The following is a 131,897-nucleotide window of genomic DNA, read 5'->3' as shown; positions in this document are numbered from 1 at the left end:
ACGGGCGTAGTGGATGCTGCCTGAGATGTAGCGGAAAGGAACACCATCCTTGCGGAAGCAGTCCTCCTCATAATCCAGCTCAAAGGAGCGTGACAGGGGGGAGGCCTGAGGCAGAGGGGCAGTGCTGGGGGTGGCTGCAGACCCTCCAGAAGCCCAGCCACCCCCTCCCATGCTGGGACAGGGACTGATGGGACTGGTTCCCGGGGAGGACTCTCCATCCTCGCGGCAGGGACAAGGCGGACACCATGCTGTCCTGGGAGAGCAGGAGGGACAAGCAGGGCAGTCATCTACACCACCTGGTGCCCCCCCTCGCTAATCAAACATCCTGCAGCTGGGCTTGCAGCAGTTTGTGGGATGCATGCAGCTGGGGACGGGTGCAGGGAGTGCAAGGGGGACATTGTGCAGCAGAAGGAGCCACAGCAGGAAGAGCAGAGACACGGCAGATCCGGGAGCCATCCCACCGGATCCCTCACAGCTCAGCCCCCGCACCTCTCCCAAACTTTCCGCCCGTGTTCGCTAACCTGCGCGTGCAGGAGCCCCGCCGCCAGCAGCAGGGTAAGAGCCATCCTTGCTGGGCGCCCGGCAGGAGGGACAAAGGCGGACGTGGACACCCCCGTCACATGATCCTTCGTGACAGGTACCGGGCGCTTCCTCCAGGTCCTACAAGCAGGGAGCGGGAGCAGCAGCACAGCCTGGGGGGAACATCGCATAGCGGGTGAGCAGCTCTGGCCCCCTGTGCGTGGTCCCAGCTGCACATCAGCCCTCCAGAGCCCACCCAGCATGGGATGTGGGCAGCCCACCACACCCCGAGCCGGTTCCGCACATCCGCGGTGCCCCCCGGGGTGGTGGGTGACACACGTGGCGGGACAAGGAGCCTCGGAAGTGTCACCACCAGTCAAAACGCCCTCGAGGGAGCTCAGCCCACTTGTTCCATCAGAGCTGGTGGAGCCTCGGTTACAGCCGCGGTTGCGGGGGTGCTGCTGCTCTCCCGCACCGCTCGGAGGCGGGGGATGCCGCCGCACCGCGTTCCACCCCGGTCTCAATGCGGAGTGAGCGCGCCGGGTCCCGAACGTGAGACCCCCTCCGCGCCGCAGCGGGCACCGGGCAGGCGGCAGTGCCCCGCCCGCTGGGTGACGCGACGGGTGACGCAACGGGTGACGCGCGGCGGCGGGCGATGACGCGGGCGGGCGATGGGGCAGGCGCTGTGCGTCTGCTCGCGCGGCACCGTCAGCCTGGGGGGAGCGCGGTACCTGGTTCTGCACCGGCTGGCGGAGGGGTGCGAGCGGGGCGGCAATGGCGGGGCTCGGTCACCGGGGGGGCTTGGGCGTGAGGGGATGCTCGGACGTGGGGGGGGATGCTCAGGCATAGGGGATGTTCGGGCATGGGGGGTCTTGTGCACGGGGGGATGCTTGGGCATGGGTATGTTTGGACATTGGGGGATGCTTGGGCATGGAGGAATGGTTTGTCATGGGGCTGCTCGGGCATGGGGGTGCTTGTGCCCGGGGGGATGCTCAAGCATGGGGGGGCTGCTTGGGTGTGGGGGTGATGCGTGCACATAGGGGATGGGGGATGAGGGTGTGCTCAGTTATAAGAAATGTTTGGGCATGGGGGTAATGCTCAGGCAGGCAGGGTAAGCTTAGGTGTGTGTGGGATGCTTGAGCATGGTGCAAAGATGCTTGAACGCAGGCAACGTTTGTGCTTGTTAGGAGTGATACTTGAGTGTGGTGAGGGAAGATGCTTGAACATAGTGGGTGCTTGTGTATGGCAGAGTATTCTCATGCTAGGAGGCAGGGCTCAGTCATGCCCAGGAGTGGGTGTTTGGACGCATGGGAGTAGGGGTGATTGGACCAGTGGGGTTGTTCATGCAGAGAGGGGGATACTTTGGATGTCTGGCATGTGTCCCCAAGGTAGGGGGAACGTGCATGTTTGGGGTATTCTCATGGAGAGGGGTGCAGGCACCCACTGCCCTGTGCTCCCCTCCTCTTGGTGCTCACACTTGTGGTCCCGATGCGGGTGCCACAGCAGTGTGACACTTGACCCACACTGTGCTCGTCACCTTGCAGGGGCTTCAGCTATGTGGACCTGGTGGAAGGCCTGCGGGATGGGCGCTTCTATGCCCTGAAGCGCATCCTATGCCATGACAAGGAGGACCACCAGGCTGCCCTGCACGAGGTGGAGATGCATGGCCTCTTCGACCACCCCAACATCCTGCGCCTGGTGGCCCACTGCATGGTGGAGAAGGGTGCCAAGCACGAAGCCTGGCTCCTCCTGCCCTACGTGAAGGTGACGGGAGGTCCCCCAGCTGTCCCCGACCCCCTTGACACCAGGAGCAGTTGTGGTGACCGTCTGCTTGCATTTGCCAGGGGGGGACCCTCTGGAGTGAGGTGGAAGCACTGCGAAAGAAAGGGACCTTCATGCCAGAGCAGCGAATCCTTCTCATCCTCCATAGCATTTGCAGTGGCCTGCAAGCCATCCACAGCAAGGGCTATGCACACAGGTGGGGGCTGGCAGCCTCAGCTGGGGGGTTGGCAGGGGGTTGAGCGGGCAGTCAGTGACATCCATCCGCACAGGGACCTCAAGCCCACCAATGTGTTGCTGGATGAAGATGACCGGCCTGTACTGATGGACCTGGGCTCCATGAACCAAGCTCGCATCGAAGTCAGCAACTCTCGGGAGGCCATGGCCCTGCAGGTGGGTTGTCTGGGACATCGCCCCACCAGCCTGTCCCGTTCCTGGGCCCTTCATCCTCACCCTCCTCTCTGCAGGACTGGGCTGCCCAGCGCTGCACCATCTCCTACCGTGCCCCCGAGCTTTTCACGGTGCCAAGCCAGTGCATCATAGATGAGCGCACGGATATCTGGGTAAGGATCTGGACCCCTGGTCCCTGTCCCCCACTGCTGTGGGACAGCTCTGACCCCCCACCATGCTCCAGTCCCTAGGCTGTGTGCTGTACTGCATGATGTTTGGGGAGGGCCCCTATGATGCCATCTTCCAGAAAGGCGACAGCGTGGCTCTGGCAGTGCAGAACCCCATCACTGTGCCCTCCACAACCAGGTGAGGGGCTGAGGAGGGTAACCCTGCTCCCAGGCAGCCTCCTGTGTTGCACACCACATGGACACCCACCTCACCATTTGTCTTCCAGGTACTCGGCTGCCTTGCAGCGCCTGCTCTCATCCATGATGACAGTGAACCCCCAGGAACGACCCAGCATAAACGACATCCTCCACCAGCTGGAGGGGCTGCAGCCAGTGCCAGCGGGACAGGACACCACACAGATCTGAGCCTGTCCCACCCCAAAGCGGCGACGCACCTGAAGCTGACCCAGGGGAAAAGCAGCTGCCCCATGGAGCCATTGCAGAGAGGATTGCTGTGGTCAGGGGAGAGCTGCTGCTCTTTGTTGGGATGTGTTGTATTTGGAGTGTTCTGTGCCCTGGATGCTGCTGCATGGGACTTGGTCTGTGTTCCAGAACTGTGGGCATGTGACCTGCTGCTAAACACAGGGCCCTGGCTGCCCCGGGGGTTACAGAGGAGTGTGCTGTGGGACCTCCCCAGGGTGATGGCAGCAGTGGCCCTGCAGTGCTGCTGTGCCCCAGGAGGGCTGCTCCCTGCCAGGGCAGAGCTGCAGTTGGGGTCCTGGTGCTGTGCTGCAGCAAGGCAGGGGGTTCCAGCACCTGCTCTGCCACTGCTCCCACATTGCCACAGGCACCAACATTGCCTTGTGTTTGGAGTAAAAGATGTTCTTGCAGAGGTGGATGTGTCCCTGTCTACGGGGAGGGGATCCCGCCAGGAGCATTAGGAGAGCAGGGCATGCTGTCTGGGTTAAGCAGCCAAGCATTGCTGGAGGGGAAGGATAGTGGAGGACAGCTAAGGACAGCCCCACTGGGCCAGCACAGCCAGAGCATTAGCAGTAAGCAGGGAAAGTTAATCCATGGCCCCAGCACGCTGCTGATGGGAGTTAACACAACTCTACAGCTGCAGCGATGCACTGCTGTTGAGAGCCTCTGGGGCTGGGCACTACAAGCAGGGGCACAGCATAGGCAGGCAGTGGCAGAACAGGCAGAACTTATCTGGTGCCCAAGGAGAGGGAGGTGGATGCCCAGGCCAGGAGCTGCCAGAGCCCTGCCGCAGCGGATGGGAGTGAGCAGAGCCTGCGGACACCCCACAGCACAACAGCACCCTTGTCTGGAAATGCTCACTGGGACGTGGAGCAGATGGGCTGCCCATAGACGGGGAGTAAAAAAAAGAGATGCAGACAAGCAGTTTCACAGGGAGTGCTCCCCACCTTTAATCCTCTCAACACAACACAGCAGTAAAGCAGCCACGGGGTTTATGCCATGCTGGATGCTATTGTGGGGTGCACCTGCTGCACCGCAGAGCCAAGCACATTGCTTGTCCTGCACTTTGGCCACAGGGACAGGGGTGTCAGGCTGCACCCACTGCTTCAACCACTATCCTTCCAGGTAGGCCCTCAAATCCTCAGGCTGCAAACAGGGAGAAGTCTCAGCAGCTACCAGTATTTTCTTGCTCAGGCTAAACCTGCTCCCCTGAGCTCCAGGGTACAACATGGGGCCATGTACCACAGGGTATACACCACATAAGGAAGCAATATCCACCACCAGCTGGACCAGTGAGTGGGATGGGATGTGTGCCATGGCCCTCAGAGTGGACCCAGGGGCTCTTACCTGCACAGGGAGCAAAGCTGTAGCTGGGAGAGTACTGGGAGGAAGCATAGCCGCACCAGCAGCAGAGCTGAAGCACTCACCACACACCTGACCTGGCAAGAAACCGAGACAGCTGGGGGGTTAGTGGGAGACATGGGGGCTCTGAGATGGTTTATTGCAAAGGGTCTCTGCAGGTAACACAGGGAAGGAGCACGGTCCTTGTTGGTGGGGGCTTCTCTACTCCTCACCCTCCTCTTCATCCTCGTAGGAGTCCAGGCCCACCTCCTCATAATCCTTCTCCAGAGCAGCCATGTCTTCCCGGGCCTCGGAGAACTCCCCTTCCTCCATGCCCTCCCCCACGTACCAGTGCACGAAGGCTCGCTTGGCGTACATCAGGTCGAACTTGTGGTCCAGGCGAGCCCAGGCCTCGGCGATGGCCGTGGTGTTGCTCAGCATGCAGACGGCGCGCTGCACCTTGGCCAGGTCCCCTCCTGGCACCACGGTGGGAGGCTGGTAGTTGATGCCTACCTTGAAGCCCGTGGGGCACCAGTCCACAAACTGGATGCTGCGCTTGGTCTTGATGGTGGCGATGGCGGCGTTGACGTCCTTGGGCACCACGTCACCACGGTACAGCAGGCAGCAGGCCATGTACTTGCCATGGCGAGGGTCGCACTTCACCATCTGGTTGGATGGCTCAAAGCAGGAGTTGGTGATCTCGGCCACTGAGAGCTGCTCATGGTATGCCTTTTCTGCAGAGATGACAGGGGCATAGGTGGCCAGTGGGAAGTGGATGCGAGGGTAGGGCACCAGGTTGGTCTGGAACTCGGTCAGATCAACATTCAGGGCCCCATCAAACCGCAGTGATGCTGTGATGGATGAGACGATCTGGCTAATGAGTCTGTTCAAGTTGGTGTAGGTTGGGCGCTCGATGTCCAGGTTCCTGCGGCAGATGTCATAGATGGCCTCATTGTCCACCATAAAGGCACAATCTGAGTGCTCCAGGGTGGTATGTGTGGTGAGGATGGAGTTGTAGGGCTCCACCACAGCAGTAGAGACCTGTGGTGCTGGGTAAATGGAGAACTCCAGCTTGGACTTCTTCCCATAGTCAACGGAGAGTCGCTCCATCAACAGGGAGGTGAATCCGGAGCCGGTGCCACCTCCAAAGCTGTGAAACACGAGGAACCCCTGGAGGCCTGTACACTGGTCAGCCTGCAGAGAGAAATGTGAAATTGCTCTGAGATGGATTTATTTGTGAATACCAGATGGTTCAGAGGCCCTTCAGGACCTGGTCCAACCCTGCCATGGGCTGCTCCAGATACCTCTCAGGGCACAGCAGGGTTTGCAGTGTGCTCTGAGCCCAAGCACGATGCTGGATCTCAGCCAGAGGGGGACATGTACCCCCTCTGCAGTCACCTACCAGCTTCCGGATCCTGTCCAGCACTTGGTCAATGATTTCCTTGCCGATAGTGTAGTGCCCACGGGCGTAGTTGTTGGCAGCATCCTCCTTGCCGGTGATCAGCTGCTCTGGGTGGAAGAGCTGACGGTATATTCCAGCCCGAACTTCATCTGGGGGAGACAGGGGAGAGTTGAGCCTGGCAGAGGCTGTTGGTTTGAGCTGTGCGCCAAGCAGGGGAGCATGTGTGAGCACCCATCCCTCATCCATGCTCTGCCTGCCAGGGCCATGTCCAAGGACCCACAAGTCACCAGGGCCACCACCCGCATCAGGTTTCTCTGGCAGGAGGTGGCTGTCACCTCCCTGCACAGGAGCTCAGGTTCTCCCACTATCGGGAGCTGCAGCGGCACAGTGGGAGCTGCAGTTCCGGTTGGGCTGGTTTCTTTCTGTGCACATGTGGTAGCGGAGACTACCAGCACCGCTGCCTCTAGGACACTTCAAGAACAAAAGCTGGTGCTCAGGCTTGTGGCTTTTCCTGGGGAAACAAGGGCCCTCATGTTGAACCCAGTACAGGATGCTGACAGCAGACCACAAGTACCAGCTGCTTGCTACCCACCCATGGGTGCACCCCAGGCCATGCAAACTCCAGCACTCACCAATCACAGTGGGCTCCAGGTCCACGAAGATGGCCCGTGGGACGTGCTTCCCAGCCCCGGTCTCACAGAAGAAGGTGGTGAAGGAGTCATCCCCTCCACCGATGGTTTTGTCGCTGGGCATCTGCCCGTCCGGCTGGATGCCGTGCTCCAGGCAGTACAGCTCCCAGCATGTGTTTCCCATCTGGACGCCGGCTTGGCCGACATGGACGGAAATGCACTCGCGCTGCAGAGGGGGAGGAAGGGTCAGATCCCAGCATAGCTCTGTCCTACCTACCTCAGCAAGGATCTGCCTGTGCCAGTGCCACACAGCCACCAGCATAGGAGCTGCCAGTGGTCCCAGAGAGCACATGCTCCTTTGGGTGACCTCCTGCATGCTCCTGAGGGGCCCAACAGGGCTCTCATTGTCCTCAGCCTTGGACAGGCATCTTGCTGGGTTGTGAGCCAGCTCTGGTGTCCCTCCTGCTGGGGTCCACCAACCCCAAGGACTCTGGCCAGGGCTGTCCTCCAGCAGCACATGGAGCAGAGGTGGCCCAGGTCCCCTGCACCCACCACACTACCGCCTCCTTCTCCAGACTACAGCAGCCCAGCAAGGTGCTCAACTGATGGGGAGTATGTACTTAACCCATGCAGTGCAAACAGTATAGGGAAACCCCCCTACTTGATTCTCCAGAGCCAGGTAAGCACTCAGCCTCCTGGGGTGAGGGGTCTTGGGAATGCAGGGGCAGTGGTTTGCAGCCAGGGAGGGCTGGGGGTGAAGCCTAGCAGTCTCCAAGGCAGCACAGATATACTTCAAGCTACGCAGTCCCATCCTGTGCGGCAAAACCATGTGGGCAGAAGGCTGTGAGCTGGAGATGTGCCTCCTGCACTCCCATCCTGCTGGTGCAGGCCTGCTCCACTACCCCTGGCATCCATCCTCTGCTAGCCCTAGCATCCCTGCTCCCGGAGGAGGACACCAGGACTCTGCCCAGGGGTCCTGGGGCTCCTTGCTCCTTCATTCCTCGACAGCACAGTGCTGCGAGCTGTGATGGGGTCCGTGCCCCGTCCCAGTGCCAGCGGAGGAGAAGTCCTCCTGCCCCACCGGGAGGGCCGGGGGCAGCCTCAGCCCACCGGGAGTGGGGACAGGCCCGGGGCAGGGTCCTCAGTAGAGCACGGTCAGCGCTGCGGCAGGCGAGGCGCTGCGATACACCTTCTGGCACGGCCCCGGCCCCTTCCCGAGCAGCTAAATATAGCCCCGGCCCCAGGCGAGGGCAACAGTGACTGCCCAGTTTAAAGAGCTGCCCCGGCCCGCTTCGCCGCTGCCAGAACCCGCGGGCAGGGACGGGACGGGAGGGCCGGGACCCCCACGCTCGCCCCCCGCCGCCAGTCTCGACGGGGCGCCCTGTGCCGCGGGGGGAGCCCCGCCGAGTGCCCAGTCCAGGCTGCCGGTGCCCGACTGACGCCTCCAGCCCCGGCAGCTGTCCCCGTCCGTCCGCGGCCACCATTCCCCGACGGACAGATCACCCCCTCCATCCCCAGCGCGCCCCGCACTGCGGAGGCGGGGAGGACCTGGGCGCCCGGAACTGTGGCGGCGAGGGAGGACCGGATAGGAGCAGCGGGGGGGTAGCGGCTGCCCAAGGGCTGGGGCCGGTAGGGCTGCCCAAGGTCACGGCGGGGAAGGAGAGGGCGCATCGCGGCGGTTTCCCGGTACTCGGTGCTCGGGCTGGGGGAAGCTACCGAGCGCCCTCCCCGCACCGTGCCCGCCGCCGTGTCCGCACTCACCATGTTGCTGCTGGGGGTCCGGGCTGTCCCGGCGGCTCGGTGCGGCGGGGCTCAGCGCGGAGCTGCGGCTGCTGCAATCCTCTCCGCAGCGCCTTCTTATAGGTGGGAGGGGCTCTCTGCCGCCGTCCCCCCTTTATTTGGATACATTTGCATGCCGGGCTGGAGTAACCCCCTCGGGGGGAAGCGGCAACCTGCCTGGGGCTCTCCCGGCTCCGGAGGAACCTCCGGGATGCAGGGCCCGGGGCTGCTCTTTCTCCTTTGCAGGGAGAGAAGCAGGAGGCTCTCGAGATGCAGATCTAGGTTCTAGCCCTCCGGGGCTACTGGCAGTGCTCAGCCACCAGGACCCGGAGCAGCTACTGCAGCCCCTATCCTGCGCCACAATGCAGCCCCCCCTGGAATTTAGGTACACCCCGAGATCACCTGAGCCTCTAGAATAGGAGAAAGGAGGAGAAACATGTCAGAGATACGTGTCAGGCTCTGGAGCTCAGGGTGCCCCGCAGCCTCCCTTCACCTTCAGGAACCTCTAGCCAGGGGCTGCCCTTCTCTCCCGGTGGGGACAGGCAGGTAGTGCCACACATCTAAGGCTGCAGATCAGCACGGCAAATCTGGGCTGGGGAGCTATGTCTGCTGCAAAAAAAAGGGTCATTGCAGCCCGTCTGCTGTTAATGGTTTGTGAGTACACTCAGAGAAGCAGCTCTGTTTCAGCCTCAGCTAGCACAGCCTCCCCAGCCAAGGCTGATCCCGCTGCGGAGGATGTATGGACCACCAGCCTGGCTGCTGGGTCAGAGAAAAGAAGAGCCCAGAGCCCCAGCACTGCACACTGTGTGCACAGGGACAGAGGGCTCTGTCCTTGCTGCCCATGGGGATGGGGCTCTGCTGCTCAGAAGCATGCCAGGAGACACTGCTGTGTCTCTCTGCAGCAAGGTGCAGCGCAGAGGTGCAGGATAACCTCTAGAAAAAAGGTAATAGGACACAGTTCCAATTCCTACATGCTTGCAGTGACAGAGCCAGGCCTTTATGAAGACATAGGGAGATGTCTGCAATGGGATTACTCCTAGAGAAGTAGGATCCTTCCTTGTCTTACACTTCAGTGTCAGTGAGGAGCAGATCAGAGCAGTGCCCAGCATGAGGGGCAGCAACTTCTGCCCTGGTGCAGCAGCAGGCATCACGCCATCTGAGCCCAGCACTTTGGTCATGGGCAAGGGAAACAGTGCCAGCAGCCCTGCTCAGTGGGACAAGTGTCTGGCTGTGCTCCAGCAGCCCTGGGCTGGCTCTGCTTCCCCCTCCAGCTAACACAGCTGCATGCTGGGAGGAGGAGTGCAGGGGAGGACAGCCCCCAGGGGTCAATATAGCTGGAGCATTAGTGGTAAGCAGGGAAAATTAATCTCTGGACCCAGAATGCAGGATAATGGCTAACAGAAATCTCCAGTTTACAGCTGGAGCCAAGAGCTGCTGTATGGGCTTCTCACTGCCAGGGAGGGCAGGGAGAGAGCTCAGCATGGGGACAATGTAGAAGATGGGTGAGGGGGTTGGAATTAGATGTTCTTTAAAGTACCTTCCAACCCAAACCATTCTATGATTTTATGACCTGGGCAGGCAGAGTGGGGCCACATGCCCCATTTGGATGGCAGAGCACTGGCAGAGCCAGGCTGAGAGCAGGCAGAGGTACTCCAAACAGACCCCATGCCTGATCTAAGTGATTCTGTCATCACATTATCAGCAGTCCTCCAGATCCAGATGTTCATCTTTGGGCACTGCTATAGAGAATGCCATGTATCCTGGCCATATCCCACTGGTACAAGGCTCTTACCTATGTAGGGAGTAAGCTGTAGCTGAGCAGAGTGCTGGGAGGAAGCATAGCAGCACCAGCAGCAGAGCTGAAGCACTCACCACACACCTGACCTGGCAAGAAACCGAGACAGCTGGGGGGTTAGTGGGAGACATGGGGGCTCTGAGATGGTTTATTGCAAAGGGTCTCTGCAGGTAACACAGGGAAGGAGCACGGTCCTTGTTGGTGGGGGCTTCTCTACTCCTCAGCCTCCTCTTCATCCTCGTAGGAGTCCAGGCCCACCTCCTCATAATCCTTCTCCAGAGCAGCCATGTCTTCCCGGGCCTCGGAGAACTCCCCTTCCTCCATGCCCTCCCCCACGTACCAGTGCACGAAGGCTCGCTTGGCGTACATCAGGTCGAACTTGTGGTCCAGGCGAGCCCAGGCCTCGGCGATGGCCGTGGTGTTGCTCAGCATGCAGACGGCGCGCTGCACCTTGGCCAGGTCCCCTCCTGGCACCACGGTGGGAGGCTGGTAGTTGATGCCTACCTTGAAGCCCGTGGGGCACCAGTCCACAAACTGGATGCTGCGCTTGGTCTTGATGGTGGCGATGGCGGCGTTGACGTCCTTGGGCACCACGTCACCACGGTACAGCAGGCAGCAGGCCATGTACTTGCCATGACGAGGGTCGCACTTCACCATCTGGTTGGATGGCTCAAAGCAGGAGTTGGTGATCTCGGCCACTGAGAGCTGCTCATGATAAGCTCTCTCAGCAGAAACTACAGGAGCATAGGTGGCCAGTGGGAAGTGGATGCGAGGGTAGGGCACCAGGTTGGTCTGGAACTCGGTCAGATCAACATTCAGGGCCCCATCAAACCGCAGTGATGCTGTGATGGATGATACAACTTGGCTAATGAGTCTGTTCAAGTTGGTGTAGGTCGGGCGCTCGATGTCCAGGTTCCTGCGGCAGATGTCATAGATGGCCTCATTGTCCACCATGAAAGCACAGTCTGAATGCTCCAATGTGCTGTGTGTGGTGAGGATGGAGTTGTAGGGCTCTACCACAGCAGTGGAGACCTGTGGTGCTGGGTAAATGGAGAACTCCAGCTTGGACTTCTTCCCATAGTCAACGGAGAGTCGCTCCATCAACAGGGAGGTGAATCCAGAGCCAGTGCCGCCTCCAAAACTACGAAAAACGAGGAATCCCTGGAGGCCTGTACACTGGTCAGCCTGCAGAGAGAGACAAGTCCTCTAAGCACTGACTTTGCCTAAGAAGTCACAAACTTTTGCTTTGGTAGCCACAATACTCTCCCAGGGCACAGCAGGATTTGCCCCATGCTTCCACCCCAGCAGGATGCTGTAGTCCAGCCCTGGGGACATATACCTCCTCCATGGTCACCTACCAGCTTTCGGATCCTGTCCAGCACTTGGTCAATGATCTCTTTGCCAATGGTGTAGTGCCCACGGGCATAGTTGTTGGCAGCATCCTCCTTGCCGGTGATCATCTGTTCAGGGTGGAAGAGCTGACGGTAGACTCCTCCCCGAATTTCATCTAGAAGAGTTTGGTACAATGTCAGAGATTTTCTAATGGGGGAAATGTGGTAGGAGCCACCCTGGGAGTGTCCTGCAGTGGGCTGCTCCCAGAGAGTGACCACAGTCACTGTCCAACTTTGGTGAACTCACCGATCACAGTGGGCTCCAGGTCCACGAAGATGGCCCGTGGGACGTGCTTCCCAGCCCCGGTCTCACAGAAGAAGGTGGTGAAGGAGTCATCCCCTCCACCAATGGTTTTGTCGCTGGGCATCTGCCCGTCCGGCTGGATGCCGTGCTCCAGGCAGTACAGCTCCCAGCACGTGTTGCCCATCTGGACGCCGGCTTGGCCGACATGGACGGAAATGCACTCGCGCTGTGGAGGGGGAAGAAGGGTCAGATCCAGGCTGGGACCACATGCCCAATCACTGCAGGTGGTGCACAGCCCAGGCTCCTGGCAGCTTGTGCAAGCCACATTGCCCTGCAGCTTCAGTGCCTTGAGTCCATCCCAGCTTGCTGCCCTCTCCCATACCTGGTGTTTTGCCTCCCATCACTGCACTGCCCACCTCAGGCACCCAGGGAGATGTAGACTTATCTGCTGGAGCCCACTACACCAGGCTAGCACATTCTCTGGACTGCTCCACCCACAGCCTTGGAAAGCACCCAGTGAGGATCTTCTGCATTGCCTGAACACCCACAACACTTAGGGGCTGGAGCCCTGCAGCAGCTGGTATAGCCCCCATTGCTATCTAACATTAGGGCTGCAGGTTGACATGACAGAGCATCACTTGGGCTCTGGGAGCTGAGGAGGTGACAGCACTGAGGATGGGTGCCTGGCAAGGAGGGGGATTTGCAGCAGTGAATGGTTGCCATGCTCTGAGGCTCAGCTTCCCTAAATTAGTTCTGGAGGAGGAGGCAGCGTTAACTGCACTTCCTATCTGAACCGAAGAGCTAAGGTGGGAGGGCCCCCCGTGCCCAGGGCTTCAAGGGTAGCCTCAGGTCCCTCAGAAGAAGTCAGGCTGAGGTGGGCTCTGCAGCCTCGCTCCCTCCAGGTGAGGCACTGCAGCACCTGCAGTCCTTTCGACAAGAACCAAAATATCCAGTGCCTCAGCCCTGCTGTTGCCAAGGACTTGGATGCGTCATCGGGCACAATCAAGGCAGAGGAGCATCCAAACCAAACCGGATCTCCAGAGCCATGGGTGCCCCGCTGTGAGTCAGCTGGCAGGTCGCCACACCAGCTATTTTGCGCTCTGGAGCACGGCAGTGACTGCTGTCTGTGGAAGTTGCACAAGTTACAGCAGGTCCTGGCACTCTGCACTGAGAGTGCTTTTGGTGCTGCATTTCAAAGGCAGCAGTGATGGTGAGGGATGACAGAAAAATAAGCCCTTGATACCCACGGTGCGAGGCATAAATCCATCTCCCCACCTTCTCCAAAGCTGAGGTGAGAAATGACACCGTGCTTACCCTCCTCCCTCCCACCTGCAGGTGCATAAAGGTTTTGTAACACAGGGGCCAACACTAAGTCCTGAGGAAGCTCCAAAATCCTCGGCAGAAGTGCACAAGCATTTCTGGGTGACCACAGGAAAGACAAGAAAGGACCCCTCCCTGGCCAAGGGAAGAAGTGAATCAGAGGTGGGGGGTGAAGGGGGTTACGTTGGTCACCGCGCTTCATCCACCAACATGCAGCAGCCAAGACTGGCGTTGTGGGACTCAGGGCTGACAGTAGGCTGCACAGAGCCCAGCACTCCCAGCACCACCGGGGACCCAGCAGAGCTGGTCACCAGCCGGCAGTCTCTGCCTTCCTCACAGCATGGCTCAGGGAGGGCAGGGAGCACGGTCCTGCGGGGCAGCAGGCGAAGTGCTTGGGCATCCCGGAGCTGGGATGCTCTCTAGAGTTCAGGGGACAGATTCCTAGCAGGACCACCATGGCAGCAGGGCAGCTCAGAGGCTCACCCTCTGATGGCTGGTGCCATCTGCAAGGCAGCAGGTGAAGCCACAGCTTGCTCCTGGGGCTCCTCTGTGGGTCTGCAGTGTGGGGGCTGGCAGCCTGGGTGCACCCCCCAGGCAGAGATGTTACCAAGGGAGATGGGCAGGAACCGTCATCATTAAAAGACACAGAGGGAAGAGAGATGAGAGGGTCAGATGGCAGGGTTTGGCTGGTGGCCTCCTTGCCTCAGACGTGTCAGAGGGGTACAGGGGGGTGCTCACAGGAGGGAAGCTGCTGAGTGCCTGGGAGGGAGCAGTGAGGCAGAGGCTGAAGCGAGGCAGAGGCAGGGCAAGCACAGCGGGTTGCGCGCACCTCTGGGCTCCCCGCAGAGCTGCCCCCCGGACGCTCTGGGGGTCGTAGCCTGCTCCAGGGGCACCCGCGAGACCGTAGGGATAGAGCAGCCCGGGGCCGGCACTCACCATGATGCCGATGCCTCCGCACGACCTGCCTGTCCCCGGGCTGCCGCAGTTCCTCACCGGCCGGGGCGGCCGCGCCACTGCCGCCTTATACCGGGGGCGGCACCGGCGCTTGCGGGGCGGGCAGCTCCGCCCGAGAAGGTTCCGTGCGGTTGCACAGTTTTGCATACATTGCGCATTTGTGCATACATTTGCATAGATGAGCTGTGCTGCGCGGCCACCGGCTCTGTGGGGACACTGGGGGATCACGAAGGAGCAGCATTCCCCGATTTCCCCCCTGCTCCCTGGCCACGGGACAGCCGAGGGTCCCCCTGAGTGAAGGGGATGGGGGCATAAGGGTTGGTCTTGATACGTTTGTGGGTCTTGGCAGAGAGGCTTCTGCTGAGGGGCAGAGATGGCACTTTCTTGCTGGGTGTCCTGCTGCAAGGCACCATCCAGGCATCAACCGAGAGAGACTTTGTGAGCTGAGGAGGGAAATTCAGCAAAGGACCTGGCTCAGGTCTTCCCTTCTGGTGGGTGTAGGTGCTGAGGTGACCCCTGGGTGAGCACAGAGCTGGGTCTCTGCCCAACCCCCACCATGTGAAACACACAGGAGCATTTCAGAAGAAAACATGGGCAGAGGAAACCCTTCAGAGACAAGCACAAGCTTTCCTGGCCTCTATGGAGGTCAGTGAGGAAAAAGCAGGAAAACTCTGTCCTGCCCTTTGCCACAAGCCCCTCAAGGACACTTGTGCCTCAAGGCTGCGTCTGAAAGCTCTGCTGCGATGGGCTCCTCCTTCTCCAACCTGGCTCTGCTTTACCTCCCTGGTTTCAATCTGATTTCACAAAGCTTTATGAAATGACCAGTGAGGGGATGAGGAAAGCTTGGAACACCTCAAAGGGGGCTTACTGGAGTCTTTCTGTGATGATTTCACTGATGTCTGCCTTTGCTACATTGAAGAACATGTCCATCCTTTCCTCCTTCTTCCTCCTCCCCCTCCCAAATGCTTGCAGCATCCCCTACGGTGCAGAACTTGCCCTGCCTCTGCGCGAGCCCTCCAACTTAATGAGTTTTCACTGAAAGGTGCTGTCATCTCTCAGCTTGCTCTGAAACTTGAAAGCTGGACCCAAATTATCCAACCACAATGGCCTTCTTTTTGTTCTTGAGTCACCCGGAAAGTGTCACCTTCACTGATGAACTCGTGTAAATGACTGAAAGCAGTGGCACTGCTGTGAAGCCTGTGCTGGTGTCTAAGCAATGCATTTCTGAGAGCTGCAGAAATGGCTGAGCTAAAAGATCAGAGTGGCTTTAATCAAACTGGTTGAAAAAGACGCTTTTATTTTTTCACAGAGATGCCCCAGGTGGTGGGTGTTGCTGAACCTGAACAGGATGCTGTGGCCACCAGATAAACCTGGAAATGCCTGAACTCCTCCCTGTGACATAAATGTCCTTTGAGTGACCTCAGAGATCACTAGATAAGACAGACCATGCTGATGCAGACAGTCCATGAGAGTGACAGAGTAATTCGTAGCACTGAGGCATCAAAATATTAGTCCCAGAAATTAATTGGTGTGAAAAGGAGCAATGGGATCCTCTTTTGCTGTGAAAAGCTTTGTCAGGGTGCTTGCTGAAATCATACTGGATGCCAAGGTGTCACTTCTGATGGGTGTCTCCTAGCACCCTTCTTACTTCCATGGTGCCAATTAGTTCTGGGGCATTTATAGCATGAATGCTTTGCAGCAATGGTTGGAAGCACAAGGGCTGGAGCTAGGCAGCGAGCAGCATTTCAGGTGGCTGTGCAAGGCTTGCGTGGTTCACCCAGCTTCGAAAGCTTTGTATGACAATCTGGTGGCACCTCGGCGTGTGAAATGATGTGATAGTTCTCCAAGAGATCTGGATCTGTTTATGTACCATTCTGGTAGAGAGCTGAGGGTGGAATGTCCGTGATTCGTCATCGCTGCAAATGCCTGCTCACAGTGAAAATAACCACTCAGATGCTATTATGTTGAATGAGCAAGGCAGCAATGACTGACAAGAGAGCCGTGAGTCATTCAGAGCTACGCATCTCCATGTACCTCTGCTCTAAAAAGACCAAACAGATGTCTAAGCTTTTTTGAAATGCTTAAGAACAGCTGGCTAAATCCAGGGAGCACCAAGCGGCTGCATCTTGTCAGTGCCTAACGGCTCAGCAGCCTGCCAGATGCTGGTAGCAGCAGCCTGCAAGCACACATGGGTGCCAAACTCACCCTGGCTGGAAGCAGATCCATCCTGAGGCAACCCCTCTCACAAAGATGTTAACTACATGTCTAAGAAGCCCCTGCAAATGTTTTCAGATGACATCAGAAATCAGAAGGTTGCAAGAATCACTCAGGAAACATTTTCACTGTTGCTCAGAAGAAAGCTAGACCCTGCACCAGCACCCAGAGAGGTACAAAACCCAAGCAAGGCAAATTTTAGGCTCATGAGTCAGAATTCAACTGTCTCTTGATAGAAGACTAGGAAAAACATATTGAAGGGGCAACCTGCAGGGGAAACCCCTGCTTGCTGCAGGAGATGAGCCAGCCCTTGGACAGGTACTTGCTGTTTCCCAAACAAAGCCTCTCAAATAGCTGCTTTCCAGAAGACTGTCAAAGTCTGTCACATTTAAAAGCACATGGAGCTGATACTGGGGTGGAGATGACCCTTTTAGAGTCCAGCCTAGAACATCCCACCCACACCCCAGTTCCCTGCTCTCCTCATGCTGCAAAGCCCAAAATATTGTTCCCACTTGTCAGACCTCAACTCCATCCAGGCTGTTCCAGGCAGAGCAAACAGTGTCACAGGGCAGCTGTGGACATGGTTCTCTTGGGAAGGTAGAACAGATCACAGCAGTGCTGTGAGATTGAGGAGGAAGCCCAGTGCCCTCCACTTTAAACCCAGCTTGTTGGGACACAAGGCAAGCATCAGGTAATGAGGAGTACTTCAGAAAGAGGGCTCCTGTCAGCGTCTTTAACCTCAGCCAAAAGCTTCCTAAAGAGGTTGTATCTGTGCCTGCCCTGCTCATCCCTCACTCCATCCTTGTAGTTGTTCTGCCTATAATCCTCTTAGCAACATGGTTCAGGGTGGAGGTGGAGGAGCCAGGATATGCCTCCAGTGCATCAGTGCTCTGTGCAGCTTGCTCTCCAGCAGTGGCTGCACTGGATGATCCAGCAGCACCCTGGGCCCAGGAGTAAGCAGGCAGGAGGGAGTTCCTTCAGATCGACAGCTCCCAGACATACACTGCCTCCTGCCTGGCCAAGGACTGTGGTAGCAAGCCCAGCAGCTGGGCCTAGAGATCCAGTGATGCTCTGCTGCAAGGTGAGTCATGATGACAACCTTCCCAAAGCAGAAAGGCAGCTCTGCATTAACATGGGGGAAACAACATTGGCTGGTGAAACTAATTAGAGTTTGTTGAAAGCATGAGGCTTGACTACATCTTGCAGATGTTGTGTGTTCAAACAAGTCCCTCGTGGTGCTAACTGCTCCAGCAGTATCCCAGTGAGCTGGTGTGCAGGGTCCCTAAAGCACAGCTTGCTCCCGATGACAGCCCAGTATCGCATGTCTGACTACTGATGCAGTTCTACCATGACAGTATTTGCAACATACTTTGCCACCCTGAAATGTTATACCACAGCTTGGAGATGGACAGAAAATGTTCCTTTTGACATTCCTTTAGACATGCATGCCTTGTTAAGGTCAGAAAGGGCCCTTTGAGCACCTCATCCTTTGTAATCTGGAGTAGATGGAGATCATCTGAAGATGAGAAACAAGGGTGACTGGGAGGCTAGAGGCCATGGGCTGCAATGACAGAATGGGAACTATCTAGAAGACCAAGCAGAGACTCATAAAGGCATTAAAATATATTTAAGGCACATGCAGGTAGGGTGCATCTTTGGATGCTCAGGGCAAGAAAATGCAAGTTTAATGCTTGCTAGCAGTAATAGTAGTGAAGCATGATTGTCTCAAGGGGTCAAGAGATCTTCATCAGTGGACATCTTCAATAACCCAAATGTGGCACTTACTCCTGAAGACCTGATGGGATGCAGATCACAGTAGTGATCTGACACGTTCTTTCTGCTGGAACTGAGCAACAGCAGCGTAATTCCTGGTTCAGATAGAACAAAGTCAATTGTACAACGCCTGCTGCATTGCCTGGAGCATGTGCCACGTTATGGGAACAATAAAGCTAATTCCAGATCTCACTACAGTCCTAAGCCCTGAATCACCCGGGCAGTGGCAAGAGTAGGGAGGCACTCCCAGGGACACAGCACCTCGCACGCATGCCGAGCCCCAACCTGCAAGGCTAGAAGGGCCCTGTGGACGAGCTGGGACAAGCTCTTTTCCAGGCACAGCAGCACTGTGTGAGCAGCCTCCCCAGCTGCCGGTGTCACCCGCCTTTCTTCACGTCCTGGGAAAGGCAGCAACACACCCACAAGAGCAAAATAAAACAGCAGCTGCCTAATTGCAGTGAATTCATGTCAGGGCTCTGAGCATGCCTGGTGTGAACAAGCTGCCTCCAGGCAGGTGATGGATGGGCTGAGCCTGCTGAAGCAATCTCTGCGTGCAGGGGATGCCCATAGTGGGCTATGTGGAGGGGCCAGTGCTGCTTTTCCTCTTCTCCAGCAGCTCTCTGAGCTGGTGGTGGCACAAGCAGTGTAGGACTAGATGGAAGCAGAAGTGCAGTGAATTCTGTATGGCTGGATGATGGCAGGAGCTCCTGGAGGGGCACAGGTTACCTGGTCACGCTGGAGGGGCTCTGCATGCCCCCGGCAGGACCATAGGCATGGTGGTGTCTCCTTCCCCAGCCCTTTAGGCCTTCCTGTCTCACAAGGTCTCAGGAACTGCAACCAAGCTGTGGTCAGCTCTGTCGCAATGCTGCAGAGCGTGTTTGTGTTTGCTGGCAGCAGTGGTGCAAGACATGGTGATCACTTCCCCTGTTCCCAGAGTGCTCACCCCATTTGTGGGACCGTGGCTGAGCCCCCAGCCTCCTGGTACTTGAGGGGATGTAGCAGATTCTCACTGGCATCTCTGCAGATGCACACGCTCCTTCAAGATAGATAAATCACTACCAACATCCCCTGCAAATGCAAACAGTTCCTGGTGTAGGAGCATCTTGCAAATGGCTCTGCCCTGGTCTTTGGGAAGCAGTTCAGCCTCTGATAGCTGGACAGATGTGAGCAAGGCAGGTTTCTTGCACGTGGAAGTGTGTTGTATACAATGCAAACAGCTTGCCAGCCTGAGGGTGTGCTGAGAGCATAGCTGGGTCTGGAGAAACTAGTCTGAAACCTTGGGAATTGTGTAGTGGTTAAGAGTGGAAAGGAGATGCTGGGGGCTGGCAAGTGCTGGTGGATGTCGGAGGGAAGTGGTTAACAAAATGAAAGATGCAATTAATAACCCACCAGGGCAATGGCTCCTTAGGTGTTCCTGCCCAGAGCTGTTTGTGAGCCGAGAGTGTGGTATGTGAAACCAGGCTGTCCTCCCTGCTCCTCCCAGAGCCCCGGGCACTGAGAGCCGGTGGCCTCAGGTCACTGGGCTGAAAGCTTGGGTTCAATGGCCACCCTGATGACGGCTCAAACATATCTGAGAGCTTCCTAGAAGAGCTAAGTCAGATGATGAGGGGCTGTGCATGTAAAACAACAGCTACCTAGCAGGATTTCCCTGCTGTAAGAACCCAGGAGCACTGCTTTGCTGAGCTCCCACGTATAATGTGGCCATCCTCACTAGGATAAGACATCCCCAGGTGCCCTGTGCACGTTGGGACTGCCGTGCTGTTCATTGGGACAGCATGGCTGTCACACTGCCATTTAATAGCCTTGGATTGGACACAGCCAGGATGGCTTTACAGGCTGAGAAAATTAGGGCTGTTCAGCCTTCAGACGAGAAGCTTCATGGAGAACTCATAGCAGCCTTCTAGTATCTGAAGGGGGTCTACAAGGATGCTAGAGGGGGACTCTTCATCAGCCCTGGTAGAACAAGGGGCAATGGGTTCAAACTTGAACAGGGGAGATTAGGTTAGATATAAGGAAGTTCTTTACTGTAAGGGTGGTGAGGCATTGGAACAGGCTGCCCAAGGAAACTGTCAATGCTCCATCCCTGGCAGTGTTCAAGGCCAAGTTGGACAGAGCCTTGAGCAACCTTGTCCAGTGTGAGGTGTCCCTGCCCATGGCAGGAGGTTGGAACTTGAGGATCCTAAGGTTGTTTCCAACCCAAACCGGTCTATGATTCTATGATCTCCCAGCCAGGAGAAAGCACAGCCTGGCAAAAGCTGGGTACCAAGGGCTCCTGCATGTGTTGGGGAACCCTTAGCCTCCTTACCAGGTGTCAGTTAACCATGGAAAACGCACCTCACCAAAGGCTGGTTTCAATTCTTGAGATGACAGGTCTGCTGCTGAGTGTGTCCTGCTGAGTGAGCAGCAGTGCTGATGCAGTGCTTGGCGAGGCAGCCTGGGGTACCCAAGTGCTGCCTGGCAATGGTGGGTCATCAGCAAGTGGCTGCTAGGCTTCTGCAGGGATCCCTGCCAGGCACCACCTGCAGGTTTCAGTTGATTTAATCAGTGGTTTTGAAAGGAATCCCAGGTTTCTTGAGGGTGGCAAGTGGATGTGCAGAGCAGTAAGTGACAAGACAGACCCTTCCTCCAAATTCCCTAACTAATTACCTTGCATTTCACTCTATTAAAGCAAATTTTGCTGCATAAAAGTGAAAGTGGGACAACACAAAAAGTAGACTTGGAAAGACCTTTGGCAACAGCTATGAGCCTCCTTCTTCCTTGAACATGGAAAACAAATTATTCCATCCCTGTCTATGGCAACATCACAATTCATGCTAACGCTGCTATCATTATCTCCTGACAGCTTCCAAGTAAGGGTGTCATGCCAGTGGTGTACATCTGAATCAGTCACATAATCGTGCTGAAAGGTGACAAGTTTGCATAGCAATACCTGCCTTCTCTGAGAAAGCATGATCAGTACTAAATGCATTTTTCACTCTTTAATTTTCTGCTGACAGAATCAAAATTAATTCTGTTTTGTTCTTTTTTCTTTGGTATTATCAGTAATCTAGAGTTTTCTGGGTCAACTGGTTCATTTTCTTAATGACTGGAGTGATTTCTGTCCTTCACTCCCTTGGAATTACCCCAGTTTTTCTAGCTCTGGTAAAAATTACTATCAGCAGCTCAAGAAGACCCTCAGTTGGGTGCATTAATACTCTCAGTGTGGATTAGATGAAGGGAAAGTGTCAGTTTTAGCAGGTGATGTTTTACACACTGGTTTGTTACAGATGACATCTAAGTTAGAGCCTTCTCCATTGCATCCACAGTGTGGTACCAGTATTTAGGCATGACAGTTATGGAAAATGGCAGAAGGCTCTTCTTACCACTATTCTTTTGTGCTCTTGCTTGTTTTTTCCTGGTGTAAATGCATCTGACCCAATGAACCCCCTCGCTGCTGCCTGGGCCAGTGTGCGTGCTCATTGTGAATCACCTGTTTAGTTACGGGTTTCTCTCACCTCTGCCAGCCTCTGACTCTGTTGATTTAAAACCTGCAAGCACCTCTGTTTTGCCTGGGTTTTGGCTGGGGCAGCAGCCCCACTGACAGTGCAGGCGAGCACTCCCATGGGGCGGTGCTGGGATGCACAGCCCATGTCTGTCACATCACTAAATGAGGCCCAAAGCCATTGCCTTGCCTGAATGAAAGTCACCCTGACTTGGCAGTTTCTCACTTCTCTGTCCTGCTGCACTGACTAAAACCAGAGGGATGACTTTGCCTCCCTGGAAACTCCCCAGCTCCTAAAAGGTGAAATTCTAGAAAAGCCAGCTAGGATGAGGACAGTGTGGATTAGGAAAGAGATGGGCAGGTGGCTGAGAGCATGGCCATCGAGACACACATGAAGGTGTGGAGAAATGGGCTGTGCAGGGAAGTCAGAGCAGGGCAGAGCTGTTCAGATGAGACAGCAGGACTGGGAGTAAAAGAATGAATGTGGACTTTGAAATTGGGTGCCCTGCTCAGCTGATGTCCTCTGCAGTCACCAGCCCCCTGGGCTCGGGTATCCTCAAGCAGCCCTTCAAGGGGCTAGCAGACCTGCTGCTCCCTCTGACCCCTTTTCTGGGGGGTGCAGTACTTAATTGCCAGCTTTGAGGAGACTGTGAAAGGTTCTGTGTTCTCCTGAGGAAATCAAATGCTGAAATGTTGCAAGGTGCTGAAAAAAATATCTTTCTTAATATGTGGTTTGCATAATAAGATAGCACGAGCTCATGATGCAATTCAGTTAGCTTCCTGTAACCAGAATGAAAACAAAATTGGTCCCTTGGGGTCCTGCTTCGCTCACCTGAAAGCTTTTTTCTCAGAAAGCCCTGAGAGTATTTCATGAGCATTTTTGTGAGCCTGGAGAGCTGAAAACAGGTTCACAGCACAGTGATGCCCAGAATTTGTAAAGAGTCTTCTTGACACACACTCAAGGTGCCCATGCTGGGTTCAAAGCTGTTGCAAGCCAGGCCGGCAGGTAGGTTCAGGCAGACCTAGGAGGAAAGGGCAAGGAAAAGTGGGAAGGGTGCTGGGTTTTTTGCTGATTTGAGTTAGGGGAATTATTGTGGCAGCTCTAGGGTGAGGTGCAGTTGGTACCACATCCTCCCTCCTACTAGCACTGCGATGGGCCACTGCCCAACTCTGTGCAGTCTCCCCTAGAACATTAGGGAGGTTTAAGTCCTTCTTGCTGCATATCCTGATCCTATGGGTGAGGGACATATGTGCCATGAAGGCAGCAGCAATGTGTTCCCCTGATTCCAGAGTCCCAGCCAGGACATGGGTTCCTCTCCTTTCCCAGCATGAAGGCCTCTCCACCCAATGGGCACAGAGTGGGCTGAGACCTGTCAGCCTCGGGGTCTCCTTGTCCTCACATCAGCTGCAAAAGCCAGGGAAAGGAAAGCAAGGTGTCAAGACATGGTTAGGTCCTGGTGGCGCCTCCTCAGCTTCCCAGCCAGCAGGATGTGGTCCCTGCGAAGCAGCTTGTGGCTCCATCTAGTGCCCATGCCAGCCCTGCTCGGGCCAGCCCTGCACCCATTGCTGAGCAGATGGGCCACATCAGAGCGCCCTGGCCAGAGGCAGCCACCCGAGGGAACCTTCTCGCTGCTCCTGGGCAAGTAGGTACAGAAGGGCAGCATCGCGATGAGATCCAGGAAAAAAAAAAAATCCCGAACAACAGGGACTACTCCAAGCAGTTATTCAAAGAAATCAAGTGCTGCCTGACAGCAGGGGACAGATCATCCATCTCTTGGAGAGGAGATGCCCCTTGGCACAGGAGATGCCTGTGGCATTTCACCCATCCCAGTGCACACCCAGGCCCACCGATTGTGGCTGGTGGGGGCCTCTTTGCGGGTACGGCTGTCCTGAAACTGGTCCCTGGGGAGTGCTAGGAATGGCCTGTCTCAACACCCAGGTCTCCCCAGCCTGCCAGGAACAGCAGCACTAGGGAAGTTTGCCAAGCTTCCCGGCTAGGTATTTACAGGAGGTGAGGGAGATATCCCAGCTGCAATGCAGGGGTGGGGAGGGGTCCAAAAGGCCCTGCAGAGACGAGGGTCCCTCCTTCTCCCATCCAGATAACAAAAGGGAACAATATGACCTCTGCGGCCAGAACACGTTCATGGGTGCTGGTGAGACTGCCCACTACCCCGAGGTCTGGCAAGAACAGCCTTTCTGCGGGAGGCCACGCAGAGGAAAACTCCACATCAAAGCCCCCGGCACGTGGCCATCCCGAGTGCTGCGGGCGCTTGGGCACTGCGGTGCTCGGGTGGGCTCACTCTGCCTGCGTGGAGCTGGGGAAGGCACGGGGCTGGCAGCAGCTGCTCTGCCGGGGCCATAGCGAAGCCAGGCAGCCCGGCAGGGAGGGACCTGCGCCGGCCAGCCCAGCAGGCTGCACCCCTCCATGTGTCCCGTCCCCGCCCCGACGGGACGGCCTGGGCAAAGCGCTGAGTCACTCCCGCTGTCCCCTCCTGCTGCCGCCTCCCGCTGGCCGGGATCGGCCGCGCAGCTGAGGCCAGCGGCGAGCGGAGCCCGGGGACTGCCCCGCGGCGAGGGCCGTGCCTGGCGTGCTCGCAGCACTACCCGCACTCCCGGGGACAGCGAGCGAGGTCAGTGCCCACCCCATCGCATCCCGCCTGGCCGGTGCTGCCCCGGGCACAGCCCTAGGAGCGGGGAGGGCCGGAGCGGATCGCTGCGGAGCGGCGGGACAGGAACGGAGGTGGAGGGGCGGGCACCGGACGCGGACGGGCGCCCGGAGCGAGCCTATGACCTCACCCTCATGACAGGCGAGCGCATGACGTCACATGTCGGCGGCGCCGCGGTTGGCTGCAGCCGCCGCCCGTCGGGCAACGGAACCCGCCTCCAACCCCCGCGGCGGTCCGGGAAGGCGGGGGGGGGGGACGCGCGACGCCGGCCGCGGGCGGCCTGGGGCGGGCGGGGAGGCCTCGGCTGCGGCACGCAGGTGGGCAGCGAGCTGCTGGGGGAACGGGAGAGGGGCACAAGAGTTGCACCGGGGAGCGGGGCCGGCCCGGTGCGGCCTCCTCCAGTCCTGCCGCTCCCGGTGTCTCAGAGCCGCTGGCCGCAGCCCAGGGCTGCCCGCTGGTGGCGGCGGAGGAGGACTTGGAGGGGCAGAGGGGAGGTGGGAGCGGAAACTTCCAGCAGCAGCGCCGGGCCGGGAGCGCCGTGTTTACAGCCGGGGCAGGGGGGCGGGCTCTGGCGGCACCGCCCCGTCTTGCTCCCGGTGCTGTACTGGTGCCGTACTAGTGCAGGGGGCAGCGCCGCCCTCCCCGTCAGCTGATGCCCCCGGTCAGCGCGGGCGGGGGGCGAGTAAGGGCTGGGGGCGCGGCACCACGGGGTTATGAGGAGCGGGGCTGGAGCGGCGGAATCCCGTCTCCGATCCGGAACGGGTCGTCCTGTTGAAATGCCCCGGGGTGCCCGGCACGGGGAGGGTCTCCGCTGAGCCCTTAATCCGCTCCAGTCCCTAAGCACCTTAGCGGCCAGAGGAGCGGGGTTGACAGCGAGGATCCGCGTCTCTTTGCTCGGGCGAGTTGGGGTGATCCAGGAGGGACAGCGCTGCGACAGCAGCCAGGGGTCCCGGCTGTGGCTGTGCGTGCTCAAGGTGCAGGCAGGGTGCTCGGGAGGCGTGTGTAGGATGGGTACTGAGCCACTCCTGGAGGACCTGTGGGGTGGCCGGAGTACCTGGGGAGGGCCGGCGAGCCTGCTCTTGCTCTCTCATGCCTTGTGCTGTCAGACTGCGCCTGCAGACCCCCTGACATTGCCTTTCCCCCTACAGTGACCTTGCGGGACAGCCTCACGTCATGGTGGACTACTACGAAGCGCTGGGGGTGAGCCGCAGTGCTACCGCCGATGACATCAAGAAGGCGTAAGTGGGTGTCAGGCATGACCCTGCCCACCGGGCACAGCAGCCTGAGCCACAGGTACTCCCTTCCTCCCGGTGCCAGCAAGGCAGCGGCTCCTTTGAGGCCGGTGGGGAGAAGGCCCAGCTCCAGAGGTGACAATCCAGCCTTTGTTTCCTTTGTGCGGAGGCCAGAGCAGGGTTGGGCTTTTCTGCCACACAAAGGCATCTCTTGGTGGGGTTTGGTCCCTTTGTCTCTGCTCTCAGGCCAGGGCTGGGGATGGAGGTAAGAGGTGGGTCCCACTGGTGTTTGGAGGTGTCCCTTCTCTCCTGGAGGGGATGACAGAGGGCTGGGGTGTGGGGGCTCTGCTGGTGTCAGGGTTGGGGGGGCTGGAGTTCACAGGGTAAGGAGCAGCATGTGCCCTGGCAGGGACATGGGCCCTGCTGGCAGGAGCATGCTGTGCCCCAGGCACTATGGGGGAGCCCTAGGGCTGGCCAGAGCCTTCTGCAGCTCCTTCTGCCACCCTGCTGAGGTCGTGCTGCTCTCAACGGGGTGAGGCATCACCTGAGGACAATAGGTGCAGACTGGTAGCTTGCCTGGGGGGACAGAGGTGGGGGACAGAGGTCTGTGCTGGGGGTGACTTCCTAAGAATGGGTGAGAAAAGTTGGGCAGCTGGGTTAACCCCAGCTAGCTACAGGCAAGAGGAAAAGGCTGCTTATTGCTGGGAGCCTGCAGCAATCCCCGGTGCGTTCATGCCCATGGTGGAGCCCAGGAAGGCTCCGGAGCAAACCTGTGAGCACCATGCAAGGCTGAGACCGGCACAGGCTGCACCACATGAGGCACAGGGTCATGCCACAAATGTTTGTTCTGGAGGCAGGACCAGTCCAGAAAGCTGCTGTTTGATGCCAGAGACTGTAGGGTCCTGGATGAAGCAGGCTTGGGTGCCTGTGCCCACAGGGTCAGTGGTGTGGACTCAGCAGGGTTGCTGGGAGGCCTGCTGCTGGAGGGCTGCTGTGTGCCCATTGCTGCCCATCTGTGCAGGTACAGGAAGGCTGCGCTGAAATGGCACCCGGATAAAAACCCAGACAACAAGGAGTATGCTGAGCAGAGGTTCAAGGAGATTGCCGAGGCGTACGAAGTGCTGTCGGACAGTAAGAGGCCATGGTGCTGTCCTGTGTGTCCCCTTACCCTTGGGGCTTCTCATTCTCGGGTGTCCTGCTACTGGGCTCACACAGGTTGCATCTGTAGACATCCCTAGATGCAGTGGGTCCCTCTGGTTTTACTGCCTGGCTTGTAGGGCTTGGTTACTTCCCTACATATCCCTCAAAACAATATTTGGAAGATGGTGGCATGCTGGCCTCCAGGATGAGGTCTCCCCAGTGGGGCTGAGGCTCGTGCCTCCTCACCCAGTGTCTCAACCTGGGTTTGGGAGCAGTGCGGGTGCAGCGGGGGCTCATGCCACTCCCCTCCTTTTGCCGTTCTGTACTTCCCTTGGCTGGGGCATCATTGGTGCTCCTGCCTGTGCCTGGCAGCAAGCCCCCCGCAGCCCCCTTTCTTCACCTTCCAGAACAAAAGCGTGATATCTATGACCGTTATGGCAAGGATGGACTCATGGGGGCAGGTGAGTTTGTGAGCAGAGCCATGGCGTCAGTGCAGCGCTGGGTATGGCCCCATCTGAAGATGTGGTGTGGGTCTGTACCCCTTGGGGCTTCCTGCCCCTCTGGGGATTCCCCCCAGGACTCCCCTTAACTCTGAGCTTTCTCCCCCCAGCAGGAACAGGAGGCTCTGGGGCCAGTGCTGGGGCTCCCGAATTCACTTTCACCTTCCGCAGTGCTCACGATGTCTTCCGGGAGTTCTTTGGCGGGCGAGACCCCTTTGCTGACTTCTTTGGTGTGTGCAGGGCAGGGGGGCCAGGGCTGGTTCTGGGATAACCCTCTGACTGGGCTTGGGCACAGAGCACATGGCTGGCCCCAGTGGGGTCTCCACATGGCCCTGCTCCTGGCTCGCCAAGCCATGGGGGCAGTATTGATGCGGGGGTTCCTGCTTTCCAGATGAGATGCTGCCCTTCTCTGAGCTGCGAGGACCTGGCCCACGGCACCACAGAGGAGGTCACTTCTTTTCCACCTTCCCAGGATCCTCAGGTGGGAGACGCTGCCAGCCCCTAGCTGACCTTGGGGGTCCCAGAACATGGCATGCTCCTGAGCAGGGTCCATCGCCTGCTTCCCTTGTGCTCCCTGCTTGGCACTGACCTTGTCACTCCCTGTTCCAGATTTCTTTGCCTCGTCCTTCAGCTCCGGTGGCAACAGAGGGCTGGGCTTCCGCTCCGTCTCCACCTCCACCACCTTCGTTAATGGCAAGCGCATCACCACCAAGCGGTGAGGGCACTACCGGCCTTCCTCATCAGTGGGCCTTGGAACCTGCAGCTTGCTGCTGCCATGCTCTGGTAGCCTGGCCCTTGACTGTCTGTCTGTGTGTCTGCAGGATTATCGAGAACGGGCGGGAGCGGGTGGAAGTGGAGGAGGATGGGGAGCTGAAGTCGATCCACATCGATGGTGAGAAGCAGCACTGGAGACCAACCTGTTGGGATCTGTCAGTGACACTTCCCAAGTGCCCTTTCTCTCTGGGGACCCCTCTCCTTTGGGATGGCTGAGGGGTGCTGCATCCAGGCTTGGTTTTGGGTTGAGCGCTGCTGAGCCCTGTTTGGGGCTCTGCCATAGAGTGGGTGGACAAGAGTTGATGCAGCCCTGTGCCAGCTCTGAGCAGATGGGACCCCCATCCCCTGCCCCTGTTCCCATAGGTGTCCCCGACGACATGGCGCTGGGGCTGGAGCTGAGCCGGCGGGAGCAGCAAGCCTTCCCCAGCACACAGCCCGCCTCGCCACCCGCCCCGCGCCAGCCCGTGAGCTCCTCGCCCGTCTGCCTCTACACGGACAGCGAGGACGAGGATGAGGACTTGCAGCTGGCCATGGCCTACAGCCTCTCGGAGATGGAGGCTGCGGGTCACCACCGAGCAGGTGGGCACGGCCCCGGCACCCCATCCTCCTCCCGCAGAGCCCGCGGCACCCGGGGGGGGCCGGAGCGGGAGGTGGCGGGGGCCGGCAGCCCCGCCACAGAGGGGCATGAACCTGCTGCCCCCAAAGAGAAGCAGTGGCACTGCCCCCTGCTCTGAGCATGGGGCTGAGGCTGTGCCCCTACCGTGGGGCAAAGAGAGAAAACAGGGGTGTTGCTGTGTGGGGCTCGGCTCCTGCCTTCCCCAGCAAGGTTGGGGGCTCTCCTGCCCTGCCTCCTTTCTGCCGCTGAGGTGGGTGGGCAGGCAGCTGGTGGCACCCCGGGGCGGGGGGGCTGCCACAGTTGGGGGTGGTGGCTGGAAGAGGGGCTCTGGTGGGGTTCTGGAAGCACAGGATGCCTGTGAGCAGGTGTGCCCTGGCTCCGGCTGCTCCTCTCTCCCTGCCTGCCCTGCAGACACAGGGGCTCCAGGCACTGCCTCCCTGGCTGCTGCCTGCTCCTGCCCATGCTGAAAGTACTGGGTTGAGCTCTCTCTCCTTGCAAGGAGGGATCTGTGTGTGTGAGCTCTGCTTTGTGCCTTGTGTCTGTCTCTCCTCTGGATGCTGTCACTCCTGCCTGTACTCCCTCCTCCTCTGTTCCTCCCACTGCAGACCCTGCCTGGTCACCCCTGCCCTATGCTTTGCACACCTTGCAGGGCACTGTCACCCCTCTACCTTGGCTTGGGGGCACTATGCCTCCCTGCTTCCAGCAGCAGCAGTGACCCTCAGTGATGCTTACAGGCATTCCCGCCCTCGTCGTTTCCAGTTGTAGTCCTGCCTTGGCTCTCTTTCTCCTCCTCCTGGGACCTTCCTCACTCCCTCCCTGCCCCTCTGCAGCCCCGGCCAAGGAGGGTTTCACAGGTGCCGTTGTGTCCCCCCCTCCGCTTGTCTCCCCAGGTGTGTTCTGAGGCTGCTGCGCCCAGGGACCGCGCACGCCTGCTCGCCCATGGAGGCTCTCCCAGCCAGGACTCCGCTTTGTCCCTGCACGGCCACCCCCTGCCACCCCCTTCCCCAGCACCCTCTGGCTCCGTGGGACACGGTGGGGGGGGAGCACCACAGTGCTTATGGCTGAGCAATACCTGGGGCTGGGGAGAGATGCCCCAGGCACCGCGAGGTGGCGGGGAGGGTGGTGGTGGGCTGTAGATTAGGCTGCTGGGGGGGTACTGGTGGCAGGCAGCGAGGGGCAGCATGGCTGTGCTCAGCCAGTGGGGCTGGGCTCTGCCCCACTTCCTCACTGTAGCCCCCCCCCCCGACTCCCTGCTCCCTTCTGCTGACAGCTCTCAATAAACCTGTTTGCAGGAGCTGCTGCCTGGGGGTATCTGTGGGCTGAGGGCTCTGGGGTCCTTCCCGCATCCTTTGCAGGCAGAGGGTCCCTGGTACACTTGTCTGGTGGTTGTGGGGTGTGAGATGTGTTTCTGCAGGAGTATAAGGGGATAATGACCAATGACTCCCCTTGCCCCCCCATACACACAAAGGCAGAGGCCAGGCCTGGCTGCAGCTGCACAAACGTGACACGAGAACTTTATTCACATCAAGATACAAAATTATATTTCTCTAGAAATTTCTCTTCTGCTTGAGTGACGAGGTGGGAGCACACAGAGAGGACCAGGGGCTGGGACAGGCCCTCCTGCACCCAGTACCCCCCAGCCGTGGAGGACCCCTGCCCACTCCACAACAGGCACAGACAGGGAGCTGACACAGGACCGCAAGACTGGGGGTAGGAGAGCAATTTAGGGGCCTACAGCCAACTCCCAGCACCATCAGCTGGACCTCTCCTGTGCAGGGACTAGGGGACACAAACCCTGTCCCTTTAGTGGTGGCAGCAGATGTGTTGGTTTTGGTGCCCTGTGCACAGAGGGGCTGAGCCCTGCATGCCCGGGGAGAGAGGAAGGGAGGGTCTGAGGGGGGGAACAGAGCCAGCAGCACAGACAGCATTTTACAGGGAGAGCGGCCCCACAGGCAGGGCAAGGAGAGTACGCAAAGCTGGGGGGGGGGGGGGGGGGGCAAGGGGGAAGACAAGAGGGAAGGGCTCCTTGCCCTCACTGCGGCAGTGCCTTCAGGATGGCATTCACTTCCTCAGCCACAGCCGTCAGTGCGAACTCAAACTGGTCCTGGGGGAGTGGAGGAGAGGGGGGCATGAGGATCCATAGCAGCCCAGCACTGGGGGGTGTACTGAGGGAGGGAGGGGAGCCCCAGTTTGGGGGTACCTTGGTCTGCACCATGCCAGGTCGCTGGTCTCGGATGTGCTCCAGCGTAGCAGCTATGTCTATCTCCTTCACCCCTGGGGTAGAGGGTGAGAAAGGTGCTGGGGGGGGGGCACAGGCCAAGCACATGGCCCTGCAAACCCCAGAACGGGGGGGAAGCAGTGCTGCCCTGCACCTACCCTTGGCCATTCGGTTTAGGACCATGTCAACGAGGATGTACGTCCCAGTCCTGCCTGCACCATCACTGCAAGACACAGACACTTGGACCAGGGGGACCAGCTCCAGGGACTGGTCCTGGCCAGCAGGTCCCAGTCTTGCAGCTACCCCCAGGCTGTACCCCCAAGCCAGCCCCAGCAGTACCTGCAATGCACAATAATAGGGCAGGAGCGACCTCGGTAGCACTTGTTCACCTTCCTGCAAGGACAAGAAGGAGCAGGTCAGTGCCTTGCCAAGCCAGGGACAAGGCTGTGCTAGGAGCCCCTCGCTGTGCCGAGCTGGGGTGAAGGGGGCAGTGGGCATCCCATGATGTGGCCCTGGGGGGCCGGCACATGGCTCCTCCTGCCTCCCCAGTGGCATTGGGCATGGAATGGGGCCCATGAGTGGAATGGGGCTGGGGAAGGAAAAGAGCCCAGCTCCTGAGGTGCCCAGCCTGGGAAGGGGAGCAGTGGCATGACCCCAGGGGAGCAGCTCTGGTCCGGTGGGGTGCGAAGCTGGGGGCCAGGCGCCGGTGGGGCTCCCAGCATGCTCCATGCAGCAGGCACGGCTGCCAACGATCACTTTTGTGACTATGCAACTGGAGCCAGATTACTAGCTGCAAATCACAAAAATGACGCCGGCAGCTGCGAGAGAGAGACAGAGACAGACAGAGAGACAGAGAGAGCGTGAGCGGAGCTGAGAGGAGGGCGATGTGCTTGGGGAACCCACGCTGCCCTTAAGGGGCCCTGGCCAGCCCCCAGCCCACCACCATCCAGGGACCCGGAGACCCAAATAGGCACTGTCTGTAAACCCCCCCCGGGAGCAGTCCCAGCCCCGCTGCCCTCTCCCCTAGCTGGAGACCTGCTGCTGGCTCTAGGGCATGGGGAGCAATGGGACAGAGCTGCTCAAGGTAGGCTCCAGAGGTTTCTTCTTGCACCCATGGCTGCAGAAGGTGCCAGGCCGGCTGTCCCCCATGCCAGCTAAGGGGAAGAGCCCTTTCTCCCCACAAAAGCTGGAAAGTCCCAGCAAGCTCCGCTGGAGGTTTCTTGCCCACCAAGCTCTGCTGAGCCTTATCCCAACCTGGCCGCAACCGGGTGGTTCTGCTCCTCCCCATGCACGGCAGCCTTCTGCCCCCCCGCCGGTCCCTGCCGCAGCCCTGACCCCGACCACAGCGGCAACGCTGTCCTCGCCCATGGGCCCCCCGCGGCTGAGATCCCTGCCGGCTCCCCGGAACACGGTGCCGCGGGGGAGCTCACCTGCGGAAGTCCAGGAGGGGCCGGGTGGTGGCGGGGATGCCCTCGGCCGGCCAACTGAGGAAGTGGAACTGCGTCAGGGTGCGGGTCTCTTGCGACTGCACGTTCTTCAGGTAGAAGCTGCGCACCAGAAAGTCCTCGCACCAGATGTGCTCCGACACCAGGTTCACCTGCCCGAGAGAGGCAGCCCGTGGCTATCAGCACTCAAGGGACAGGGGGCTGGAGGACGCTCTTGCCCCAGGCTACTGGCCACACTTGCCTCGTAGATGTGGTAGAGAGAGGAGCCTTCATCTGGCCAGTAGCGGTCACACTGCTTGATACTGTCCTCGGCCAGCGGGCTCAGCATGACAATGACGGTGCAGCCGTGTTCCCACACCATCTGCCAGCAAGGCACAGCGGGTGTCACCACAGGGTGACGGCCCAGGCAGGAGGGGGGGCCAAGCTACTGTGACCCATGTGGTGGGCAGCACAGAAGGACCCCGGTGGGCTGGCACTGCTGGGTGACACTCACCTGCCAGAAGTCAGCGATAGTGTGGGACAGCGGCCCCTGCGTAGCGATGTATGCTGGCATCCGTGGGTCGTGCTCAATCTGGAGTGGGGAAGGGGGTGTCAGACTACACGCTCTTCAGGCAGGGTTGGGTGACACCAGGAGGAGCTGGGGAATACCCCAGGGGTGATGGGCAGGTTGGGGAGGGAGGTTCAGGTGCCACAGCCATGAGGGAAATGGGTTTTAACCACATCTGAGCAGTAGGGCAGGCATACCGCTCACAAGCAATGTAGCCCCCAGATAGCGAGCTCAGTCCTGCTCCACCCCAGAGTGGGAGCCTCGCCTGTGCCGGGAGCGCATCACAGGGCAGGGTGGCAGGGCAGGAGCCCCGGGTGGTTACTCACAATCGGACTGGCATTAATGAAGTCACTGCGGGATGGGTTGCTCTCAGCTTTCAGCTTGATCCGCATATGGTCATCTGGGGAAATGGAGACCAAGAGCTGTGGTGAGTGCCTGGGGGAGCAAGGCATCCCCATGCTCCACGGCACCCTCCTGCCAGGGCCCTGGAAGCTGGTCCCTGGCCACTGGGGATGCTCACAGGGCACATAGTCAGGGTTGCGGTTCTTCTTCAGGTTGGCTTCACTCTGGGCAATGGAGCAGATGCTGGGCTCAGCCTGGTAGGCACAGAGAGCTTGCCACTCCTTGGCCAGCCGGTCCCGGTTGCGGAGATGGTCCTCCATGTATGCCTGGGGCAGAAGGGCAGGGGTCACCCTGGCAGCCAGGAGGGTACATGGGGTGCTGGGGAGGGAACCTGCCACCCCAGCAGGCTGGCTCACCAGGATCATGTGTCCAGTGGAGATGTCCATGTTGGACTGGACGGGCTCCTCGCACCAAGAGGGTGTGCTGCTGTGGGAGCTGGGGCTGGGCTGTGGGGCATCGCTGAACTGGGATGAGACGCTGCTGACTCGCGAGGTCTCTGCTGGTGCTGCTGATGCCTCAGTGCGGCCAAAGAGAGACTTGGCAGCCATGTGCTGGCGGCACAGCTCCTGGGGGACCCCAGTAAGAGCCCTGTCCCTTGGCCACGGCACTGCCCTAGGGCAGCCCCAAGCGATGCTGATGCAGCAGTGCTGCATCCTGCAGGGTCCTGCATCCCACGGGGTCCTACCTGGTATTCCAGGGTGGTGTCAGCAGCACCCTCAGGCCCCAGGGCGGCCAGGCGGTCCTTCTCCCGCTGCTTGGCATGGCGCCGGAGGCAGAAGGCTGCAGAAGCTGCGATGGCGATGCCCGCCACGCAGGCCAGCACAATGAAGGTCAGCAGCACCGTATGGAAGCCATCCCCAAAGCGGGATGGGCGTGAGTAGGCAGCGGCCTCGTTGCGCTGGGGGCAGAGCCAAGCAAGGGTTAGCAAAAGGCATCCGCATGGGGCTGGGTGGGCAGGCACCCCATTCTGTGCCACTCTTGGGGTTTTGGGATACTGAAGCAGAGCAAGGGCATTCGGTGCTGCACTGATTGTCCCAGCATCCTCAGCGGGTGCAGAGCTGGTGTCACTGGAGTGCTGGGTGTCACTAGGGTGACACAGCACACCCACCTGCATGTCGCATGGGATGTTGCTCACAATCCTTGGTGCTGGTTTGAGCCTGGCCAAGGCCAAGCAACAGAAACCTGCTGCTCCCCCTGCTCCTAGCAAGCAGGGCTGCTCCCCATGTCAGCTCCAGCCCGAGCTGTCTCCTCCAGGGCAGGCAGTAGCCCCATGTTGCTCAGGTTAAGTGGCATCATGCCCAGCTGGAAGTCAATGAGGGCCAGATTCAGCCTGGAGGATTTATGGCAAATGATGGACCACTGTAGCGCTAGGTCCAGGGCAGTGGTAACATCTCCCAGGGAACTTCCTTAACTGGGCTGGCTCTTCCCTGCAGCCAGGGCTCCAAGGAAGGACACAGTGGGATTTGCTGGTGCTGCCAGAGGGCTGGTGCCATCCTGGTGGCTGGGAGACAGGTCCTCCCAGTCACTCTCCCCAGCTAGGACACAGAGCAGCCCCTGCCACCTTACAGGCAGTGCCCCCGGGGCTCCTTCCTGGTGGCTGGCAGGGACACCCAACCTGTGCCAGTCCCATGCTGGGACAGGATGATGCTGAGCATTTGCTGGATGAGAGCCCTTCCTAAAGCCTTGTCCCAGAGTCGCTGGTGATCAGGATGCTGTCAACCCCCAAGCTGGGTCCTGGGGCAGCACAGGGATGCTGGGACATCACCGCCACCAAATGTGCTGTGGCCAATGAGGTGCCAGAGGCCAGCATTACCTCACTGCCATGGCCTTCTATTGGCTGCAAGCCTGATGAGGTTACCGGGGGAACACTGCATCGTCATCACCTACGTGATCATCATCATCCTCGCCTGGGGATGCCCTCGCCACAGGGGTCCCTTCTGCTGCCTGCCGCCAACCCCAGCCAGCCCTGCAGCCAGGGGTATCCATCAGTGCCAGCACATCCTGACTCCCCGGGCACCCAAGCAGGATGAGCCCTGCAGCCCTGAAGGTGTCAGAAGGTCTGGAGAGGTCAGCAGGGCTGGGGGCAGAAGGGACCTCCCTTACAGGCCTGCCTGGGTCCTGCTCTCCCCCTGCCTCTCTACATCCCTTCTTCCCCAGATTTTGCACCAGTCCCACTGAATTCAGAGCCTGGGCAGGGGAGGGTGGGGGTAAAGCACGAGCTGGTCTAGACTGGGGAGGTCCATGCAGAAGAGGGCTCACAAAGCTGCCTCAGCCTTCTCAGCTCCAGCTCCTGTTATCTCTGCCATCTCTCCCGCTCCTGCCACATCAAAAGGCATTGCCATAGCAACGCTCCACATGTTGCTGATGAAGACAGGTTGCCTCCTTAGCCAGGCCACCCCTTCTCCACGGCGTCCTCCTCCTCCAAGGTCCCAATTTCCTTCCTCCCTGCCCACAGCTAGTCACAAGGCAGGAGGGTGGGAAATGGGGACCCTCCGTTGAGGATAAGCTGCACTACTTCCCTTCCCCACACTGCAAACACAGGAGCCATGCTCAGTTCCCCATCTCCAGCCCCGCTCCTTCCCCCAGGAGACTGTTCCTGGGGTCCCCAGAGGAGCATGGGAGGGGGTGTCCCTCTCCAAGCAGATGGCTCCTGCTCCATCCCCGTCTTCAGCTGCTTTGCTGTTCTCTGGGGGCATGACAGCATTTTGCCTGCCTAGCCATGGTCTCTAGGGTTCTCTGGGCACAGCCTGGCACTGGGGTGCCCAGTTGGAGGGAGGTGAGGGTGAGAACGAGCCCTGCAGAGTGCAGCCCCAGATTATGGATGGAGGGGATAGAAACCTCTGGGACACTCTTCCAAACTGCCTTCAAACCCTATGGAGCTGCTAGTTTGGAAAGAGCAGAGTGCACTGTGAACACAGGCAGCATCACAGTGCTGGGTGGAAGGGGTAGCTGCAGCTTTCCTGCTCAACCCCTGTGTCTCCAGCACAGCAGCCCAAACACAGCCCTCTGCTCCTCACTGCCCCACAGACCCACAGGGTAGGCTTGCTCATGAAGACCCCTGCACCCCAGGGCTGGGGCACAGCGCACTTCCCAGCTCTGTCCCAGCCCCAAGGGATGGGCACAGTTGCTCCTACCTCTCCCACTCCTGTTTGCACCACCTTCAGGCCCAGCTCAGCCTCCAGCTCTGCCTTCGCTTGCTCTGTGAACAGAGAGGAGATCGTCAGAGGGGTGCTCCCCCCCGCTCCATGAGACCCCTGCCAGAGACAGAGCCAAGGGATACTCCCGACTGCTGCCCACTCCACACCAGCTCTGCAGTTCAGCCAAGGGCAGTGGGATCTATGGTGGGAGCCCCCACTTCCTGGGCACCCCTCAGTGAGGGGAAGAGTGGACCAGGGGATCCCTGCCCAACTCACCAGCCTGTGTGGCCACATCTGACAGTGAGAGGTTCTGGGGGTTCTGCTGGATGCGGAAGGTGAGAGCAGGACCCACAACACTGCCGGGGAAGGGGGGGACACAGCATGAGACCGGGAAGCACAGCCCCCATCCCCACCCCCACCACAGCGTGCTCCCTCCTGGCCTGCCTCCCAGATGGCTGTGCATGGCCAGGGCTGTGACAGCAGGACCCGATGGCCCCGCTGCCCTCACCTGATGTTGATGAAGCTGGCCGTGGAGAGGTGGAGGTGCTTGGCCAGGAGCTCCAGCAGCCGCACACCTGCAGCCAGCCCCAGGGGCCTGTGGGGACAGTGGCAGGGTGAGAAGCTGGGTGCAAGGGGAGAGCCCATGCTCCTCATGGCTGAGGAAGGGGGACAAGCAAGCTCAGGGAGTCCTGTGCATGCAGCAAGGGCTGTGCTGGCTGCCGGGTTGTCAGGGTGGCAGGAGGTAAGAGCATGGGGAAGTGTGGTGATGGGGATAAACCGACACCTCCCCCTTGCACAGGCGTGTGCACAGAGGCAGTTGTGCACACACTTGGCTGAGCCCACCTCAGCATCCTGTCCTGCAGCAGCGAGCTCTGGCCTTGGCTTGGGCTTTGGGAGAGGGAGGTTTTGGGGTCGGATAAGGATGATGGGTAGAGAGGGGCTGGGGAGCTGACCCTACCACAGACCCAAACAGGCTCAGCTGAGCATGTGGAGCCATGACAGCCAGCATGGAGGGGATACAGACCCTGCACACACACACCCCCCTTGCCTGACCCCCAGCTCTCACTTCTGGTCTGTGATGATGTAGCCATACTCATCCGGTGGTCGTGTGCCCCGCTGCACCCCACCATCCTTCGCCTGTGTGTAGCTCTTCTTCTCCACCACGATTGGCTTCCCGGGGCTAAGCACCTGCTCACTGGGTCCCTGCTGCAGCTCAGCCTGAGGGGCTGGTGAGGACACTGCTCTGTCCCTCAGCCCATCCCCTGGGGTGCTGCTGGTTGGGATTTTGGGGGCTGGTACTGTGGAGGAAGGGGGCACTGGCTGCTCTCCGTGCTGCATGCCCCTCTCCATCACCTGCAGGGAGAGAAAGGGAGGAGTTGGGACTTCTGAGGAGACCCCTAGGGGGCTGCCTCACCATCACCTCCCCACATCCCACCTGTGTTGTGGCACCTCCTCCAGCACCACTCTGCTGCAAACCCACCCGTTTCACTGTGGGCATTTCAGGTCCAGCAAGACCTGGGAAAGAGAGAGACAGAGGTCCTGTAGCATGCACCCCAAAGGGCAACACTCCCTACCCTGGAACAGGGCGTGTGGGCACCCACCACTGCCAGTCCCTGTGACCCACTCACCAGAGCTCTGGAGCAGCTGGAGGAGGGTGGAGAGGCTGCTCAGCTGCTGAGGGCTCAGCTCCGGCAGCCCCAGGCCATAGCTGGCCAGGAGAGAGGCCAGTCTCTTCAGGGCAGCATCTGTAACACAAGACGGCATCAGTCTGGATGCTGTGCACCTGCACAGTGACCATGGGCTGGGTATGCACCAGGTGGGGCAGGTGTGGTTAAGGGAACACATCACCCATGGGCATGAAGGAGAGTCTGAACTACGAGGAACACGTGTGGGGACAGGATGGGGACGAAGGCTGGAGAACACGGTACCTGTCTGTGCAGGGGGTGGCTGGGAAGCCAGGGGCGCTGGCTGCTCCTTCTCTTCCATGTCCCTGTAGTCACTGGGGAGCCGTAAGCTGTGCTGGAACCTGGTGCTGGGAGGGTCGGGGCGGCCCGCTTTCTCTCTGGGCAGGGAAAGCATACCCAAGTCCTGGAAGAGATGCCCCCCGTCCATTCCTGGCTGCCCACCATAGGATGGCACAGGGCCGGCCCCAAAAAGAGCCTGGGCAGGGACCCGGCCCAGCAGCGAGGAGGTCTCGGGGCTCTGCCTGGCCGAGCCGCCAGGGAGCTGGTGAGCGCTGTCCTGGTAGCTGAACTGCAACCGAAACACAGAGCCACCAAGGTCAAACGGCACAGGGCCTCTGCCACCCGACGGCAGGGCACCCCAGAGGCGGGGCTTACCCCAGCACCGGCAGAGGGAAGATGTGGGGAGTGCAGCAGCCCCTTGCGCGTCTCTACCTTTCCAGCTATGAGAAGGACCCTTGCCCCCCAGCTTACCTTATGGTAGGAGTAGGGGTTGAGCAGAGCCTCTTCATATCCCAGCTGGGGCAGGGAGGGCAGCAGGAGGTGCTCCAGGTACCGCTGCAGCAGAGGGGATGGCAGCAGCGGCGGGGGCTGCCCCAGATGCTGAGCTGTGGGCAGGCCCGGGTCCGCGGGGAGCTGAGCTCGCCGGGGGGAGCCACGGAGGGGCAGGAACCTTGGATGCAAACAGCACTGGGGTGACTCACCTGGGTATGGGGGAGGTCCCTCCTCCAAACCCCATATGAAGGGCAAAACCCTCACTGTCCTGCTCTGCTCGTAGGCCAGTGGCTGGCACTGCCCTACCTGTCCCTGGCCGCTGGCTCCAGTGAGGGCGGCAGGCGGATGCGGGGAATGCGCTCCATCTCCTGTGAGATCACGTACTGGGTGATGCCATCCTGCCAGGAGAGCCCTGCCGTGGGAGGGGGCTGTGAGACACAGAGGAGGCCTGGGGACCATGGGGTGAGTACATGGGAGGCCACCATCATGTCCTGACCCTGTATCCCATTGCCTGGGTTTGACACCGCTCCTGCTAGAATCAGCTGGACCCCAGTTCAGCCCAGCCTGGCCCTTGGGGCAGTAGGACCCCAGCAGTCCTACTTGCCACCCAGCAGTGCTGCCTGACACCCCCTTCCCACCGTACTCCCCCTTTCACCTTGTGCCATGAGATGCCGCAAGACATCCTGAAGGCGCTGGAGCACAGGAGAGGTGACTTGAAAGTAGGGTCTGTCCTGCACAGAGCCCACCTGGCACTGTCCAAACAGCCCATCTGCAAGAGAGGGAGGCAGTGGAGCTGGATGGATGAACACCCCTGGGGTGGGGGTCTCTGGACACGGTCCCAACCTTTCCCTGCCATGGCCCCTCCACATTGGACCCCAATTCAACTGTAAGGCCGCCCTGCATCCTCCCACATCCCCTTGGGAAGGAAGACGGGATCCCTGCACCCCTGCTAGCCACCTACCCTGCACGCACACCTCCTGGGGGGAGCACAGCCTCCGGTCAAACAGGCAGCCTGGGACGGACAGACAGACACACAGGCCAGTCAGCACTGTGCCCAACGGGGTCTACAGTGGGGTTTGCTCATCACCAGCTGCTTGGGGACCCCCACTCCCCCAGGGAAGTACCACGGGGGAGCAATGTAGTGATGGGGGGGGGCACAGCCTGGTAGCCACAGGCAGGGCCTCAGTGCCAGCCTCTCCCACTCATACCCAAGATGGGGGCTGTGTACAGAACCTGTCTAGCTCTAAGGACAGGAGGAGGCCTGGAGTTTTTTGGGGTGCCAGCAGTCAGGAAGGGAAGGCTGAGGGGGCAGAGTCCCACAAGACCGTGTCTGTTGCCCTCCTACATGAGGCACTACGAGGCAGGGACACAGCCCCGCACCTTGTGACACCGGGGATCCACCCTCCCTGCAAGGGGGGGCCCAAAGCAGGCATGCAGCGGGAGGGGGTTGCCTCTCCATCCCCTTCGGGGGGCAGCACTTAGGCAGGGGGCGGCTTCCCCCTTCCTCTCTCCCCCCCCCCGTCTCGGTCCAAGACCGTCAGCAGCGAGACGGCAGCAGGCGATGACTCAGCCCCGGATGGCAAAGAAGGAACGAGAAAACAACCGGGGGGAGGGGAGGGAGGGGCCCGCGAGCCCGCCGCGGGGGAAGGGGGCAAGTGGGGAAGGAGGTCCCTGAGACCCGGCCACCCAGGGGCCAGTCCCCCGGGGCAGGGGCCAATGCAGGTTCGGGTACAGGACCCCGCTACCGAGGACGGACCCCCGGGCGCCGACGGGAGGGGCGGGTGGGGGGCCGGGCCGGCGGGGCAGGGCGGGCGCTGTCCACGGTGCTGAAGCGACGCAGTAGCCTCCCGCCGGGACGCTCCGCTCAGCTCCGCCGGGAGAAGCGGCACCGATCCCGACCCCGGGAGGCTTCCCCGGGCAGGACGGGGCTCAGCCGCAGCCGATCCGGCGCCGTTCCCGCCTGCTCTCGCAGGCGGCTGGGTTCTGCAGAGCTGCCGGACCCGTCCCAGCGCTCCTGGGCCCGCTGGAGGATGAGGGGATGCAGCAGTCCCGGGCGCCCGGTAGTGAGTCAGCGGCCACCACCGGGACCGTGCCGTGCGGGGGGGGGGGAGGCTGCAGCCTTCCTACCAGTCGTGGCACCCGGATCCCCGAGAGCCCCGGGGAGACACCGCACGGGCCGACCTGGAGGAGAGCAGGTGCCCCAGCCCACCCTCGTGTCCCGTACTGGGCCGCGCTTGCCGGCAACGGGCGGCTAAAGAGCGCCGGGGTCCCGGAGGAAGCCGCCGCTCGGGGCCTCTGCCTGCGGTTCTCCATTCCTGGGGCAGCCCCAGACACCGGCTTTGCTCCGGGCAGGGAGTCTGGGAGAGAACCGCCCTGCTCCTATCCTGTCCCACCGGCCCCGGTGGCGTCAGAAACTCCGCAGCCGCTGGGGTGCCCCGAGGCCAGTAAGAACATCAGCAGACCCGGGAGAGTGGCGCCCCCCGGTGCCAGTGCCGCATCCGCCGTGCTGGTAACCAAGACGCCTTCTCCCCCTCTCCACCTGGGCCAGGCCTGCCACTGCGGCCGTATCAGCATCCAGGGCAGCGGTAACAGCACCGGCCGCGTAGCTCCCTGCCCTGCGGCCGCTCCGGGGAAACGCCCCCCACCCTTCGGGGCGCCGCCCTGCCAGGGGTCCCGGTCTCACCGTGCGCGGCGGTAGCGGAGGCGCCGCCGTCCCACAGTAGCCCTCGGCCGGCCAGGAGGAGAAGGCAGAAGAGTGCCCGGAGGAGCCGCCGCCCCATGCTCCGCTCACGGCCGCACCATGGCGCACCCGCCGGCCGCGCCCCCGCCGCCGCCGCCAACCCGCGCCCCGCCGAGCCGCGTGCCCCGCCCACCGCCGCCTCTCCGCCAATGGGACACGGCCCACTGCCGCCGCGACACGCCCCTCTGACCGAAACCAATCAGAGAACTGCGCTTCTTTCCCCCCACTTCGGGCTCACGCCCCCCAGTTATCGAGCGAGGCCAATGATGTCGCGCCCCTGGGGTAGACGGCCGAGGACTGCGCCAATCGCAACCTCCCTGGAGGCGAGCCACGCCCACCGGGGGGTGTGCCGCCGCGCCGGCAGCGCCTCCGCCAGTCACCGCCCCCACCAATCACTGCCTGCCCTTTCCCAGTCTTGTGGTCCCATTGGCTCCCGCGCAGGCCACGCCCTTGAGAAGACACCAATGAGCAGCAAGCAACGGGCCACACCCTCACACCCTCACCCATCGACATGGACCCAGTGCAAGCAGGAGGGCAGCAGCAGACCCAGGGCACCTGGAGGGTTTGGATAGGGCCCTGGCAGAAGCAAGCAGCTGCAGCTTTGGGGCGGACAGCACCAGATAGGGCCCCTCCCTACACCCCTGGCCATGGCAGGGCAGGCTCAGTCCCCTATTATTCCTCTGGGCATGGAGACAGCCCCAGCACTGCAGGAGGCACGAACCATCCTCCCCCTGCCTCTCACAGAGGAAGGAAGGCTGTGTTCTGCCTGCTCGATAGGACACCTGGTGCCCTCCACCCAACATGGTGCTGGGGAGGGCAGAAATGGGAGCTGTAGGTGTTCCCCCCACATGCATCACCCCCAGCCCCAGCTGCACTCAAGAAATCACTCGCTGGTGACGCAGAGAAGCTTTAATGGCCCCAGGGCTGAACCCCAGCTGCTCCCTCCCTCCCTGCCGTGCTCAGTCGACCACCAGGCTGCTGCTGACTGCTGGCAGGAGCTCGAAGAAGCCCTGGAAGGAGACAAGCTGTCAGGGTGGGCTGGGCAGGGCAGCATGGGGCTGGGGGACAGGCAGTGGCTCTCTGCCACGTTACACACACGCAGGGCATCACAACAGGCAGCTACGCACAGAGAGCAGGACCACGTCGCCATAGAAACCCATCACTGACTCAAGGCTAGTGCTGGTTGCCATAGGAACCATTTGGGGACGGCAGCCATCAGGGAGGGCTGAGATGGCTGGGCTCAGCCCCAAGGCGGGGGCTGGATGAGGACATGGGGATGCAAAAGGTGTAGAGCAGCAAGGAGGAGGCTTCAGTGCAGGACAGGGAACCTGGAGCTCACCTTGAAGAGAGTGATGCTCTGGAGCACGCCCGAGGTGCAGCACATCTCCCTGATGGAGTGCATGGCGAGCTGCGGGCAGCCGATGTCCAGCACGCGCAGCCCCAGGCGGGAGGCCAAGATGGGGCCAATGGTGGTGCCGCAGGGTGTGTCATTGCGCACCATAAACTCCTGCATGGGGACATGGCCTCAGCAACTCCCCAGGCTGCCCACAGCCTCCCCCAGGCCTGAAGGAGGCAACCTGGGCCAGGAAAGCAGCACCATCCCAAAACCAGGATGCAAAATGACCCAGAGATGGGACACATTCCCTGAGACAGCCCCAGAGCCCCAGAAAAGTGGGGACGGACAAGGTAACTGAACACAGGGGCAGGGCTGTGGCCCAAGCTGGTAACATCCACGGAGGGCTTCCCCAGCCCCACTCACCTGCAGAGGGACACCCACACGGGCAGCGATGTCCCGGATGATGGCTTCAGTGACAGCAGTGGAGGCGTAGCGCTGATTGCTGTTCACTTTGATGACGGGGCCCTGCACAAGAAAAGGCACCACAGGCCCACGATTGGCACTGGGGATAAGCAGTGGCTCTGGAAACACCCGTCCGTGCCCAAGCAGTGCTGTCCAGCCCCAACCTAGCAGCTTGTTCTTCCCTCCTTTGGTGATCCATGGGGACAGGGACTAGCTCAGAGCAGGGAAGGGCTCCTGGGTCAGGGCTATGGTCCCATGAGATTAACACCAGGCACGCAGCATGGGCAAATTGTGCTGTAGAGCAAACGTCTCCCCTTTGAGTGCCACTGAGTTGCACCCCAGGGCTGTGCTCCAGGGAGCGGCTGAACATTTCACAGCACTGCAGGACAGACAGACAGACAACTCCCAGCCCAACCCAAAGCAGAGGTCTGCCTTCACCTTGTGGAAAGCTGGACGATGATTCTCCTCATGCTTGTCCCTGCAAAAGAGAAGCAGGAGTTCTGTGCTACAGATCTCCCTCCCTGATGCAAAAAGGACTCCTGTCTGTATCCCTGGGGAATGATGGGACAGGCTCCCCCAGCTGGCAGGGGAGGCTGCCACAGCTCACCGCACTGCTCAGTACTCACACGTAGTTGGGGTGCACTGCATGGGCCATATCAGCACTAATCATGTAGGACTTGGCCACAGCCTCCTCAAAGGCTGTCAGGTTCTGTGGTGATGCTGAGATCCGGCGCAGCACCAGCTCCGTCAGCAGGGACTCTGCGCCCTGTGCGCTCTCTGACCCTACCTGCCAAGGACCACCATCAGAACAGCACAATTCCCCAGCAGCCCAGAGTCAGCTGAGTGACATGGGGTTCCCCAAAGCCAGCAGAGCAGCCTCCAACCATACTCCAACCCCCACACCCTGCCTAGGCCATGCTCCACAGGGGGGGTAAGCAAACCCCCACCCTTGCCCCACTGGGATCTATCTCATGTTGGGCATGACTAGGGAAGAGCAAAGAACTTTGCCAGCCATCCACTGCTGTGCTCCTCACTCACCTCCTCGTTGTCATAGAGTGCAATGAGACGCACGTTGGGCTCCTGGGAGAGGGAAGAGGGTGCTGCACATGAGTCAATCAAGGCCTGCAGGGGTACAGGAGAAAGGACTGTACCTGAGCCTGAGAGCCACCTCAACCCTGGAAGCTTATCCGTGAGCCAGTAGAAAGTTCCCCAGCAGTGCACAAAGCACCAAGGAATGGAACTTTAGGCACACACATTGCCCAGCGAGAGCAGGACTCTCCCCTGGGTACTGCTGGGAACCCCACACACCCAGCAAAGCAGGCAGCCCCCATCCCACCCCAGATCCTTCAGCAGGCCAGACCCATCCCACAGGAACACATCTCCCTGCAGAGCCTCAGGCCGACTCGTGGCTCCAATAAGCCAAGCCAGAGTGCACACAGGCCATGCTGTGGCCTCCAGCATCCTCTCCCCTTGTGCTCACCTGCAGGGCGCAGTAGCAGCTGTGCAGGTTGTCCAAGCGTGGTGAGAAGATGAACTCCTCAAAGGCACCACCCAGTGCCTGCAGGCAGAGAGCCAGGAGGAGCAGAGCTGGGTCACCAAACAGTACCTACCACTGGGTCCCCATTCCAGCCCCTCTTCTCTGCCCCCCCAGGAGCTGCCTCTGCTCATTGCGCTCAGCTCCCAGCCCTGGAATGCCCCAGGCAAAGGAAGCATGCCAGGTAAAACCTGTGCAGTGCCAGCCTGCAAGCTACATGCAGGCAGAGGGAAGCTCCTGCCCTTACTCACCGCTGGCTGTGTATCCGCCAGGCATAGTTCCAGCTCCACAATCTGCTCTGGTTTCACCCCCAGCTGGGGGCAGAGTAGGGACAGCAGGACAGGGCTGTGCCGTTCTGCCTGGGAAGAAAGCAGAGCTGCACATCAGGCAGGCAGTGGATGGCAGGGAAACCCCCTGCTTCCTGTGGCAGAGCTGTCCCACACTGCACTTAGGTTGGCCTGGTCCTCCCTCCTACTAATATGTCCTACAGTCAAGCCGCCACACCACACAGGACACCAGGGCCACTAGCATTGCTCAAAGAGGTGCTCTCTGCACCCTGCGCAATCCCCCTTCCCTGCCCAGGGTGTCTGTGACAGCTTTATGGGGGCTGCACCCTCTTCTATAGGATGACTGCAAGCCAGGGTGGGAAGGGATTGATGGCTGAGCAGACGAGTGAAGTACCCAGTGCTGGGGCAGAGTGGAAGTATACTAGCAGGCCATGGGGAGAAGGGGAACCTGCTGGCAGGTCCCTGAGGGCTAGAAATCAAAGGTGTCAAGTGTGAGGTCCTAGCAAGCACCCTTGCTAGTCCTTTGCACCCGACTCACCTGGGACACAGCACTGCAAGGTGTGGCCTCCATGAGGACCTCCTTTTCCAGCTCCTCCTGCACAGCAGTAGCCAGAATGGGAACCCTGTGGGGAGACGGTGCTGTTAGCTGCCAGGGCTCTGCTCACATGTTGGGTCACACACAACCAACCATTCCGGTGGTGCTTGCCTTGCTCCTCCAGGGGGCGATTGCCACACCAAATGGAGCAAGGACACACAGCATTTCAGGCACATATCTATTGTGCCACCTTAGGACACCCCAGTGTCCTTTCCCAAGGCCCAAGCTTGGAAGCATCTCCTGGGAGAACTCTACAGGGCTAAGAAAAGCCATTGCAGACCTCCCCACTGTGACAAGCAGCTGCCAAAGGGAGAGAGCTGAGGCTGGGTACTGCTCCAGCTGGGTCGCAGCCCTCCCATGGGCTAGCCAGGGATCAGGGCCGAGGCAGGCCTTACAGGTGGTGTTCAGTGTTGGGCCCGAAGTTCTCATTGACGTTGCGCTGCAGATGGATGGCCAGGTGAGGAATGCGGAGGACGGGCCGCTCCACACGTACCAGGCGGTGCTCCAGGCGCCCTGTGACTGGGTCCTGAAACACAAGGAGGGGCGGCTGAGGCCAGGGCTGAGAGGTTGCAGTAGGTCTCACTCTGGGTGGGAGTCACAGACCCAGAGCTGGCCCACTGTGCCTGCCCCAAATCAGCTCACCTTTATGATCACCCTCCCGGCCACGGTGAGGTCACGGTCAAACCACGTGTTCCAGATGCCCCCTCCATAGGTCTCCACACCAACCTGCACCATGCCCACCTGCCCCCGCTTCGAGCACCGCTTCACCTGGATGACAGCAGAGGTGTCACACTGGCACTGCAAAGCCCCAGGGCTGGGTAACTGGTTGGGACCAGGCAGAGCACACCCAGAGTCTCATGGCTGATCCTGCCATTGCCGAGTGCTGTGATGTGCTTTGCGGGACAGGACACTGAGGCGACAGCAGCAGGTGGAGCAACACAGGGGTCAGCATGGCCTGCTCTGAGTGGCAGATTAGTGTAGGGAGCTAGCCTTGGTGGTGTGGGGCACGGGGGGAGTCGGGGTCATTTTTCTTGTGGATTGAAGCTGGAGAGCACCAGAAAGGCCCCAGCCCAGGGGGCAGGCAGCCGGCTGGTCAGCCTTACCCTCAGGCAGGGGCTGTCGGTGTGCGCCCCCAGCAAGCTGAACCCATTCCCGGGCTGGAACTGGCCGCCGACGGCAAAGGCGATGAGAGTGGAGTAGTTCCTGGTGACGAAGTACTGCGGGCAGAGAAGGGGTGAGCACCGGCCGCCCCCAGGCCCCGCCGCTTCCCCGCCCCAGCCGGGCTCACCTTCTGCGCCGGTCGCACGTCCCAGTGCTCCGTCTCCTTCAGCTCCTGGAAGCCGGCCTGCAGCAGCCGGCTGCGGCACTCGGCCACAACTACGGGGGCAAGAGGCGTCAGGGGCCGCGCCGACGGGAGGGCAAGGGAAGAGGAAGCGGGGCCGGGCGCGCTCCTCACCGTGGTAAGGCGAGGGGCTCCGGTTCACGAACTTCACCAGCTCCTGCGCCGCCGCCTGCGCGGCCTGCTTTGAGCCCTGCGGGCACCACTGTCAGCGGGCAGCGCTAGCACCCCCCAACCCCGGGCCGGGACACCCAAAGGGCCCCGGCACAGCTCTCCCCGCGCCCACCCCCGCTCCTGCTACCTGCATGGCCGCCGCCGCCGCCGCCACGCCCCGCACCGCGCGCCCCCTGCTGGCGCGGAGGAATGCGCCCAGGCGGCCCGAGAGTGCGCGCCCCACGGACGTGCCTTGTGCCTTGCGCCTCGCACTTCAACCTGCAGAGCGGAATCGCAGAAACAAATAGGTTGGGGAAGACCTTTAAGATCATCAAGTCCAACGTCACCCCAGGACTGACAAGGCCACCGCTAAACCATGTCACCGAGGGCCTCATCTGCACAGTTTTTGAACGCTTCCAGGAATGGTGACTCCACCGCTTCCTTCGGCAAGCCTGTTCCAAGGCCTGAGCACCCTCTCTGTGAAGAAATTTCTCCTAATATCCAATCTAAACCATCCCTGGTGAAGTTTGAGGCAGTTCCCTCCTGTCCTGTCACTTGTTACTTGAGAGGAGAGACCAGCCACCTCCTATCTCCGTCCTCCTTTCAGGTAGTTGCAGAGAGCTAAAAGGTCCCCTCCTGAGCCTGCTATTCTCCAGATTATACACCCCTGGGTCCCTCAGCCACTCCTCATACACTTGTGCTCCAGACCCTTCACCAGCTTCATTGCCCTTTACTGGACACACTCCAGCATCTCAGTGTCTTAGTGAGAGACCTAAATGTACCACGTACTTTGCACCCTGCACCCCACACCCTGCACTCTGGTCTTGGGCAGACAAACCTGGTGCCTGCCAAAGCTAGGGCAGAGCTGAGGGCTGGGTCAGTGGGAGACAAGGGGCAGGGATGGGCTCCCTAGGAATGGTCAACCAGTGGTGTCCAATTCTGGGCACTGGGTGCGTAAGGGTCACCCCAAAATGGGGCTTGGCTCACCTGCAGCTGTCCCTGCACTGCCCAGGGGTGCAAGTGCCCAGGGGAACGTGCATGCTTCCTGAAGGGTGGCTGTCATTGGGACGAGCCAAGCTGCAGCTCTCCGCTATTGCTGCTTTCCTGACTTGGCAGTGCCTGGCACTCACAGAAAACAAGGCACAAGCCCTTGGTGCCATGTTGGGAACCAATGTCCCTGAGTGACAGTGGTGCACAGGGGTGCTGGGAGTTGGCACAGTGGCAGGTAGCACCCCAGCTGCCTACCAGCCCCAGCAGGGACACAGCATGGGCACATCTAAGGGACAGGTCCCCTGGGCCTCACATGGATTGGAGTGGCTCCTGCCCTTGGCTGGGTCCTCTGCATGGGATGGGTGTGGCAGTGGGGTTTTGGGTTTCCATCAGTGCTTGTGCATCATTTCCCAGCAGGATGTGTGTCTTCCCAGCTATGGGTGTACAGCCTTAGGAGGGACATGGCAGCCTGTGAGCACTCCATGGGTTCCAGGTGCTTGGTGCCAGCCAGATTCCCAGCTCCTGAGTCACCAGTGTGGGCACCCTGTTACTGTGAGACCCTGTCTGTGTCCTGGGGACTGGAAACTGGCGGTCCTGCTGCTGCTGACCCTGGGACCTGCTGTGCCAGGAGCTCATGACAGCTCTGGATTAATACTCCCAGCCCGCAGCACCTGCCTATCCCCCCTCCAAAGGGAGCCGACAAGCCCAACCAGACAGCTGTGGGGTCTCCATGTCAACCACAGCAAAACACGGTCATAGCACCCCCTGGGACAGGTCTAAGCTTGGAGCAGGAACCCAGCACTCAGCACCCAGCCCGGAGCTGGGCCTCATGCGGCCCTGCCCTGCACCCTCCTGCCCAAGGTACATGGGTGCCTTGCAGCCCCCCTGCTCCTGCTAGCATAACCCCTTGCTGCTGCAGCACCCAGCTCAGGGCCATGTGCTGCCAGGTGTTCCACAGGCCATGCTGGGGGGACACCTGGGGACATCTTGAGCCCATGGCCACCCCAGCCAGTGGCTGCCCAGGGTTGGTACCCAGCAGATGTTGGTGCCGAGGGCAGATGGGTCTCAGGGGTATGGGTGCAGGAGCAGGGGGTACCAGGATCAGTTCCTGGGCGGCTGAAGCAGGGGGTGAGTGGCAGGCCCACCCCCACAAGCCGAGGAAAAGGGCAGGGTCTTGGCATGCCGCAGCTATTCCTGGAACAACAGGGGCTTCCAGAAAAAGCTCCCACTGGCTATATCCGGGTGGGCTCTGACTCACGCCTGGCTGGATGCCGGGGGCTGTACAGCACCTGCTGCTGCTGCCTCCACCCCGACACCACACTCCTGGGAAGGCACTGCTCCTGTCCTATTCCTCTCTGCCCCACGGACCCCACTGCTGCAGCAGGGAGCCCTGGCAGCTATAACCAGCTCCTCCTCGGGATGTTTGCACCCCCCTGCTGGGCTCATGTGTGCCATGGGGTGCCTGGCAGGGGCCAGACCAGGGGAGAGAGCACCATGCCCTTTTCTGCATTCCCTGGCAGCTCAGGGTGGGTGGGGGGCGGGCAAGCTTTGCTCCTGGAAGCGTTCTTCCCTGGAGACAGGCAGCCAGATCTGAGCCACAGTGGAAGGGGTTAATGGGGAGATGGCCCAGGACAGAGCCTGTAAACACAGCCGGAGAGCCAGGAAGTGCCGCCCCCTTCTCCCGCTGCCTGCCAGGCTGCCTGCCCCCCCCGACAGGATGGGTGAAGGGATGGCACCAATCGAGGCAGTACTCCCCCTTCCCGGCCCACGTGTCTGGGCATGGGAAAATGAATCACTGCCCAGGCATTGCTGGAGGCTGAGCGAATGGCCACCATGCCTCACGAGACACCAGTGATGCAGTGGGAAGTGATGCTACCTCATCTCACTGGCATGGGTGATGCTACTGGGAAGCCAGACAGACACCCCAGCGCCATCAGGGACCACGAGGGTGGCCAGGCATCCCTACATCCACATGGATTGTGAGGGCAGCTGGGCACGCCCAGCACCTGCATGGCCACTGGGACAGGTGAATATCCCCATGGACCACAAGAGCGGGTGAGCACCCTCAGCCTGTTCCTGGGCTGTGGGGATGGGTAAACATCCCCAGCATCCCCACGGATTGCAGGGCTAGCTGGGATGAGTGATGGGGGCAGGTATATGATTTGAGAATCTGCATGGACACAGAGGTAGCTGGTCTCATCCAGCATCTATGTGGCCTTGGGGCAGCTGGTCACACCAGCATCCTCATGGACCGCTGAGGCAACAACTCACCCTAAGGACCTACAAAGACCCAGGGGGGCAAGCAAACACTCTCCAGTATCCATACAGGTCATGGAGGCTAGATGGACACCCCCAGCATCCACACATGATGCAGGGCAACCAGGCACCCTCCAGCATCCCTGTGCCACTCGGAGACAGGCTATTGCCCCAACATCCCTATCACCTGGGGACACAGGGACTGGGGGCAGGGGCAACCAGACAGCCACACTGATGGCTCCAAGTCCTCGGGTGGGTGAAGGCATGGGGGCAGCTGGGGTGAGCAGCAGGCTGGGGGCTGCAGTCTGTGGGGCACCCAGGACCCCAGCAGGCTGGGCTGGGCCACCATCCAGGGAGGGAAGGAGAACTATCTCCTATTTAGACAATAGCATGCGCCCTGGGTCCGTCAGCGCCAGGGAATGGACCACACAGTCCTTCCCTCTTAGGGTAAAGGCGCCTGGGAGACTCATGGCTCTAAAAGGAGTGGGATGCAGGGAGACAGCCAGGGGCCAGGAGGGAGGGGGATGGACACCCTGGCTGCTTCATTCCCATCCCTCCACTCACCCCTGAGACAGGGCCAGGCCTAACGGGCGTACAGGAGCCCCAGTGGCTGAGAATGGGGATGAGGAGAGGCTGGCACCCTGTCCCTGCATCCTGCCCATCTCCAAGCCCCGAGATGTCAACCCCAGGGATGCTGTTCCTGGCTCCCTGAGCGGTTTAAATCCTGGGGGAGCAGCAGGGAGGGAGGGCTGGGGAGGAGGGGCGGCAGCAGGATGCAGCTGGATTCACTCACAGGCATGTCATGACAGGAGGGAGTTGTTTGACGTTCCAGCTCCCGATGCCTTCCCGACAGCAGCCTCGTCCCAGGCCTGGGAGCTGGGGCCAAGCCAGCGCAGGGGCTTGGAAGCTGCTTCCCAGGCTCTGTCGGTCTGGGTCAGCCTGGCCTGGGATGGAGCCATGGGGAGGATGAAAGGGGCTGGACAGGACAGGAGGCATCTCTGTATGGCTGTTCTCTGCAGCCTCCTTACTTTTTGCAGCCCCCGGGGCTGTGTCCCTGAATGGGACTCTGGCAGGGTTCCCAGGTCCTGTTCTTCGCCCCCTGCTTCCTGTGCTGCTGGGTCCTGAAGGCAGACGGGACTTTCCTAAGAGGCTGTGGAAAGCCCAAGGCATCTGTCGCCCTCTGCCAGCCGTGAGGCCCCTGCCTGCACAGAGCCATCCCGGAAGGCTGTCACAGCAGCCGAGGAAAAGCCACTTCAGTTTGTCCTAGAATGGGATCAGGAGGATGCTCCCGATTAACCCCTCTGAGCTGCCTCCCCTCCTAGCAGCAGTGTTTCCCCTCCCTAGGGCACCCCAAAATTGCACCCTCCTGCTCTGTGGGATGGGGACTCCAGGCCTACCTGAAGCACCATGTCAGGGTGCTAAGCACCCTGGACAGCCCATCCCTGGGAGCCCATCCTCCCCATAGCCCCACAATGTGGTGCAGTGGGGTGGGCTCACAGGAAGGGGTGGCTGAACAGTACAGCTGAAACTGTGCTGGACTAGACCCGTGGGGACCCCTGTACTGCTGTGCATTCCCACCTGTTCCTCTGCACCCCAGCCAAGGCTGGCATGCCACCCTGACGACACTCACGGGTCAGGCAAGGCACACGTAAGGAGCTCAGGGATGTGCTCAGAGCAAGGCCAGGAGGAGGAAGGGTGCTGTCTGTTTTTCCATCTTCTCCCCCCCACCCCTAGGCCCCCCTTCCTCCCATCCTCCCCCTTGCGCTGGGATGAAACAACCCCATCTGGAAATACCTTCCCTTTTAAAGGCAGGCTCTGTCAAGCAGCGGGCACCCTCCGGGTAGCTGCTGCATTAAGCTGCAACTAGGTGGCTGGGGGGGCTCCGGGGATGGGGGGCTTGAGGGGACAGAAGGGATGCGGGGCATCAAGCCCCCTCCCACCTGCATGGGTGTGGGGCCCAGGCCTTTGCTGGCCCCCCAGGTGGCAGGGAGTAGGCAGGCAGGAGCTCTCCTCGAGCTGAGGCAGTTGAGGATGACGTGCTGATGCTGCCACTGACAAGCCCTGGCACTGCTCAGCATCAGCCTTGCAGCCGGGGTGGAGGGCTGAGGGGCGCAGGCCAGGCAGGGCTGAGCATGGCTCCTGCTGCTGAGTCACCTGGTGCCCGCTGGCACGTTGGTCCCCTCCGCCAGCACCCAGGGACAGAGGCGCTGGGGCTTTGCCAGCTGATGTCAGCCAAAACAGCCTAGCTTGGGCAGGGCTGGGGGTCACCAGGTGGGGGGGGGTCAGAGGGGCTGGGGAGGATGGGATGCTGCCCAGGCAAGGGGCAACACACCGAGGGGCTTCCCCAGCACAGTCCCTCTCCCTTAGGATGTCCTCTTTAGCTGGCACTGGTTTGTGGATGGCTCCAGGGGGCCCTGCCCTGGCCCAATGCCTGTCCAGGAGGTGGGATGCTGCAGTGGGGGTTCTGGAGTGAACTGGAGTATTTTCCAATTTGGGAGGCTTTGGGGAGCTGCGCTGGGCTTTCTGATCCCCAAAGTACTGCCAGGCCAAGGGGGAGGCTGAGGAGACAGCAGTCTGCAGCACCCTTGGATGACCTGGGCACCTTATCCTTCTCTCAGGGTAACAGGGACCAGGGAGGGGCTGGGGCTGCTCCAGGCAGAGTCCTCATCTGGATGGTTCTCTGCACACACCTGGCACAAGAAGGGTTAAGAGGGTGCTTCCCCTGGCTATAAATACCACTATGTCCCACGCATATGAGCTTGGAGGCTATTTTGGTTGGGTGCCTGCTGCTTCGGGAATGTGCCACAGTGAGGACCCAAGGGGCTGACGTCACCGGGAAGGCTTGGACCCAGCACCTGCTCAGGGTCACTCAGCAGCACCTCGAAAGTGCCCAGCCTTGGGCTGGCACTCAGGCCCCTCTGTCGAAAAGGGGTGTTGGGTAGTGGCTCAGCACAAGGACACTCAGGGCAGGTGTCTCCCCACATCACAACCCACCTAAATGCCTCTATTGCCCTTGCCTGGGTGGGGGGGGGGAGGGTTGGGTTGGAGTCTGGCCCCACATGGAGATCTGAGCCACCGGGTGGGTCAGGGCATCATCATCATTTTGGGGTGCTCAAGGCAGATCTGAGGACCATAGCTACCATGCATGGTGTCTGGCTTCAGGGCCCCAGTGGTGGTGTGAAGTGCTGAGTCCCCTTCTTCCTCCTCTGGCATCAGCCTAGGACATCTGTCTGCCTGCCCCCACCATAGGTGGGATGGCAATATGCCCTGACAGGGCTCTGGGCAGCGCTGGGGGGCTCATCACCAGCCTGCCCTATCCATGGGTCAGGGACAGGGCAGTGCAGTGGGGGCCGGGAGGGAGGCTGATACCCCAGCAGGGTCTGGGGGTGCCCAGGGGTCCATAGGCACGGTTGCTGTTTGCGCGGGGGCCCATGGCCCAGCGTGCGGGCAGGTGAGGGGCAGTAGGCGGGGGCTGGCAGCAGTTCCCCCGCAGCAGCATCCCCAGCTGCCCAGCGGCAGCAGGAGGGGCGAATGATGTCAGCAGGATACAAATAGCGGCGGCGCGGGTCCCCTCCCGACGCCTCACAGAGCCGCCGGCCGCACGCCAGCCCCAGCGCCTGCTCCCTGCTCTGGCCTCGCCGCTCCACGCCGCCACCATGAGCCAGTCCTACTCCTCCAGCCAGCGGGTCTCTTCCTATCGCCGCACCTTTGGCGGTGCCTCCCCGGTCTTCTCTCGCGCCTCCTTCGGGGGCAAGGGCAGCAGTGGCAGCTCTGTCACCTCCCGCGTCTACCAGGTGTCCCGCACCTCGGCCGTGCCCAGCCTGTCCAGCTTCCGCACCACCCGCGTGACACCCCTGCGCTCCTACCAAAGCGCCTACCAAGGTGCCGGCGAGCTGCTGGACTTCAGCCTGGCCGATGCCATGAACCAGGAGTTCCTGCAGACCCGCACCAATGAGAAGGTGGAGCTCCAGGAGCTCAATGACCGCTTCGCCAACTACATTGAGAAGGTGCGCTTCTTGGAGCAGCAGAATGCCCTCATGGTGGCCGAAGTGAACCGCCTGCGGGGCAAGGAGCCCACCCGCGTGGCCGAGATGTACGAGGAGGAGCTGCGGGAGCTCCGGCGCCAGGTGGACCTGCTCACCAGCCAGCGGGCTCGTGTCGAGGTGGAGCGTGACAACCTGCTCGATGACCTGCAGAAGCTCAAGCAGAAGTGAGTGAGGGTCCCGGCATGTCCTTGTGGGCGTCCATGCATACACCTCCATCCCTAGGGGTGGATGGTGGCACAGTTTACCCTGGCAACCCCTGGCATGTTCAGTGGCATCCTTGTGCCCCACGCTGAGAGCCCATCAGCCCCACTACTCCATCCCCTTTGCCACATCCCTGGGGTGGGAGAGCACCTCGTTGTACCTCTTGCCTTCAGAGCACTTTGCAGGGTGCCAGGTCCTGGCATGGTGGCTGTGAGTTTTGGGAGGGAGAAAGACACCTGCAACCTGCTATGCCAGTGCTGGGTGCTCCCTGACCCACAGTGTGGAGCAGGCAGGGGTAAGCTGTCCCAGGGGTGTGGGGGGCAAAGTGAGGTAGGTGCCCACAGCCTGGGCATCTCAGCAGGGTACTCTGATGGCTGTTGCCAGCCCTCACCAGGCACCCAGGTAGCACCCAGTGGGCAGGGCGGCTCCAGCAGCAAGGGTGTCCCCCCATACCCTCCCTTGTGGTAGGGCTGAGGTCAGGTTCTGGTGCCATGGAATCCCCAGAGCTGGGGGATCAGAGTGCCCCCCATCAGGTCCCCAACCCTGCTCACACTAGAGAGGGCTGGAGAGCCCATCAGTGAGCTGAGCCCTGTGGGACAGCCAGGCGGATGGATGGAACCTCCAGGCAGGAGGAAGCAAGGGGGAGGATGACCCGGGGAGGGGGGGGGAATCTACTTCGCCAGCTCCGGATGCAAAGAAGGGAGGGGAGGAAGCAGCTGCACTTCCACAGGGATGCTCCAGGCCTGTGTGGGTGTCCATGGCACTCTGGGAGCAGGAGGAACCCCCCGAGGATGCCATGGGCCTGGCTGGTGCCAAGGATGGGACTGGGGCCAGGGAATAGCCACAAAGGTGGCCAGGCTGAGTGAACCCCAGGGACTGACCAGTTCGGAGCACCTGGCAGGAGGGATGGATGTGCAGGGGGAGCCGCTTGTTCTGATGCTGGTCTGCACCTTCTCTCCTGGCCCCTATGCTGAGGGGACACCGAGTCCCCATCTCCTGGGGGTAACACAGCCTGCTGCCTCCCCCCAGCCCCAGCCTGTGCCCCAGCCAGTCAGTGGTGGGGTAGGACCCTCTGCTAGGTGAAGCAGAGCCTCCGATGCTGGGAGGCTGGGGGGGCAGCATGGAGGACCCTGCAATGTCAGGGGAGGAACAAGGCACACAACAAATGGGTGTCGGGTTCCTGCCACCCTCAGTGCCAGCACCACCCGGGCACCTCCCTCTCCCCCCCCACCGCTTCCCCCTGACCGGCAACAGCAGCACTGCCCCCTCCCCTGGCACAGCCAGCCCTGACCTTGGGCTCACACCACAGCAGTCCCTGCTCCCTGTCCCACAGCATCGCTGAGACCTGCCTGTCCTCCTGCTCTCCCAGGGATGTCTCAGCCGGTGGCCATCCCTTGGGCCCCCTGTGCTGGATCCTGCACCCTGTCCCCCCAGCTGCTGACCACTCTCCCGTATAAGGGCCGGGGCAGTGCGCGTGGCACCGAGCTGACCTCATGCCTTTGTGCTCTCTCCAGCGTTGACTATAATAGGGAATGGGAGGAAGAGCCCCTGGCCCTCTGCCAGCCCTCCCAGTGCCTGTCGGGAATACAGGACAATCCACTGTCTTCCCACCGGGACATGCTGAGCTAAGGGACAGCTCGGGGGTACATTGCTGCTGTGGGATGGGGCTTCCTCTGCCCCCCCACCCCCCCACCCCTAACCTTCCCTCTCTGCCTGTAGACTGCAAGAGGAGATCCAGCTGAAGGAGGAGGCTGAGAACAACCTGGCTGCTTTCAGAGCCGTGAGTACCTGTCCCCCCTGCGTGGCATGGGACCCTCACCTCCCTTCCCATCCCTATGTCCTCCCAGGAGCTTGGCCCCAACTCCAGGGCATGGCTCTGAGCACAGCCCTGCACCTTCCAACACTGGTCCTCTCTCCGCATGCCTCCCAAACACACTGCCCCTCACTGTGTTCCTCCAGGATGTAGACGCAGCCACCTTGGCACGAATTGACCTGGAGAGACGCATTGAGTCCCTGCAGGAGGAGATCGCCTTCCTCAAGAAGGTGCACGAAGAGGTAGGTCAGCAGTGGCCCCCTTTCCCACAGGCACCCATGGGGATGGGTGATGGAATGGGTGCCCTGAGGTGTCACTTTGTCCCCCTAGGAAATCCGGGAGCTGCAGGCTCAGCTGCAGGAGCAGCACATCCAGGTGGAGATGGACATCTCCAAGCCTGACCTGACGGCTGCGCTGCGGGACATCCGTGCTCAGTACGAGAGCATAGCCGCCAAGAACATCGCGGAGGCTGAGGAGTGGTACAAGTCCAAGGTGCGGGAGGCAGTGGGCTCCTGGCTGGACCCAGGGCAGTAGGACTTGTCAGTCTCAGTGCCCTTGCGTGCTGACCCTGGTCTCTCCCCAGGTGAATGACTTGACACAAGCGGCCAACAAGAACAACGACGCACTGCGGCAGGCAAAACAGGAGATGCTGGAGTACCGGCACCAGATCCAATCCTACACCTGTGAGATTGATGCCCTCAAGGGCACGGTAAGCTGTGGGCAGTGTTGGACTTCCTGCTCCAGGGGAGCTCTGGACATCTCTGGGGGGCTCTCTGTGGTGCTGCCATGGGGGGACTCATACTGCAGATTTGGGCTGCACCTCCCCCAGTGGCAGTCAAGGTCTATGTGAGGTGTTTTGGCAGAGCCCTGAGGTCAAGGCACAGATTGCAAAAGGTGCCCAGCCTGGGAGGCTCCAGGCAGGCGGCACAGTGCTCGGGGTGTCTGGTTGCAGGCCGGGAAGGTGGTTACAAACACACAAGGCACAACAGTCCCTTGGCACCCCCATGGTCACAGGAGCCAGCCAGCAGCCACCAGCGTGGCAGTGCCATCTGCAGGCAGCTGTTTGGAGCTCCTGCAGCTCTCCATGCCCCTCTATATGGGGTAGGATGGCTTTGCTGGGGAGCTTGGGTGCCAGGGCACAGGGTGCTGAGGTAACCTAGCACATCCCCAGCTTGTCCCTACCAGACCCTGCTGCCCAGAGCTGGGCAGACAGACGGTGACAGCCACCCATTATTGTCCTGTGTCTGCTGGACCCCGCCCAGGGTTAGCCACAGGTCTCCCTAAGTCCTTGTCTCTCCCCTAGGGACTCCCCAGCATCCCAAGCTCCCACCCCAGGTGACCCCTGACCCCTTCAGATCGCCCCTCCTCACTGAGCCCTGCTGTCTCCCCAGAATGACTCGCTGATGCGCCAAATGCGGGAGATGGAGGAACGCTTTGCAGGGGAGGCTGGTGGGTACCAGGACACCATTGCCCGGCTGGAGGAGGAGATCCGGCATCTGAAGGATGAGATGGCCCGGCACCTGCGTGAGTACCAGGACCTGCTCAATGTCAAGATGGCCCTGGACGTGGAGATTGCCACATACCGCAAGCTGCTGGAAGGCGAGGAGAGCCGGTGAGTGGCGGGAGGGCAGGACAAAGTGGGAGGACCAGCAGGGTCAGTTCTTTTTTGAGCTCTCACCCCATGAGCAGCCACCCAAGGGCTGGAGCTGGCTGGTGCTCAGCTCTCCCCTCTTTCTCCCAACAGGATCAGCATCCCCATGCACCAGACCTTTGCTTCTGCACTCAATTTCCGAGGTGAGCATTGCACTGTGAAGAGGGGGACCTGCACTGAGTCCCCAGGGGTCCCCAGTTTTTGGGCTAATATCCCTCCTGGAGGGCTGCAGCCAGGCTGGCAGCTGTGGACCCAGGCGTGCCACATTGAGCTCCTGGCGTGGAGGCACTGGGCTGGTTGTTGCCATAAACTGAGAGGGGGTTAATCCAGGGCTCCTGAAGCGCCCTAGTCACCCCAGCCCTATGGCTGTGACCCCATGCCACATGTCCCTGTGGTCCCATCCCCTGTGTCCTCCCACCCACAGAGACCAGCCCAGAGCAGCGTGCCTCCGAGGTGCACACCAAAAAGACCGTGATGATCAAAACCATCGAAACCCGTGATGGGGAGGTGAGCACAGCCAGTGACAGAGAGGCGGTGGTTGGGGGTGGAGGGCAGGGCTGAGCACGGAGCCTGTCCCGATGCTCGGGGCTCTGGTGCAGACATGACGCGTGGCCTTTCACGGTGCCTCTCTCCTTCAGGTGGTGAGTGAGGCAACCCAGCAGCAGCACGAAGTGCTGTAGAGGAGGCAGCGCCGGCAGCCCACTGGCACCTTCTGTCCCTGCCTCCGTCCCGCCGCCAAGCCCCCCTCCTGCCCCCACTTCGCCCCTCGGCACTGCCCGAGGGGTCCCCCCGCGCAGCCGCCTCCTGGCCCCCGCACCCCCGGGCTCTCTCCTTCGGCTTCAAAAGGCTCACTATGCTTTCGCAGCTTCGCAGTGGCAACGCCAGCGTCAGGATCAGGCCCAGGCCGGGGGACGGCAGGAAGGCGGGAGGGAGGGGACAGGCAGGAGGGGTCGGGGGGAGCAGGTGGTGGCCTGGGCCAGCTCCTCAGAGAGCCGGACGGTCCCAGCAGCGGGTTCTGGATCCCCCCAGAGACCCCTCCCCACTTCCGGCACGGGCTTGGGGTCCATCCCATCCCCCTGCACCGGCACCGCCGGACCCCCGGAGCTGGCACTTCTCTGGGTGCATGGCGGCGATGACAGGATAGGGAGAAGCAGGTTCCAAGCTGAGTCCCCGTTGTCTGCTCGGCTCGGAGCCAGGGTACTCCCAACCTGCGTCCTCCTCCTGGCCCCGGGGTGATGGAGCCCTGCGCTCCCCCCAGCCAGAGAGGCAGTCCCATGGGGGAGAGAGGGGCAGAGGAGGGCAGCGCCCTCCCTCCCTCCCCCCATCGCGGGGACCGCAGCAGCAGGAGGCTGCGCGGGTCCAGGCTCATGAGCCGAGAGGGTACATGTAGGTGGACACAGGAGAGAGGAGGAGTGAGTGAGTGGGAAAGAGGGGGGAGAGAAGGAGAGGAGCCTGAGAGAGGCCCGGGGGCCAGGGCAAGTGCCCCCAACCCTCGCCCCACTGCACCCCCACCCCACAGCGTCTACCTGACTCTTTGGGCGGCTGAAATAAACAGCGGAGCATCAATCCTTACTCCCAGGGCATCTCTGGGGCAGGGATGGGGCGGGGTGGCGGGGAGGCAGCACTGGGGGGTGTGCATCCCATCAGGGATGGGCTGGGATTGATAGAGGGGCCAGCATTTCCCTGAGCTGTCTCTTCCGTAAGCTGTTGGTCCCCTCAAAACGCTTGTGTCCCTCACACTGAAGGTGCCCAGAGCATTTTGCTGCCTGTGGCGGTGGATTTTCCAGATGTGCCGGGTGGGGGAGCTCTGCTGGGACTGGCTGCAGTGGCAGCAGCTGAGCCCTGAGCAGGTTTGGAGGGGCTCTGGGTGACTGTCTCCTGTCCCCCCACACACCCAGGACCTCCCACCATAGCCCTGTGGCTCTCAGCCCCACGGCCACCCCCTTTCTGCCCCCACCCCCGCCAGCCCTGTCCCAACCCACACCTGCCTGGGACTCCTCCAAGACCTCTCTTGCCCACAGTCTGCAAGCAGAGCCCCCTCATCCCAAATCTACTCCTCCTCCAGAACTCCCCAACATCCCACACCTGCCCCCACCCCAGGCTGAACCTCCAGCTTCAACCTCCAGCTTCATCCTGATCCGTATGCCCTCTCCCCCCGGCACACAAGCCATCCTCGCTGTCATTATGGTGTGGGGGATGTCTTGACTTCATCTCCTTCACCCCAGAGATGGGGGGTTGCAGCAGGGGAACCCGCAGTCGAGCATCCTCCAGGAGAGAGAAATTCGGGGTTGCTCTGCACAGGGAGGTGCTGGAGGGTCTGCACCCCCCCGGGAGGGCGGTGGGCTTGGCCGGGTGTGGCGTTTTAGGGACAAGGCAGGTGCTGCTGCCAGCAGTGCGAACGGCACTGGGGGTCCCTGGTGAAAAGGCCGGCGTGGAGAGCCTCAGTTTCGGGTGCGGGCCGGCCGGGGCCGGGGGGTGTCGTCTCTCAAGGTCTGTCTCCAGCAGGTGGCCCTGTGACACCGAGGACGGATCCCGGGGCTGCCTGGGGGGGAACGACACCTCCCTCCCTGGCCGGGCCAGGCTAGCTGGGCTAGAGCGCTGCCCCTGCGGCAGAGCGGGGACGGCAGGGGACGGAGCAGCCCTTTGCCCGCAGGGCAGTTCAGGCAGGGAAGAGCCCCCGAGGCCTCTCACAGACTTCCCCTCCAGCCCCCAGAGACCCCGGCTGGGGCTTGCTCAGCCCATCTGCAGCCAGGCTGTGGGTCTAGCTGGGCATCCTGCTCCCAGTGTGCCCCAGCCACCCCAAGCTGCAGGGATCCTGGGATCTCCTGCTCACAGGTGATGCTCCACTGATGCTGGCACCCTCAGGCTGGTGGCAACGGGCTGTGCCAAGGCTGGTGTGTAGCTGGGAAGCAGCGTGCCGTGTCGCTCGTGTCCTGCACCCAGATTTACAGCCCCGGCGAGGGCGGCCAGGGCCAGGTGCCGAGACGTGTGCGTCGCTCCAGGAGCTGGGGAAGCCCTGCCTGGCCGGGGGTGGTGAGGCAGCGCGTGGCACAGGCAGTCCCTGGTCACTCACTGCCTGGAACATAGCACTGTGGGAGCTCTCATGGGGCACCCCAAACCCAAACAGCAGTGCTCCTGCTCTAAGCAGGGCTTGCATGAGGAGGCAGGGCAGGACAGGACTCACACTGCCCAGGGCAGTGAGGCAGGGTCTCAGTGAGAGAAATGGGGTTTTGCTGTGTTTGCATCCTTCCAGCAGGGTGGTTTTGGGGTGAGGATGGATGCAAGGATCCACTCCTCCGCTGCCTGCTGGGGATGGGGCAAAGGGGCCCCGCTGGGCTGGCTCTTGCCCAGGGTCTCGTTGCAGGAAGCATGATGGTGTCCTTTCCCTCCACATGCCACCAGGGTCTCTCTGTCCTGATCCGATGACACGGCTGGAGAAGAAGAAGGGGGGGAGGAAGGCTGGGTCCCCCTCAGCCTCACTGCTAATATGGAAAGGCGCTGGCCCCTTTCTATCTTTGCAAGAGGAGCTAGGCTGCAAGGCCGGGACGGCGGGTGCGGAGAGGGGGAGCCCGGCCAAGGAATGTGACATATCAGAGGCAGCTGCCACTTCGAAGAGGGGGCAGAGGGAGAGCAGCTAGCCGAGGGCTGTGCAGGACGGGACAGGACGGGTGAGGAGGGGGGACGCCAGGGCCCCGGTGCTGGGACAGCTCAGCGAGCAGCCAACACCCGCGGGACTCGCACTCAGGCCGGTAGAGAAGCAGGTGCCGAGGGGCCGGGCAAGCTGGGGGTCGCAGCGGAGCATGGGGTGTGGGTGCCGCACAGCACCGGGTGCTTGGTGAGTTGCAGCTCAGCCACCAGCAACCCGAGCCCCCACCTAAAAATAGCCCCTCGCTTGCCCACGGCGTTGCGACCTTCGGGGCTGCAACCGGTGGGGTGGAGGCAGTGAACCGGACAGCACCTGCACCGGGGGGCTGCTTGTGCCCAGGCACCCCTGGCACGCACCCAGCACCCCTGGGCTGCAGGCAGGGCAAGAAAAGGGGCACGGTGCTGCCGGCTCAGGGCAGCAGGGGTGGCAGGTGAGGGCAGGGGAGCTGCAGATCATGCACCGAGCACAGGGACGTGGTGGCACCAGTAGGGCCAGTGGGGATCCCCGGGTGGCACCGCCGAGCCCCGGCATCCCCCCGAAGCGCGCCAAGGTCACGACAGAGGTGGGGGCAGCTGAGGAGGGCCCGGCTCGCCTGGCGGCACCATATTTTGTGCGGAAGCTGAAGAATGCTGCGATTGGCACTGGCTGCGACATCCGGCTGCGGGTGGTGGTGGTGGGCAACCCCCGGCCCAGCCTCCGCTGGTACCGGAACGAGGAGATTTTGGCCCCAAGCGAGGAGGAGTATGGAACCCTTTGGATCCGGGACAGCAAGAAGGAGGATGCCGGCGTGTACACCTGCATTGCCAAGAATGAGCGGGGAGAGGCCATGACCAGTGCTGTGCTCGCCATCATTGACATGGAAGGTAAGGGCAGCATGGATGCTGGCCGGGTTGTGCTGGCACAGCCATGGGCTCAGATTTGCTGAAGGTGGCAGCGGTGCTTTGCAAGCTCCCACTGTAGTGCATGGCCATGGACAGCCAGAGCTGGGTTTTGCTGTGCCAACCCTGCTGCAGGCTGGCGTGCCCAGTGCTGGCAGCACTGTAGTGTCTCTCTGGCCTGCAGCGAGCATGTGGCTGCAGTACCTGCTGCCAGGCCAGGCGGGGTGCCAAGGCTGAGCACGGAGGTGTTGGGAGCATGTGATGCCAAGCCTGCTCAGGGCAGGAGGAGAGAGAGAGAGATGAGGGTGCATGGCACCGGAGCTGCAACCCTCTGCAGCTACCAACATGGTCCCTTGGACACCACGGTGCCCCTGTACAAGCTACCCCATGCACCAGCCGTGGGCAGAGCCGCCCGTGGCATCCCACCGCAGTGTACTGGACCCTGAGGCTGCACTGGGAGAACTGGGAGGCTGCAGCATGGGGCCGGGGGAGGAGCCTGACACTGCAGGAGGCGGGGCCTGGTGGTTAATGAACAGCGGTGGAAGCCGAAGGCAGCCGCTCTGCTCTCACCCCTGGGTGCAGCAGCACCCTCGTGCTCCTCTGGCACACAGGGTGGGCGTGGAACTGCTGTGGGCCCTTGCATGGGTGGGTCTCATCCTACATGGGGGCCAGACAAACCTGGGACTCAGCCCCCTCTGCTCCAGGATGGATGCCACCTCCCTTGGGCTTTACAGACCTGGGTGTCAGGACGCGTATGGTACTGGCTGGTGGCACCCCTTTGGTATACTGGGCTGACTGCATGGGAATAGTGAGGGCAGGGAGCAAGGTAGGCAGTGCTGAGGCCTGAGGCTCTGGGGAAGCAGCTGCACCCAGGCCTTTGCAGCACAGGAGTGCTGGAGATGGTGCTTGTGGAGGGGACTGGGTGTCTGTGGGGGAGGAGAAGGAGCCTTTGCAGTGCTGAAAGGGAGCAATGGAGGAAGAGGAGGAGTTGCTGTGTGTGAGCAGGGAGGCTGGAGGAGCCATCCTTTGGAGGGTGGAGGAAGGTGTATGTGCTGCTCATGGGCCTGGTGAGGGGATGGGAAGCAGAGATGTGTATGATGGATCCTGCCCTGCAGTGGATCTGTGCAGGGTCACTGCGCGTCACGCCTTTGAGGGCAGTGACACTGTGCACCTGGACACATGGCGCTGTGTGTGCAAAGTGGGAGACCGGCACTGTCCCATGGGGCGGCAGCAGGCTGTTCTGGGAGCAGTATAAGGAGCAATCAGGCTATTCCCACACTCCAGTGTGCAGCTGCACCTCTCCATGGCACCACCTGATTTCCCCAGCTGCCCATTCCTGTCGTGCTGATGCACTTGTCCCTGCTCCCTATTCCCAGACGTCAGCCCTCACTGCCACCTTTCTGGAGCAGCTGAGGGAGGGATGGAGCAGCCAGGATTGCCTAATCGTGGGGTGAATGTCACCCTACCCTGGGCACTCCACCTGGCAATGGGCACTTGGCTGTGGGTGCACCACCGTCGAGCAAACAGCCACCCAAAACAACAGCTCCAGGGCAGAGGTGCCTCTGGAGCCACGCTGGTTCCAGGACACCCGTCTGGCAAGGAGCGCGGCAGCCCATGGTGTGGCTTTGCCCTTGCCCTGAGGCAAAACAGTCTCTGTGATGTGCCACAGCAGTGCCCAGGGAGCGCCATGTCCTGCTAGGTTTTGGAGTAGGATGCTGCTGTGGAGGCAATGGGATGTGGTGGGGGTCCAGCTGTATCACCAGATCCCTCTGCAGGGTGCTGGCACTCAGCACGTTGATCTCCAGAGGCCCTTTTCTCCATGCTGGCAGCCAAGCAGTGAGACAGGTCATTGTGTGAAATGGAGGAGCTGTGCCACCGCTCTGCACCCGCCTGCCTTGACACCGCACCAGGATGTGTGCCATGGCTCACTGGCCTCCAGCATGCAGGCCCCAGCTACTTGGAGGCTTCTCACACTCCCTGCCAAGACCTAGCTCTCTGGGGACTGTGGACGTCCCACTGGTGGATGTGCCATCCCTGTGCTGGACAAGGATGCCCCATCCTTGTTCACTGGGAGCCCTGTGGGCCAGGTCATCAGGCAGTTATAGAGCAAGGGGGAGGTGTGAAAGGTCCCCAAGTGTTTACCTAGGGCTCGGGGTCCATATCTAAAGGTATTGAGATGCCCTTGCTCAGTTCACCTCTACCGTGTTGCAGCTCCTGGTGGGCACAAGTGGGCTTCTCTCCCAGCGTGCAAGCCAGGCTGCAGCTCACTGTAGGGCCAGCATCAGCTCTCCCCAAGGTGGCTCAGGTCACTGCTAGTGGGCTGGGGGCCTCTCTGCTGCCCAGCTCTGTGCTCAGCCCCAGCAGATCCTGCTGTACCAGCTCAGCATTCCCCCTCGCTTGCACAAGCCCGATTTAGCTCCTCTAATCCCTTGCCCTGAATCTGTCGCTCCACCCCACTAATGATTTTCTCCTGCTCTTCTCCCAGGTGCCCTGAGTGCGTCAGTGCCTGTGTGGGGATCAGGGAGCGCATGTGTGGGGCTGCTGGGTGCAGGGGCTGCCAGGGTCACACTGTCTGTGCCGTGTCCCACCACACTGTCTGTGCCTGCTGTAGGTTCTCCCTCACACCCCAGCTCCATGGGTGCAGGTGGGATGCATTTGCCCTTCTCACACCAGCACCAGGCTGGCCTGGGGGCTTCCCAGGTCCATCCAGGGACCCTCTGGACCCTTCCAGCCAGCTCTGGTCTCCATCGCAACTACACTGCCCCCAGGCTCGCTAAAGCCTTTATCACCTCTCAGGTGCATCTCCTGATTTTTTTTTTTTCCTGTAAACTGGATTAAATCACCTCTTAAGAACCTGAGCTAATCTGATTTTAGGGCACAGCTCTCCCTCGCTGTGCCAGCGCTGCCTGATCCTCCTCCCTGCAGGGGCTGCCTCTTGTTTCAAGGTTGGATGTGTCTGTCTTGGGCTCCCAGTATAGGGTCTTGCTCTGCTTGCCTCCACCTGCACTCAGCAATCAAACCGCCTTGGAACCTTTCCTCTGCCCAGGGAACAGCCTGCACCTGCCTGGATTTGGGGGCAGGGAAGGGGCAGGAGCTGCCTGTGTGCAGAGGCCTTGCATGGACCCTTCCCATCCAGCCCAGGGTTACACTGGGGGCATGATTTTGCAGCGGGTGGTGCACAGCAATGGCAATAGCAGCCTGACGGAGATGGCTGTGCTGACAGTGTCCCTGGTGGCTAAGCACCTCTCGCCATTTATCTCAGTACCTAATTTTAGTTCCTTACTTTGCAGCAACGTGCCCATGTTTATTGCCAACTGCCCCTTCCCTCTGGAGCCCCTGCCAGCCCTCCTCAGGGACTGAACAGGACCTAACACATCCTGTTGCCATCTCCTCCCTCCTGTGGGACTCTTGGGGCTGCCTCAGTTTCCCCTTGCTGTCCCTGAAGCTCTAGGGCACAGCAGCATCTCGGAGGAGCCCAGGATGCAGCAAGGCTGCAGCCCAGGATGCTATGCCCCTCTGTGGGGTGTGCACCATGACAGTGTGGGGGCTGCCTCTGGGGAGCTGCTTGGCCAGTGCCACCCCAGGTGCTGGTCTTGGCTGGCACAGGGACAGGTCTCTGTGGGCAGGGTGCTGGTGCGGTGGCCACGTGTGCTGGGTCCCCATCGCGGGGTGTTGAGGACCAGGAGGCTGCTCCCTGCAAGAGGAGCAGCGGGTGCAGCTGTCCAGTCAGTCACCTCCACCCCTGCCCTCCTGCCTGCTGCCGGTGGGTTATTTTTGCTAAGGAATGTGCCGTCCCCTCAGATTCTGGCGGGCTGCGGGGCTTGTGTTACAGGCAAGAGGCCGAGACCTGGGCCTGTGGTCGGGTAAATATAGCACCACCGCTCAGGGCTGCGTGTTGGGTGACAGCCTCTTCCTCCTCCCAGCGCTTGCTGTGGCCCTCTGACCAGGTTGCTGGCACAATGGCACTGGGAAGGGGCTAGCGGGTTCTAAACTGCCCTGCCCTCTGCATGCAGCCCTTCAGCCTGAGACAGCAGGGATGCTGGGAGTGGGTCTGGCAGAGCAGGGACAGAATGGCTCCTGCCATCCCGCTTTGTGCCCTGGCACTCGGGGCCAAGGTCACATTGCTGTCCTGTGTCCTGTGTCATCTGCCTGCAGCAGGCACCATGAGCTGGGGCATCTTTCTAATGGCAGCAAGGGGAGGTGATGCTGGGGAGGGCACCTGGGGTGTCCCCAGCCCTCAGGAGAGGGGTCAGAGCAGAGCATCGCTCTTCCCCAGGGCCAGAAGTCTGCTGTGGTGCTGCTCTGTCCTATGAGGAGGTCCATCTACTGCTGTTATTTCTCCCTGGGGACAGGCCTGGGGATTGTCCTCATCTCCCCAGGCTCCAATCTCATCACCACCTCCAGCAGTTCCAGGAGGCATAGACAAATGAAAGATTCATGCCCAGACCTCCTCCTACCCGAGATGACTGCATGCACCCACCGCCATCAATTATTCGAGCACTGAGACAAGGGGGCTGATGCAGTGGTGCAGGGGCAGGATACAGGCAGAGCTGCTGGGGGGCCCAGCAAGGCATGGGGAGCCATGGCTCTCTGAGCAGTGTAATTAATGCTGTGTTTTCAGCAAGAGTGTGCTATATGTTCTGCTTGGGGCCTGTGTGAGTCCGGCAGGAGAGACTGGATCTGGGTGACAATGGGGCTGCTTGCTCCTGCTCTGCCCAGGGTCCATGCCTCCATTGTGCTGACCCCTGTCACCTGCCCTGCGTCCCCATCCTGCAGAGGAGCAGGGCAGTGCCAGAGCTGCCCCCAGCCTCGGGCAGGGCAGAGGGACTGCCCTGGTGACCAGGCTGCTGTCACCTCTCACCAGCAACTCCTGCTGGGACTCCAGCTTTGCCCTTGCAGGGAATTAGCAGGTACTGCTGCCTCTGGAAAGGACTTTTGGGTCCTGCAGCAAGCACAGTTCCTTGGAGGTGACCCAGTTTCTCCCAGGGTGCAGCACCTCTGGGGCAGCCCAGAGCCACCCCTGGACTTTTGCTGAGGCTGGCTGAGTAGCAGAGGCGCAGTCACAGGGAAGGACTGTGTGCCCAGCTAGCGGGAGCTGTGGCTGTTGTGGCAGCAGATGTGACAGCAGGAGTATACCCAGATGTCTGTGTTTTGGCCAGATCACAGAATCACAGAATCACAGAATCCTAAGGGTTGGAAGGGACCTCAAAAGATCATCTAGTTCAACCCTCCTGCAAGAGCAGGGTAACCTAGAGTACATCACACAGGAACTTGTCCAGGCGGGCCCTGAATATCTCCAACGTAGGAGACTCCACAACCCCCCTGGGCAACCTGTTCCAGTGATCTGTCACTCTTACAGTAAAGAAATTTTTCCTGATGTTCACATGGAATCTCCTATGCTCCAGTTTACACCCATTGCCCCAGGGCTGTCCCTGCAGGTGCTGTGGTGGCAGCATCCTTACCCCTGCAGCACTGTGTGGATCTCAAGCATTGGGCTCCTTCCTGGCATCCCTGACCAGGCTTTTATTCCATTTGAGTGGTGCCCAGGTCTGTGGCAAGATAACAGGCATGCACAGCCTGGATGACAGCACCTGACAGGGAGACGATGGGTGCAGGGATCCTGGCAAACATGAACCCCATAGCCCACCTCTGGGTACCCTCAGGGGTACCCATCTCTGTCCTCACTCAGGGATGGGAAGCCTCTGACTCTGACAGGAGATTCCTTTAGTGCCAGCTCTGGCATTTGTGTGACTCGCCTGACGTACGGGGTCTCCACGGAAACCCCACAGCATCACTCGGATTGTAGGACTGTCAGAGATGTTGTATAAACAGCTCCTTTTGTACTGGGTAATTTGCAAGTTATTATGGAGCCACAAAAAGCCTCACGTTGGGAGTCATGGCTGGGAGGAGAAGTGGAGAAAAGCTGCTGGAGCTGCCAAGCATCATGGGGAGCATGATGTGTGCAGCCCTGCATGGGGTGGCTGGCTCCCCAGGGGGTAGGTGAACAGCATGAGGACAAGCACTGGGTGGGCAGGCCTCGAGCTGCATCCCTACAGATGCTTTGCAGTGGGAAGTGGCAGTGGGACCAGGTGGGGCTGGGACCTTGGCTCTCCAGGAGCCTGGGAAGGGACCTGATGTGTGCTGTGGGGCTCTATGGCTTGGTGAGTTTGTGATGCAAGGCATTGAGAGCTGTGGGGCACCAAGAGCTATGGGAGACATGGCAGGCAGGAAAGGCCTTGATGAGGCTGTGGGGCTGGAACTGCCCCTCCAGCTTTTTTACAGCATCACCCAGAGAACAGGTACAGGCTCGTGGAGCTGGGGATGTTTGGCTGGGAAAGGCATGCTTGGGTTCTGCCAGTGCCCCAGGAACACTGAGAGGTCTTAATGGTCCTGACCAGCACCACCGGGAACCCACACCCTGGGAGGCCCATTGCAGTTCAGTCCTGGGCACTCAGTCCTGCCCTGAGCTGTGCTATGGGTTATCACCGCAGCACGAGGGGAGGTCTCATGTGTGTCATGCAAGATAGACAGGGACAATGGCCAACCTTTCTCAGGTCATGCTTGCATCCCCACCAGCCAAAAGCAGTGATGAGCAGTCCAACCCTGCCATCCCATGTGGGCTGGGTGCAAGGTCTGACCTAGGGCACTGGATGCCTGTGGCTGGAGGCTGTGTGGTTTGCAAAGGGTCATGCCATGGCATGGGCAGTGCTGGGCCAGGGGCATTGTGTGAAGAACTGTTCCGATATTAGCTCCCATTCATGTGCCCATGGGCCAGTAGTACTGGGGCCCACACCCATGTCTTGGCAAAGGGACCTTTCTGCGTCGCCAGTGGCTGAAGGATGTGAGGTGCTGAGCAGAGGCTGGAAGAGTGCTGGTGAACCTGGATCATGGCTGGGCAGTGCCATGGCACACTGTGGCTATGTACAGGGTTGTGGCAGCAGTGCCAGTAGAGCTGCCCGGCTTAGGGGGACTTTGGGGACAGTGTGTGGAGGACAGTTGTGTGTAGTGCTGGCGTGGTGTGTTGGGTTAGCCTTGTCTCCATTGTATGTGTGTGGGACCCGCGGCGCTGGCTGTGCCCTGCGGTGCTGAGTCCGGCAGAGAAGAGCATCCCCCACTCCGGGTGGTGTGGCAGGACCGACCGATGCCAGGATACAGTGGTACAGCCGCATTGCTGGGCAGGGGGCTCGGACCCCTGGGTGCCGTGCAGCCAAAGCCAGCTGGGGGCAGGACGTGTGCCCACCCCAGCCGTGTCCCCCCACAGCGGCTGCCCTCGCCCCCCGGCACCGGTGCCCTGCCCGTCCCCCGCCGCTGTCACTGCCTGCCAGGGCTGGCGGGGAGGCGGAGGCAGGCGGGGGAAGGATGGAGGGAGGAGCACTCCAGTGATGCTTCATGCTCACAGCTCCAGCCCTCCCAAGAGCCCAACCTGGCGAGCCCCTTTCTCTCCCTCCGCCGTCCCCGGCTGCTAGCGGTGGAGGATGCTCGGAGCATCGCTTGCCCCCGCGGCGTGCTGACAGCGGGGACCCTGCCGGGAGAGGGCTGGCTTCCTGCCGGGCCTGAGCCGGTGTGACCGGGCCACCGGGGCTCTGCAGAAGCATGAAGAAAATCTGGGTGAAGAAGCGTTTCCAGGTAAGAGCTCTGGGCTGCCGGGAGGAAGGAGGAGTGCTGGGAGCGGGAGCGCATCGGGATGGGGATGGGGATGGGGATGGGGGTGTCTCTCCAGCCCTGCCGCCCGAGGCTCCCCAGGGCTTTGCCCATCAAAGGCATCATCCCCGCTTGCAGAGCTGCCTGCCTGTCCTCGCTAGTTCAGACAAGAGGGGCAGAGAGCAGGTGCTCAGCACCGCCTGAACCAGCACCGGGCTGGGACCCCCTTCGGGGGCTCCCCCGCATGCCACCCTCTCCCCTCTCTGCTCTCTGGAGCCAGGGCAGCAAATGGAGGCCTCTTCATGGCTCCCTCCAGCCATGGATCACGGCTGCCGGTGGTCACGGATCTGGAGACGAGGCTTTGCATGCGTCATCCCCTCCGCGTCAGGAGTATGCCTGGCACAGGCGAGGCTCCTCCGCGGCCCCGCTGCATGCTCCCTGCCGAGCAAGGCACAAGGACGTCACTTGGCCTCGGTTGGGGGGGGTTGGGAGGATGGGAGGCATCCTTCCAGGAAACACCCCCGGGGCCCACAAGCTCGTTCCACTGCTCCCCACAGCATGGGCACATAGCATCCCCACTGTCACCCTGACTGGTGGCCCAGCAGGGGCCTGGGAGGGGCTGTCACCTGCAGCCCCTTCCCATGGTTTGGGATGTGCCAGGGGGCACAGATCCACAGGGATGCTGGGGGTTCCCTATGGAGCAGGGTGGATTGCACTGCCTGGCTGCCCCATCAGCCCTTGGAGGCAGCAAACCTGCATGGTGGGGAGGGTCCTGCATTGCTGGCTCTGCACAGGGGTATCAGGGCACCCACAGTGACTGTTCCTCCGTACCAGGCAACCCACCAGTTGCCCCCCCCCCCCATCACTCCGTCTCTGCTGCCTGTCTTGCTTGCCTTACACCAATGGCACCAGTGCTGGGCTCCACACGCTAGGCAGAGGCAGGCTGCCCCATGATCCCAGGAGCCCCTTCTCCCCCTGACTCCCCTTGGCTCCATGGCCATGGTGAAGGATGCCCCATGCCAGGGTCAGGTCAGGACCCCCAGCCCAGGCAGGATGAATCTGTGTGTGGCGCAGAGGAAGGAGGCAGAAGCTGGTCTCACCTGCCTGCCCTGTGGGCAGAGGTGAAGCTGGGTGCTGATGTCCCCATCCCATATTTTCTCCCCACCCCAGGCTGGGTGGGCACAGAGTGTGGTCCTGGGGCTCCCTCATCCCATTTCCCAGAGTGCAAATGAAATCCCAGACAGGGATTCACACCTCCCATTCTTTTGCTGACCCCTTTGCCCAGACCCCAGCCCTGAGCTGCTCCTGCCCCATTTTGACCTCCTGGCTCACAGGTGACCCTGCATCACCCAGCACTTGCTCCCTGACAAGCTGTGGGTGGGTGCTGTGACCGAAGCGGGTGCAGGCTGTGGGGTGCCCTGATCCCACAGGAAAGTGTTACAGAGTGTGGGGATTGGGGCTCAGCCACCCCACAGCTCTGGACAGTGGAGCCCAGCCAAGGCCCAGTGGGTGCACTCACCATATTGGATGGAGAGCTGATGGCGCCAGTCCCTGGGGAAGCCACGAGAGCACCCGATAATGGCATTCAATTGCATTTTCATTTTTTAATGGGGGAATTATCTGCCGATGGTGCAGTTAATCACTCATCTAGCTTTCCCTGGCCTGGAAGATGGGCTGCGAGCCAGAAGCAGCACAGTCAGCAGAGGAGGGGAGGTGAAGCCTCGTTCAGCCTGCTGAATACAAATGTGTCTCGTGCAGCCACTGCCCTCTGGCCAGCACTGCATGCAGGTGGGGGGCTGGTGGGAGCTCCCAAATGCTGCCCATGATCAGGGGCTGCCACTGCAGTGGCAAGAGCTTTTGGACATGCAAAATGAGCCTGCTGCCCTTCCAAGGGCAACTGACGGCTGGCTACGCTTGGCAGGCCGTTCCTTGGTGCTGTCTGTCTGTGACCCTACTTGGTTGCTGGGGGGAGGCAGGAGGGGTGGAAGAGCAAAGGGATTCAAGAAAGTTGGATGTCCAGGCCTGGGCTGCATGCTGGGGAGACAGGGCATGGGGTGTCAGTGTCCTGGGGAGACCCTGTCACCCAGACTGTCTGGGAAGGATGCTCAGTCCTGGCAGCACAACCCTGCCTGTCTGCACACTGCATCCCCACTCCTGCCTGCATTGGAGATCACACCATCCCTCTGCTTTCGTCGGTGCACACCAGGCCTGGCAGCCAGGTTGCCTTCAGCGGGTCCCTCCCTTGGCAAGTGGGTGCTGGGCCCTGGACTGCATCGCAGAGGGCAGCCAAGCTGGCAGGGAGCTCCGTGTGCCTCTGCCCCGGTCTCTGCTCAGGTCCTGCCTGCCCAGACGTCGCGGGCAAGAGTGGCCCCACGCTGCCAGCCCCGCACAGGTGGGCCAGTCCCATGCACTTGTGCCAGGCATCCTCTCTTGCAGCTGGCACGGCCTCTGCCGGGGATGGGGATGCTGTCCCCATGCTGGGCAGATGCCCAAGGCAGTGTCTGGGCCAGTGCCTGGAAGACACTTTGCTGGCCCTGTCCCCACACTGGCGTGGGAGGTGACTTCGAAGGGGCTGCAGAGCATTTGGGCACCCACCCAAGCAAAGACCTTGCTGCAGGCGGTGCGGGGGTAGCTGAGCTGCCCAGGGCTGCTGCTTCCTGGGCACTGGCTGCCAGCACAGGGCTGGAGTGCACACTGTCACTCTCCAGCATGGGCAGTGGTGCAGGGCCAGGGTGCACAGCACCGTTACTGAGGGGAGTGTGTGTGTGTGCATAGGTGTGTGTGTGCATGGCTGCACGTGTCCACCTACACCCATCCATGTCTGCGTGCATGGGGGTGTGCGCCTGTAGGTACCTGTGGGTGTGCAGCCGGGGGATGTGTGTGTGCGTGTGAGCGGTACCACGTGCGCTCTGCTTGTGTGTGAGCGACAGTGGGTGTAAGCGGTGCTGCATGTGCGGTGATGGGGTGTGTGTGAGCGTGTGTGAGCAGTGCCTGGTGCTGTGCCCTGGGTAACCCTCTCTTCTCTTTTCGTTTGCAGAAGACCGGCCACACGCGGCGCTTTGGGCGCTTCACGCATGGTGCGTTGAGTTACCCCCTGCCACCCGGGAAGGGGTCCAGCCCCACTGCCGTGATGCGGGGGGACAGCAAGCAGAGGCTGGGCAGGGCTGGGCTGCATTTTGCCAGCCCCCAAATGGGGTCTTGGTCAGCCAGGGGCTCTGGGTGTGCCTCACAAGGCTGGGCTGTTCCTGGTTCTGCAGCTCTGGTTGCTCAGGGACTGCCAGACTGTCATAGCTGGGCTGGGTATGATGCTGTCTGTGGCAGTGCACAGTACAGCCGGCAGTGTGCTGGGATGCAGGGGGGTGCCTTGGGGTGGGGGTCACCAGTGTGCCCCCTCATCCGCAATAGCAGTGCAGGGAGGAGGAGTGTTGATGGAGCAGGGAACATGTCCCTCACTACAGGGTCTATCGCAGCACCTTGCGAGGGCTCCAGCAGTGGCAGGAGGGGAAGTCTGGCCCTCCCTGCCTGCACAGCGTTGACTTTCCTGGGACAGGACATTAGGGTGGCTGCATCCTGCCTGTGGGAAAGATCTCACGGATGCCTTGCCCTGAGCATCCCTGCTTTATTAGCCAGGGCCATGCTGTGAGACAGGGCCATATCACGCAACATTTGCCACCGATGGGGTAGAGGATGCATGTTTAAGTGCCAGAGGGCACATGTCTGTGCACCCCAGCATCCCCAGGAGCACCCAGCTGTGGCATAGGCTGGGTGGTCCAGCCCCAGGCTGTGGTGCTCTGTGGAGCATGTGGATGTGTGGGTGCTGCAGTGGCTACAGTCCAGCCCATAGAGCAGCTTCGAGGACAGGAGGTGGCTGCCCTTCCTGGCAGGATGTGGCCATGGCACAGGGAGGGGATGGTGCCAGACACTGCACAGGTGGGATGGTGTGTGTCAAGGGGGGTCAGTGTGCAGCACTGGAGCTGTGTGCAGTGAACATGGGTGCAGAATGGAGACATGGTGGGGAAGTTGGGGATGCCAGACCTGTTTCCGCACCCTCTGGGCACCAGGCCCCTGCCATGGGGCCAGCCAGGGCGTAGGGTGCTAATGGCCAGTCCTGGCCCCATCCTGGACCAGAAGCCCAGCACAGGGTGCCATGCTTTCTGAGCTGGCATCGTCCACCCAGGAGCTGCCCTGGCAGGTCCCTGCCCCATGGAAGCATGGGGAGATACTGGGGACAGGGTCCCTCCCTGCTGCCCTCGCGTCTCCGCAGGCCGGGCCGATAACCTGGTGTTGATGTCTCTCTCTCTCTTGCTGCCCCTATGGAAGCGAAGTTTTCCGCTCCTGCAGGAAACAAAGCTACGGTAGGAAGAGCCCTGCCCAATGCCAGCCTCATCTGCAGAGCAGGCCCCATGTCCCACCCTGCCTCCCTGCCCCGTCACTGCCATCATCCCCTTGCCCTGCCTTCGCATTCCCACACTGCTTCCACCAACAGCATTCCCATGGCCAGCATCATCTCCCTTCCTCCCATCACCTAACGCTGCTCCTGCCTGCTTTGCGTGCCCTTGCCCTGCTGGACTTTCCCACCCTGGGTCCTGCCTTTCCCTGCTGGCAGCTCATCCCTGCAGGTCACAGTTGTGCCGGATGCCCCAGCACTACCTCCTCCGGGAGTTGCCTGGGCAGTGCTCTGCTGCCGCTGGAGCCGGTGGGTCTGCAAGGGTCAGCACCAGCCTGGCCTTCTGTCCCTGTGTCCCCTCACCCCCTAATGCCCCTTCCTCCCCGTTTCCCCCAGACTCGGAGACAGGCGAGGATGAGCCCAGTGACCCCCAGGTGACGCAGCGCAGTGAGCTCCAGGATGAGACGGCCTTCAGCACCCCCACGGGTGAGCAGGGGGCACCCGTCTGGTACTGAGCCCTGGCACCAGCTGTGGTGCATAGCCCCCGACCAGGACTCTGCTTTCTCAGCTCTGTGGGTCTCCAGGGACGGGGGGAGCTGTGACCAACCCATGCAAAGGGGAGAAAGCCTGGGGCAGCAGGGTGCTGCTTGGGACACCCTAGGATGCTCTGTGGTGGCTCAGTCTTCCCTGAGCAGGGTGCTGGGCTCATCCCCATGGGCACTCAGTGTTAGCCCAGCTCTCTCCTTCCAGGTGGGTCTGACACCCTTGTGGACGCCTCCATGAACACAACTCCGACCTCTGTGCTGGCCCTGTCACAGGCAGAGGAGCGCTCAAGCTGGTCGGGCAGCCAGCAGACGGTGCTAGAGAAGGAGACGGAAGCCAGCCTCTCTGCACGGGGACCCTATCTCCGCCCCGCTGCCTGGCCACAGCCGCAGGGAACCCCAAGGCAAGCAAACGCGCCGGCCCCATGCAGCGCCGAGGTCCGGCACCTGGGCGTGGAGCCGCTGGTGCGGGCATCACGGGCTAATCTTTTGGGCACGAGCTGGGGGTCGGAGGATAGCCTTTCGGTGGCCAGCGACCCCTACGGCAGCGCCTTCAGCCTGTACCGAGGACGGGCGCTCTCGCTCCACGTGTAAGTAGCGCGGGGAAGCGTGCGGAGGGAACATCCCGCTGGGGCCATCTCCTTCCAGCCTCCTCAGCCATCTCCTCCCCTCTGCCTGGGCTTTCTTTGCCTTCACCATGCCTGAATGAGGAATGGGGGCTCTGAGCAGTAGGCAGCCTGCTCCTGGTGAGGACGTGGGACCAACCAGGGAGGGAGGGTAACAGCATGGGGTTTGCATGGGGGCAGATGATGTGGAGTGGCATCACTTTCTGCTGTGGCCAGGTTGGAGCTGGGGATAACCCCTGGGCTGCTGTGTGAGCTGCAGCATCCCACACACAGGCTCTGGAGTTGGTGTCCCCCTATCCTGCCCAGCCCTGGGCCCTCTGTGCAGTGAAGGGCGAGGGGACCTAGGGACACATGGCAGCCTGGGACACCCACTGGTGCCTGACACCCACAGTCCCTACTGCCCAGGGGTGGCAGCAGGGGCCAGTGGCTTGCTGCTTCCCCATGACCTGCTGATGTGCTCAGAGCCCTTGTCCTTCCTCCCACCTTCAGTCCCCATTCCTGCAGGCCCTCCTTCGACCTCCATCCTGTCCCTTTTTTTTTGTTTGAGGCTGCTTGTTCCACCAGAACCTCATCTCCACCTTATGATTTCTGCACTGTGATTGCCAAGCCTACCTGGGGGCAGTGGGTGGGGGGATGCAACTGCAGCAGCATGTGCACAGAGAGGGTTTCTAGCCTTGGGGACCCTCTCCATGTTGCAGAAGAGCTGGCCTGTGCCACACTGTCTCAGCACTCCAGGACACCCCAGCAAACTGGGGCACCCCATACCCCTGGGTCCTGTCAGCGTGACAGCCCTGGGGAGAGGACTTGCTGGGTATCCCAGCATCACCTGCCTGTCCTGCATGGGTACCCCTGGGTAAGGGGGTGTCACAGCAGCCCAAGACCATCACCCAACCCAGCCAACTGGTGGCCTTGGAGTGGTCAGGTGTCCTCGCTGGGGCTACTCAAGGCTTCCTGGTCCTGGGGCTGCCTTGCCATGCCCCACTGGGCACCATGCTGCAGGCTGGGAGCTGGGCTGCAGCCAAGTGGTGAGGGTGGGCTCTGAACCGCACTCCTCTGTGTCTCCCTTTGCAGCAGCATCCCCCAGGGAGGCTATCGAAGAGATGACCCCCACAGCGGCTCTGTCTCTCCAAAGCCCGGTGCCGAGGCCCCAAGGTCCCCCGCTGCCCTGCCGCTGACTGCCAAGCCACCCATCATCCGCTCGCCATCTCCCCACGGTGGTCTGTGCCTGCCATCACCCACTGGCGCCACGTCCCAGCCTGCTGCTCGTGGCCCTGGCGTCCCTTCCTCCACACCCGTCACCCCCCGCAAGAAGTCCTTGGTGCCGGCTGACTACCAGGACACTGTCCCTGAGGAGTATGAAGAGAAGATCAAGAAGCCCAAGTCCTCGGGGTACTCACAGGGCAGCACGCAAGAGTCCCGTCCCCAGACACCCATGAGCGACACCTCTGGACGCATCTCCATCCGGGCATCCCCCAAGCTGGTGCGCGCCGGCTCCAAGATTTTCGAGAGGCTGCAGTACTTTGAGGAGCGGCAGAGGAGCCTGGAGCGGTCGGACAGCCCCTGCCCCATGCCCTTGCGCAAGACACGTTCCTTCGACCATCCAGGCACCAGCTTGCGCCGTCCCAGCACGCTCGGTGGCTCGCGGGAGGACGTGCAGGAAGGCAGCCACGGGGAGCCAGGCAGCACGGCAGCATGTCGGCGTTTGGCCTTCCGGCAGAAAGCCGCATCCTTTGACGAGCGCGGCAAGTTCGCCAGCCGCGTCTACGCCATTGAGCACAAGTTTGCGGAGGAGTTGACCCGCATCAAGCGGACGGTCTCCAAGCAGCAGCTGCGGCGCTCCCAGGAGCTGTGCAAAGCCGGGCTGCCCCCAGCACCCTCACCCCCAGCGGCCAGTGAGCCTGCTGCCCCCCGCGTGCCCCGGACCCCCTCCTCACAGGGCGGCGGTGGGCGCAAGGCACTGCCAACAAAGACCTCGCCATCAGAGAGCACACACGTCATCCAACACCTGGCACTTTCCAGTGTGGCACTGGTGGGACCTGATGGGGAGCCAGAGCCGGGAGGGCAGCGTGGGAGGAAAGCCCCAGCACGGGGTGGTCCAGTGACCGGTCAGCCTGCTGAGGTGGAGGATGCAGGCACCAGAAAGGGTCTGCAGCAAGAATGCACTGGGGAAGTGAAGAAGAAGGAGCAGTGGCTGTTAGCACAAGCCACCCCACGGGGACGGGCGCCCCTGTCACAGGCGGGTCGTGCTGAAGGCAGCCCGTGTCTGGACGGGAGCCCTGCCAGTGGAGCCCGTGCCCATGGGGCAGTGAGTGAAGCCCTGGCTGCCCGGCTGGCTGTGCCCCACGGACTGTACCGGCGGCCAGAGGCACCCATGGAGGTGCGGTTCCTGCCCTGGGCGAAGCCGGGAATGGAACAGGAGGCTCACCTGGAGAGGAGCTGGACAGGGCAGCACAGCATGGGCAGGGAGGTGGAGAGAAGGCAGACGAAAATGTCAGAGAAGAAAGAGAGTGGCCGGATGGCTCAAGAAGGCAGGAGCACACGGAGCAAGGGGAAGGGGCGCCGAGCCAGGCCCACCTCTCCAGAGCTAGGTAGGGGCATGCCTTTAAGCCCTCCTTTGGGCACAGAGCTGGCCTGACCAGCCCCAGAGCAGGGTGGAGGGCCCTCAGACTACCCCGGGGAGGTGTGGGGAGCACAGGCTGTGCCAGAGAGCACAGCAGTGGGGCAGGGGGGCATGGCTCTGGAGGTTGGGGATGTTGGCATCAAACAGCACCATAAAACAGACCACCCTGGGTACCTTTTTTGGTACCCAGTTTGCTGGGCCTTGAGGTCATGATGCTTGCTGAAGTCTCTGTCCCTCCTGTCATGGCATAGGAAGCATGCAGGGTGCTGACCTCTGGCACCTAGCCCTGGGCTCATCTGGCCATCCCAGGGCACAGGGCACCCATTGTAGCTTGTCCTGGCTGGACTGTGCTTGGTACTTCAGGCAGGCCTGCAGCCTAAGTGTCCCCAGGGGATGCTGTGGTGGCGTGGCTGAGGGGGAGGAGCTCTGCCCATCCCAGCACGCAGGGGTGAGACCAGACTGCATGCGGGCTGGGAGCTCATTCCAGGCTCTGCTCTGGCTGGAGCAGTGCCAGGCCCACGTGCATGAGGCTCCTGGCACAGTCCCAGGACCTTTGCCCATGTGCTGGGGCCATGGAAAGGGAGGGAGCTGGGAGGCTGGTGCTGATATGGTGGAGCAGAACAGCCAGCACCCTGAGGAGGGTTAGGGGGAGCTTGGAATGGGGGCTGTGGTGGACTGTACAACCCTCCTCCTTCCACACCCTATTGTCGCCTCATCCCTTATGCTACGTGGGCATGTAAAGCAGGCTGTACGCTCCCTGCCCTGTGGTTCCCTGCTGTGTCCTGCTGCAGGTATTGTGCCATGATGGCATCTGATGTGGCACTTTCCTCCACTGCATGGCCAGGGACTTGCTAATGCCCCAGTGAAGGTGTGAGGCACATGGTGGCAGCAATGGGCAGAGGGCTGTGAGGACCCTGCTCTGCCTGCATGCCGCTCATGGCAACACAGGACCACTCACTCCATCCTGCTGACAGCCGTGGGGCCTGTTTCTCCCTGTGCAGAGTCCTCTGATGACTCCTATGTTTCTGCGGGTGAAGACCCCCTGGAAGCCCCCATCTTTGAGATCCCCATCCAGGACATGGCGGTGACTGTGGGGGCAGAGGTGCTACTCAAGTGCATTGTTACTGCCAATCCCCAGCCAGAAGGTGAGTGACTGCAGCTCTGGCGATGTTGGAGGTGTGAGTGTGGTGGAGGGGCTCTCTGCATGTCCACATCCCACTCTCTGAGCCATCCCCTGGGGCCACATGAGCTGCACGAGGTGGGACATGCAGTCCTGAGCTGGATGTTACAGGGCTGTGATGCGCTCGGCCCGGGAGCACCATTTTTGCCCTGTCTCCCCCTAAGCAGGAGTGAAGGGCTTGGGCACTGCCTGCCAGGGCAGGGTGCAGGCCGGGTGCCTGAGGTTCTCCTGTGCTGTGCTGGGTCATTGGGAGAGCAGGAGTAGGGCTGCTGAGGATCGCATGAGCAGGATGGGCGATGCTCTGAGCTGCTGTTGTGCCAGCTCAGGTGGTTTCCCGGAGGTAGCGCCCAAATGCCCTGCTCAGGGCTAATGGGCTTCGGGCATGGCATAGCCTGGATGTAGGCTGAGCAGACAGAACCGGTACCATCCGACAGAGCTGGGCAGAAGCGAAGCGGCTTTGCTTCCCTCCTCCAGCCTCCACTGGAGGGCAGGAGGACGCCAGGAATCAGACGGGCCAGCCCCCCTTTTCGTCAGGGGCAGTGGGAACCCGGGGCTGCTTCCCAAGGCAAAGGGGTGCCCCGGTGCCCGCGAGTGACCCTCTCCTCTGCCGGCAGTGTCCTGGAGGAAGGACGGGGTCCCGCTGCGGAGCACCACGACGCGACCCATCAAGGCAGAGGGCGAGCGCCATACCCTGCTCGTCCGAAGCGCCCGGGTAGCCGACGGTGGCCTCTACACCGTCAGCGCGTCCAACGAGGTGGGAGCGACCTGCTGCAGTGCCATTCTCAGCGTGCGGCCAGGTGAGTGCCGGTACCGGGAGGGCGGCCGGTGGCGGGAGGGACGGTGGCGGGAGGGCCGGCAGCGCTGCAGGCTGCCTGCCAGCACGGCCGTTGCTGTCACTGGGAAGAAACCGGCTTCCTTACCCTACAAGGCTCTGTCTGAACCAAAGCAGCTGACGTGCTCCGGGCAAGCACAGAGAGATCCTGCCGGGGCGGAGGGAGAGCGGGTCAGGCTATAAGCATCCCCCTGAGTAGTCCGGGCTCCCACACATCTGCGCCATGCCCCACTAGCCATGGGGGTACCTCAGCCTGCTCTCCAATCTGTGCACTGGGAATACCCTTGCCTCCAACCTGCTACCTTGGGGATACCACTGTCTCACAAGCTGTGAGCTGTGGGAATACCCTGCCTGCCCACCAAGCCGCTAGCCGGGGGGTTAGCCTGTCTGCCCTCTGCCGTGGGGGTACTCAGCCCGCCTCAGAGCCCCAAGGCGCTCCCATCCCCACAGTGTTCCTAGGGAGCGTGCAGAAGCTTAGAGCTGCCCTGGAAGGTGGAAGCACCCAAAATCCCACACGCTCTGTGGTGCAGCGCGGCTGTACACCCAGGGGCAACAGCTGCCGTGCACGGCACAGCGCGGGGGGCCGGGCAGGGGCCCCCAGCCCCCCAGCCCCGCGGTGGGCCCTCCCCCGGGCCTCTGGCCCAGCCCCGGGGGCCGGGCGGCGCTGGGGCGGGCTCAGTGGGCCGGGAGGGCTGGAGGCGCGCCTGGCACCGCAGCACCGGCCTCGGCCTCGGCGGCGGCGGCGGCAGCGGCGGCCCGGCTGTGCGGCCCGGCCCGGCCCGGCTCGGGGCGGGGCCCCGCGGTGAGTGGGGTGGGTACGGGCTGGCGGGCGGGGGGAGCCGGGCTGGTATCCACAGCTCTCTGGGCTGGGGCTGTCCTTGGGGGCCCGGCGAGCCACAGCCCTCGCCCTGCACCGGGTAACTCGCCCGCCTCCCCCCGGGCAGGGCGGGGGGGTGAGTGCTCTCGGTAGTCGGGCAGGCGCGGGGCCGGCACCCCTAGCAAGGCGGCCGCGCTCTGCCAGCGCCCCGCGCCGCTCTCTGCTCCCCTCTTCGCACCCCCATCGCGGCCCCGGGTGGGCTCCCCACGCCGGCGGGGCCGGAGCTTGCGCCGCAGCATGCGGCCGGCGGGCTGCTGGGGCAGCGCAGCTGCCAATGTCACCTTCAGCCCTCGCCGGTCGGAGCCGGGGCAGCCATCCCGGGAATCCGGGCGGCTTAAGGATGGGAGCGCGGGCTGCTGCGTAAGAGCCACTTGAGCCCTGCTGTCGCCTTGCGGGATATCGCGTCCCCTTATCGTCCCATGGAGTGCTGCTCATGCTCACACCCTCCCTCTGCGCGGCTCCTTCACCCCTTCGCTGCTGGCTGCTGCCGATGTGCCGTGGGATGGGGCTCCCCGGGCAGCCCTGGAGTGCAGGGTGGTAGGGAGGGGTGCCTTGACCTGCCTGCCCGGCTCTGGCTGCTGATACCTCCTTATCCAGGCTCTCCTGTTCTAGCCCCCGCCGTGGAGCGGCATGGGAACTTGCCTTCGCCCCTCGGCCAGGCCAGCCCTATCACCTCTGACGAGGAGTACCTGAGCCCCCTGGAAGAGTTCCCTGAGTCCGGCACCCCTCAGCACCGACCAGCCATGAAGCTGCAGCCTAGAGCAGAGCATGGGGCTGCCCATGGCTCCCCACAGAGCACTTTCAAGGCTGCACCCACCTTTGAGGTGAGCTGACAACTGCCTGGGATATGGCAAGAGGGGAAGCAGTGCCCTGTGACCACAGCCTGTGGTCCACAGTGCCAGGGGCTGCTGGGTGAGGCCTTCCTACCCCCTGATGTGGAAGGCTCCTGGCACTTGGGCAGCCTCCAATCCTACTAGCTCCCCTAGTACTCCAGGGCTGCTGTTGTGACACGGGACCCATAGCTCTGGGTGCAGTAGTGGGGATACATGGCCCTGGGTGTAGGTGGGTGCTCGCTGCTTTCTGACACCTGCTTCCCCAGGTGTCCCTGTCGGACCAGTCAGTGCTGGAGGGGCAGGATGTCAGCATGAGCGTCCGCGTCCGTGGGGAGCCCAAGCCCATCATTTACTGGTGAGTCCCGCTGCTCACTGGGTCACGGGCAGGGAAGGGGGGGATGGGCACGGTGATCTTCCCATTTGGGGATGACCAGCTCAGACCACTGATCCTGAGCAGCATTAGGGGTGGGGGAGAGGGGTCTTTTGGGGACAGCCAGCCTGGGTGTGCAAGGCCAGATGTGACCGTGCCACTCTACCCGTGTCCCGAGCAGGCTGAGGAACCGGCAGCCAGTGAAGTACGGCCGTCGACACCATGCAGAGGAAGCAGAGGGGGTGCGGGGCCTCTTCACACTGCACATCCTGGCGGCAGAGCACAGTGACACCGGCTTCTACACCTGCAAGGCCGTCAATGAGTATGGCACCAAGCAGTGTGAGGCTAAGCTGGAAGTCAGAGGTAAAGCTCCTCAGGAGTGTCCCTCCAGCCCTGAGGGGCCAGCTGGATCCATTGCCCTGCATGAGCTGTGTGGGGAAGGGGCCACTGCAGACCCCTCCTTGGCAGTACTGGAAGAAGGGGATGAGCCAGCCTGCCCTTCCCTGCTTCAGCGCAGGCAGGTGCAAGAGGGGAGCAGGGAAGTGGAGCTGTGTGCTTGGGGGCTGCCTGCAGGGGCTGGCCCTGCAGCAGAAGGCAGATGTGCAACCCCATGGCCCTGGCTCCCACCACCCAGCTGTGCCAGAGCCTCTGCCAGCCTGACCCAGAGCCCACTGCTCCCTGCAGTCCGGCTTCATCCCACGTCCCCACATGTACCCACTGCTGGGGCTGGGTGCTGCTCCTGGCTGCACAGGGAGGGCTTTTGCCCTTGGTAGCCCTGCAGGGGACATGTCCCCCCACCCTGCTGTGCTGACAGCTCCCTCCCTGCCCCAGGCAGCTGCAAGCTGTGTGCCAGGCACAGGGCAGCTTGGAGACATCCCCCCTTGCCTGTTTCCAGCAATAGCCCCATATATGTGGGACTGTGCTGTCCAGCCCCTTTCCCTTGCCGTGTCCTCCCCAGCCTTGCTGTGGTCCTCTTAGGACCCCAATATATACGTGCAAATGGGGTGGGGGAGATGGATTTGAGTCTGATAGCCAGGCTCTGCCTGACATCTACAGTCAGGGAAGGAGTCTGCGGGGATGAGTGATGCTACTACCTCCCTCCTCTTGCCTTTTGCTGTGTGTACCCTGCGCCCCTAGCCTTCCCTGCTGATGGCTGCTTGAGCCCATCCTGCCCTGGCCTTGGCTGCACTGCTTGTACCCTGCCAGGACGCCGCTGCCAGCCCTCGGCAAAGTGCGGCGGCACAGGGGTGGGAGCGGGAGCCAGCCCCCTGCCCCACGGCCGGCAGGAGAGGGGCCGCAGGGGCCATGACCCAGGCCCCGGCCTCTCTGCGGATGGCTCCCTGCCTTGATGCGCACTCGCACCCCTCGTGCCGGCGCTGGCATGTGCGTGCGTGCCGGCCCCGTCGCTGCTGCACTAACCCTAATGCTTGCTGACTGCGGTTTTTGTCTGTACGCAGGGGGAGTACGATAAGGGGGTGCATCTCTCAGAGCCGCGGCCGCGGGGCTCTTAGTTGGACACCTCTTAGGCAGTGGACCTCACCTTGTGTTATTACCTTCTGCTCCATCCGCCGCCTCGTCCTGGACGCACCGCGGGGACGCGCGGGCCCTCGACTGCGGGCAGGGGCTCACCGGATGGCCCGGGCAGGCGTAACCGAGGCGGGGTGGGGGGAGCGGCGGGGGAGCGCCAGGCACGCCCCCAGCCGGGCCAGGGCGGCCGTACGATGCTGTCTTGTCTCTTGCTCCATCCGTTTGTCCCTGTCTGCGTGTCCTGCTGCTCCTTGGTGCCCAGGGAAGGGGAGCAGGGAGCTGAACCCTCGCGGCTGTAGGGGAGGGGTTGCGGCAGCTCAGTGGCAGCTCTGCAGTGGTCACCTTGGAGTATGGGGACAGGAGAGCCCAGGGACCCCCGCGGGGGAGCACCCTGCGCCGACCGCAGTGGGGGGGGGTGAGCATTGGCCCCTTCGGCTTTGTGGCGGCCACCCAGGCACCGCCCCGGCCACCGTGAGACATCCCTCGCAGCCGCAGGGCTCGGGGTGCATGCGGAGCAGCCCGGGCTCCGGGGCCTGGCGGGGGGCGGGCTGCGAGGCTGTGACCCTTTTTTTTTTTTTTTTTGTAGCTCTAATAAACTCTGTTTGGTAAAGCGCTGTGTGGTGTGTTCCTGGCACGGACACCTCCCTCGCCCCGGCCCCCTCCCCAGCTCAGCTCTGCTTTACACATCTCCCTCCCTCTCCCAACCTTCCCTGCTGCACTCCCTGCCCACTGCACCGGGCCCCCTCCCCGCATGTTCCCCCCTACCCCGCACGTTGTCCCCCTCCATCCCCGCCACCTCTCATGGTTGCTTTTCAGTTGCTGAGACGCGTCTCTCTTTCTTTCTCTTTCTCCCCCCTCCCTGGGCAGCTCGCCCCGAGTGCCAGTCCCTGGCCATCGTGGTTCCCCTGCAGGACTTGGTGGTCGGGGCGGGGGAGCTGGCACTCTTTGAGTGCATGGTGGCTGGCCCGCCAGACATGGACGTGGACTGGCTGTCGCGGGGCCGGCTGCTCCAGCCCGCCCTGCTCAAATGCAAGATGCATTTTGACGGGCGCAAGTGCAAGCTGCTGCTCACCTCCGTGCACGAGGACGACAGCGGGATCTACACCTGCAAGCTCAGCACTGCCAAAGGTAAGCGGAGGTCACGCAGCTCCCGAGGGGTTGTTGCTCGGGGCTTGGCCTTAAGGGGGTGCTGGAGGTGGGCAGTCCACTCCGCTCCTGGGTTCGGGGCTCTGGTCCCCCTGGGATGTAGCTGTGATTGCTGGATGTGGGGGCCAAGGGGTGCAGGAATTGATGCCCTAGGAGCTGGGGAGCTCTCAGCTCTGGGAAACCGGGTCTGTATCAGTCCTTCTGCTGCAGCATCCTGAGTCCTGCCCCATCTGGCTCCTCTGCCATCATGCATGCAATTTCCAGAAACACGGGGAGATGAGTTTGCACTATGGCTGCAGTGGCTGGATGGAGCCCTGGAGCCCAGCTGTCTCTGTCCCCTGTCTCCAGAGCCCCCGGGCACACAGCTCCAGTACCAGCCTGTCTCTGCTGGCCTGGGAAGTGGCAGGGGCAATGGGTTCAGGGCTGCCCACCCTTTCCCAGCAAGCCATCACTGGTGGCCGCTGAGGAAGAGCAGCAGGACCTGGCCTCTGGCTCCAAGACCCCCTGTGCCTATGCATGCTGCTGACAGCATCTGTCCCCTGCAGCAGGGCAGGGACAAGGGCCCCTTTCCTATTCCTCAGCTGGCCTGGGCAGCCTCTCGGCAGTGACCCAGGCTGCAGTGGGTGCATTCCCAGCACCCTGCAGCTGGTGCCAGTGCATTCCTCCATGGAGAAGGCAGTATGCCTGCAGGGATTTGAGGGCAGCAGCAGTTTTGGGTGCAGGGAGGTGAGGCTGTGCTTGAACATGGTGTCACCCCTGCCCAAGGTGGGCAACGACACCATCATTGCAAAGCAGTCCGTGCTGCAAACCCCCTCACCTGGAACATCCAGTCTGTGCCCATCCCTGCATTGCCCCTGGGTGCTGCATGTGCTGGCACTGCCTGCTTCAGCATCACGCCGCTGTCCCCACTGGGCTACGCCAGCTGTGACCTCCTGCCTTATGGGGAGCAGAGGGCATCCTCCCACCCCACCTTGCTGCTGGCATCTGCACTCCTGTGTGGGTGGGAAAGAGGCATCCTGCTGCCAGCAGAGCCCCAGCCCTGCACACGGGGACTTTGCAAACACTTGTACCGCCTCTGCCCCGTGTGGGGACAGAGCCTGCTACCCAGCACACCTGCGATCCGCCCCCACGCTGGCTGCTGGGGCTGCAGCAGGGGGGTCTCAGCTGCCTCCTGCCCTGCACGCACGCATGCTGTGTGGGGCTCACCCCTGCCCACTCTCCTTGCAGATGAGCTGACCTGCAGCGCCCGGCTGACGGTGCAGCCCTCTGTGCAGCCACTCTTCACCCGCAAGCTGGAGGATGTAGACGTGGTAGAAGGGCGGACAGCACGGTTTGACTGCATGATCAGTGGGACTCCCACCCCGACAGTCACCTGGACTCATTTTGGTAACTGCCAAGTCCAGAGAGCTTGGCCAGGGCCCTGCAGCGAGACCTCTCTGCTCTCCTTGGGGACTGCACCCAAGGGCTGGGGCTGGGAGAGCTGCTGGTGCTGATGCCGATGCTGGTGTGTGTCTCCATGCAGGCCAGCCAGTGCAGGAAGGGGAGAATGTGCGGATTCAGCGGGATGGAGGGCTGCATTCGCTGGTCATCGTGCATGTGGGCAGTGAGGATGAAGGGCAGTATGTGGTAACTGCCAGGAATGCCCATGGCCATGTGGAGTGTTCTGCTGAGCTCTACGTGGAGGAGCCACGGCCATCTGCTGCCTCCCAGATGTAAGAGTTAGAGGTGTCTGGAATCTGGATCCCCTCTGCTTGCTCACCCCTGGGATTTGGGAAACAACTGGCATGTGCAAAGCCTGGGGTCAGGGCTGGGCTGAGGACACTGTGCTCCTCTCACTAGCGTTTGTCGGCTCTTGCAGGTCCAAGTTGGAGAAGATGCCATCAATCCCAGAGGAGCCAGAGCAGGTGGAGATGGAGACGGAGTGCTTCACCATGCCTGATTTTCTGAAGCCGCTGCACAACTTGGATGTGGTGGAGTCCAAAGAGGCTGTACTGGAGTGCCAGGTGGCTGGGCTGCCTTACCCCTCCATCACCTGGTTCCACAATGGCTCCCGCATCGACAGCACTGATGACCGCAAGATGATGCAGTGTAAGGCTCCTTACTGCGCTTCCCACCTCCTTGGGATACCTCCAACCAGAGTGGAAGAAGGGGAACACCCTGAGAGAAGGCATCACTCCCCCCAGACCTTCATGCCACGTGAGGCAGGGAGGGGAGCTCCACACTGCTTGGCTGTCAGAGTCTTACCAGCATCTCCTGTCCCCCCCAGATAAGGATATCCATCGCCTGGTGTTCACATCCGTCAGCCACGCGCATGCAGGTGTCTATAAAAGCGTCATTGCCAACAAAGTGGGGAAGGCCACATGCTACGCGCACCTCTATGTCACCGGTGAGCAGCAGCGGCACCACCAGAGATGTGCGGCCACCCACTGCCACCCTGCCAGGCTGTGCCCCAGGGCTGGGGTCAGTGGCCCTGTAGCGAGGTCTTAGGGTGGTAGGATCACAGGACCTTGCAGGGTCAGGATCCATCCCTGGTCCCATGTGGGACTTGCTGGCATCACTGGCCCCACAGGGGCTGCAAGGCTGAGCCCCTCCTGGGGAACCAGTGCAGATTGCTGGCCCCATCCGTCCCCTCCAGCCCTCTCCCTGAGGAGCTGTGGCAGTGGCCATACTCATATCCCTGCCTGTCCCCCGCCACAGATGTGGTGCCAACCCCTCCGGATGGGCCCCCCAATGTGGCCTTGGTGACCGGCAGAGCCATCACGCTGACCTGGAACAAGCCCAAGTGGCTGGACACTGCCATAGGTAAGGGGGCTGGGAACTGGCAAGGGGTGGGCAGTGCCATGGTGGGCTGCATGGGCCAGCCCAATGCTGGGGCCTCTGCAATGACCCTCTTCCCCTGCAGACCCCAAGTCAGTGACCTACACGGTGCAAATGCAAGTGCTGGGCACGACACAGTGGCTGGTGCTGGTGGCCAGTGTTCAAGGCACCACCTACACGGTGCATGGGCTGACCAAGGGTGCCCAGTACCTCTTCCGTGTCATCACTGCCACCCCCAAGACCAACAGCAAGCCGTCCCCACCTGTAGGGCCCGTGCAGCTCCTGGACCGGGGTGAGAGGGGCAGGGGGCAGGGGATGGGTGGCTGGGGTGGAGGGTTCTCTGTCCACAGTGGGGTGGTGAGCTTGCCCTGGGCTGGGTGATGTGGGGTCCAGAGGAGGTGGTGATTATGTGTGTGGCAGGTCCCTACCTGGAGGAAGCCCCCGTCATCCTGGACAAGCCAGATGTGGTGTACGTGGTGGAGGGCCAGACAGCCTCCATCAACATCACCATCAACCACGTGGAGGCCACTGTCACCTGGAAGAGGTAGGACATGGCACTGCACATGTTGTCTGCCCCATGCCCAGCATCACCCCATGGAATGCACAGAGGGGTTCCTGCATCAGCTTCCTGTGCAGCCTGTGGTGGGTGGGGGTCATTCCCTGGGACTGGGCTGGACCTGCACCCAAGGGTGATGTCCAGAGCTAAGCAGAACTGCATGGGGGGGAGGATGGGGTGTCAGGGGGGTGCTGTCTGTGTGGTGCTAAGGGTCAAGAGCCATTCAAGGGGCAGAGTCAGCAATGGGAGCTAAGCTGTTCGTGGGGCTGCAGGGTGGGAGCAGGGGCTGTCTGTGGATCAGAAGGTGGCCATGGGGCTGTGGGGTGTGATCTATGGATGGGGCAGGGGGTCTGGGACTGCCTGTGGGGCTGTAATGGGGCAGCTGCTGTGCCCGCAGGGGTGGGCAGGTGCTGGGGGAGCTGGAGGGCATGTGCGAGGTGACGATGCCAGACGACGACCAGCACTGCCTGCGGCTGCTGTGTGTGGGCCGAGGGGCTGCGGGGCCACTGACCTGCGAGGTGAGCAACTGCCATGGCACTGCCCGCTGCACCCTACGCCTCTGCCTCGCAGGTAGGTGCCCTGCACCACAGGCAGCATTGCCTTTTGGTGCTCCACAAGGTCGAGGGTGATGCTGCCCTATGGTGCCCCATGCCCATGTGCCATGTTCATAGCATGGCGCTGCTCCTCAGTGCTCCATATTCGTATGCCGTGGAGTATGCTGCTCTGTAGGGTCGCAATGGGGCTGAAAACCCATGAACCATGCATGCATTCATACTGCTGGCTGGTATCCTGTACCCATATCTGACTTGGGTAGAAGTGTTCCATGTGACCCATGATTGTGTGCATGAGGTGGCACTTCTGCAGGGTGTCCCATACCTGTGTATAATGGGGTAGCAATGCCACCTGGTGCCCTACAGCCAAGAGCCATAGGGGATACCTCCACAGTGCCCCACAGAGTTGTCATGGGTGGCACTGCCCCACCTGTACCCCACACCCATATATAATGAGGGATCCAGTACCACAAGTGTCCCCTGCCAATGTGCCATGAGTGGCACTACCCCATGGTGCCTCACACCAATGGGGAGCTGCTCCATGGTGCTGCAGGCGCATGCCATTGCTGGCCTGCCCCATAGTGTTCCACTCCCATGTGCTTTGGGGTGGCATTGCCCCACAGAGCTCCATGCCACTATAGGTTGCTACTTCCTTACAGTGCCCCTTGCAGTGCCTTATGCCCTGTGCCAGCGGCAGGGGGCTGGCACTGCACTGTGGTGCCACATACCCCATCTTTTGGCAGAGGCACCCCGCTTTGAGTCCATCATGGAGGACATCGATGCCCAGGAAGGGGAGACACCGCGCTTTGCCGTGGTGGTGGAGGGGAAACCACTGCCAGACATCATGTGGTACAAGGTGGGCTGGAACTCCCCCCATGCCCTTCCTGACCTACAGACCACCCAGACTGACACCCTCCGCTGCCTCACCTTGGGCTACTGTGTCGGGGTTTGGGGTTGTGTTCATCCCACGTGACGCAGGATGCGGCCCATGTCCCATCCATGGGGAAAGGGTGGTGGGGAAGCGACAGGACCCTCCTGATGCCCCTGCCACTCCCAGGATGGGGAGCTGCTGGAGGAGAGCAGCCACCTGAGCTTCGTGTACGAGGACAACGAGTGCTCCCTGGTGGTGCTGGGTGCTGCCGAGCCTGACAGCGGCGTCTACACCTGCACAGCCAAGAACCTGGCTGGGGAGGTGTCTTGCAAGGCGGAGCTGGTGGTGCGGGCAGGTACGGCTGGCTGGCCCCCACCCAGGGGGGGAAAGCCTGGGTGCCCGGCTTGCTCCCCACCAGCGCCTTTCCTTCCTGCAGCCCAGCCTGCTGCAGATGCCATCATGGAGGACGAGGCGCTGCACAAGGCCCGACGCCTGACTGACTACTATGATGTGCATGAGGAGATCGGGAGGTACAGGGCCGCTGGCACAGTGGACACAGGGCAGTGCAGGCACCGGGGTGCTGGAGCCAAGCTGGCCCTGGGGTCTGAGCTCCATGGTACATCAAATCCTGCTATATTGGGGCAGCTCTTCATGTCAATGGGTGCTCTGGTACCAGCTACGGGTGGGAAGTCAGTGTGGCTGGAGCAAAACCAGGCCTGGATAGTCCTGGAGAGCTGCTGGAGCTGTGGGCAGCTCCCTGCAGAGCAGGCACCTGCAGAAAGGGAAAGAGGGGTCTTCTGCTTATCTGCCCTTGCCCCCATCACTGCATTTTAGGGGGGCCTTCTCCTACCTGCGGAGGGTGACAGAGAAGAGCAGCCATCTGGACTTTGCCGCCAAGTTTGTCCCCGGGAGGACCAAGGCCAAGCAGTCAGCACGGCGGGAGCTGCACATCCTCTCACAGCTGGATCACGAGCGCATCGTCTTCTTTCATGATGCCTTCGAGAAGAAGAGCGCTGTCATCATGGTCATGGAGCTGTATCCTCTGGGTGCTGCTCTGGGAACATGTAGCACAGGGGATGAGGGGAGGCTTTTGGTGGAAGCTGGTGGGCAAAGCCAGTGCAGAGGAGCTGGGTGCTGGGAGGGTGCAGGGCACATCAGGGCAATGAGTTTCTGTGCTCCTTGACTGAGGGCCAGTTGTGCTGAGGAGGAGCTGCTGGACAGGATGGTGAGGAAGCCCTCAGTGTGTGAGTCTGAGGTGAGTGAACCCTCTGGGGCCAAAGTGATAGGAGAAGGAGGGAGCCTGGGGATACTGGGGCTTGTCCCAACCGAGGGACATGGAATGCTCATTATATCAGGCTGCAAAGGGTGCTGCACAAGGCCAGTGTGGGGCTGACCCACGCTCAGAGGGTGGGCACCCTCTCCATTCCTTCTCTTGCAGGTCCGGTCCTACATGCGGCAGATCCTGGAGGGGCTCTGCTACCTGCACCAGCACATGGTCCTGCACCTGGACATCAAAGTGAGTGCAGGGCTCTCCAGCCCCCTCCAGCCCTGTGCCCTCAGGGACTGGCTCCTGCTGCGCTGCAAGGGGCTCAGGCCTGCTGATGGGGAATATCCCTTCCCTGGGGGGACCCCCTGCCTCCTGCCAAGGTCCTCTCTGCCCTGCACTGTCCTATAGCCAGAAAACCTCCTGATGGCGGATTCGAGCAGCGAGCAGGTCCGGATCTGTGACTTTGGCAATGCGCAGGAGCTAACACCCAAGGAGCCACAGTACTGCAAATACGGCACCCCCGAGTTCGTGGGCCCTGAGATCGTCAACCAGAGCCCTGTCTCCAGTGTCACTGATGTCTGGTAAGGGTGGCACCAGGGTGGACAACAGGCTCCCCACTGCGCTGAAACCGAATGCCCCGGAGGGTTTGTGCTGTGCTGTAACCATGCTCTTCTCTCCGCAGGCCCGTGGGGGTCATCGCCTACCTCTGGTAAGTGCCTGGTGGGCCACCACGGGAGAGATCTTTCCACTCCCTTGCTGGTTGCAGTGCTGGGGCTGCAGCCATGCACACTGCTCCTTGCAGACTCTGCCTCCTGTCCCTTGTTCCTGCCTCTGCCCTCCGCATGGCACCAGGGCTGGGGTTCAGCGTTCCATCCTCAGTCCTCCATACTTGCCAGGCTGTTCCCTGTGTCCTCATGGCCTAAAGACAGTGTCCTCTCCTTGGCAGCCTAACGGGGATCTCCCCCTTCGTGGGGGAAAATGATAAGACAACACTGATGAACATCCGCAACTACAACGTGGCCTTTGAGGAGAGGATGTTTCAGGGGCTCACCCGGGAAGCAAAGGGATTTGTCATCAAAGTGCTGGTCAATGACAGGCTGTGAGTAATGCAGGGTCCCAGGGCCTGGCCCCTCTAGGACCCCTGTGCATCAGGGGGCCTGAGGGCAGGCTGGCTGCACAGCCCTTGATGGCATGCAGCCTGGGCAGCCAGACCCTGCTGCTCTTCCCCTGGCTGGCCAAAGCCCTCCATCAAGGGGAGTCCTCACCCAGTGGTGTCGGTCCACAGGAGGCCCAATGCGGAGCAGACCCTGGAGCATCCCTGGTTCAAGGTGAGCCTGGGCAGGCAGCGACCCAGCGAGGTTCCCCAGGGCCTGCTGCAGGCTCTGTGGGACACCGCTGTCCCCTCGCCCCACAGACGCTGGCCAAGGGGAAGGTCATCAGCACCGATCACCTGAAGCTCTTCCTCTCACGCAGGAAATGGCAGGTGAAGGAGGAGCAAGGGAGGGAGGGGTCAGGCAGGGCTGTGTGCTGGGCAGGAGGGGGTGATGTGCACTGGGTAAGATGATGCCATGCCACCCGCCTGGGCCTGATCCAGCTCTCTCCACTGCAGCGCTCGCAGATCAGCTACAAGTGCAACATGGTGCTGCGGCCTATCCCGGAGCTGCTGGAGGACACGTCCAACCACCTCTCCATCGCTGTGCCCCGGCACCTCAAAGAGTCACCAGCACTGTCATCCTCCTCAGACTCGGATGACCTGGATGAGCTGCCCTTCATCCCCATGCCACACCAGGTGGAGTTCTCTGGCTCCCGCATGTCGCTCAATGAGATCCCCACGGACGATGAGGCCATCGGCACATCTGAGGGGACATGGCAGGAGGGGGTCGTTCCGGGGGACATCTCTGCAATGGAGTGGCAGAGCCAGGGCACGGGGAAGCCTTCAGTGGGCCTGGGGAAGCGACCAAGGGGCACTGTGCCACGGCGGCCAAGCACAGAAGCGGAGGCACCTGTCTCCTCTGACGAAGAAGCCCCCGAAGCCCAGAAGAGGCCAGAGTACCCCCGCAAAGCCATGAGGAAGGGCTCCAGCCTGGAGTCCCCGGGGAGCACCCGGCGGGGAGAGCTGAAGAGGGGCGGCTCGGCTGACAGCGCCCTGCTGCCGGGGACCACGGAGAGGGCCGAGGCAGGCCGGGAGCCGCGCCGGCCCCTGGCCAAGGCGGCCTCCATGGAGCTGCCGCGGCGGAAGGGGACCTTTGGGGAGGACGATCATGCCCAGCGCCTGGAGCTGATGCGCCAGCGGCTGCTGCGGAGCGGCCCCGGGGACGGCAAGGTCAGCGGCCTGCGGGGCCCCCTCCTGGAGAGCCTGGGAGTCGGCCCTGGCAAGAAGGTCCCGAGGCCGACCCGGTTGGAGCCGCCGGCACCAGCGGTGCCACGGCTGGTGCGGGCAGCGTCCAGCGAGGCCACCTCGCCGCGCCTCCTCGTCACCGAGCGCCAGCTGCAGAAGAGCAGCTCCTTCAGCCACGGGGATGCCGAGCCTGTCGTCCGGCACCGCCGCTCCGGCGCGCCCCTGGAGATCCCAGTGGCACACCTGGAGGCCCAGCGGCTCAAGGAGTCCCCCTCGCTCTCAGCTCTCTCTGATGCCCGGCCCTCAGTGCCACTGGATGCCCCTGGCCCACCAAAACCTGCTGCAGTAGAGGTGGCTGTCCCCCAGGCCCCCACTGCCAAGGCTGCCTTGGGGAGGAGGCAGATCCCTGAGGAGCACAGCCAGCCCGGGACCAGTGCCACTGCCACCACCACAGGGAAGAAGCCTATGGCTAGGGGTCAAGAGCAGAAGACACCCACCAAGGGTGCTGGAGCCAGCGGGGAGGGAGCTGCCAGGACAGGAACACCCTCTCCATCACTGCCCGCGGCCCCAGGCACCCAAGGCCCCCAAGCATCTTCCTACGCCAAGGTCATGCAAGCTATGGGAGCCACACAAGGTAGGGAGCCAGCCACAGAGCAAGCCTCCCAGCCCCCTCTGGCCACCCCTACTGAACACTCCGTGCCAACACCAGCACCAGCACCAGAATCAGGGAGGGAGGCGAAGCCTTCTGGCTCCTCCAGCTCCCTGCTCATCCAGGACATCGACTCGGAGGAGGTCTTTGAGGCCAAGTTCAAGCGGGGCCGGGAGTCATCGCTCAGCAGGGGGCTGAAGCTCCTCACCCGCTCCCGGTCTGAGGACCGGCACCTGGCTGGCCCCCCAGATGATGGCATCTACCGCCCCATGCCAGCCGGTGTGCCCCTGGAGATGCGCAGGGACCGGCCCTCTGGGCTGGTGGCCAAGTCCAAGTCGGTGCAGGACCTGCATGAGGTGGAGAAGGATAGGGGCTTCATCCGGAGGATGTCTGTCCTCCTCAAGCGGACCCCACCTGCAGAGAGGAAGAAGAGCAGAGGGGAGGATGGAGGCAGCGAGACCCCATCCAGCAGGCGCCGCTTGTCCTGGAACCTGGCCTTGGGCAGCTCCAAGGAGCGGAGGGACTCAGAGAGCCTCAAGTCGGAGCCGGGGGGTGGTGGGGAGAGTGAGTCACCGGTGGTGGCCGTGCGGAGGAAGATCAGTGCCACAGTGGAGCGGGTCTCCGCGCGGCTGCGCAGTGTGTCGGATGATCGGCAGGAGGGCGAGGGGCCCCCTGAGCTCCGCCGCACAAGCTCTGAGGGGGAAAGCCTGCGGCCGGGCCCTGCCCCAGCACCTGCACCCTCCTCTGAGTCCCTGCGCTCGGAAGGCAGCACCAGCTCTGCCAAAGGTGAGTGGCAAGGAGGATGTTGCAATGGCACCCCATAGCCCAGCCATTCCGGCCACAGCTGCCGCAGTTTGGCCACTCTCTCAGGACCCTGGGTGCTCACAGGTGGGGGTGAGAGCCAGAAGCGGTCCCGCTGGGAGCGCTGGGGGCTCTCACGGAGCAAGGAGAAGGTGTCCTCACAGCCCAGCATCCCCTCCAGCCTGCTGCGGGAGGAGGGACCTGCTGCCGGCCGGCTGCACGTGCCCAGCGACTCTGGTAGGTGCAGCCCCAGGATGGGTGGCAGGTGCGCATTGCTGCCCCGGCCTGACCCCCTTCTGCTTTCCAGATTTCCCACCCATTTTCCACATCAAGCTGAAGGACCAGGTGCTGCTGGAGGGTGAGGCGCTGACCCTCTGCTGCCTGCCAGCAGGCAGCCCTACCCCCAGGATCCTCTGGATGAAAGGTGAGGGGCTGCCTGTGCTGCCTCAGTGGGTGGGTGCCGGTCAGACACTCCAGCATCTCTCCTTTGCTTCTCCTCCACAGACAAGAGGTCCTTGCAGCCAGACAACATGCTGAACGTCGTCTCCTGCAAGGATGGCAGGCAGATGCTCACCATCGCCAAAGTCTCCAGGAAGGATGCGGGGCTGTATGAGTGTGCAGCTGCCAACACCCTGGGCACAGCCATCAGCTCCTGCACCCTGGCTGTGGCACGTAAGGAGGAGGGAGGGACCTCTGGAACAGAGGTACTGGCCCATGGGGAGAGGGCATATGCTGAGCGTGCACCCTGGGGGCTGGGGAATGGTCAGAGCAGGTCACGAACTCCGCTCTTCATGTCTGCAAGTGACTGGGACTGTTGAGCTGGGACAGGCTGGTTTTGCGCACCTCTGAGCTCACGTGTTGCGCTGACCTTGCACTGCAGCAGCTCTGCCCTGCCCCTGGCCGGGTACCCAGCCCACCCTGTGTATCCCCTTGCAGGGCTCCCTGGGCGGCCGGGCACTCCGGAGATCCCCCAGAAATACAAGAACACTGTGCTGGTGCTGTGGAAGCCCGCAGAGAGCAAAGCCCCCTGCACCTACACACTGGAGCGCAGGCTGGATGGTACGTGGGGCTGCCTCCCATCCCCTTGGAAGCTGCAGCTGGAAAATGGGCTCACATCAGTACACCAAGCCAGGACAAAAGTGCCCAATGTCCTTTCTGTTCCCTGGGGATTGGTGGGGTCCTGGGGCAGGAGTGGGGGGGCAGGGGGGCTGCCCCTGGTGTATCCTCAGCTCACCATGCCCCTGTGCCCACAGGAGAGCACGAGTGGAAGATCATCAGCACTGGCATCATCGACTGCTACTTCAATGTGACAGAGCTGGCCCCCGGGAGCACCGCCAGGTTCCGAGTGGCCTGTGTCAACAAGGCTGGGCAGGGGCCCTACAGCACCCTATCAGCGAAGGTGCACCTTGAGGCAGAAGGTGAGCAAGCCCCTTCCAGCAACTTGTGAGGCTGCCATGGGGGTGGCTGTGGGGCTGCAGCCTCTGAGGTGCTCTGGGGGTCCTTGAGTCCTGGGGGATCTTCCCCCTAGGGCTTTGGGGAACAAGGCACCACTTGCACCCCGCTCCTGGCTTATGCCCAACTGGCTCATTCCTCCCTTTGCTCCCCACAGACGCCCAAGCTGCCCCAGCTAAGGACATTGCTGTCCCCATCCCCGAGAAGGTGGCTTCCAGCAGATCGACCCAGACACCCATGGGGCAGCTGGAGCCGCCAGCTGTGCGGCCCCCTCCCACCACACCGCCCCGCAAGCACAAGGGAGCAGTGCAGAAGGCAGATGGGGCAGAGCAGGAGGGTGCCCCCCCAGTGGTCCTCCAGCCCCCTGCACCCCGTGAAGAGGGGCCACAGCCAGACCCTGAGCTCCCACCCAACATCACTGTCTGTGTGCCCCCTGAGCTGATGTTCACCCCCCCTCGGACTGTCGCCTCACCCCACACAGAGACCCCCACCCAGGGCTCCCCCACACCCCCCACGGACACATCCCCGACACCCAAGGCTCCATCTCCTTCCAAGTTATCTCCCACTTCCCCAGTGTCGACCACCCCCAGCTCAGCCCCCACCGTGTCTCCCACCCCCAATGCTGTGCCCACACGGAAGATGCCCCCCTACATGGTCACCTCCTTTGTCTCCATGCCCCCCACATCACCCCCTACGCAGGAGACCACCCCCACCCCCCCATCCTCCAAGGAGCCTCCAGCCTCCAAGGAGCCTCCAGCTGAGGGTGGGGTTCCAGGGGCAAAAGACAGCACTGTGTTGCGGCAGGGTGTCCCCCAGAAGCCATACACGTTCTTGGACGAGAAGGCGAGGTGAGGAGCAGTGGGATGGGATGCTCTGCCAGGGCTGTCCCCCCCACCAGCACCTTTCACCAGGGATGCTGAGTGCCACCCTGTGCCACAGGGGCCGTTTCGGTGTGATCCGGCTGTGCAAGGAGAACGCCACGGGCAAGCTCTTCATGGCCAAGATTGTGCCCTATGAGGCAGAGCGGAAGCAGAGCGTGCTGCAGGAGTACGAGATCCTTAAGGCACTGCACCACGAGCGCATCATGGCCCTGCACGAGGCATACATCACTCCCCGCTACCTTGTGCTCATCTGTGAGAACTGTGCTGGCAAGGAGATCCTCTACAGTATCGTGGACAGGTACGGGTGGGTGCAGGGCCATGGGGGATGGGTGCCAGCACGGGGCTGATGCCACTTGCCATCCCCACCCCAGGTTTCGCTACTCAGAGGATGATGTGGTGAGCTACGTGCTACAGCTGCTGCAGGGCCTCGAGTACCTGCACAGCCGCCGCATCGTGCACCTCGACATCAAGCCAGACAACATCCTCATCTCAGGCATGAATTCGCTCAAAATCATCGATTTTGGCAGTGCCCAGACCTACAACCCCCTCGTGCTACGGCAGCTGGGGCGGCGTGTTGGCACCCTGGAGTACATGTGTGAGTGGGGCACCGGGTGTGGTGCATGGGGAGAGGGATGGGGCAGATATGGGCATGCTGGTGCCCAAGTGTGCCTGTGCACGAGGGTGCTTGGGAATGGGGAGGAGCTGAGGTATCCTTGGGGGAGCAGGAGCTTGTTGCGGTGCTGGGGATGTCTGCTGAGGGTTTCTGAGGGTTGCTGGGCTTGGTGGGAGAGTTTGTGTGCTGGGGGGCAGCTGGGTAATCCTTGCAGGTGCTAGGCTCTGTCAGGGTATTAGGGTGTGAGGGAGGGGTGCAGGGGGGTGCAGTGGTGGGGTGCTGTGGGTGCTGTGGATGCTATGGGTTCTGTGGATACTGGGGATGCTGTGGGTGCTGGAGATACTGTGAGTGCTCTGGGTGCTGAGGATACTGTGGGTTCTGGAGGTGCTGCAGGTGCTGGGGCTGGACCCCTTGGTGCATATGACAGACCTGCTCTTCTACCTGCAGCGCCAGAGGTGGTGAAGGGAGATCCAGTGGGCTCTGCAGCAGATGTCTGGGGTGTTGGTGTCCTCACCTACATCATGTAAGAGAAGGGGCTCGGGGGGGGGGGGGGGGGGGATGAGTACCCTGAGGTGTCATCAGCCCTGCCCAGGGCTCAGTGCCACAGGGAACACCTGGATGATAGTGGGCTGGGGGATGCTATAGCCCTGCAGACCTTTCCCAGCTAGACATGGGGATTGAGATGACCTGGACAGTTGTGGCTGTCCCAAACCAGGGATGGGGAGTCAGGTGCCCTCCCACCACTGCCCCCATCTTGTACCATCCCCTCCATCCTGACAGGCTCAGTGGGCGGTCACCGTTCTTTGAATTGGACCCCATTGAGACAGAGAACCGCATCCTGGCGGGGCGCTTTGATGCCTTCAAGCTGTACCCCAACGTCTCACAGAGTGCTGCCCTCTTCATCCGCAAGGTCCTTGCTGTCCACCCCTGGTAAGTGCCTGGCCCAGCCAGGGAGGACTTGGGCCTCTGGATGGTGCCTGCAACTGGGCCAGGTGGGCAGCTCCCTGCTCCCAGATGGAGCATTATCAATGTCCATCTAGGGTTCATCTGTGCTTCTGGGTGAGGGCTGTGGTCTCCTGAGCCCAGGGCCCTGGGATCCACCCCTGCTCCTGGAGAGGGCTGGGACCCCCTGGGTCTTACAGGGCAGGGTGGTGGCTGGGTTTCGGGGGTGCACTGGCAGCAGGCACCCTGCTACCCCTGACACTGAGCTGCCCCTGCCCCAGGAGCCGTCCCACGGTGAAGGACTGCTTTGTCAACACGTGGCTCCAGGATGCCTACCTGATGAAGCTGCGCCGCCAGACCCTGACCTTCACCACCAACCGCCTCAAGGAGTTCCTGGTGGAGCACCAGCGGCGCCGCAGTGAAGCTGTCACCAAGCACAAGGTCTTACTCCGCTCCTACCAGGGCGGCCAGCCACCGGGGCCACAGTAGCTAGAGCCTCGGCCACGGCCGTGAGGGGCCGAGGAGCCAGAGTAACATTCCAGGGGCCATGGGACAGGGCGGCTGAGGAGGAGCCAGGATGTGCTGGGATGAGCCCATGGACCTCATGCTGCCACCAAGGATGGTGGTGGCCAGCATAATTTTGATGGTGCCGAGTGAAAGGGGAAGTGCTGCCCCAGCCAGCCCGGCAGTGGGGTCTGGCAGAGGGCGGGCAGCGGGAAGCCTTGGTGTGAGGAACAGAGAATGTTGCAGAGGGTTGGAAGAAGGAGATGAGGACAGGAAGGGAAGGGAAGCCCCAGGCAGGAGCAGGAGAGACGCCAGCATGCCAGCCAGCCCTGGCCACACGGGTCCTGCCAGCCGTGTGCCTTAAGCCGCAGCCTGCAGCTGCCCCTGGCCACGGTGTGGGGGTCCCTGTGCTCCCCCCGGTTTGCACGCCAGTGCCCAAGGACTGAGGCTGCTCCAGTGGTTCCTGCAGCGAGGGGCCTGCTCACACCTGCTGCCCTGGATCTCACCAGCCGGCACAGCCCCACTCCTCATGGCTGGGAGCGGGGGCCGCCAGACCCCGCCTCCCACTCCTCCCAGCCCCGGTCCTGGAAGCGGGTTTGTGGCCCCAGGACCGACGCCGGTGCCTTCCCTGGGGCTGTCGGTTGCACCCTGTATTGGGGCAGGGTGTCTGGTTGGCACCCCTCTTTGCAGGGGGACACCACGTGCCATGCACACCCCCTGCGCCTTCTCAGGCCCAGGCTGCTCGTGCTCTGCGTGCCTGGCTCTGGCCCTTGCCCTATGCCCCACCACCAGCCCACCCCCCCAGGCCTCCTCACACATCTCCACCACCAACCCCCACCCCAAACCCCGGTGCCATTGCACAGCCCCGTGCCCCTTCCCCGGCTGGCAGCAGGATGCTCTGGGGTGCCCTGGGCTGGGGACAGGGCAGCGGCTGGGCACCCACCTTCCAGATGCTGCTGTAGCGATAGGGCTTTATTTATTGACTTCCGGGAGAAGGCGCCTGCCCAACCCCATCTCCATCCCCCTCGCCATCGCCATCCCCATCCCTTTCCCTATCCCCATCCCCTTCTCCGGACTTGCCGACGTCTGCGTGGTTTGGAGCAAGCGACGCGCCAGAGCAGCAATAAAGACCCTGAGCAGCCGGTCACGTCTCCGTGCCTCACTTGGGGGGGGGGGGCGGGAGCAGAGCACTCTCGGGAGGACCCTATACCAAAATCCAGGGACGTACAGCCAGGAGGGCATCCAAGTGGCGCCCGGCAGAGTGGGAGGCCGGCTCATGGAGTGAAAATACCGGGTGCAGGAGCGCACGGCGGCGGCACCGGGGCCGGTCTCAGGCCGGGACTCAGCCGGTGCAGGCGAGCGGTACCCGGCTATAAATACACGCTGCCCATATGAGGCCGGGCGGCCGCGGTGGCTGCTCCGGTTACAGACCGGCCGGGTCCCGTACCCCGGGTCCTCCTCCACCGGTCCCCACTTCAGCCTTCGGGGGCCCGCCCCGGTTCTCTCGCCACTGGAGCGCCCCCTGGCGGCCCGGCTCCGGCAAGCACGGCCCGCGGCGCGGTGACGTAGCGAGGGGGAGAGCGCCCGGCGCGCTGACGTGTGGGCAGCCACGTGTGCGGAAGCGGGCGGGCGTGATGCCGCTGAAGGCGGTGATCCTCATCGGGGGCCCGCAGAAAGGTGAGTGCGCGGGGCCCGCGGGGTCCCCCGCCGCCGCCGCCGGGCTCTGCCGAACCCGCTGTGCTCCGCAGGGACCCGGTTCCGGCCGCTGTCCTTCGAGGTGCCCAAGCCGCTCTTCCCGGTGGCCGGCGTGCCCATGGTGCAGCACCACATTGAGGCCTGCGCCAAGGTACGGCGGGGATGGGGGCTGAGGGGAACGGGGGACCGGGGGCACCCGTCCCACCCGTTACCTCTGCCCTCCCCAGGTGCCCGGCATGAAGGAGATCCTGCTGATGGGCTTTTACCAGCCCCACGAAGCCCTCAGCCGCTTTCTGGTGTCGGCACAGCAGGAGTTCAAGATCCCCATCAGGTGGGCAGGAGCCCTTGCACCCCCGGGATACCCGTGGCAGCACACCTGCCTCCCCAGGCTGGCAAATGCCAGCCAGCACCCAGGCACTGGACAGGTGGGCCCTGTCCCCCCCACAGATGGGCATAACTACCACTCTGATATTAGCTCTGCCAAATTTTCTTGCCCTGGCTGGTTCTTGCTGCAAGGATGCCTCCCCAGCCCGGTTCCAAGCCATCTTCCCCTCCTTTGGTCTCCTTCCCCTGTGCCAGCATCCACATGAGCCCCATCACTACATAGCAAGATTATATCCCTCCAGCCGCTGACAGCCCTTCCCTGTCCTGCTGTTGGTTTGTGCCACCAGACACCCACTTCCATAAGCCCTTGCTTTTCCCTGCTTGGCTCGCAGGTATCTCCAGGAGTATGCGGCGCTGGGCACGGGTGGTGGCATCTATCACTTCCGAGACCAGATCCTGTCAGGTGGTGCTGAGGCCTTCTTTGTCCTCAACGCAGACGTGTGCTCAGAGTTCCCCTTGCAGGAGATGCTGGAGTTCCGGCAGCAGCATGGGGACGCGCACAGCTTTGTCATTCTGGGTACCACAGTGAGTGGCAGTGCTGGGGAGCAGTGGAGCTTTGCCATTGGCTTGTCTAGGAGCCAACGGCTCCTGCGGTGGATGGGTGCCTGGGTGAGCTGTGGGTCTCATCTGCTCTGCATGCCTGCTGCTCCGCCACTGCTAACATGTCCTCGCTCTGCAGGCCAACAGGACGCAGGCATTGAATTATGGCTGTATCGTGGCAAATGCAGACACTCAGGAGGTACTGGAGAGCCCTGGGCAGCGGGTGCTGCACTGCCTGCATGGGCATGTTCCCAGTGTGCCACAGAGGAGTGACACCAGGGACGAGGGCTGCACCCTGGGACTCGCGTCTCTTCCCCCATCTGCAGGTCCAGCACTATGTGGAGAAGCCCAGCACGTTTGTCAGTGAGATCATTAACTGCGGCATCTACCTGTTCACACCTGCCGTTTTCCAGCACATTGGCGAGGTCTTCCAGAGAAACCAGCAAGACCTAGTGCTGTGAGTGCCTCTCTGTGCCCCGTGTCCCTCCCACCCCACTGCTTCCCAGGGCTGCAGCAGCACACTCATCCTCCATTCTTTCTCTATCTTCTCTTCTCCTCTGCCATCACTCACTTGTTTCCTGGTCCTGCACCAGCTATCCTTACCGTGAGTAAGTCTCCCTCTGTGTCTGCACCGGCTGCTTTCAAGGCTGGATTGTCCCTGGCAGTACCACATGCTTTCCTCCCTCCTCCAGCCTGCTCTGCAAAGCTGCTTTTGCCTCTGCTCCCCTCCTGGCTAGCTTGAGACTCCCCCTTTCCCTCCCTTGCGTCCCACCCCATCCTCATTCAGCTCTGGACAAGGGGCAGAGCAAGCCTTTCACCTGGGAATGCTCTGCTCCCCCATCCAGCTCCTTGCACCAGACAGATTGTCACCTGACTTCTCTGCCACCACCCAAGCAACAGTCCAGCTGAGCAGGGCTCTGGAGCGGGGGCAGGATCCGTTGCTCAAACACCCGCTTGGGCTGGGTGGGGGCTCTTGCACCATCAACATCTGGCTCAGAGCTTATTTTAGCTGTCAGAGCCTGGTCCCTCTGCTGCTCTAGAGCTCAGTGGGGCTGGACAAGCCTAGCCTGATGGCTGGGGCTGTCCGCACCTCTGGGGAGAAGTACATGGCTAGGTAGGAGGCTAGGATCAGCGAAGCCCTTGAATTTGGGGAGGGTACCTGTTGGGGTCCCTGGCTGAGGCCATGACTGGGTGGGTGTCTAACAGGCCTCTTGCTTGCAGAGAGGAGAGCTCCAATGGCTGGCAGCGTTCAGAAGTGATCCGGCTAGAGCAGGACGTGTTCACAGCACTGGCTGGGAGGGGCAAGCTGTATGTCTACAAAACTGATGGCTTCTGGAGCCAGATCAAGTCAGCTGGGTAAGGGCTGTGGCTAGAGGTGGTGCAGCAGGAGCATCAAGTGATCTGTTTCAGGGATGGGAGAGGAGGGCGACCAGGCAGGGAACTGGGGGTGGGTGCAAGTGCTGAATTTGGACACTCCCCTGTTGTGATTAGTGCTGGAGAGGCAATAACAATCTTATGTTTTCCCTACCCCAGCTCTGCTATTTATGCCAGCCGCCTTTACCTGAACCAGTACAGCAAAAGCCACCCAGAGAGGCTGGCCCAGAACAAACCTGGAGGCCCTATCATCCGAGGTATCTCTCCGACACCCTCCGCCACCTTGGGGGCTGCCTGGGGAGGCAGTGGGACCCATGGGCAGGACCTCCCCTGATCTGAGAGGTGGGTAATCCTGCCTCCCTGATGCAGCTGCCTTGTGTTGCAGGGAACGTGTACATCCACCCAACGGCCTCCATCGACAGCACTGCAGTGGTGAGTGCAGGTCTGGGGGGCCCTGTGGCAGGGCAATGCTCAGGGATGCTGAGGGCTCCATTGTCCTCAACCTCATTACCTCCCTCTGTCCTCACAGCTGGGCCCCAATGTCTCCATTGGGGAGGGGGTGACAGTGGGAGCTGGTGTGCGCGTGCGAGAATCCATAGTCCTGCATGGTGCCTCACTCCATGTAAGTAGGGATTGCCTGAGGGTGCAGGTGTCAATTCCCCTCCCCTTGCAGGGAGGCAGCAGCACCCTTCATCCTCCTCCCCTGTGACCCAGGACCACACCTGTGTCCTCAATACCATCGTGGGCTGGGACAGCACCATTGGGCGTTGGGCACGGGTTGAAGGAACGCCCAGTGACCCCAACCCAAACGATCCCTATGCCAAGATCGACAGTGAGACCCTTTTCCGGGACGGGCGCCTCACACCATCCATCACCATCCTGGGTATGTCCCACCTGCACCCAGCCCCACACAGTGAGGCTTCCCTCGGGCTAACCCCTCACGCTCTATCTGCAGGCTGCAGTGTCACCATCCCTGCTGAGGTTGTTATTCTTAACTCCATCGTCCTTCCTCACAAGGAGCTGAGCCGCAGCTACAAAAACCAGATTATCCTGTGAGTCAGCGGCTTGCTGGGGGGGGGAGGCAGTGCCAGCCCCCCACCCCCTGTCTCCCCCACCGCAAGAGCCTGTGCTGAGGCTTCACCTCCTGGGAGGTTCCCAGCACCCCCAGCGGGGTAGGTACAGGCCAGGAGACCTACAAGTGCCTGACTCCTACTCCAGTCAGACATTAAAGCTGGTGACCATCAGCCTTGCATGCTGCTTCTCTTGCAGCCCAGGGACCAGCAGGGTGGAGGCTTCAGGGACAGCACGTAGCCTACGCACCAGGCTGTGTACCTATGCAGGGAGCCCTGGGCTAAGGCTGGTGAGGAATCGCTGCCTGCAGTGTCTTGGGTCCTAACTTTGGGTGTTTCTCCACCAAAGGGTACTACCAGCACTGTCTTGACACTCCTCATCCTACATCAATTGCTCTCTGCAAGTCCCTGGAAGGACTTTGCCCATCTCTGAGGCTGGGGAGCTTTCAGTCTTCCTGTCCTGTATACGCAGCTCAGCGGGCTGGAGCCAGGCGTAAGGATCCCGATTTCAGCAATGTGATTGCAACAGCCTGAGCTGGGGTCCTGCCTACTTCTGGGAAAACAAGAGCAGCACTAGGCTTGTCCTAAGGGCACTGGCACAGGAGAAGGGCTGGGTTGGCAGGCTGCTGGCCCTGGAGGGAGCTGCAAAAGCACCCCTTCCCCAGCACCACTTCCACCCCCAAGGGCTCAGGATGAGCTGAGAGAGCTGCCAGCCCTGCCCGCTCCCATCAAAGTGAGAGGTGTGCAGGTTCAGGGTGATGGTAGCAGACACCTGCCACCTTGGTGGGCCAACAGTCTCCTCTGCTCCAGTATGGTTACAGCCTGTGGGCCTTGTTGCATGACTCCCCTTGCACCAGCCACAGGGCAGCAGAGCAATCAACTTACATATATGTGCAGAGATCTACTGTCTTGCTGTCTCAACAAACCAGCCTTTCTTGAAGGCACAGTCTGTCAATGGTAACCAGCACTGCCCTTTATACACCTCCCCATCTTTGGCTCTGGTTTTGGAGCTCTGTGCTAAAGCCCTTTACTTCACGGAGGGCCCCCATCACACCTCTTGCCTTCAGCAAGGTACTGCAGTAGAGATTCTTATCCATCCCGTACCACCCCAGCTTGACAGATTTGCAGTAAATCCTTGCTCCCAGCTCTGTGCCTTCCTGTGCCAGTTCTCCTGGGGTCCTGGGCGGAGATTAGCTCTTCCCTGGCTTTAAGCACATTAAATTCGTTCAGTTTTGTCTCTGCCTTGAATGTGCTAATTTTCTTGCCCATTGGTGAACAACAGTGGGCTGTAGGAAACTGAGCCAAAGTACTTGCTTTCAGGATTGTACATGAGTTTTCCATATCCTACATCAGGCCTGGCTTTTAGAGCAAAGGTTTGCCCAAGGCAACTCTCAGCCCTGTTGTGTAATGCTCCTTTTGCCCAAGTGCCCCTTGCAGGGGCTGTCCCTTTGTGCAGTTGTCTGGGGAACAAGCCCTACCTGGGCCCTTGCTCTACTACAGCCTCGTCCAGCTTCCACCTCTTGGAGGGAGAGAGCTGCATCCGAGCCCTGCCTGAGCTTTGCAGCTCCAGCGGTGGAGGGGAGGAAGGAGTTAAAGGGGCCTCAGCTGAGGTGCCAGGAAGTCTGGAAACACTTTAAGGTTGGCCTGCCCTGAGCAGCAGCAGCTCTGATTACTTGAGGCTAAGATATGGGGCCTCCCATATCCTCAGCTCCAGGGCAGGGAGAGGAGGCTCTGACAGCCCTCCTCACCCAGCAAAAGCAGGGATCGGGGGGAGCACTGCTCCCCTTTGCTGTCAGTACGGCTCTCTGCTGTCCAGCCTGGCTCCATCATGCCAGTGGCCCCCAAAACCCTGGCACCAGCAGGGAGGGGTAAACAGCAACTGGAGCCAGGCTTGTTTTGTTGCAAACATTTAATACAAATCATACCCAAAATTTCCCACCACTAGAGGTAGGCAGAGCCAGCCATGCTCTCCCATTCCCACACAGGGAAGCAGGGGCTGCCTGGTCCCGCAGGCTTCACGCCTCCAGTGCCAGCTCCATGCCCCTGGGAGCCTCTGCTGCAGGAGGCTACACGGGAGAAAAGAACTTGCCCACCTTATCTGGGGCCGGCCGTTGCCTGCGTGGGGAGAAATGAGTCAGTGGTGCACAGCAAGCCCTGCACCCCTGCTCCCCAGACACCCATCCCCATAGCACTCACAAGGGCTGAGCTCCCATGCCCACACAGCTCCGCAGGCTGCTGGGGAAGCAGCCGGAGCCCGGGGGGCTCAGCTGGTCTGGCTTGGGCTCCAGGGAGGTGACGGGGTGGAAGAATGGCGCTGCAGGACAAAAGAAGGGGTGGTTATTGCACCTCAGCCCAGATGCAGGCACCCAGCACCCTTCAGCAGCAGCCACAGGGCAGGGAGGGGGCTGCATCTCACCGTGTTCACCCCTTGAAGCTGATGTTGGCACCAAGTTCTCCTGCTCTGTCCCCACGAAGCCTGTCCAGAAGTCGGGTGGCAGCGAGAGGAGCCGGGCCACCACCTGGGTAGAGAGGAATGGAGGATGAGGATAGTGGCAACACCTGGGGTACACCCCACACTTCAGGGCCCCTCTCACCTTGCACTGCCGCGGTGCATCCTCCAGTATGGCAAGTGGTGTGGGGCTGGCCGAGCTGTGTCCCACCAGTGTAGGGCCAAACACCCGGGAAAGATTAAGCACATCCATCTTGCACTCGGGGCTGCGCGACACTCTGTGAGAGGGGACAGAGGTGGGACAGACAGAGCTGCCTGACCAAGGGGCCCCTCAGCCCAGCTTCCCTACTTGGGCGTGGATACAGGGATAGATCCCATGGCAGGATGAGCCACTCACCTGAGCAGATGCAGCATGAGGAAGGCCAGGGTGTCCCTGTTGGCACGGGGCAGCTTGCTCACCACATGGCGCAGAGCTGTGCTACAGGCAGCATCATCTGGGATGTCTGTGGTAGCACCATGGAGCAGTGTTAGCAGAGGAACAGCTCTTTTCCCCCCATCTCAGGACCCCTGCTTACCTGCAGCCTGCAGGAAGGCAGGGTGGAGGCTGAAGGTGACTAGCGGCTCCTTGAGTCCCCGTAGAAAGTCCTTGAGCACCCCGCACACCACGTGGATGTCAGCCACGCTGCTGAGAGCAGGCAGCATGCCCCCAGCTCGCAGCAGCTTCTGCTTCCACTCCCGCACCAGCTGCTCTGTGCCTGGCACACGGTACAGCCCTGTCTGGGGTGCAGGGAGAGGGGCTCAGCCATGTGGGGACCACAACATCACCCCTGCCACCGCACTGGGCCCTACCTCCATCAGGCCTCGTGTCTCCACCTCGGTCACACACTGTACCACCAGCGCTGGCACCAGGGGCGGCGTGGTGGGGGCAAAATCTGCCACCACACCCTGGAGAGGACAACATTGACCTGCTCTGCATCGGCCACCCAGCAACAGCCAGGACAGGCAGAGCCCCGGTATCAACCACGTGGCAGCCCCACAGGGACAGGGCAGCCCCCCAGCACTGCTGTACCCCCCTCACCTCACGGGGCCAAGCATGGTGGCGAGGCCGGGGCACACAAGGGCTGGGGCACTGCTCCTGGCACTTGGGGTGCAGCAGCAGCTGGCACTGGTGGCACTTGATGGCAGCCTTCCCAAAGCGCATGCGGGAGCCGCACACACCGCATGGCTCAGGGCGGATCACCTGGAAAGGGGGATCAGGGTCAGGGCCCCCCCTTCTTGCAGATAACCCAGTACCACTCCTTCATCCCCCCAAACCAGCCCCCACTGCCTCCATCCAGCCCATGTGCAGGCAGAGGTGGGGTGGAGGAAAACTGCTCCCACTGCCTGGCTCCTTTCTCCATAGCAGCCAAGAGAAGGGAGGGAGGCTGGGACACACACCATTTTGGAAGTGAACTGGTGCTGGAGGGGTGGAAGGCCTGGTGGAGGTGAGAGGAAGGGGGCTGGTGCTGGCTGCCCTGTGGAGCTGCTCTCTGTGTGGCTCTCCTGCACTGCAGCATGGCAGCCCGGATCCTCACTGGTGCCCCACACCGTGATTGGTTCTGCAGAGAGAGAATGCAGTGGAGGAGACCCTGAAGATCAAACTGCCCCAACTACCAGCTGAGATGTGGGGAGGTGTCCCACCTCCCAAGGAATCCCTGCAGATCACAGCTGCCCTGGGACAGCTGCATTTGGCATGTCCAGAGGACCCCAGTACCCCCATGGTGGGGACAAGCATCCCCCAGCAGATCCCCTCCCTCCCTTGTGACAGCAGCACCCTGAGGCTGGTTCCATACCACCACCAAGTCCCCTCCTCAGCCCTTCCCATGACCTGCACGTAAGGAGGCACGATGTCCCTGGCGAGACCGGCGGCGTGGCAGCAGAACTGCAGGTGGGAGGCTGCCAGCAGGGTGTGGGACCTCGGAAGCAGGGGGAGCAGGGGGGACAATCGCCTGCAGAGATGAGGGTCAGTGAGAACATGCCCAGATGCAGCCCACAGTGCTCCAGCATCTCCCCATCAGCTCTGCTCCACCTGCTTCCCATCCCCACAGTCCAGCACAGCCAGGGATGCTGCCCCCACTGCGACCACAGTGAAGGGCACAGGCACCCAGAGGAGACAGCTGAGCACCTGCAGACCTGCAAGACTGAAGGTTGCAGCATTGCTTTCTGGCACCAGGGCAGCCCATATACCCCAGCCCTGCCCAGGTCACACTGGCATCCCTACTCACAGCATTGAGGGGTGCCACAGAAGAACGGCGCCGCTTCACCATCACCACAGGGCCAACCTGAGGGGCCAGGGACATACGCTGGGGACAGAGAAGACTGGGTGAAGGGAAGGCAGGCAATCTGCCCGCCCTCCACCCTCCCAAGCCAATTGGTCTGAGTCCCCAAAAAGGTTCTGATCTTCCCATGTTGCCCAGCATTGCCTGTCCCATACCAGGCACCATGGGGAACTAGGCCTCCTGCCTGGGACAGCACCAGCCCTGGGGCTGGGGGAGCCAGGCCAGGGCTGCAATGCAGAGGTGTGAGCAGAGTGAGGTGCAGGATGCCTGCACATGAGAATGAATTATTGAGGAGCTCAGCTGGGCCACAGTGGAAGGTAATGGAGTTTCTATTGATTGCGGGAGGTTTGCTGAGAAACCAGCAAATGCTCCCAGCCCAGCATCAATAAATTAAACCCCCTGCCAGGCTCCTTGTAGTCTCCTGTGCTGGGATGGAGGAGTATCTGGGTGCCCTAACCCCATATGGCCCAGGGCCAGCAACTCAGCCTGGGCCGCATGGGCAGCAGGTCCCACAGGCACAGTGCAAGAGAGCAGAGCAGACCTAGGGGATCCTCACTAATAGAGGGGCACAGTCCCTACCTCAACACCAGTCCCCAGGGCTGCCACATCCTAGCATTTCCCTCCTACCTGCCTCTCCTGGGATTTGCGCTTCAGGGTCCTCACCACTGTCGTCATATCAACATCCTGAAAGGCAGAGGGAAGGCTGGGGCTGGCAGGGCTGTACAGGGCCAGAAAACCATCCAACATCCATCCGTGGCTCCAACAGCCACCTGGGGCAGCCCACCCCTAACCATGGCAATGCAAAGGGGCTGCCCCACTACAGGAGTGGGGCAAACCACCCGCTCACTGCTGGGGAGAAGCCAAACCCCAGGACTTTCAGGGGGTCATTCCTTACCACATCATCCTCAGTACGGTCATAACTGATATCTGAGTGGGACAAGAGGGACTGGCATGATTCATCCACTGCAGATGACCTACGGAGTGAGCTGGTGATCAGCCAGGCCAGGGTAACCCTCACAGTCCCCCAGCAAGCACCTATTCATACAGCCACTCCTGGGAACCCATGGCTGATGCCCCTGCAGAACCCCAGCACCCTAGAGCCCAGCAGACGGGAAGGGGAGAGGAGTACAGCCAAGCCCAGGGATGCCCGAGAGGCTGGGGTAAAGACTACTAGCCCTGCTCACCTCCTGCCCGGTGCCAGGGGGGCCCCGAGGCGCCAGCCAGCCAGGGCACTGAGAACAGAGCACTGCTCCCCGCTCAGCACTTTGTTGCCCCCCGGCTCCCCCATCAGGAACTCGATGACCAGCTGAAGTTTGCGCTCCTGCAAGCAAAAGGGGGCGCTGATGAACAGGCTGGGGTGCCTGCAGCCAGCCCCACGGGGTACCCCTGCGCCCAATCCTCCAACCTGCTTCTCCAGCTCAGCCTCTGCCCGGAACCGCTTCTTCATCTCCACTTCCACCTGGTTGCGGGCGTGCTTGAGCTTCACCTCCAGCGCTGCCCGCTCGGCCTCCACACGAGCCAGCTGCTCGCGGGCCCGACGCCCGTCCTGCTCCAGGCGGCAGCATCTCTGGCGCGTTGCCTCGAAGTGCCGAGCAATCTCGATGTAGTCTAGGGGCAACAAAACGGGTGGCCAGCCGGGATGGGGCGCCAGCCCTCAGCTTTCCCAGCCCTCACTCGCAGCAGAGCCAGAGGTCCCGAAACGTCTAAGGCCGAGAGGCTACACGCACCCACCTTCCTCTACGCTACCGCTGAGCTCCAGCAACGGCAGCACCCTCTCCAGCCGGGCAAGGAGCCGGGCCAAGAGCCACCCGCAACGCTGCAGCAGCATCCCGCCGCCCTGGGACTGGGAGAGAGACCCGCAGCCAGGCAGAACAGCCCCCGCTTCGGGGGGAATCCTCCCAGAGCTCTGACCCCCACACTCGCCGCCGGGATCCGCTGTGTGGTCGCGGGTAAGGCGCAAGCTCCGAGAGTAAGGGGCCCTCCTGGCCTGCCTATGTGGGCCGGGGGCCGGGGGCCGGGGTGGAGCCCGTCCCTGCCCCGCCTCCATCCGCCACTGGGGCCCGAACCTCCGCCCCGACGGCTCAAGGTGTAGGGGTGCTTTTGCAGGAGCCCTGGGCGCGATGTGCCCCGGGGTACGGGGTGGCAGTGCTGGCTGCAGGCAAAATGGGGGCGCTGGGTTGGGTCGCTTTTGGGGGTGGGTTGCTCTGGTACCTGGGTAGGGATACCTGAAGAGAGCACTTGAGGGATGCAAGCGCTACAGGTGAGGGGTGCTCTAGGGGTGCAGGGAGCATCGGGCGCGGGACGCGCTGGGGCGGGCAGAGGTGCGGGAGGGGGCTGGCTCCCGGCGCCGCTTCACGAGAGCCGGAGGAGCCGGTGTCCTTGTCCTCTGTCCCCCGCCGCTGTGCCCCGCAGACAGAGCGGCTGCGTGTGGCGGTGGGGACCGCCAGCACTGGGGCTCCCGGCCGGACCGTGTCCTGCAGATGGAGCCACCTCCCTGCCTCAACGCCCTGGCCCTGCCCGGCACTGCCAGGGGGCTCCGCACCCCGCCATTCCCGGCCCAGGGGCTCCCAGCGCAGTCCCCAGCTCCTGCTGGCTCCGCGTTCTGGCGGGGGCTCCAGGCGGGGTTGCGGGAGCCCTGGTGAAACGGCAGCTCCCCCTCCTTGGTGCCTGCCCCGACCTGCTGCGAATACCGGGAATAGCATCGGGGCTGGCGGCAGGGCAGGGCCTGCAAGCCCCTGCACACACACGCACACACACACACGCACACTTAAAAACGCTCATAGCCCCCCCTCCTGCCTTCACACCTCCCTGACTGCCTCTGACCTGGAGAAAGGATTTTGCACACCACGGGTCCCCCGCAGCACCCCGGTGCCTCTCTGGTGCACCATGGGTTCAACGGGCTCTTCTCCCCGTGCCAGTACCGCACAGGGCCCAAGACAGTGACAAGTGAGGAGAATGGGGGAGCACCCCCACATCTCAGGGATGCGTCTGAGGCACTTGGTGAGCAAATAGTCTCTGTTCATCCTGGGCTATAGGGTCCAGGCAGCATGGACCCCACAAGGACTGAACCTCATCAGGGTCACTGCAGGACACTGTGGGACACTGCCTTGATGGGGTGCTGCTGACCCAGGCAGTCCCAAGGCAGGGTCCCCCTTAGGGACAGTGCCTGGCAGAGAGCTGGGAACTGCTGCCAGCACCCCAGCATGACTGAGCCCCATGCTGTGCCAGGGCATGGAGAGCAAAGGGTTTTTCTCAGAGAAGCTCCTTCCTCCCAAGTTTGAATATGAGTCAGGTTTTGGAGAGACTTTAATTACAGCTGGATCAATAGTCTCAGCATAGCCAAGGAAAATCCAATCACAGCCCTGGGGGCCTGCACACTCAGCCCTTCGCTGCCACTCAGCTCTCTGCTGTCTGCCTCCAGAGAGGCTCCCCATCTGCGAGTGCTCCCCAGCACCTGCCAGCTCCAGGATGTGTGATCCTGTCCTGCACATGGAGCCAGCACTCCACTTGCTCAGCCCTAGCAAGGAATATGCACACCTCAGGGAAGGGCAGCAGGGGGAGATGCCCCAGCTGGGGCTGGGGGACCCCTCATGCCCCTGAGCCCCTTCCTGATGCACAGAGCAGGTCTGTGGTGCCCAGACCCATCCTGCACCCTGGGCACAAGCCCGGGAGTCTCCAGGAGGACAGCCCAGGAGGACCAGCAGCCCTGGTAGGATGCAGGCAGCCCCTTGCATGCCCAGGGATGTGAGAGGGACCCTCACCACCCACCCCATGCCCCCCTCCACCTGCTCCCCCCACCCTGCAAGCCACCCTGGCTTGGCCAAGAGCTGCATAAATAGCTGTTTGTGTCTCTGCTTGGCCCCTGCGTGGGAAATAATATCGGCTGATGGAACATAATGCCCTGCTTCACATGTTCAATTTTATCATTTTCCAAGGCAGGCAATCTTCGTTTAAAGCTGAATGGGCTGGGGAATGTTAATGAAGCACCGGCGCTGCTCTGCACCAAGCTTTATCTCTTCGAGAATAATTTGGGTGAGCTTGGAAATAGAGTTCCCAATCCCAATTCAAGTGGCAGCAGCACCGTGTGCCGATAAAAGTGTAATTCCTGGCCAGCGTATGGCCCTGAATACATGACAATTTAACCCTTGGATCCCTGCTGGGATGGTGCTGTCCACAGCTCCCTGCCTGCCTGTATCCATCATGGCTGCTCTGTGTGTCCAGCACCAGCCTGGATGCTCAGCCTGGGCAGGATGGGGTCTATCGCTCCTGCTCACCCTGGCCATGGTGCAAGGCATGCAGTCTGGGGAGGAGAGATAAAGAGGGCAGGAGCAGAGCTGGAGGAAATCAGCCTCCCTGGACAGACAGGACCCCACAGGCGGATCTGCAGCACTGCCAGCCCTCAGGCTGTCCAGGGAAGGGGGCTCTGCTGAGAGAGGGATGCCCCAGGTCCAGGAATGTCCAGGCACTGGGGTCAGGAGGGATGGGGAGAGGGAAGGGAGTAGGGGCCGGGCTGGGGGATCAAGGTGAAGGGAGAGGGCAGGGGAGATGGGTCTGAGGGAGCAGCCCTGTGTGAGCATTCCATTCCAGAGGGACAGGCAGAGCAGGGTGGTCATTCACAGGCGGGAGGCACATGCCTACCCTGATGGTGAGGGGTTCCCCAGGAAAGGACCCTGGGCCCTGGTGCTGACTGAGGGGAACATGGTGAATTTGCAGGAGGCATTTGCTGGTCTGTGGAAGGAGAAATGCAGGTCAGCAGGATCAGGAGACAGCCTTTGGTCATCTGCCTGGTCCTGCTCTGAGCCTGGCCATGCGGCTGGACCCAGCTCCTGCCAGCTGCCCCCTGGCAGCAGGTCCCCACACAGGGTGACCCTGGGAGCCTGCCCTCCTCATTCTGTGTGCAGCTCCCCTGGGCTTCAGACTCAGTGGATGGGTGTTCCCAGGGCAGCACAGCACTCTCCAAGTAATGGTTCTCCGTGTCCTGGACCCCACCTTGAATATGCTGGGAAGAGGGTGCTTTGGTGCAGCAAGGGGTCAGCAGAGCCCCTCAGGCACCAGCCTGGGCACCTCTGGCAGGGCAACGAGTGGGTACCTGGACAGACCCCACCCCTGGGAATGAGGAGGGTGGGCAGGTTTCCAGCACCGTTAATCAGGGCTGGGAGAGATGGGATTAATGCACACTCTAAGGCTCTCCAGTCCCAGCTGTGATCCAGCCCTCTGCTCTCAGCCAGAACTGCCTCCATGAGCTGAATTATCAGCCTGAGTAATTAAGTGGAGAGCTTTGTTTTAATGCAGACATCTGATGCCTTCGCACCGAGGAGCACAACAACTGTCGCGGGTGTTTATGCTCCATGCAACACATCTGGCTCACGGGGAAAAAATCCGTCTCCACTGCTGTGCGAGATTAAAGGGAACGCGGAATGGGTGCGGAGAGGGGAGGGACGGCTCAGCAGACAGCGTGGTGGGCAGAATTCATCCCTGAGCATCGCCCCACTGGCTCCTCAAACCCTGCTGGCAGGAGGCTGTGGTCCAGGACTGCCCTGCAAAACATGCATCCCCTCCTCTCCTCAGCACACATGGCAGCACAACATGTTGCAAGATGAGGGATAATTATCAGCTCAGAGATAAATGGAAATAGGGCCACATAAAACATAGTTTTATCAGAGGTAGATGGTGCCTGTCACACCAGATACCTGCTGCTGCTGCTACAGAGCTGGCTTTTGGGGGAGGAGGGATACAGATCTCAAACCAGCCACTGTGCCATGCAGAAAATTATTGCTTTGCACAGATTAGGGGATTAGCACCAGATCGAGGAGCTGGAAAGAGGCTGGTGGGAGAAGGAGCTGTGCTGCAGGGAGAGAGGAGATTGCTGGGAGAGGCTGCTGCTGGGACCACTGCAGATGTGCCTCATTTGATAGCTTCCTCTGTTACCTGAAAAGTGTGGGGCATGACAGAATCTGCTGGTGCCTCAAAACCATACCTTTTCTCTCCACTCGGCTCCTGAATTGCTAGTGCTTTGCTCATCATACCCACTTGCGATGTCTGGATGGTCTCATGGATATTTAGTGTCTTTCTTATGGAGCAGTTTGGCTGGCCAGGCATGGGGGTAAGCTGTGCCTTCATGAGCCCTTTCTCCACCAGTTTCCCCCAGCATCTCATGGCTCCTGGGGACTTCATCACTCTGTGGGCTCTGCCAGCAGGACACTCTCCCTTGCTGCCCCACATCAGGGCTGCTTCCATGAGAGACCCTGCTGTCACCCCCGGCACATCCAGTCCCCAGCTGCTGGGACCTGGAAAGGCACTGTTGAAGCTGAAGGGGACACCAAGAGGAACTTCTTGATGAGGGGAAAGGAGGCTCCAGGCAGGATGGTAACTCCTGTGTGTGGTGCTCAGTGTGAGCATCAAAGGACCCATCAAAATCAGGAGAAACTGTTTTCAAGGAAAAATGCTTCAGGTGGCTTCCAGCAAGGGCCATACTATAGGCTACTCCGCCGCTGAGAAGGGCATGTCGGAATTTGGGACCTCTGACCCTGCACTGATCCAGCTGAGGAGCAAATGTCATTGAGGTTGCATGAAGCTGCCTTGCCGAGGCTCATCTAGCTCCCAGGGCATCAAGCAATGGGTCTGGGGCAGCTCTGCTCCTCGTCAGGGCCGGGCTCTGTGGCACAGGGCTGCTCCTGGACACAGAGACACTCAAGGGCCTTTGGCAAAACCTGGTGACAGAGGCAGAGCTGGGGGAGTTGGGACAAGCGGCACAAACCCAGCCAGCCCTCAGGCAGCCTGGGGAAATCAGATACTGGGGAGTTGGAGCTGCAGCAGCAAGGGCTGCGCCGTCACCTCCCGGCAAGCAGCCTGATTTATTGCCTGTGCGAGCTGCAATTGCCGCTCATGCTGGGTAGAGAGGCAGGACCAGATCCCCTGCCTGGAGACACTCATGGCAGAAGTTCAGAAATGCTGGGCAAAGGAGACACACAGGAATGGCTTGAGACCTCCCAGCCAGCTGTGCCTGGCTGGGCACGGCCGCTGCCCATGCTCCATGCCGCTTCCCAGCCAGAGCTCTGCAGGCAGAGCCCATGGCAGGAGCAGAAGAGCCCTGAAGCTGCAGGATGGCCCTGGGCATGCAGAGGTGGTGTCCCCTGACGTCCCCCGACAGGTGAAGGGAGGCCCCATGGGGCTGCATCCAGCTTTTTCAGATACAACCCATGTGCTCCTGGCGCAGCTGTCCTGGGAGCCAGGACATGGAGTGGGAGCTGCAGCACGTTCACCTGGGGTGGGAGATGGGATACATTGGTGTCACAGGATGCCACCATGCTCCCCATGGACCTCAAGGCCACCCCATCACCCTCACCTCCTTGGCTGCAAGCGGCCCAGGCAGGGGTCGGCTGTCTCTGCTAAATGGATTAATTCCCTGAGATGCTCTATCAAATGCTTTAATAAAAGCCTGATATATCACACTTCTTGTGTCCTCTCCATCAATTCATTTAGCAATTTTACCCAAAAAAAGACAATCAAGTCAGACTGGGCAGATTTATTCTGTGTGAGCTCCAAGCAAATCTTTATTCCGCCTCGTTCGTCTGCCCTTGAGGTCCTCAGAAGCATTTTTCTCTTAATATTTGTTCTATTATTTTACTAGGGATGAAGCTCTGCTAACGGGCAGTAATTGCCTGGACTGCCCTGCCTTCCCATGATGAAGATTGGTACATTACTGGTGGCTGCTTCCCGCCACCCTGCTCTTCTGTCCTTCCTCAGCAACATTATTGACTAGAAAAGTTCATTAACAAGCCCCTTAATGGCTGTAGCTGTGCCAGCCATGATGCTAACCTCTCCAGTGGTTTCCTTTGGTGCCAGCTTGCAGGAAGAGACATTGTAGGAGCAATTTTTTCATCTCTGGGGCTGTATGGGTGCCTGAGCCACTTCTAAAATCCTGCTGACTCCCCTTGCCAGTGGATGCTGCCCCTGGTTTTGGGGTCTGATGCTCCCAGGCAGGCTGTGTTGGCCAGGCAATGCAGGCAAAATGTGGGTCATCAGTGGTGGAGAGCTTTTGGGGGTAGTGGGAGCATCCCTGAGGCTGACTGTCAGGGCTCCCTGTACTGGTGCTTGCTCTGTTGCCTGCCATCCCAGAGCCGGCAGCCATGAGAGCCAGGCTGGCATGGAGCCAAGTGTGATGCTGGGATTAGACACTGCCTCCTACAAATGAGCTGTTAATTATCATAATCTGGTAATTGAGAAAAATCTAATTATGCAAACCTAATGGATTTAGAGCTGTGTTGGGGAGCACAGGCCAGCGGAGTGCAGGTGGGCAGGGCCAGCATTGCCATCCCATGGCTGCAGACACAGTGGGGCTTTGCAGTGCCTTTCGCTCCATACCTGCTGGGTGCCCAGCAAGGGCTGACAGAGACTGGGCAGGAGAGAGACCAGTCCTGCCCACCTCCAGACCTGCTGGGCCTGGGCTCTACCGTCATCCCTGTGCCCCAGCATCCTCACTTCTGATTTACCCATCATCCCTCTCAGCAAGCTCCTGCACTGGTACTGCTGGTGAAGCAGAAACAGGGTGGGGGAACGCAGCCCACCCTCCCAGCTTGGGCATCCTCCCCAGTCCTGACCTGTCCTCCCTGGCCCCATGGATGTGTCTCTGCTGTGTGTCTCTGCTCTGCTCTCACTGCCAGGGAAACAGTGCTGTGGGTCTGCCCAAGTGAATACATGTGTGGTGAGCCTGGTAGGCAAAGGCAGTATCTTCTACTAGACCGACAGAGATGGTTCAGAAAAAGGGATAAGATTTTGGGTACACAGGTGTTTCTTAATGCTCACAAGCAACTTTTTTCCTCAGCTAAATTGCTGGCCTCGTAAAAGACTTTGCCTCTTCTATACACCTCGAGGGCAAGGGATGCTGAGCTGTGCCAACCCCAGCACTGTACAAGACCTCCCGGCCTCAAGGTAGCACCATGCTGGAGAGCCTGGAAACATCCCCATGGTGGCATGCAGGTGGTACCAGCACTGGCACTCACCTTGGGTCTGCGTCACTGCCCCCCAGGTGCCCTGTCCTGTGCTCATGAGAACCTGACCCCTTGCAGCTTTTTGGGGTGCTGGAGCCCAAGAGTGCAGAAGCTGTGATACTCGGCACGTGAACTCCTTGACCAGTCTGATGCCTTGGAACTATGTTCCTGCGAGGCTGGTGCAGATCTTGGGATACCCCCACATCCCTGTAGCCAAAGAGCCGTTGCCCCGAGTCATGCACATGCACCTCTCCTGTGCCCAGCTGCATGCAGCCCTGCCTAGGTGGCTCCTACATGCTGTGAGTGGGGGATGTGAGGAGTTTGCCCCTTCTCCTTCCCTGGAGAGCCCACGCTAAGTGCACGCAGATGCTGGAAGAGAGCAGGACTCAGCTAATTGCCCGCACCCCCAGGGGACAGGCAGGGAGCGTACCCTGAGCTTTCCAGGAAGTTTCAGCCTCTGGCTCTGGTTGCTGCAGGATGGGATGCGGCGAACGCTAAGTAGTCTGTGGTCTCGGCACTCAGCGAGCTTCCTGCCCGGGGCAGGGTGCGGGCAGCACCACGCCGTGCCGGTCCCTCCCCGGCACTAGCGCACGCTGCGTGTCGCACAACCCCAGCCCGCCGTGCCCATCGTCCGCTCCTCAAACCTCCTACAGCGCCTTGGGGAGCACCAGAGCCGGGCTGCAGCATGTGGCTGGAGGAAGGCCGGAGTCTCCCTCCACGCCCCTGGGATCCCCCCGAGCCCTCAGCAGCCCTTCCCAAGGGGCACTGTCCTGCTGTGCACCCAGCACGGGATGCCCCGGCCCCGCAGCAGCGCTCGTGCAGCCTGGAGGAGTTTGCCAGCCGCTCGACCCTCCACGGCATCCAGCACATCTTCCGGCACGGGCGCTACACCGCGCGCAACCTGCTGTGGCTGCTGGCCTTCCTGGGCTCGCTGGGCCTCCTCATCCACACCTACGCCAAGTGTGTGGGCTTGTACTTTCAGTACCCCCACAGCACCCAACTGGAGGAGGTGACAGCACGCAACAAGACCTTCCCTGCCGTCACCATCTGCAACCTCAACCCTGCCCGTTTCTCGAAGCTCTCCAGCCATGACCTGTACTGGGCAGGGGAGATGCTGGGTCTCCTGGACGGGGCTGGCCAGCCCCTCCTGCCAGAGAGCACAGAGAGGAGCAGGCTGGAGGCTCTGCAAGGGACACTGGACATGAATGAGGAGGAGAAGAGCCACCCCTTCGACTTGGAGGAGTTTTATGGGCGTGTGGGCCACCAGCTGGACCTGGGCGAGATGCTTGTCCACTGCATGTTCAGTGATGAGGAGTGCAACGGCAGTGACTTCCAAACAGTGAGTGCCCAATGGCAGGACATCACAGGGGAAAGGGAGGGCTGGGCACGACCCATCTGCTGGCACCTGCAGAGTGGGGCACTGCTGTGGTGCTGACAGAAAGATCCTAGTCCCTGGTGACTGGGGATCAGGGAAGGGGAAAGCTGCCAGGGGACAGTTTTTGGCGACTGTGAGGCTAACTGGTTTGACATGGGGTTTGCTGAGGCTGGGGCAGAGCCCTGAGCAGAGTAGGGGAGTGAGTTGAACTGATGATGTTTTGGCAGGGCTTGTGCTGTGAAGCCGGGCTTGAGAGGCACAGAGAACTGGTGGAATGGGGAGTCCAACCCTGGAACTTGCTGAGCCTGGATCAGCCCCAGCAGAGGCAGGCTATGGCCTTGCTCCAGACCGACTGGAAAGCCTGACTCCTTACCCCTCCTGTAGGCTCCCAAGGGAAGGAAGGTAAACCCCTTCCCTGAGGAATGGGAGCAAAGCATATGCATCCTAGGAGAGCAGGGACCAGGGGATGGGTTGCATCCAGGCAGTAGCAAGTGAGCAGAGGGAGGCACAATCCAGGGATATGCCAGGGAACACTGGGAGGTGGCAAAGCTCTAGTGTCCTCAGAGCCAGAAGGATTACAAAAGCTCATGAAAGTCTGTGATGGAAACCCTGCAAACATCTGAGAGATGATCAGCACAGGTTTGCAGGATTCCAGCTCTATCAAAGGTGAGGGAGAGCCTCATCCCAGATAGGTCAAGGGTGAGTGAGAGCCACACCCCTGACACAGGAGTCTAAGGGAGCCACTGAAGCCTTGCTGGGGTGGGGAGAGCTGTTACACAGGTGCAGGGGCAGGCAGGGCTGTGCAAGCCCAGTGCCCCACATCAGGAGTTGCGCCCCAGCCCTGCCTTGCCTGCAGCCTCCCAGGGTGCCCGCTACTACTGCGCTGGGCTCTCCTGGCCGTCAGCCACTGCTGGTGTGGCAGATGCAGTGCTGCGTGTCAGTGTCGGGAGGGTCCCTAATTTAGCGTGACGGCTCCACTCATGGCACTAATGAGAACAAAGCAGGGCTGCCGCGTGGGGCCCTGCTACCAGGTGTCAGGCAGCTGGTGGATGCACAGCCGTGTGCTGGGACCGGAAGGCAAGGGGAACCAGTGGCTCCCTGCACAGGCCAGCTCAAGCAGGGCCGTGGCCACTGCTGCAGACACCTTCCCCCATGCCACCCTCCATAGTCTCCCCATGGGCTGCAGAGACCCCAGTTCCCAGCCCGGCACCACAGGGTTTGGTGCATGTCACCCCAGCACTGAAACCAAGCAGTCATTGCTCAGGGATGCAGGCAGGGCAGAGGTGATGCCCAGGAGAAAGCCACCTCCTCATCTTTGCTCCCGAGTCAAAAGCTGAGGATTACAGGGCTGTAAACAAGGGGATCAATGGTGCTGATGGGAACATTTCCTGGTAATAGCTCCAGCCTGTAAAACACTGCAGCAGGGGGAGGAAGGGGAGGCTCTGCTTTCACAGCTGTTAACCCTTCCCATCCACAGCCATGTGCTGACTTCTTGGCTGCCAGGGCTTGGACTTGCAGGGGTGGGGCTGGTGCTGGGCCAGGAAAGGATTGGGTGCTGCTGTAGGGAAGGGTCAGGAGTGCCAGCAGCTCTCAGGCCTATTGCAGCCCTGGGGACATGGGTGACTGGCTGTGGGTCAGGCTGCTTGTGTCTCAGCTTAGGCAGGCACCCTGAGCCCTTGGGCACGTAACCATCAATGTCTGCTCTGTGGTGGGATACCAAGGCAGTGATGCCAGAGGAGGCATCCTGGCCTCTGTGGCTGTGAGGTGGCTGGCCTGTGCTGCTCAAAGATGGCTGTGAATATTTAAGTGTCATCCCCAGTAGGAGCTGCCAACACTGATGGGAAATGTTAATGCAGTTGTAGAAGGATGTTCAGTTCTAGTCTGTGGTGTATGGGAAGACAGGGCAGATGGAGAGGTGGGAGCAGCCACTGTGGCATCCCCTGGCTCCTGAGCAGGCATCCCCCAATCCTGACAGGGATTTGGACAGGCTAAGAGGCCTTTTTCCCCGGTTGCAGGGGAGGGTGCCCAGGCAGGTTTCCTTCACCTTCCTTGGGCATTTCTCAGGGAACTTCTACTGACGATCCCAGCCCTGCCTTTTTGCTTCACTACCATCCCCCTGGGAGGAGTGAATTTCTCAGCAGGCTCCGAACTCAGGCACCAGCCCTGCCCTGAGCTCAACCACAGCCCATGCCTCAGCTGCACACCTCACTGTCAGCCACCTTGCTGCACACCTCGCTGCCCACCTCGCTGCCCACCTCCATCCACAGACAGCTCTGAGCATGCCACAGCCCCAGCAGGCATGCTTGGCTGTCCTATTGCTCCAGCATCAAAGCCTGTGTGCCCTGCACATGGTCCTGCCTCAGTGGGACCCTCCATCTCTGGTGCTGCCCCAGAACACTGCCCTGCAGGCACATAGCCACACTCCTGCATGCTGCTCCTATAGCGTGAGCAAAACAGCAGGCAGTAAATGCCTGCCACTTGAGTGGATTCCTGTACCCCTCTGTGGAAACAGCCTGGCTGTGGTGCCCTCCACCTGCCCTGCTCAGGGCTGGCAGATAAATGTCAGACTATTTTTATCCACTCCCCCATGAGGCAGATGTTCCTTCCATTTGGATGAGCAGATATACCTCCATTTCCCATCCTGCTGGGTTAATCTCCCTGAAATTCACCTTCCCTCCTTCCTAGAGCTGCCCTTCTCAGGGCTGGGCAGTGGGGGATCACAGACTAATCCTCCTGAAATGAGCTGGGTTGCAATGGGATCTCAGTATCACAGTGTGGCTGCTCCTGAGAGCATCACCTGTGGGTTAGGAAGGCCAGCTCTGTGGTGACATGGGACTTTGAGGGTGATGTGGGCAGCATTGAACAGCGTCAGTGCAATGTATACCTAGCAGCACAGGTAGTGGGACTGCAGTGGAAATACCCCTGGTAAGCATCATCAGTGTAATGATACCTGTTTTCAGTGGTTTTCCAAGCTGAGTGGCTAGCATGGTGGTCATGGCCATGCTGAGTGATGGAGTGTGCAATAGCAGAGCTGGCAGGTAACAGCAGCCTTGGAGTCCATCAGAACCCCATTCCTGGAGGATGCTGATCTCCCCTCTCCTAGAACAGCTGACAGTTACAACAATGCTTGCCATTCTTCCCACCATGCCAGCACTGGTAGTGCCAGGGCTTTGAGCAGGACCAGAAGGTGGCTGTGCAAGTCATCCAGGCACCCTCGCCTTCACTCCCAGCTTTGTGCCTCAGATATCAGTGGATATTTTTGTGTTCTATTAATAGTTTTATCCCCTTAAATTACTGATCTGAATTTACAGCTGGAGCTGCCAGTTTAACAACAGGTTTTCTCAGGAATCAATCTGGATCTTGCACAGGAGATATGGGGCAGAGGGGATGGGGGGGGGGGGGGGAATCCGGTGTGGGGCTCCCCGGGCACACTGCTCACTTCCCACTTCTGCTGAGCTGTATCAGAATGATGCTCTCAGTGCTTTCCCTCAGTGAATGCTGAGTCCCAGCCTTTCTTTCTCAGCTGGTAGGTGCCAGCAGGCCCTGGGCAGCCGGTGGGGACGGCACTGCTATCTCTGCTGCCCAGCCGCTGCTGCCTGCTCGCACCCAGCTGCCTGAGGGAGCATCTGTGCTCCAGCTCACCTCCGTGAATTATTTAAATCTTCCCCGGCTGCCGCGGGAAGACGGTAACATTGGAACCAGGGATGGACGGGAGCTGCAGGTGCAGGGCAGCTCGTGAGGAGCTGCTCCTGCTTGCACTTGGAGTCGGTGCCACCCCCTGCACAGGTCCATGTGCAGCCAGGCTGCTTTGGGGACGGAGCTGAACCCTCTACAGGAGCTGGTATGAGGCTGTGACCCTGGAGCTTGTGGTGGAGACACGATCGACACAGGAGAGGAGTGTGTGGCCCCTCTTGTGCGCACCCAGGATTGTCTCCAGGGGTGAAGGTTGCAGGTCACCGACAGGCAGAGAGCTGAGGAGGCAGAGGCAGCAGGGCCAGGCAAGGTGCCCCGGCACGGGGGTGATGCGGTGGTGGGGCGGGGGTGAGCAGGTGTGGGAGCCCCGGGCCCTCTCAAGGCTGATTGCGGATCCGCCTGGCAGGGATGCGGAACCTGCCGAAATAGCGGATCTAATTATCTCTGCGGAGCAGCGGGGGACCAGCCAGCGAGCAGGGAGGGGGTGGCGGGTACACAGGGCTGGGGCATCTCAGAGAGGGAGGCAGCGAGGTCTCGATCTAGCAGGAATGTGCTCCCACAGCCTCTAGCCCCATGGCAGCCACCCACGGCTCCAATGCCCAGCGCCCCCTCCCGCCTCCCTGCAGAAGACACACAGCCCCATGCTGCGGAGGGGCGCCCAGCAAGGGTCCCCATCTGGTGCTGGGGACCCCCTCGGCCGTGTACCCCCCTGCAGCCCCTTCTCCGGCCCCAGCCCTGCTCAGTATGCTGCACGCTCCCTCTGGGCACTGGGCAGGAACTCTTCATTTCACACATCGTTTCCTGCTGCTGCTGCAGAGCCGCCCACAGTCCCATCCCCGTCCCCCTCTGCTGTCCCTATCCCCATCCCCTTGGCATCAGCCCTGCAGTAATTCCTGGGACTGCTCGGTGCACGCTGCTGTCCATGTGCCCTTGGCACTGCCCGTGGCCATTCATCACACCCTGTCCCCTTAGCACTATCCTTTTGTCACCACCAGCTATCTTCATACACTCAGCCCTAATCCCCGGCGCCATGCCTATCCCCGCCTCTCTGTCCCCTTATCACTACCTAACATCCCTGTCCCCTTGGCTCCTACAGTCCCCTCTTGTGCCCTTGGCCCCTCTCCTTGCCAAGGGGTGCTCTGCCCTGCCAAAGTATCCCTACCTGCTCTGCTCTGAGCCCCAGCTGGGAAAACCTTGCTATTGTCCCCAGAGAGGGGCCCTGGCATAGCAGCCAGCCTGGAACTAGGGAGCTCCTTGTTGCCCTGACTGCTACAGCACAGCGGGGTTGCTCGACTCTGGGAGTCCCCAGGTCCGGAAGAGTTAACTGGCAAGGCCAGCTTGCTGGCCTCACCAGGCAGGAGGGGCTGCAAGGTGAGGGAGCAGTGGGAGCAACCAGGAGTGATCAATACCTTGTGCTGGAGCCGTGCACAAATCGCATCTCAGAGCCATAAATCTCCCTCCCGTCACACGCGATGAAGACTAGCTGGGAGCTTATCTCCCTGCTGCGGCGCTGCCAGCTGCTCCTCCTACCCATGCCCCACCGGGGGACCATGCCAAGTGTGTGGGAGCTGCAGCCTCCCACCCCACCGGGCATCCCACGGCCTCTGCAGAGCAGTGGTAGGTCAGTGGTGGGGAGGCTGGTGGCATTCGCATCCATGAGGAGCGCCTTGGTGGGAGCAGGGGCACCAGTTCAGCCAAGGGCTGGAGACAGGCAAGGCATCCCAGCCTAGCTGAAGCTGCACTGGCTGCTTCTGCAGCTGCCTGGGATGAATCACCGGGGCTAGTGAGTCACCTGCCAGCTCCCCTGGCCACAGCCACCTTGGCAGCAGGGCTTGCAGCAGCATCCGCCGCTCTTCCTCACCCACCCCTTGGCACAGCTGTGAAGCTGTCACTGCTCCACTTTCTGCTAGGGAAGAGCAGCGTGGGGGACATCCAAGGGCTTGGGGAAGGACAGACAACACCAAGGACTCGGGGGCAGAGTCCCCAGGGGTCACTTCAGTGCTCTCTTTGTCTTTCCCAAAGCCTGATGCTGGCTGACCCCTGTCTGAGCACCTAATGCTCCAGGCAGGCTCAGACCATGGGCATGTGGCAAGTAGCCTGCTGCTGGCCTCTGGCCAGGATATATTTAATCTGTCCTACCCAAGGAAATCCAGCTCAGTCAGTTCTGGAAAGCACCAGTGCCTGGAGCAGCAGGCAGGTCACAGGCTGTGCTCCTGACCCAGTCCCACAGCCCTGGTCAGCCTCCAGCTGCCCCGGTAGGGCATGGGCTGGTTGCTCACTGGACTTGAGGTGAGGCCAGGGCTGCTCTGGCTGTGTCCAGCACATAGCCAGCTCTGTGCCAGCAGGCTGCTGCCCAGAGCATCCTCTCCCCCGGTCCAGGGGAGAGCCAGGACCCATCACTGGGCACTGCCCAGACCCAAGCAGATGGCAGACCTGGCTGCTAAGGGCTGGCAGCTGCCACCATCACGCCCAGCAGCCTGGGCTGGCATGGGTGATGTCTTAGTAGACCAGTGTGTCATTGGTGGCCCAGTTAGCCCCCAAAGCAGGCAGAGATGGATGCTGGGACCCAGTGATTCCTTGGGATCTCCCAGCCAGACCTGCTTGGAAGCAAAAGGTTGTGCAGTCAGCAGCTGAGCCGGGATTGATTTATTGACCTGGCATCTATAGGGGCGGGAGCTGGGAGGGGCTCAAGCTTTGATCAGCCTCCTGCAGAGGAGGCAGATGTCAAAGGCTGGAATGTGGGCAGCAGTGGCCTCTCTCCAGGGCAGCGGGTAAATCCAGCTGCTGTCCTGCTGGACATGGCCTGGGCTGGGCCTACAGAGAGATGGGGCTGGGCTTTGGCAACCACAACTGGCACCACCACCCTCTCTGGTGGCACTGGGGAGGGGAAAGGGCTGGCAGGAGCTAGGGCATCCCTGGATGAAGCTGATCCCCAGGGAGCAAGGGGTGCCAAGAGGATGGGCAGCCAGTCTCCCTCTCTGTGCTGCCACCACTGGGATATCCACCATCACCAGGAGAAGAAGCAGTCAGGGCTGCAGCTGCATCTCATGTGATGACGGGCAGCAGCATGGGGCAGCATCAGCTCCATGGCTGTGTCCAGCTCTGCTCCAAAGACAGAGGAGTGGGAGAGGTGAAAGGAGTAGGGCAGATGTTAGTGCAGCTGCTAAGCAGGGGTGACAGGTGGGATAAATGAGCTCAGGCTCTCCAGGGGCCAGTAAATTAGAATCAATAGGAAGCAGGAATAATTTATTTGTTTGTTATCACTTGTTAATTAACTGGGCTGATGTGTGTGATGGGGAGCTGCAAGAACCCCTCCACCTGCTAAGGTGGTGCCTCTCTGATGGGGCTGGGGATAGCATGGGGGAGTCCCATCACCACCAGTGCAGCATCCATCGCCACTCTCAGCAGTGGGATGGGAGGGGACAGCATGTGAAGGCTCTGCAGCAGGGCATGAGGCATGGGGACACTGTGTGGTCAGAGGACCAGTAGTGTGCACAGTGCCCTTCTGCATTATCTTCTCGCTGTCCTGGGAGGTTGAAGGAGCTTGGTGCTTGGCTTGGTGCTCCCTGGCTGCTGTGGCACCGGTGTGGGCCACAGGCGCACTCAGCAATGAGCTTGCCTTCAACCTGGACTGCCTCCATCTCCACTCTCACACCTGCTCTCTGACCAGAGCACCCAGCAGGGCTTCTGGCTGGATCCACATGTCACTCGTGCTCCCAGCACATGTCCTTGGCCCTGCCTCTCCTGCGTCCTGCTGGGCTCACACGCATCTCTGGCAGGAACAGCTGTGAGCACAGCTGGATAGAGACGTGTCCGGTGTGGGTTCAGAGCTGTATCCAGGCCCCTGCCGGTGGGGTGCTAGGCTGACCCTGCTCCACAGCCCTGCCTCGTCCCCTGGCCCCCAGCAGCACCAACACCTCCCTCTGTTTTTTTTTTTTAAAGAATAACATTTCTGCTAAATACTTTAATCAGATTAGTAGCAGTGTGTCTGCAGTGCTGTTAAATCAATGCTCCCCAACACATCTCGGCGGATAGAAATCAATTACTGTTTAAGCCGTGCCTTGGTCCCTGGCCTGCGATCAATATAGGAGATGTATTACTCTCCCGGAGTCTTTCCCACTAAAAACCTTTCATTTGTATAACAGGAGCTCAGGCAAAATGCCGGTCATCCCCTCCACATTCCTTCCCCTTGCTTCCCCAGTAACCAGGCAGCCCCATCCTGGGGGCATTAGCTGATCTGGGGGCTATGTGTCACCAGGTGAGGACAGTGGTCCCTGCTCCATGGGGAGTTGTGCAAGATGAAGGAGTCTCCAACACACTGGGGTGGCAGGCTAGAGACCCATGGGCAGGAGTGTCTGGAGCCCCCAGTGATTCCAGCCCCTTCTACAGGGTGGCTGAATCCCTTGCTTGCCCCAGCTTCCGCCCGTCACTGCATCCTCAACCAGGGCACTGCCAGACCCAGGTACCCTACAAGGAGAGTACCACCACTTCCCCTTGTGCCCCTGCCACAGGGCTTTGCCCCTCTGCAGGCCCCTCTCCCCACAGGGCTTTTTTCCCCCTCCTCCATCCTTGTCCTATGATTTGAGAGTGAGCTCCATTATTCATGATAAGGATCTTTAATTAGCTGTGAATATTAATGACTTACTCTGTAATTAATCATGCTTTGCATGCTGGGGAGGGGGTAGCTCCCACTGACACCATGGTAGCTCCCACCCACACCATGGTGGGGAGATCTGCTCCCGTGGCTGGGGTAGCCCTGGGTCTCACCCCATCCCAGGGGAGATGTGGGGCTGGAGGGAGGTGCTGAGTGAGACCCCACACATGCACCACTGCCCTACTGGTTTGGGGCCAGCACCCCCACCCACCTCATGTGACTGTGGGCAGACCTGGCCCACCATAAACACACTGGCAGGTTCCCAGCCATGGGTCCAACCTCCTGACCCCAGGCCAGGGCTGAGGATGCTGTGAGGCACAGAGGGGTGCTGCTTTCACCCTGTTCCCTGTTGTGGTCCTGCTTCAAGAGCTGGGGGCAACCCGGGTTGTGCTGCAATCATATTCCCCTGCCCAGCCCTGGGGAATGCCTGGTGAAGGATGAAAACTGTCTTCCATGGCATCATGTCCTCTTCTGTCCCATGCTGTGGGCTCTGGCAGGGTCCAGGCTGGGTCCTACCCATCACTGCTGGGCCAAAGCACATGCCTGTGAAGGTCAGGTCAGCATTTTTGAAATCCCAGTCTCGCTCCTATGTAGCTGTGGGTCCCCTGCCTGAAGCAGGTGGGCATCATGCTGCCTGTAGATCCCTGCACTTTCAACCCACCTGCCTGCACACCACCTCTAGTCCCAGATCCTGCCTGGTAGCCCCAGATGTGGCTCTCACCTTCCCTGCACCAAGGGGAGGCTGAGGCACCAGAGCTGGCAGTGCAGGGAGAGCCCCCACACTGGTGTCACCTGCCTGTCCACATCCTGGCATGATGGGGACCTCCTAGGAGTGCCAGGGCTGGGTGCCTCAGCTGCTGCAGTGGCAGATGGTGAGCAGAGGCGCCCACTGCCCACAGGAGTCTCCCCCCTGCCCTCATCAAATGCTCCCGAGAGGGCAGAGTTTGCTTAAACAGAGACAGATTTAACTATTTCCATTACAGCGAAATGATGAGGTCCATAAACTTTATGGCTCTGTGCGCACGAGAGCGGCTCTAATGGTCTTCGCCATCTGGAGGAGATGGCTCCATGGGGGACCTGCCACCCGCCTGCCCACCCGCTGCCAGGACCTGTGTGCTGAGCCAGCACCAGCACCGGTGGGTGGCATGATGCTGCTGGCTCCCCGTGCAGGGCTGGCTGTGTTTGACCATGATGTGATCCTGCTACAGAGCAGATGGGCTGGGTGTGGAGGTGGCCCAGCTTACACTTGCGCCTGTGGGGGTCTGCAGCCCTGCCTGCACTCGCGCTGCAATGGGGTGATGGGAGGGCACTCCTGGGTGTCCCGCTACTCCACAGGGGCAACATGGGGGGTAGGCATTCACTTTGGTCCTGCCTGTACCCCCAAATGCCATGGCCTCCAATGTTCTCCCTGACCCTTTGCTGCCGGTGCTACGCTGCAGGTTCCATCCCTAGCAGTAGCAGGCATGCTGCCTGGCGAGGCCATGCCCTGAGCACACAGCAAATCCTGACTAGCCCCTGCCCGATGCCTGCTGGCTGCTGATTGTGGTGGGGACGCAGGGGTCTGCGATGCCCTGTCACTGGTTAGCCCATACAAGGGGCTGTTGGTAGTATCACTGTGATCCATGCAGGAATGCTGCTGGGCCAGCTGTCCAGGCAAGGTGATGCAGGCACAGCCCTCTCCTCTGGAGGGGTGTTGGGATTAGGCAGGTGAAGACACAAAAGCCATTGCCTCTGTGCTGCTCACCCTTTACTTGTGGCTTCCATGGCAGTACCCCATGTTTCAGAGCATCCCCCCATGATTGTGGGCTAGACTTTACATGGGGGAGCAGGAGTAAGTGGGTGTGTGGCTGCTGCTGGCCCAGGCAGGAGGGCTCTGGGGCTGCCAGCTGCCATCCCGCACTGTGAGTGGGGGCTGTTGGCACAGTGCTGCAGCAGAGGATTAGGTTTGGTGCAGGAGAGCCAGCAGAGATGCTTTGAAGTCTCATGAATATGAATCAGTGGCTTGGGGCGGGAGTGGAGGGTCTGTGGCTAATCTCTCCCTTGCCATGGTGACAGGTGTGATAAACAGCGTGGGGCCAGGAGGAGGCGAGGGCAGGGAGCAGACAGAGGACAAGGGATGGGGCTGCCCTGCTGGCATGGAGGACAGCGCTGGTGAAGGGGGGCAGGCAGCTGGGCCATGCTGGGGTGCTGCACCTGGGGCTCTGCAGTGCACCCCGCAGAGCCCCCCCCTTGTGCCCATCCCCAGCTCCCCACTGGGTGGGGGAACCACAGCTGAGGAAGGGACCTGAAGGGGCACACCCCTGTCCCCTGTCATCTCCCCGCCAGCCCAGCCCTGTACAAGCTGCTGGAGTCCTTACGGGGCCCAGCCAGGTCCCATCGATCCAGGCCCCTGTGCCATCATCTTGGCAGCGCTGTGGCCCTGCCTGCCATTCCGCGGGCTCCATGGAGATGTCATGTTTGGGTCCGCTCCTCCTGTGACAGCCTGAAACCCTTGGTGCTCTCCTAGGAGACAGTAACTAGAGCGGACACTTGTTCCTGGCAGGACGTGACTGGGGCTTGTAGAAGAGTCTGTGAGATCAATTTGGAGGTTGTTTTGATGCTCTCCTGGTTATGCAATGGCGGTGGCAGCTGCCTGCTCAGCCCAGGGGACAATGCATGGGCAAGCACTGGCTGGCAATGCACAACTGTTTGTTGTTGGGGCTCAGCAAAACCGTTTGGTCTGGTATGAGCCACAGTGGAGGCTGTTGGCTTTGCAGGTGCTGGCAGAGAAGCTGTTGTTTGCTCCGAAGGGTGATCAGACCTGCCCTCTTTCTCCCAGCACCCATGGCCTGGAATGCTGTTCCTCTGGGCTGGGGCAGAGTGGTGAGCAGGGGATGTGAAGCCATCCCGGTCTGGAGTGCTTGTCAGAGGACAGACAGGAGAGCGAGGGCTGAGCCACGTCACGGCAGCAAGACAGACACATACAGAGCAGATGTTTAATTATCAGTGCAGCGTCCTCTGATCCCTGGAAACCTCTGCATCCAAACGTAGATATTTTACGAGAGCATACGCTTCCGCTGAGAGCTGGAGCCATAACACAGAGCCTGCAAGCTGGTCACCCCACCTTCCTGTGGATCATGTATTGTCAGGGCTGGGGCAGTTTGCTTCTGCTGTGGATGGGGCAGCCATGGGGCTGGAGCTGGGTTGGACAGAGCTGCCAGAAGCCATGTGCCTGTTCTTGGGGATGAAACTCTGCTGCAGGCTTGTGGCCCCAGTGGCGCAGCCCTCCGTCCACCCTGCTGCATCACACTCTGAGGGACACGCTGGGATGCATGTGGCCATGAGTCTGGCCAAGCACAGGGGCAGGTAGGGACTGGAAACTGCCTTCTCCTTATAAACGTCACCTCTCACAGCTGGTCGCTACTGGCCCAGGCAGCTTGTAGACATTTCTTAAAGTCCTCTGAGACCTCTGAGGTCTCTGTTTTACACTGTATGAATTGCTGGGTGTAGGCATGAGTGTCATCCTTGTGGACAGGCTATACCTCCCATATCTCACTTCCCTCCTGTGGCCCTTGGCTGTTTTCTGGCACACTTGGGGCAAGTGGAAGGCTCTGCCATTGGCAGAGGGGGAGTTGTGGGAGAAACAGGCAGGGCAGACAGCAGAGCTTCATCCCCAAGAGCCGCACATCGTTCCTGGCAGCTCTGCCCAACCCAGCTCCAGCCCCAAGGCTGCCCTATCCACAGCAGAAGCAAACTGCTGGAAAGTTCCAGAAGTGTTCCAAATGAGTCAGAAAGGCTGCCTGCCCTGCCACGAGCCATGTGCTGTAGGTCCCTC

At 61.1% G+C, this 131,897-nt stretch overlaps 11 protein-coding genes across 21 annotated transcripts in view; 5 read left to right on the top strand and 6 right to left on the bottom strand.

Annotated features, from left to right (window-relative positions):
- Window positions 1–1,083, bottom strand: part of GLB1L (galactosidase beta 1 like) — a 5,757-nt gene extending 4,674 nt beyond the window's left edge. The window contains 3 exon segments of the mRNA XM_062626389.1: window positions 1–105; window positions 522–658; window positions 661–1,083. The exon segment at window positions 1–105 is cut by the window's left edge and continues 68 nt beyond it. Of these exon segments, the coding sequence (XP_062482373.1) occupies window positions 1–105; window positions 522–658; window positions 661–757 (339 nt within the window). The 5' untranslated portion in view covers window positions 758–1,083.
- LOC134167588 (tRNA endonuclease ANKZF1-like) overlaps window positions 1–3,337 on the top strand; it is a 14,812-nt gene extending 11,475 nt beyond the window's left edge. Inside the window, 6 exon segments of the mRNA XM_062626393.1 lie at window positions 2,064–2,283; window positions 2,364–2,497; window positions 2,571–2,691; window positions 2,766–2,861; window positions 2,933–3,054; window positions 3,143–3,337. Coding sequence (XP_062482377.1) covers window positions 2,064–2,283; window positions 2,364–2,497; window positions 2,571–2,691; window positions 2,766–2,861; window positions 2,933–3,054; window positions 3,143–3,281 — 832 coding nt within the window. The 3' untranslated portion in view covers window positions 3,282–3,337.
- Window positions 3,338–4,260: 923 nt separating this feature from the next.
- On the bottom strand, window positions 4,261–8,610 carry LOC134167587 (tubulin alpha-5 chain). Its single transcript, XM_062626392.1, has 4 exons — window positions 8,469–8,610; window positions 6,711–6,933; window positions 6,079–6,227; window positions 4,261–5,870 (listed from the first exon to the last, which is right to left on the bottom strand). The coding sequence occupies exons 1-4, from the start codon at window positions 8,469–8,471 to the stop codon at window positions 4,899–4,901; spliced, it is 1,347 nt and encodes a 448-aa protein (XP_062482376.1). The 5' UTR covers window positions 8,472–8,610; the 3' UTR covers window positions 4,261–4,898.
- A 1,788-nt stretch (window positions 8,611–10,398) lies between these two features.
- LOC134167586 (tubulin alpha-4A chain-like) lies at window positions 10,399–14,353 on the bottom strand. Its single transcript, XM_062626391.1, has 4 exons — window positions 14,173–14,353; window positions 11,920–12,142; window positions 11,640–11,788; window positions 10,399–11,466 (listed from the first exon to the last, which is right to left on the bottom strand). The coding sequence occupies exons 1-4, from the start codon at window positions 14,335–14,337 to the stop codon at window positions 10,495–10,497; spliced, it is 1,509 nt and encodes a 502-aa protein (XP_062482375.1). The 5' UTR covers window positions 14,338–14,353; the 3' UTR covers window positions 10,399–10,494.
- A 9,772-nt stretch (window positions 14,354–24,125) lies between these two features.
- DNAJB2 (DnaJ heat shock protein family (Hsp40) member B2) lies at window positions 24,126–29,880 on the top strand. Of its 4 annotated transcripts, none has more exons than XM_062626386.1 (10): window positions 24,448–24,641; window positions 25,473–25,562; window positions 26,578–26,687; window positions 27,104–27,157; window positions 27,310–27,426; window positions 27,588–27,677; window positions 27,806–27,911; window positions 28,018–28,088; window positions 28,334–28,549; window positions 29,477–29,880. In XM_062626386.1, the coding sequence occupies exons 1-10, from the start codon at window positions 24,484–24,486 to the stop codon at window positions 29,485–29,487; spliced, it is 1,023 nt and encodes a 340-aa protein (XP_062482370.1). In that variant the 5' UTR covers window positions 24,448–24,483; the 3' UTR covers window positions 29,488–29,880. The 4 variants fall into 4 exon arrangements, with proteins under 4 accessions (XP_062482371.1, XP_062482370.1, XP_062482369.1 ...); XM_062626385.1 differs by having other exon boundaries at window positions 27,307–27,426; XM_062626387.1 differs by lacking the exons at window positions 24,448–24,641; window positions 29,477–29,880 and adding an exon at window positions 24,126–24,288 and having other exon boundaries at window positions 27,307–27,426; window positions 28,334–29,470.
- A 192-nt stretch (window positions 29,881–30,072) lies between these two features.
- PTPRN (protein tyrosine phosphatase receptor type N) lies at window positions 30,073–41,639 on the bottom strand. The gene is made up of 23 exons (XM_062626388.1): window positions 41,475–41,639; window positions 39,753–39,803; window positions 39,447–39,560; window positions 39,098–39,203; window positions 38,771–38,969; window positions 38,264–38,588; window positions 37,964–38,080; window positions 37,771–37,850; window positions 37,402–37,688; window positions 36,844–36,930; window positions 36,612–36,691; window positions 36,333–36,397; window positions 33,884–34,096; window positions 33,555–33,764; window positions 33,317–33,464; window positions 33,123–33,196; window positions 32,743–32,820; window positions 32,491–32,610; window positions 32,235–32,401; window positions 31,144–31,197; window positions 30,963–31,027; window positions 30,787–30,860; window positions 30,073–30,690 (listed from the first exon to the last, which is right to left on the bottom strand). The coding sequence occupies exons 1-23, from the start codon at window positions 41,569–41,571 to the stop codon at window positions 30,619–30,621; spliced, it is 2,883 nt and encodes a 960-aa protein (XP_062482372.1). The 5' UTR covers window positions 41,572–41,639; the 3' UTR covers window positions 30,073–30,618.
- A 786-nt stretch (window positions 41,640–42,425) lies between these two features.
- DNPEP (aspartyl aminopeptidase) lies at window positions 42,426–47,458 on the bottom strand. Of its 2 annotated transcripts, none has more exons than XM_062626382.1 (15): window positions 47,386–47,458; window positions 47,202–47,277; window positions 47,034–47,122; window positions 46,849–46,962; window positions 46,388–46,513; window positions 46,141–46,271; window positions 45,689–45,773; window positions 45,115–45,222; window positions 44,810–44,887; window positions 44,368–44,451; window positions 43,956–44,116; window positions 43,768–43,807; window positions 43,291–43,392; window positions 42,871–43,038; window positions 42,426–42,650 (listed from the first exon to the last, which is right to left on the bottom strand). In XM_062626382.1, the coding sequence occupies exons 1-15, from the start codon at window positions 47,389–47,391 to the stop codon at window positions 42,441–42,443; spliced, it is 1,578 nt and encodes a 525-aa protein (XP_062482366.1). In that variant the 5' UTR covers window positions 47,392–47,458; the 3' UTR covers window positions 42,426–42,440. The 2 variants fall into 2 exon arrangements, with proteins under 2 accessions (XP_062482366.1, XP_062482367.1); XM_062626383.1 differs by having other exon boundaries at window positions 42,426–42,541.
- Window positions 47,459–54,048: 6,590 nt separating this feature from the next.
- DES (desmin) lies at window positions 54,049–59,760 on the top strand. The gene is made up of 9 exons (XM_062626380.1): window positions 54,049–54,693; window positions 56,450–56,510; window positions 56,690–56,785; window positions 56,874–57,035; window positions 57,127–57,252; window positions 57,935–58,155; window positions 58,288–58,337; window positions 58,619–58,701; window positions 58,833–59,760. Exons 1-9 carry the CDS (start codon window positions 54,140–54,142, stop codon window positions 58,872–58,874), a joined length of 1,395 nt encoding a protein of 464 aa, XP_062482364.1. The 5' UTR covers window positions 54,049–54,139; the 3' UTR covers window positions 58,875–59,760.
- Window positions 59,761–61,792: 2,032 nt separating this feature from the next.
- On the top strand, window positions 61,793–100,683 carry SPEG (striated muscle enriched protein kinase). Of its 6 annotated transcripts, XM_062626377.1 has the most exons (43): window positions 70,054–70,344; window positions 73,397–73,436; window positions 74,685–74,714; window positions 75,143–75,232; window positions 75,497–75,878; window positions 76,986–78,502; window positions 79,536–79,679; window positions 80,329–80,511; window positions 82,036–82,247; window positions 82,523–82,611; window positions 82,808–82,989; window positions 85,021–85,281; window positions 86,527–86,685; window positions 86,822–87,011; window positions 87,158–87,387; window positions 87,566–87,685; window positions 87,997–88,101; window positions 88,202–88,408; window positions 88,537–88,660; window positions 89,070–89,242; window positions 89,967–90,079; window positions 90,281–90,449; window positions 90,531–90,624; window positions 90,929–91,129; window positions 91,289–91,349; window positions 91,533–91,610; window positions 91,770–91,942; window positions 92,044–92,070; window positions 92,308–92,460; window positions 92,647–92,689; window positions 92,776–92,844; window positions 92,971–95,134; window positions 95,219–95,386; window positions 95,457–95,573; window positions 95,654–95,821; window positions 96,086–96,208; window positions 96,403–96,567; window positions 96,759–97,449; window positions 97,541–97,780; window positions 97,854–98,077; window positions 98,543–98,618; window positions 98,876–99,025; window positions 99,319–100,683. In XM_062626377.1, the coding sequence occupies exons 1-43, from the start codon at window positions 70,312–70,314 to the stop codon at window positions 99,524–99,526; spliced, it is 10,146 nt and encodes a 3,381-aa protein (XP_062482361.1). In that variant the 5' UTR covers window positions 70,054–70,311; the 3' UTR covers window positions 99,527–100,683. The 6 variants fall into 6 exon arrangements, with proteins under 6 accessions (XP_062482360.1, XP_062482359.1, XP_062482358.1 ...); XM_062626378.1 differs by lacking the exon at window positions 74,685–74,714; XM_062626379.1 differs by lacking the exon at window positions 70,054–70,344 and having other exon boundaries at window positions 71,256–73,436; window positions 74,680–74,714.
- A 479-nt stretch (window positions 100,684–101,162) lies between these two features.
- GMPPA (GDP-mannose pyrophosphorylase A) lies at window positions 101,163–105,846 on the top strand. Of its 2 annotated transcripts, none has more exons than XM_062626371.1 (12): window positions 101,163–101,218; window positions 101,290–101,387; window positions 101,464–101,567; window positions 101,953–102,145; window positions 102,300–102,359; window positions 102,487–102,617; window positions 103,382–103,516; window positions 103,694–103,791; window positions 103,920–103,966; window positions 104,064–104,156; window positions 104,249–104,417; window positions 104,490–105,846. In XM_062626371.1, the coding sequence occupies exons 1-12, from the start codon at window positions 101,176–101,178 to the stop codon at window positions 104,588–104,590; spliced, it is 1,272 nt and encodes a 423-aa protein (XP_062482355.1). In that variant the 5' UTR covers window positions 101,163–101,175; the 3' UTR covers window positions 104,591–105,846. The 2 variants fall into 2 exon arrangements, with proteins under 2 accessions (XP_062482355.1, XP_062482354.1); XM_062626370.1 differs by having other exon boundaries at window positions 103,367–103,516.
- Window positions 105,847–106,363: 517 nt separating this feature from the next.
- On the bottom strand, window positions 106,364–111,233 carry LOC134167579 (rac GTPase-activating protein 1-like). Its single transcript, XM_062626373.1, has 16 exons — window positions 111,103–111,233; window positions 110,777–110,979; window positions 110,556–110,692; window positions 110,267–110,345; window positions 109,999–110,055; window positions 109,318–109,395; window positions 108,921–109,041; window positions 108,491–108,651; window positions 108,132–108,293; window positions 107,903–107,998; window positions 107,629–107,830; window positions 107,451–107,556; window positions 107,199–107,331; window positions 107,021–107,123; window positions 106,801–106,918; window positions 106,364–106,719 (listed from the first exon to the last, which is right to left on the bottom strand). The coding sequence occupies exons 1-16, from the start codon at window positions 111,197–111,199 to the stop codon at window positions 106,671–106,673; spliced, it is 1,902 nt and encodes a 633-aa protein (XP_062482357.1). The 5' UTR covers window positions 111,200–111,233; the 3' UTR covers window positions 106,364–106,670.
- Between the last annotated feature and the right edge of the window lie 20,664 nt (window positions 111,234–131,897).

Source organism: Pezoporus occidentalis, unplaced genomic scaffold (genome assembly GCF_034315485.1).
Source record: "Pezoporus occidentalis ecotype Australia unplaced genomic scaffold, CSIRO_AGI_Poc_V1 ctg291, whole genome shotgun sequence".
NCBI classification, from domain to species: domain Eukaryota; kingdom Metazoa; phylum Chordata; class Aves; order Psittaciformes; family Psittacidae; genus Pezoporus; species Pezoporus occidentalis.
The sequence above is the reverse complement of the archived record's forward strand: the minus strand, read 5'-3'. Positions and strand labels throughout refer to the sequence as shown.

Excerpts from the sequence above, each read along its gene's own strand:
- LOC134167587 (XM_062626392.1), bottom strand. Across the intron at positions 6,228-6,710 it reads CCTGGAGCCCACTGTGATTG|ATGAAGTTCGGGCTGGAATA; the intron begins GTGAGTGCTGGA and ends TGTCTCCCCCAG. Across the intron at positions 5,871-6,078 it reads TGGACAGGATCCGGAAGCTG|GCTGACCAGTGTACAGGCCT; the intron begins GTAGGTGACTGC and ends TTCTCTCTGCAG.
- LOC134167586 (XM_062626391.1), bottom strand. The coding sequence starts at position 14,337 with ATGCAAAACTGTGCAACCGCACGGAACCTTCTCGGGCGGAGCTGCCCG. Across the intron at positions 11,789-11,919 it reads CCTGGAGCCCACTGTGATCG|ATGAAATTCGGGGAGGAGTC; the intron begins GTGAGTTCACCA and ends AAACTCTTCTAG. Across the intron at positions 11,467-11,639 it reads TGGACAGGATCCGAAAGCTG|GCTGACCAGTGTACAGGCCT; the intron begins GTAGGTGACCAT and ends CTCTCTCTGCAG.
- DNAJB2 (XM_062626384.1), top strand. The coding sequence starts at position 24,484 with ATGTCGGCGGCGCCGCGGTTGGCTGCAGCCGCCGCCCGTCGGGCAACG. Across the intron at positions 27,158-27,306 it reads GGATGGACTCATGGGGGCAG|CAGGAACAGGAGGCTCTGGG; the intron begins GTGAGTTTGTGA and ends TTCTCCCCCCAG. Across the intron at positions 28,089-28,333 it reads GAAGTCGATCCACATCGATG|GTGTCCCCGACGACATGGCG; the intron begins GTGAGAAGCAGC and ends CTGTTCCCATAG.
- PTPRN (XM_062626388.1), bottom strand. The coding sequence starts at position 41,571 with ATGGGGCGGCGGCTCCTCCGGGCACTCTTCTGCCTTCTCCTCCTGGCC. Across the intron at positions 38,970-39,097 it reads GAGCCAGCGGCCAGGGACAG|GTTCCTGCCCCTCCGTGGCT; the intron begins GTAGGGCAGTGC and ends TTTGCATCCAAG. Across the intron at positions 36,931-37,401 it reads TACATCATCACAGACCAGAA|GCCCCTGGGGCTGGCTGCAG; the intron begins GTGAGAGCTGGG and ends CTGTCCCCACAG.
- DNPEP (XM_062626382.1), bottom strand. Across the intron at positions 47,123-47,201 it reads GAGCCCCTCGCCTTACCACG|TTGTGGCCGAGTGCCGCAGC; the intron begins GTGAGGAGCGCG and ends TTGCCCCCGTAG. Across the intron at positions 46,963-47,033 it reads ACGTGCGACCGGCGCAGAAG|TACTTCGTCACCAGGAACTA; the intron begins GTGAGCCCGGCT and ends CTCTGCCCGCAG.
- DES (XM_062626380.1), top strand. The coding sequence starts at position 54,140 with ATGAGCCAGTCCTACTCCTCCAGCCAGCGGGTCTCTTCCTATCGCCGC. Across the intron at positions 56,511-56,689 it reads ACCTGGCTGCTTTCAGAGCC|GATGTAGACGCAGCCACCTT; the intron begins GTGAGTACCTGT and ends GTGTTCCTCCAG. Across the intron at positions 58,156-58,287 it reads CTGGAAGGCGAGGAGAGCCG|GATCAGCATCCCCATGCACC; the intron begins GTGAGTGGCGGG and ends TTCTCCCAACAG.
- SPEG (XM_062626374.1), top strand. The coding sequence starts at position 62,295 with ATGCACCGAGCACAGGGACGTGGTGGCACCAGTAGGGCCAGTGGGGAT. Across the intron at positions 90,450-90,530 it reads GGAGCTGGTGGTGCGGGCAG|CCCAGCCTGCTGCAGATGCC; the intron begins GTACGGCTGGCT and ends TCCTTCCTGCAG. Across the intron at positions 91,350-91,532 it reads CCTCAGTGTGTGAGTCTGAG|GTCCGGTCCTACATGCGGCA; the intron begins GTGAGTGAACCC and ends CTTCTCTTGCAG.
- GMPPA (XM_062626370.1), top strand. The coding sequence starts at position 101,176 with ATGCCGCTGAAGGCGGTGATCCTCATCGGGGGCCCGCAGAAAG. Across the intron at positions 101,219-101,289 it reads CATCGGGGGCCCGCAGAAAG|GGACCCGGTTCCGGCCGCTG; the intron begins GTGAGTGCGCGG and ends TGTGCTCCGCAG. Across the intron at positions 102,618-103,366 it reads AACCAGCAAGACCTAGTGCT|GCCTCTTGCTTGCAGAGAGG; the intron begins GTGAGTGCCTCT and ends GGTGTCTAACAG.
- LOC134167579 (XM_062626373.1), bottom strand. The coding sequence starts at position 111,199 with ATGCTGCTGCAGCGTTGCGGGTGGCTCTTGGCCCGGCTCCTTGCCCGG. Across the intron at positions 110,980-111,102 it reads CAGCGGTAGCGTAGAGGAAG|ACTACATCGAGATTGCTCGG; the intron begins GTGGGTGCGTGT and ends TGTTGCCCCTAG. Across the intron at positions 107,831-107,902 it reads AGACACGAGGCCTGATGGAG|ACAGGGCTGTACCGTGTGCC; the intron begins GTAGGGCCCAGT and ends CCTGCACCCCAG.